General features: G+C 35.5%; 1 protein-coding gene across 1 annotated transcript; it reads right to left on the bottom strand.

Moving 5' to 3' along the window:
• Positions 1-17,115: 17,115 nt before the first annotated feature.
• sema3d (sema domain, immunoglobulin domain (Ig), short basic domain, secreted, (semaphorin) 3D) lies at positions 17,116-71,338 on the bottom strand. The gene is made up of 18 exons (XM_041254615.1): positions 70,964-71,338; positions 61,460-61,658; positions 49,316-49,476; positions 45,110-45,172; positions 44,753-44,872; positions 44,070-44,163; positions 41,104-41,232; positions 38,362-38,504; positions 35,065-35,179; positions 34,909-34,978; positions 34,295-34,439; positions 32,774-32,996; positions 30,784-30,872; positions 29,731-29,772; positions 27,260-27,417; positions 26,283-26,347; positions 23,965-24,104; positions 17,116-19,433 (listed from the first exon to the last, which is right to left on the bottom strand). The coding sequence occupies exons 2-18, from the start codon at positions 61,614-61,616 to the stop codon at positions 19,002-19,004; spliced, it is 2,346 nt and encodes a 781-aa protein (XP_041110549.1). The 5' UTR covers positions 61,617-61,658; positions 70,964-71,338; the 3' UTR covers positions 17,116-19,001.
• Positions 71,339-144,179: the final 72,841 nt, after the last annotated feature.

Genomic DNA, 144,179 nt, shown 5'->3' on the forward strand with positions numbered 1-144,179 from the left:
GTATAGAAAATGTATACAATAAACATTCAGATCTAAAAAGGTGCTCCGACACAGATACTGGTGTCCTCATCTTTTTCATATTCAAGTCAGTTGACCCCCCACCCCTTTCATCTAATATTGTGTGTCCTACCAAGCAATTTCTAAATGCTGGCAAGTTACATGGTCCTCAAGGGTCCTGAGGACCATGTATTTGAAACCTTATATGACTGCATTGCTAACATCTAACATTCTTTATGGTGCTTCAGGAAGGTTTCAAAGATGGTTAGAGATTTTAAATAGCGACAATGAAGTTGCATATGAGTCTAAGATACTGTGAGGAGGGTTCAATTTGTTTTTTTCCATTTTTGTTTTTAAAGGTAGTGTGTATGGGAGATCACGTTATTGTGCATTTACATAATATTTATTTTTTGGAAAATTATTTTACATTCTAGAGTATCTATCTTATCACCAATATGTTATATATCTGTAAAATAAGTAGCTTTCTTAGAATTACAAAGTTATATAAAAGCCGGGAACTTTCCAACAAGACAGCACACAACAAATGCAATTCACAGATGGACATGGAAGTACAAAACAGCAAAAATATGATAGAAGGATAAAAAAAGGGAAAACAATGGACTGGAAGAAACTGAGAGAAAAACTTAACAAGAGCTAGGAGGTTGGGAAGGCTTTCTCTTGAAATTAACATATGGCTAACATTATCCTCCCCACTGAGTATCTCAAAAGCTGCAACTCATTGGGGTAAAGTTACCGAAGTGATTTTAGTGAACACATAATATCTACTTTGAAAGCACACTCAAATATTTGAAAGGACAGCTATCAGGTAGAATCCTTTCATGTTTAGCAGACTATTTCTGAAAGAAAAACTGAGCTTCGGAACAGCCGGTAAATTAGATTAAATCAAATGTTTATCTTCAAGGAAAAGATTATAATCAGGTTCAACACTAACATTAGAACACAGCACTTTTGACTTTTTTGGGATCATGGGTTGGGTGACTTATGCAGACTATATACTGACTTTATACAGCTAATTATCACAACATACAATTCCATCTGTATTCCATTACACCCTTCCTTGGCCTTTCTGCATTGCACAATAGATGCTAAAAAAGTAGTTGTGAATTAATGTCTTGTGATATTTGTGTGTAAATTTTCTTATCACAATTATGCACTCCATTTGTAATACATCACATATTTAAATACCATAACAAATTCTTAATTTTACAAAAAATTTACTTAATGTGTTTTGCCTTTGATTCCTGGTTCCTGGAGTAATGGGAGAGTCGTACACCTTTCCCTCTCAGATGCAAAGATACTTTGTCATGCATTTTTCTCCTCTCAACTCGACTACTGCAACTCTCTATATGGTGGTCTCCCAGCATGCACCATAAACTGACTGCAGCTAGTTCAGAATGCCGCTGCCAGTATCCTTACCAGATGTAAAAAACGTGATCACATCAACAACCAACTCCCCCCCCCCCCCCCTGTTTTGCCAAGCTGCACTAGCTACCTCTAAAGTTTAGGATAATTTTCTAAACTCTCCTGCTCACCTACAATGCCCTTCATCACACAGGTCCCAAGTACCTCCTCAACCTGCTGACCCACTATGTCCCTGCCCGCAAGTTGAGGTCCACTGACTCTGGCCTGCTTGTTATCCCCAAGCAAAAGTGAACCACACTTGGACAATGCTCATTCATCTTCATGGCTCCGACTCTTTGGAACTCTCTACCAGCTTTGGTGTGTGATGCTTCCACCGTCACTCACTTTAAATCAACTCTCAAGACCCACCTGTTCTCTCTTGCTTTCTCTTGCACTTTCTGTATTTTAAGTATTATGGATCTTTTTGTTGTTATTGCATCTTGTAAAGCACTCCACTATGAAAGGTGCTATATAAAATAAAGAGTGATTGATTGATTTCTGGAAAAAAAGATGTTACACAACACTAAGGCTGCAGAGCAATTTGTGATGTGTTTGTTTGTCTGTATTTAAGAAAATAACCTGTCCACACTTATGAAGTCATCTGGCTCCAGATCATAGAAAACTAGTTTTTGTTTGAAAGACTCTGATACATAACCAACCAAAGTTTTATTTGACAAACGGTTTCATACAGCATTTTATTGGTTACATGTTTTTATGAAACTATATAGCATAAAACCTTCCTCTAGAGATTTAGAAATGTGTAATGAAGCATTATGGTGCACCAGCTGTTTTATATAGACATCGTTTTAAACTTACAAGCAACTGAAATATGATATACAAGTTCCCCAGGTAGACTAAAACTATTCCAACCATAAGAAAGTCATTATCTAGCAAGGATTATTGTAACAAACCCTGGTTCCCGCAGGTAGGGGTTTCTCACAGGCGGAGGTGGGACGTGAACCTGAGAACTCCCGCTCTTGCGTCACCTACCAATCCTGACCTCTACCCCGTGCATGCTACAATATTGTAAAGTAAGGTGACCCATTTTAGTAATAAAGATGTTAAAAAGTCAGTCTATAATAAAAGAACTTGTACTGTGATAAAAAAACAAATATAAAGTGACAAGTGTTTTAAATACCATTGAAATCTGTAAATATATGTATGTGTCTTCTATATTGTGTAAAATCAAACTACACTGCTTAGATCATTTGCCAATATTAGAAACTAAAATGCTGGTCCTCCGCTCTGTGCCTCCATCTACTGTAGGTATATGAGTCACATTATAATGCTTCCAGGACTGCGTACCATGATTCAGACAACCACAAAGTCAGAGGACTCTGCTATGAGTTTAATGCATACTGAGCAACACATAATATTTCATGGTGTGCATAGTGATAAGCCACAGTAACCACCCCTGACACTAATGATAGAGTTGCCTTCTGAATAGATAGTACTGATACACAGCCGGATCTCAACTCAGTAATTAAAGTAATAAATTCAAGAGAGGCAGTAAAGATAGACAGGGAAAAAACTGTGAACACTCTCAAAATAAAGTCCTCAACTTGGATCATGACCTCCTTCGTAAAATGCAGTATAAATGAATTATTATGTAGAAGTGACTGTATGACTGTATTGCTTCAAGGTTTTCTGTAATTATTTGTTCAACCTCAAAAGTGTGCTTTGTTTCTAAAGTAGTGATGTCACTAGGATGTTCGTTTATTGGGTAATGATCTGAACCCCAAGCTAAATAAAGTGGGTTGTAATTATGTTGCTTTCTGCTCCAAAAGACCTTAATGGAAACAAGATGATTTAATCTAAATGGAAGTTAAATAATTTTCAAGAAATACATACAGGGGGACGAAGCTATTTTTTGTGTTCCCGGTGAAATACAATTCATGAGTTAATAATGAAAATTGTTAAGGCCCTACTAAATCATGGCGAAAAATGAAAAAAATGCAGCTCAATTGCGACCAAAGCATGAAAAATCTAAGTAATGTAGTTTTAATGTTAATTATGAAGGTTAAAAAAGCCATACAAACAGTGTTTCATTTTCTTATTTAATAAAAATACAGATCTAAAATGGCAGAAATTTGAAATAAAAAGCATTATATTTTTAATGGCAAATTTATATACATGTATAAGTAGAAATGTTTTTTCTCACTAAAAAAAAAAAAAAAAAAAAAAAAAAAATGTATACAGACGGGTGCATTTCCACTACTTCACAGTAATTCAAGTTGGAACACAAAAGTGAGCCCAGATATAGCTGTATATTTACAGTTTACAGGCATTAAATTTCAAACAAAAATGCGCTTGCTACATTTTTCAGATACTGCCAAGCATGGTCAATAGCAGGGGTCCCCAACCTTTTTGTATGAAGGGCCATATTAAAAAACGGACTCCCCTTTTGGGGCCAGTAGGGCAGGTCAATGTTAGGGTGCCCCCCTGTGCTTGCATCTCACTGGCCAATTTTCTGATGTCTGGTTGGAGATTAGAAACTCCTAACCTATGCACTACATGGAGTTGATCGTCTGTCATTCATGAACACAACTTTGATGTTTGAATAAACTGGGTGGCATTTGGATAGTTACAGTATTTGTCTTTGTATTTTGTCTCATAGTGCCTCCTAACATTGTACTTTTTAAAAAGGGCAATGCTCTCTTTGCAAATCAAATGTAGTATTTTGTCTTTATTCGAAACACAAAAATCACTCCGCTTTTCGTTAACAACATGGCACTCTGAATCTATTTTCTGTTTCTTTGAAAGGGCCATTGTGAATTTAGGCACAGACCATAAAAGACTGTCACCAACACACAATACATGGATGACAATACCTTTTCAAAAAAGCAGCAGAAACATTTGAAATTAAAGTTACAGTTGGGTTCTTTCAAATATGGAGGAGCCCAACAATGGCAAAAAGAGGGGGTCCACACCATGCATTGGTTTAGTTGTATTAGCTAGGCTATGAATTAACAATAGAACCACGTCATAAATACAAGTAGCCTACTCTCTGAATATTTTATGAGGGTTTTCATTTTGATAAATATAGCAGAAATAGTATATTCTTCAGAAAACAATTCATGTATAATCACGCAGGCTACAGTCGATATAAATGCTAATATCATTGTTAAAGCTACGTTTCTGTCAGATCATGTATTCAATGACCCCAAAAGTGCACAAAGTAACTTCATTTAAAAAGCACCAGTGTTCACCGGCTCACTGTTGAATCAATCTTTCAAAAGAGGGAGGCGCGTCAGTAAGGATCTGAAATCAATGTATTGGTAATTGATTTCTGACAGCCTATACACTGGTGCTTTCTAAATTATGTTATTTTGTGCACTTTTGGGGTCATATCATATCTGATTCACCTTCTCCACAGCTAGTTGCCAATAATTATTTTAATCTCTTCTCCGTTTGGATTTTTTAGGCATTGAAAGCAAAGCACCATACCTGGTTTAAAACAAAATCCTTAATGCATCAGGTAAATCTCTATTGCCGCTGCTGCATTTGTGGGATACAGACGTTTGATCAACAAGTTACATTGTGGTAACTGTATATATGTTGCAGGGTGCGAGCTGTAGATGCTTTTTACAGCGATTTCACTCCCCGTAACAACCAATAGATGGGATTCATTTAACATATTGGACTTGAGAGCTGTGGTACATTGTATGTGTTGCTGAGGCAGAGCAGGAAGCTCCAGGATTCACAACTCCGTCTGGTGCACAGTATATATGGTCTTTTGAGACTTGTTTAAAAAAAAAATCACAATGGAAGTGATGCATGTAGCTGAAAAGATGCTGTTTGGTCACCCCTGATCTACTCTCTTTCCACAAATTGTACATCTATACTCTACTGTATTTACAAGCTCCTGTTTTTACGGCTATACCCCTCCCGGGCCGGGTCAGTGGGCTTTGAGGGCCGGGTCCAGAGAGTGTGTACTGGAACAGAGATTTTCTTTCATCAAGCAGAAAAAGGAAAAATACATAATATACAGATATACTGTACCTCTTGCATGCCTTAAAGAGACTCATAGTGCAAATACAGTGCAAATACATCGAGTTAATTATAAAACTCTTGGGCCTTTTATTTCCTCCAGCCGGAAGGATCACAAGACTGCTGCAGGCGATGGTCTGTGGAAACTTGCATATGGAGTATGAATGGCATTTTAACCAATTTGGACTAAAATCAACCCAGCTTAAGTTGTTCCACTTTGCATTACTGATGCTGAGTGAACAAACAGGTGCTCTGTGCTGCTTAAATATGTTCAAAGACTGTGACCTTGCATCCCAGCCCTGTTCAGGTTGGTATGTGAGGCTGGAGGTACTGGCAGGCCTTTGTAGGATGATTTTAGTTGTAAGTTACTGTCATTCCTGTCCAATTATTTGTTGAATATCAATCTGGGGGGTAAACTGGGACTGGCCCTGAGAAGGAAAAAACCATGCCAAATAGAATATAAAACAGTTTATGATTGAGAAGAATAAACAATTCATATGTATTTTTTTTTTTTTTTTTATTTATATATATATATATATATATATATATATATATATATATATATATATATATATATATATATATATATATATATATAGTGGGAGTTGGTGGGTCGTCCGGGCCATAATAAAATAAAAGACACTTATTAGTTAATTAATTATTTATGTTTGTGGTCTTAAACAAATCTTGTACATTTTGAAGGTAAAATGTTTAAAAGGTAACTACCTCGACCAGTTTCCTTCTAAGCATTCTGTCACTGAAATTACAATATAACAAACGTATCTCTGGAACAAGCTGTCAGAAAAAGATAACAAATAGTGTTTGGGCATTAGGGATACATTTTGCTTTATACATATTGCTGTGTACGATAATTTACATCAGGACTTCTTAAACCTGTAGCCAACTCTTCTTAGAACCCCTCCATATACAAAGCCAGGTGTTAAAACATTAATCATACAGATTCAAATTCCATGCTGTTATTTTTTTTCTTTAGTTTATTAAAAAGTACAGATAGCCAGCTGTTTGGTAAATGTGGCTCCAGTTAGACCTGTTAACATTCCAAAAGTTCAAAATGTACTTTGAAATACATGAACAATGTGTAGTACTGGTGTAATGTAAAATTTTCCACAAATATTTCAGAAGTGAGACTGACATGTTTATTTGCAACACTGAAATAGATGGAGCCTTGGAAAAAAGAAGACAGCTAATTTCAATACAGAGCAATGTAATGTTGGGGGTCATATCAACTGCTGCCTTTGCTTACTCATTATTTACACAAACACACTGCAAAATTATGTTGATAATCTGACATCCTGGGAATGTACGAATTTATTAAACAATGAAACAAAGATTAAAAACAACACTGTCAAACATGTGTATGTATTTTTGGCAAAGAAAGTGTTCAGATATACAAAATAAATGACATGAAACAGCTTAGTTAAACTTTACTTAAGAGATACACAAAATAAATAGTTCCTTACAAATGCTGACAACTGCCAGTGATGTTGTCAATTCAACACTTGTCTTCTTTCTATTCCTTAAGGATATTATCTTCAAGTATTGCTCATCCTTGTTAGACAGCTTTGTGGGGTCTTCCAGTCCTGGGTTTGTCCCTTACAGATGATGTTTCTCTGTATGTGTTGATTATGTGATGCAAGCTATTTCACTCAATTTTTTTCCTTCTTTATGCAAGTCAAGGTTGTTATAAAAGTAGAAAACACTAGTGGAGGCTTTGGGTAAAATGTTGATGCTCATAAATCATCAAAGTCGAAAAATACAACATGTCTAAGACTTTTGCACAACAGTGTATATAGAGAACATGTTCCAATATCAATATATTTCTGCATGCTTAGTTTTTATTAGTGGAATATGACATGCACACAAACTACAAAACCTGTGAATATAGTATTATGTGACAATTCAAATACAATTATTTGTTGCTGTAGATTTTTTTTTATATATTAAAATAACATAATAGATTTGAAAATAGTGCATGTTATGACAGTTCAGCTTGGTCTGTACAAATCAATTTGTCAGTGCAAAGGCAATAATTATTATACTCTACACGAACAACTGTTTCTTCCTGCATTACACATACTTTTGAACTCATAGCCAGAGGCACCTATCAATATTAAGCAATCAGCAACTCAATTTAAGTTCACAAAAGGAAATGCAAGATTTTCTTGTGACTTCTGAGAACAGCAAACACCTGTATTTAAGGTAATGGCTATGTAATGGTATGTCAAACTACAGAATATCAACAGACTCAAAGCATCCATTTAGGATTTTTTGACAGGTTAATAGTGCTTCAACTATGATAAGTTAATCACAGGATTGGGGTGAAAGAAAATGAACTAGTGGAAAAGGAAAGATCATGCTTATATTCAAATTAAATCTAGCTACATATGTGTTATTGGAGAATGTCACTGTTATGATTATTATTATTATTATTATTATTATTATTATTATTATTATTATTATTATTATTATTATTATTATTATTATTATTTCTCATATTGTTGTACCTCTGTTTAACCCATTGGAATTCTAAAAGTTCCAGCATTGTTCATGAAACTATACTAAGGATGGTTTGAGATGTACAGTAGTGCAAGGTTTATGTGGGCTGGTTATTAGTCAGATATGGCCTTGTACAATGGAATTATTTGTTTACTTATTGGGATTTATTTGGATTTGTCACAAGAGACATGAATGGGTTAGATCTGTGAAGTTTGATTTTCAATCAATGTGCCCTGAGAGAAAGGACAATTAAACTCAAACTCATTATCAAACTCATTGCTAATGCTGCAAAGGCTAATACATTATGGATGTCACTCATTTTAGTAATGTGCATATGGTCACATGAAATATCAACATTGATGTGTACGTAAATCAGAGAATAAGTGATCCTGCTCAGATGTACAACTCGCTTTCCAATATGAGCACATGTCTATGAAATCCCCCCCCCCCTCGTCCCCGAGACTTGTCTCCTCCTTCCCCCCTCCCCCCCCTCCTCCCATCGTCCCTTCCTTCGTGTGTCTCTTCATCCTCTCTTGCCCCCTCACTCCCCTATCCCATTCGCTCCCCGCCCCTCCCATTCACCCGTCTTCCCCTGACCCACCCCTTTCCCCCCCCCGTCGCGTCTCCCTCCATTCCCCGTGCTCTCGTTCCTCCCTGTCCCCCCCCCCGGCTCCGCCGTGGCCCTCCCCCCCGACGCCCCTACCTCTTCAGTCCGCTGCCCCTCTCTCGGTCCCCCCCCCCTCTCCTCCCCCCCATCCCCCCCCCTCCCCTGCCCATCCCCCCCTCCACTACCTGCCCGTAACATTCTCTCTCCCTACCCCCAACCCACCATCTCCCCTCCTCGACTCCGGCCTGCTCCTACACTCCACCACTGCCCCCCTCACAGTTGTCACCCCCCCCTCTCACCAGCAAAAATCCACCCCCTCTCGAGCCCCCACCATACCCCCAGCCCGTCATCTTCCCCCTCTGGTATATACCAACCTTACCCCGGCCTCCACAGCTCCCACCCTCGGCCATGCTCCCCTCTCACCTCGCTCCCATCCTCTACATCTCTGCACCCACCCCTTCACGCGTCCCCGGTGTCCCTCCTCTCTCTCACCATGCCACTTCTTCACCAACTCTCTCCCCCCCCTTCGGTCTCTCCCTTCCCCACCCCCCCTCCTATCTCCACCCCTCCCAATCCCTTCCCTCCATCCACACTCCCCCCCGCAGCATCCCCCCCCCACCGTCTACTCCCCCTCCTTCCTATTTTACGCTCCTCCCTCCCTCCCCCTTGACCCCTCTCTAACCTCCCCCTCCACCCCCCCCCCTCTTCCACACCCTCTCCCTCCCACCACCCTGCCCCCCCCACCCGGTCCCTCCCCTGTCCTCCCCCACCTCTCGGCACCCCCCTTCTCTCCTCCAGCACTCTATCTCTGACCCTCCCCGACTCCCCCCTCCCGCCCGTTCCCCCATTCTCCCCCGTACTCATCTCGCCCCAAGGACCAACTCCCCTCCAATGTCATCCCCTCCCCTTCCGCCCCCCCCACACCCCCTCCAGCCCCCTCTCACCCCACCAACACCTCATATTCCCACCCTCACACGCCCCCCTCTCTCACCCACACAGCTCCCCTCGTCCCCCCTACCACACCCCCATCCACCCCGCCATCTCTCTCCCCCGACCTCCTCTCCCCCCATAACCCACCCCACGCCCCCCCAGCCGAGCGCCACTCCCCTCGCTGCCCTCCTGTCTCGCCATGCCCCCGCAGCCACCCCACGCCTCAACCCCCCGCCCGAGCCGCTGATCCCGCGACTCAATCTCGGGCCGCCAAGACGTCCCACCCGCTCCCACCCCATCATCCCCCTCACTCCCCCCCAACCGCCCACCAGACGGGTCCATACCCCCACCAGGCCCCTCCACCCCCCGCTGTCCGCCTCCTATAAACTCCCATCAGTTCCGAGACCCCAACAGAGTAAGGAACCAGCCCCCTTCATCCTGCCCCAGCATGTGTTCATCCCACTCGCCGGACACGAGAGCCACACCCCACTCCCCCTCCCTCCCCCTTCCTCCTCTTCTCGTTCTCCCCCTCCGCCCCTCACGCCCCCCACGCACCCTTACCCAACCCTCCCCTCACCCACCGCACCTGACAAGACATCTCTTCCCCGTCTGTTCCCCCCCTTCCCTCCCCCCCCCCCAGCCACCTCCTCTTCCGTCCCCCTCCCCCCCCCTACCCACTCCTCCCCCCCGTCGCGCAACCCCTCCCCTCGTCAACGATATCCCAACTCATCCCCCCACCCCTCCCTCTCCTCTTCCCTCCCCCCTTCTTCCCTCTCCTCCCCCCCCTAAGCTTCCCTTTCTTATTAAACCAATCACATCAAATTACAAATGTCATCTGAACTTCCTTGAAGTCTACAGGGTTCCTTAAATTCCATCCTGCCATTGAAGTAGGATTATTCCAAGGTCAACTCACAATTTAACATTTGAATGATAGAACTCTGCTCTGTTATGTTGCTCTGCTTAACTCATTAACTCCTATGTTGCTCTGCTTAACTCATTCTACATGCAAACATAGTAAAGCATAACTTAATTACCAGCATGGTTTCTCTAACCTTCACCATGCATGCAAGGGAATACTGTGTATGTGTAATATTAAATCAAGAAGTGCTGATGGATACACCTCAAAAAGTTCCCCCCCTTTGGGACTGAGCCACCATTTGCTTAAACTTTATTTCACAAATGTTTCCCAAATTTTCCCCAAATGAACATTACATCTCTTATGAAGCATCCCACCAAAAAACCTTAGAAACCTCAGGAGATTGTTACCAAACCAAGGAGCCTGACATCCCGGTGTCCTCTTTGCCTGCTGCTATTTGTGTCAGTAGTCCTCTGATATACTAAACTGTTATGGTCTACCCTTAGCACTGCCATCACATCCATGCATTATCCATTTCATCAATGCAAAATATGACTAGAATCATAGATTATAATGCTATACATTTAGTCACACACGTAGCAGACCTCAAGTTTACATTAATATAACCTGAAGATTACAATTTGTTTCGATTTTACCTCTTTTCACTGAGGTATATATATATATATATATATATATATATATTATATATATATATATATATATATAATGATATAAAAAAATGGCATCTTGTATAATTGCTTTTCTATTAACTTGTTAGCTGAAATTGTCAATCTGGTCATTAATTATAGGGATTGGATTTTCCTGATGTAGAAGTTTGTATTTATTAAATCCCTACTTCAACATGCCATAAACATTAAACAACTTCTTTATGCCAACCGATTAATTCAGTAATTGGATAATTAAAGTAAAGGCATCCTCCCTGCACTTACGTCATTTAAAATGATAGCATTAGACCAGGCCATAGTGACTGTTGATTTGCCCCAGTGATAAAGTAAATCTGTGGGAGATGGAAGCATGCCAAGAGCTAAACATAACCCTTTATTAAATCATAGGTTTATTAAATCATGACAGTATGCGGTTGAAACTGACATCTTTATAAGTATTTTGTTTGCATATAATTCGTAAGATAAAAGGTGAACCAATTAATTGTATTTTGTTTTCAATCATTTTATTTATTTTTAGTTGAGGATTAACTTGCCTTTGAATTAATTTTGTTATTGCTGTCATTGTATATGTATTTGGATATGGTAACCTTTAGCCAGTTAGCCAGTTTGTTATCTTAGCAATGTACCTAATGTTATTTTAACACTGAAAACTATAGGCCTCTTATGTGCAAAAATGTGAGTGTCATATATTGTGTTTTAGAAACGCTGACTTGGTAAAAACATACAGTACATGGTAATATAGGGAGATCATAGATGCACTTTCCCAGAGATTACATAGAAGCTTTTCAAAAGTGCCAAATAGCAAAACAAACAACATGTTATACAGTATTAGCATTTCATCCATAATTATAAAATACTCAATGGTGGTAACAATTCTAAAAGAAATGTATATAATTCAACATATTTTTTTTTTAATTATTTTTTTTTAATGTTTGATCAAATAACCAACTCCAACTTCCTTACTTGGTGATAATGAACCTAAAATGATAGGGTAGTGTACAGGAGCTGTGTGTTTATACCCAGGAACAATTCACAAGTCCTTGTTCTTAAATACATGTAGAGGTAAAAAAAAATGGTGTATATCATATTGATCATATTTCTCTTGCTGAGAATGGTAACATAAAATAAAACCTAAAACAAAATGACCTTGAAGACCTTTACAAAAGCCATCACTGCAATTCAATTGTTGTCCTGTATTGCAAATAAGCATACTGTGTATATCAAAATAAATGTCTCCATCTAGATCATGTGAGTGAATAACTATGCTGACTTTTATTGTTTATATAATGATATTATTATTTATATCAGTTTTCTGAGGCTGTCAAGTTTTCTAGGCTAAATTATGAATAACATTTGCTATAGAACATGGTCTGTCTTAATGATGCCTGTGAATGTAGTTTGAGATAAAAAATGTCTAAAAGAGTTTTACCTCTGTTCTTTGGAACCAATGAATGATGCCTTATTAAACACCTGCTTAACTCTTCCAAAAAAAAATCAGAGTGTGGCGGCAATACATCTCAACCTCTGATCTTTCCTGTCTTTGCCAGAATGATTATTTCTGTGGATGTTCCTCCCAGTTTGACATCAGGGAGCAATTGGCTAATCCACAACTTCTCTGGCCTTGTTACCATCCACTCTTGTTTTAGCCTGTCATGTTTTGGAACCACAAGATATATTATTTAAACCTTAACAAGCCAACACATGTAGAGGAGAAATTATGAAAGCTGTCTCATCTGACTAATATACAGAACTCATTTTAAACCTACTCGTCATATTTGATCAGCAAAAGATGTGTTTAAAAAATCCTCCTGCTATTTCTTAAAAGGTTTCCATGGAGAGTTAAAACATTTGACCTACTTATTCGTTTAACCAGACCAACACGCACTGACTTTCTTTTCCAAATATAGAATTGACTTTGTTTCAGGAGTTGTGTAACTTAAATGATGTCCTTGTTTATTTCTTGATGGTTTCCAGCACTGCACTTTTAGTGGAAGGTAAGATAAGTACAATTGACTTATAGAAACTGTAAGCAGTGTGTTTATCCCACTTGTCACACAAACATATACAAAACTTGTTCAATTTCCATAGCAAACACAGTAGAAATGATGATAAGATATAATTCAGTGTGCTTGTCCTCGAAAGGGACAAATTCACCTTCAGGAAATCTCCTTCCGTGGATTTGTGCATGTATGCACCCCTTTCTGTTAAACGAGAAAAATCTAAATATCTGATATGTAATTCCAGTAATTATTACAACCAGTCAAAGCAAACAACAGTTTACAGACTGAAAGAAAATTAGAAAACTCACAGAAAACAAAAATAACTAAATGATTTCAATATTTCTGTCTCGAGCAGGTTAGCAATTATTTGCTTTCCCTGTCCTAGTGTTGTAACTTTTGGAGAAAAAAAAAGTAATCAAAAATATGATGCTTATTATCTGGAGCATTGTGAACCTATGATCATTTATTCAGTTCTATACTCTTGAATCTAATAACAATAACAGCTATGCTTTCTTTACTTCTGTTCTCAGTGTACTGAAGAAGTTGTTAGAGCTCTTTTACAAATCAAGTATTGACTCTAGCAACAGTATTGTGTGTAATATTACTCATTTTGAGAGGCAGGCTGCCAGAGATTTCCTCCTGGGCGTTCTTTCCCTGTTATTCATGGCAGAAGGTGGCTTAATCACTCTTTTGCCAAAACAAGCTTAGTTTCTCATACTTTATACTACAAAGGGTGTTATCATAGATAACAAAATTTCACATTTCTCAGTCAGGATTGCTAATGTCATAGATGTTCTTGAGCCAGAACATTAAGGAACCTTAAAGGTACTGATTCAAATCTAAAACAATATTTAAATGTTAAAGAATATACAGCAGCAAATACACTTCTCAGGTTAGGAAAATATTAGATATTGGGAGTGTGCTGATACTGGTACTCATAATTGCCTTTAAGAAGTATTTATCGGCAGTTATTAAGTTAATCCATTCATTGTTTTAATTTCAAAACAAGAAAAGCTGTCCTTCCCTCACCTGTAGAACTAACTACCAATCAAAGATTATCAATACACGCTAATTGGGAAACACATTTTGGTATACTTTTGTTTTAATAAATCATTGCCACTTTATCTAATTAGATTCTAAAGATGACTTGGACCCAAGAAAGAACTATATTGGTATATAAACATATTAACTTGTTTTTTTTTTTTGTGTTAAACTCATAAAAGATGCTCTTACTACCTAACCTAAGGCATAGGTTTACCTTTGCATTTGGTCTCATGCAGAATGACTTTGGCACATTGTCATTGTCTCCTTTGATTATGGATGGTGTTGCTATAAGATAATCAGCTACCTGAGATCATTTATAAAATTGACAGGATTTTTTCTTTTTTAATCAAGCAGCTTATGCTTGGTGCTAGTAAAGAAGTTGCCATTTAAATTTTGAACAATTGGAAATATTTTGATTTTGCAAAAATGAATTAAACATTAAAACATTATGTAGAAAACATCTACAGTGGTGACTAGAAAGATACATCTCCCCAGAGAGTCTGGTAATTGTTTTAACATCTGACCCCATTAAATCTTTCCAGATCAAAAAGTTTAAACTATTCACCTTAACCCCCAGACCTATCACCCTGCAGTGCATCCACTTAACAGGACAAAGGTACTCCATCTAGCAGAACATGCATCAGATTGAAATGAAAACTAAAAAAAAAAAAAAAAAAAGATATCTTTCTGCTCAAGAGGTTATCTTTTTGTTTACACCTTTTGTTCAGGTCACAAATCAAATGATTTAAGAGGTCTGAACTTAGTCAAAATGGGAAATAGTTGAAATTCCAAAACTTCCAAAACTAGCATGAGAACTAAATAAGTAGTTTTACCTTGGATGAATGTTCCAAACCAGCTTAAATTAAGTACATTTGTAAAATCAATGGGTCAATTTTAATGATCAGAACATCTGCACATTTTTTAAATTGCTGTTCGGAAGACATCTTTCATCCCTTTCTCCCTGTTTATTCAGTGATATTATTAAGGGTATTGATAAATCATACTAATTGAATAAAGCAGAAGTTGAAGGATGAAGTATTTACATGTACTGCAGCTTAGATCATTAATAGACTATATATACTATATAAATATATAATGAACTAATAAGTTATCAGAGGGCTTCCAAACTATTTAGTTATGCACTGTGTTACATTTGTAGAAAAAAAACATTGCTAAATATAGACTATAAAATACATAATGTACAGTATATGTATTAAACAAAAATGTATTCGTATCAAAATTCACAAAAAAAAGATACAATGGAAAATGGAAAAGGTACAATGCAATGGTCCTTAGAAAGTTGGCTATCATAAAGTATATATCACAACTAATTAGTGGCATTGCATCTATACACAGCATGTTAAAGTGCAGTACCAAATTTCAAATTCTGTTTTTATGAGCTTTTTTATGTAATCAGTATATATACATATTTGCATGAAAATTCACATCCCCTTAAAACTCTCTTTACCTGCTCTTGCCCTTTCTTCCAAGTAATTCTTGAAGGTTTGAAGATGTTTTTTTTATGCTGTTAAGCTGCGAAATTGATTATGTAAACTGCTCTCTTGATGGCTAGAAATTAGTGTTTTCTACCATAATCCTCTTCATCTATCCTCGTAAGTAAAAGGCTGCTGCAGTAATACACACAGAACCAACTTGATTCACTTCTGAGGTTTTGAATTTCAACAGTGTTGGCGATCATTATTGGAATAATGTTACCATACATATGCATATTGAAATAGGCATAGAGACAAGAAATGCATCTTAACATTTGGGAGACTTGGCCTTTCCTCTTCATAAATGAGAGGTACCAGCCTTCGCCAGAGGGATGAGAAACAGTGATAAGGTGGTGAAGGTGCGAAGAGCCATGAAATGAAAGGCAAGTACAGGGCTGATTGAAGGAGTGGCTTATCAGTGAGCCTCTCGGAACCCTAGCCAAGCTTTAATGGAATTTATGAAAACTTTCTTCATCACATTTTACCATCTGTCAATAACACAATAAATACCTATGGGGTGAAAATAACAGGTGGTGTGATATGCATGATTTTGTCACCACAGTTAACAGATGTATTGCCTATTGAACACAATCAGAATGGACTATGCTTCAAATCCCATGACTGGAATCTGGTTTAAGTGATCAAGATCAGACATGTCATGCCGTAACATTGTGCATAAACTGCCTGACTGGTATTATACCAAAGTACATGGTTTCTAGAAAAATCAACCAGTCCAGATTACTGTAACGTAACTTTTCCTTTCCTCTATATTTCTTATATGTGTTAGCCATTTGATATTATAGTAGTACAGTTTATGCTGTATTGTTGAATAAAATAACCCCTATGTTCTCTTTCAATTCGAAAATAGCCTTCAACTAATGGGTATCGCCGTCAGGTGATAGGATTATGGTGAGCTTAATATAAAAGCTGCCTTTAGGCCTCCATAGCTCTGATGTCAGTGCCCCGCCCCTCAGGTGCTGATTGACTATGCAGAGCGCAGGAAGCTCAACCTCCTTTGTTTCAGGCCGCAAGAGCTGCTGAATCGACCTCGCTGCTTGATGGCTATTTTCTCTTTCAGAGAACCGGGGTTGCATCCGCATCCTTACGTTCCTTTCATAGAAACAATTCTCCTTATCCAGCCAAGCCGTTTTATTCAGTTAAGAACTGCAGGGCCCTATACTTTATCACTTAATACAATGATATATATATACAAATTCATACCACATCTTAAGTGTAACAGCCATAGCTCTGACTGTGCACACTGGAATCACAGCCACTGGGTTTCTATGATAAGAGATTCTGAGATGAATAGACAGGGCAATAGCTATAAACTCTACTTCTATCTTCTATCCTAAAATGTACTTCTATCTTCAATTTTCTTTGTAGTTTTCTTTGAAAGAGGGAGGCAACCTACTGTATACAGTATACCAGTGATATATATATATATATATATATATTATATATATATATATATATATATATATATATATATATATATATATATACACACACACTGATGTGATTGTGCGGCATTATGACTGTTTACAATTTAAAAAATTAAAAACAACAACTGTTTTCATTAAAAAGGTTAAAAAAAGGGTTTATTTCAAATCAACTTTGTTTCCTTGCTTGAATTAAATTGTTTGTTCTTAATCATTTGTAGCACACACTCTCATAATCTTTGTGTACATCATGCAACAGGGATTGAACAGTGCAGTCTAAATTGTATGCAACAAAGGGTTCATATTTCACTTTAGCATGCTTAAAAATAGTATACATTGAACCAATGTACTTTATATATAAAACATATTCTTTTGGCTTATACACAGGTGTGGCTTTTGCATCAGCCAAATTACAAGCATTCGTAAATGCTTAGTTATTTACATTCCATAAATGTTTATGAACTGTTTCACACCTTTTTGGGGTCAATGTGCAATATAAACTAAACATTAATAATAGATAAAGCTAAAAATAAATGCATGCAGAATGTAGAATTATATAAGAAATTATTGTATTGCTTTCTTTGCTTAGTTTAATTAAGTGCAGTATAGTGCAAGCCAATGGACAGTACTGTATTGTAGTTACTGAAACCAGTGACAAGCGAGCAGAAAGCAGACTTGACTTGCTTAGCCTGGCAGTCTGAATAAGAGCAGTTACAATTAAAGACTCAAGATCAGTGACTTTATTAAACCAGCTCTCTGCCTCTGAACAACACTGATTGTGTACAGTATATATTTGGACCTTTGTTGGGACACAGTAAACTCAATTTTGGCTAATCCATGTTTTTCACTAATCCACGCTCAAATCGGTCCCAAACTGCATCAATTAACAGGGGTATAAGTAGTAAACTATCTAAAAATATCAATTTCAAGTCACTAATATTATTGAAATTGGGTCAAATTTGTTTAAAAGCACTTTTAAGGATGTAACTAGTAATTATTTTCAAATGAGACCAAGTTTTATAAAACTATACATTTTTGTACTGGTATATAGCTTGGTTACTTTAGTAACAGAAAAAATGAGCTACATTTATAAACTGGTTAATAAGCTGAATGTTAACTGGTAATAAACAAACAAAAAAATCCCATTAAAATAAAACAGAAATCACCAGCCAATTTTCTCTAAATATAAGCTAACACCAAACTATTTACAATACAGCATTTTAAGAGATTTGCCAAGTTATAATGGGAATTTATAAAATCTATCCATACTGTATAATGTGAAATTGAAAATGTAATGTGTTTCTGGCCTTGAAATACAACCACACGACCTACATAAATAACTAATTGTGAATTCATGTGAAGAACACTGGAAATGCACTGTTTTAAAAGACTACTGTGTGGGTTTCAGCATTTGATTAGACCAATACTGAAACTGCAGTTGCTTGAAGGCACCACAAATTAAAAGTATGGTGTTTGGTCAGCTGAACAGTTTTTTTCATTTGTTATATACTAAATACAAAAACACATTGGCATGGTATACAAAACAATTGCTAATTTTTATTTTAAAAAGAATGTATTGTGCATGTTAATACTTTCCTTCACTAGCTGTGAAATATCACCTTGAATTTGTACAACAATATTAAAATAAATTTCATACCAACAAAACAATCTTGTTGGTTACGGTTGAGCTCTAATTGTTAGTCAAAAAAGCACCTGTGAATGCTTGGTCTCGCATACCCTTGGAACAAGTGTGAATATTTACAATTACATAGCAGGAATACAGACCAAGATTTAGCCTTTAAAGTACACATGTGTTAAACAAAATAGTTCTTAGCTTGAAAGACATTCTTAAGGTTGAAGGTCCCTTTAGTTGGACGTCCAGTTGAAGTGGACCTACAATACTACAATTTATCAACTATATATCCAAGTTCTTCTTTAGGAATGTACACAAGGTAATACAGTACTGATGTGTATCGTCTTGTTGGGTGATAACAAAATACCTGAGACGCAAATTAATTTATGTGTGAGCATCTTCAGGACTGCGGCTTGGGTGACGAGTGTGGTGTCTTCTGTTTCTGCTTTTCTTTATCTCCTGCATGTGTTTCCATTTGCCAGCTGACCCTCTGTGCTTTTGCCGCCTTCTCTCACGGTGCCACTTTTGCTCACAGTAGTCATCTAGGGTGAAGGTTGGGCTACTTAGCAGCTGGAGATAATCTTTGTATCTGTTGCGGGACTCCAGTGTACTATCTCTGGCACGTCCATCTTCATCTTCTGCCTTCTGTGTGTTCTCCATTTGCTCATTCTCAATGACCTTTAAATTGAGTTTCACGACTGTGTGGGTGAAGGTGTGCTCCTCGGCAGTGCAGTAATATGTCCCTGTATCCTTTCTGTGCAGCGTTCGGATCAGGAGGCCCAGCTCTGTCTTCATTACTCTTTCATCAGGCTTTATCTAAAACAAAAACACACAATGAATGCACAAGAGTGTTCAACTCGAAAAGAGGCACTTCTTTCTCAATACAACAACTTTAAATGGCTTTAAAGTTTAAAAGAAAATGGCTTACATACTTTTAAGACTACTTAATTAGTATAATCCATGTTTTAAGAAGTGTATTGGTACTGAAAAAAAAGTTGATGACTATATGTTGTAGTAAGATTCAACAGATTGAATTTAAAGTTGCTTGCCCTAGAGATTAGGGCTTGGTGGCAGAATACAGATTAATATTTCTGTCTCATTCATAGTCTGGGGGGGGAGCATTTGGACAACTGATAACAGTATAGGGGTGACTTTTCACAGGCAAAAGAGGTATTCTTTTGGTCACAACTTGGTGTCATTGCAGCTATAGCTGTTCACGCCAGGAATCTGTGAAACAAGCTATGCATTTACCATGTATTTACAATCTTTCTTTCTCTTGATCTAGAGTGTTAATGAACAATCAAACTGAGCAAGGCAATTGGACTACCAGGTTAAAGGAGCAGAGCCTAACACTGCAAACCAAATGCCTCTACATTAAGATGGCATAAGATAGTTGATAAGACAGTGATGGCATCAGGTAAAGGGTCAGCACCTTCTGAACCATTTTTATGGCCTGTTAGATAGCTCCCTCTTTACAAATGAATCACATGTCACGGTCCTGTCAGAGCTAAAACAATACAGCTGCCCAGTAGGAAAGAAGAAGCTTCAAAGCATACTTCACTTCAGCCTCGGAGGTGAAAGATGGAACATACAGAAAGTATGTTGATTAAAAAAAAAAAAAAAAAAAAAAAGTGCCCTGTAACTTTAAGTTATAGAATTAACCAAATCAGCACCAGTAAGTTTAAGCACTTTCACCTTGATAGCTAACAGGAACGTTTGCAGTTGTTTACTTTGAAATAGATGCTACATCTTATACCAGACAAGAATGGTGTGATTTTTATTAACATTTTACATATTTACATGCCAGTTCCTCAGCACTGCTAAAATTGAATGCTGGTAGTGTTTACAGTGAACAGTTTGAAGTTTCACCCATGGCTGCAACCTGTCAGTAACCAGCACTGTGGGTTGAAAAAAACGTGTGCAGGATATCTCGAGTTCTTGTTTCCCATCCCCAGGGTGCAACCACACTCCTCAGTTTCAGACTCTCAGCAAGGCTGGAATGTATGGTACTAAACAGGACTGACACACTAAGAGGCATAGTACTGAAATGTGCCAAGAGCATTACACATATTTTGAAAGCATTCCAAAATACAGATACATAAACGACATGTAGTTATGCTGTAGTTGGCATTTATTAATATTTACTACTTATATTTAGCATACAATTCTGAGTGTGAGTATAGAACAACATTATTTAGAACAATATTTAACAATCTATATTTCTCGATCTTATCACTTGTTTTTAAGCTCATATAAAACATTATGTAACAAATGGGTCCAGTGAAACTACATGTAATGTTAATGTACCTATGTTTTGAAATATAGTATCCTGTATTTTGCTGTCATACTATCTTTCAATTATCCACAACTGATACTGTTCATTAAAAAAAAAAAAAAAACACAATACAAAAAAGAATATTTTTTTCCACTGGAATCACACCACAGAAAAAGGTCACTCCTTCCTTAATGTGCATCTTTAAAACATATTAGAGGTCTATAAAACTCCCAATAAACCAGTAGGTTAAACATTTCATGTGCTGTTCAGAGCAAGTATGTTACTAATTATATGTTATATGCTATCCGTTTAATTGCTGGGTACTTGGGTGGTTGCATTCATAACAGCTCTGACAGACTGGGGCACCATCTGCTGGACCGCAGGCAGTAAGAGACCAATGAAAAATAAATAAACGGTTAGGTCACAGAAAATGGGAAGGCTTTTGGGTCTGCTTTGTTAGAATAAGTCAACAAAACGACCTCATGACAAAAAAGAAGTTGAGCACTATAAGATGGCTAGATATTTGGTTGTGTTTACTAAACAACTGATAATGATGAGAATAGTACATGCACTGTTTGGATCCAGTGCTTAACTGGCTATGTGAAGGGGTATATTGTGGTGTAGGGAACAGCAAAATGATCCACTGACAACCTCAGTTCCAGTCCAGATCCTGTCTCCTCCCATACGCTATTCAGAGGAGAATTGAGATTCAGAGCCAAGACCCGAAAGGTGACAGGCAGGAGACACCCAATTGAGTCAACTGCTTTTGATCCAGCCCAATGGTTTCCTCCCCTTTCCTTCCCTTAAGGAAAAGTGTCTGTGTTTCATAAACTGATTGTACAGCAGTTATTCAGGGTGAGACATTGCCCAGAAGATGAGAAATGATTCTTTAAAGTTCCAATCAAGTATGGTCTCTTGGGTTTTCCCACATGGGACTGGATTGTAAATGGGTGACTTGGGAATACTAAGTAGGAATATAAGAATCTGTAATGTCAGTACATATTTTTCTAGTGTTTTTATTTATTTATCTGTGTTCACTTAAAGAACATTGTAATCTTCTACAATGTTTTTTGTTGTTGTTGTTGTTGTTGTTGTTGTTGTTGTTGTTGTTTTTTAAAATATAACAAAGCTAACAGTTTGCCTAAAGTGTTGTTAAAAGAGAATTGTTTTCTTAGTTTGAAATGTTATAAATGGGATGGAATTTATAATTTTTTACAAAGACCATACCAATTTGGTACTGTAGTTTTATTCAAAATAATAATAATAATAATAATAATAATAATAATAATAATAATAATAATAATAATACACCCTAGACCACTGTTGTCCAATACGTTAACGATTTCTATTGGACAACACTGGCCTAGACGTTTACTTGCTCGTGTTCACTGGAGGGAGTTTGCAGATCTGCTTCCATGTTGTGTAGGACAATAGACAATGGGCACTGTGATTCCCATATAGTATTTGCGTAATTTGAGAAGCTCTCAGGATGCCACTTTAGAGCGCCGGAAGTTTACATTTGGGCAATACCATGTCAAACTAGAAAGTATAGGAAATAAAAACCTAGGTGAACACCTTAAATAAACAGTGAAAAAATAACATGAATGACATATATTAAGAATGTATTTTTAAAAGTGTTAAAGAGATATGTACTGTGCTGTACAATTTCATCCTGGTTGAAATCCCTGTGTTTAATTCAATATGACATGCCACTAAATCAGAGCAAGGCGCCTTGAAAGTTATAATCTCAACCGTAAACCATTGAGTTGCTACTAATTAATTTAACAATCAATAACACTGACAACCTTTGCCACTGTAAAAGGTTCAAAACCTTACACAAAGGAAACTGTTAAACCCAGGGGCTATTAATCATGAATGACTGCTAGCCCTCGAGTGCTCTACTACACCTTTTATGTCTGAGGAAGGGAAACGTTCATTAAAATATAGGAAGCAATACGATTTAAGACAGATGATCATAAAAAAAAAAAAAAAAAGCAGGAGATGTTTTTCTCTTTCAATATAATAGTACAGTAAGAACAGGATAAGAAATAGTTAAGCAAATAACATGACAAGTAAAACCAGGGCTGAGTCAGCAAAAACCTTTTTAACAAAATAAATGATAAGCTAAACAGGATGGTTATATTGAACCAATATGGATTACTGTGTTTAGATTTTATATAGCCAGGCTTATTTTACATTAACCAGATATTTTAGATAGCTACGATTAATCTAAAATGTTGCCTGCTTCACAATAAGCATTTTATTTTTCTTTTTTTAGAGTACTGTTTGTAAATCTGTAATATACTGTACCTGCTGGCGTCATTTGAAGTATCAGCACCTGTATTTATGTTTGCATGCCTGTATGAAAGTACTTAACCATGATAAATGCTATACCAGCAGGCACCTTTTTCCAATTATTTTCTAGTTAAAAAAAAAAGAATATATATATATATATATATATATATATATATATATATATATATATATATATATATATATATATATATATATATATATACAGTTGTATATACATTACAGTATGCTTCTCTTACCAGTCATTCATCAGGCTGTTGTTACACCATTAAATAACACATGGGACAAAACTACATTCTACTTTTCAATACAGTACAGTAAGCTACAGCAAGGTGGGTACAATTAAATGAATAGTTAAAAGAAAAGTTCCATTAAAACTTTACCTAATGGCTTGTGATTTGGACACTGTACCACAAATGAATAGATTTGAAGAACAGCCTGTGAGAAGATTTTAAATACCAAATTCAGCTATGTAGATTCCCCTGAATTGTCACATTTTTCATTTTTAATGGTAATACATTTCGTCTTGTGCATGCATAGAAACAACTGCCATTTAATACGAGAAAACAACTGAAGATCATAAAAAAATAATAATAAAAAAAAACACAAAAAAAAGTTAAGTCTTGGTCGCCCCAACAAAAACAAAATACTTTTGGCTACTTTCCAGCTCTACTCCACCAGAATGTTTACAAAGCAGAATCTGCTATATACCACTTGGAGGAGAAGCAAGATATATCTTTTTAACCCTTTAAATCATACCTCTTCCCGATGGTCGGCCTCAGACCTCTGCAGAAACCACCTAGTATATGCCTGCTGAGATTTAGGAACACATTCTAGGAAGGTAGAGTTATATTCAACACCAAATATTAGCTTCTCTTCAGCAAGTTCATTGCTCATACCTAGGAAAAAAAAATCATGTTCAGTAATTTTTAAGGTAAATGCTTCTTTAAAAACTAAAGTAACAGGATTCTAAAAAATATAGCAGTACAAGTCCCCCAGTGTTGAAATAACTCACCTGTATTTTTTCTTTTCATTGTTAACATCCTGACAACTTTTTACACTTATAACTTAAAATATGTTTCCCAAAAATCAAAATCCCTGCTCTTGTGTACAGATAGTGTAAGGATTATTGTTCACTTTATGAAACAGGTGACACAGCGATCCCTGATGTGGTATGGAATAGAAAAGCCAGAGCACTTATTGTGTTTTTATTTTATTTTATTTTATTTAGGGCCCTGTTCCTAATAGTACTTGCTGACTGCCGTAATAAAACGAATTTCGTTTAAAACTAACAAGTCGTCCATATTGCTATTCATAAAATGATCTTAGCAAATGGGCTACTGACGCAACGCACTTTATGAATGAGTATACAGTCGTTCAAGAACGAAAATCCACCTGTTTTTGATGACATCATCAGCATTATTAATGTTCCCTGGGCGGTGTCTAGCTGTTGCAAAAAAGAAAAACGGAATCCACCGACAGTACTGCCGAAGCTCGAGTCTGTAGCTTTAAATGTTCATCTTACAAATGATCTATTATTATTATTATTATTATTATTATTATTATTATTATTATTATTATTATTATTATTATTAATAAATAAACCCTTCTTAAAGCAGGGAATCAACAGGGGCTTGTTTATGTTTCTGAATCAGTGACAGTTTTACACCATGTTGCACACTATAGACAAAATGGATCGGTTTGTGGTGCGTGAAAAAAAAAAAAAAAGACTCCCTTTCAAACACTGATCGAGCCTCACACTCAATCTTGATCAGTGCTTTTTTCAATACCAAGCAAGCCCAAAAGTCCCACTGACTGTACACTGTATATAACGCTCCATGAAAATAAACAGGTTCACACAAGCAGTATTCGTCTAAACTGTTTATTGTGAACACAGGTAAAAGAAATAAAAAGAAAAGGATCACTGTATTCTCAGTCTCTCACTTGCTCTCTGCTTTACAGTGCTGTTTCAAAATGATTATGCTAGAGAATATGTTCTTGTGGGAGTATATATTTTTATTAAACATTTTCCTTCATATAAAGCTTTTTCAAAACAGGCAGTGTTAATAATGGGTATGTCAAACTGTATAACAGAGCAAGTGTAGTAATAAAATATGTCTTTAAAAAAAAGCATTCAATAACTCCTAGTTATCGACAGCATTTTGTTCATTCTTATGAATAGCAGGTTGACGGACCAATGAAAACTTTATGCTAATTAGGTAATCGTTAACCTTTCTCTCAATTCGTTAAAACATGCCTTCATAGGCAAAAATTGCTGGGGCTCAACGACGCATCTGAATTATCTCTTATGAATAGCAACTGCTGTTAAATAGGCAGGTATGGGCGAAATCTGATCATGTACTCCTGTTTTCTCATTTCGACAGGTGTTAACCCTTTATGAATAGACCCCTTAGAGTGCACTAGAGCAACCACTTTGAAAATAGCTCTGAAACAAACTTAAAGTTATAAGAGTAGAAAGTTACAGGTAGATTACTTAACAGTTGTGGCAACACGTGGGGATGTATAACGCAATGTTTTTACGGAACCCCACTACTTACTCTTTAAGGATAGCATCTGGGCAAGTCGAGGACACATACCGTGATATTAATCTCCAGATCTTAGAATACTTATGGAATAATGAAAGAGCAACGTGTAAGAATTGGGATGCACTTAGAGAGACAGAGATTTTCTGTGCAATGCCACTCTGGCTCCCAGATTTATTACATGCTTTCAGAAACGTCAACATTAAAGTGTTAACCCTTGGTTAAATCCAAATCAGGGTTCACCATGTCAATGTTTTATAGTTTTACCATAACAAAATATGGTCATTATGTTTTAAACATGGTAAAAATATCAATTGTAAAATAGTACCAACTATGTGTACTCTGTAAAATATAAAATCTTCATCCATCAGTTTCAGTCATGATGCAGATCTGAAATACCATTACCTGCATATTTCTAACCTAAACTTCCCTCAATAAAAATATTGTCATCATGGTAACGTGCAGGAGAGCCAGACTGGTTTGCACAAGCAGTTACAGAGCTTTTCAGCTCACCTTGCAAACTAAAGTACTTACTGTCCTCCAGGTCCCAGCACTGGCTTGAAGGATCACCATGTTTTATATCTTGTCTTCTTGCTCTTCTGTAAAAGAAACAGCAGACACGGCTATGTAGATTTCATTCAGATACTCAGTAGCAGCCTGGTTACTCCTTACCAAAATCATCACTTACACTGTTTTTTGTACTATCTTGCAGACAAAAAATGACAAAATGCATGGGGTCTAAACTAAGTTAATCAATGTGTTAGAGGGTAATAAAAGAGAAACATTTGCCTTATAGTTATGTTTTTTTTCCCCCATAAAGTGAATGGATGCCCATTCCACAAAGAACATATTTTTGGATAATAGGTCTTTCAGATATATGGTTTCGTCAGGTAATCAACATGTCAACATATGTGGTCATAGTGTGTTTAATTTGTTATACACTGTTGAACAGTGAAATAGCTCTAATCTACAGTTGTATATTTTGGTACCCATTCTTTGACTAAACTGTTATGCCATATGTACAAAACAGACTGAAATGCCTGAAGATTATTACTATAGAAATCTGATAATGTAAATATAATCAAATACTAGATCTGCCATTCCTGAGCTGCTCCCATGGTAAGCATATCTTAACTTTTAATCTTATTATTAACAATTTCTGAACTGACAGATACAAAGAAAGTCCAGAAATCCAGCATATCGGCACAGTGTCCCCGATACATTCGCAGTCGCTTATTCTCAAAGCTCATTGGGAATTCAACTGAAACCACAAACTTCAACAGTCCACCTCATATTAATCCACCTTTGTATATTATTCCATATGTCACCTTTTTCGAGTAAGTTAAAATACAAATTGGTTACAGTAAATTTTTTTTTATCAATTCTAAACTCCAAAGTATTTATACTGCCCCATTCCATGGAAGAGTAATGAACTGGTAACTAAACTTGAATGTGTAATGAACTGAGGACCTGGAACATTTTATTTTTTAAATGAGGTTCTTTGGGTCTACCTTTTTGAAGCTGGGATGTATCTTGAACAGGAATATCCATCCCAGGCACAGTAGGGATCTCTTGCAAGGCAGCACTCAGCACACACCTTCCCATATGTGTCACAGCGATGTAGGGACAGCTGGACAAGACCATCCCTGGACCCGATAAATAACTGTTGCTGGAAATCAAAATACAATTTGGTATGCTGAATACTGTACCTACTTATAGTTGGGGTGCTTTATTTTCAGTGCATATTTTTAAGTTCTCAAAATACTGTAATACATCACACAACTTTTAGAATTACTGTATGTATTTATTTCAACTTGAGTCCTTCATTGAAATATCATTAAAAGTTCTTAATTGTGCAACACATTGCTGCTTTGCTACTTAAATGAGAATACTTTCTGTTTATTTTATACAGCTGTGAATCACAGCAAAACACATGCATTTCTTTACCGCTGAATCTGAAAGACCTGTAGTGGTCCAGTCAGGGAAGCTATAGTTTGGGATTGTCACCAATTTTAAGCTTTGTCCTTATTGTAATGTTACCAAAAAAACAATGTAACACAGATGAAAATGAAAACAGTATTTTATTTAAAAACTAAAGTTAAGAACCTTTTCTTACATTCTATATTAAAGATGTGTTAATTGAATAATAACACAGAATGTCAACAACTGGGGCTATAATGTGTTTCATGCCTTAAAAACCGTTCAGCTGTGAAATAGTTACAGTGCAACTGTATATTTTAGTAGCCATTTTGTTTCTCTTTGCTTTAGCAAGGGTTTCAGTTTTGGATGTTTATTTTCTCCCTTTCTCAGTGTTTATTTTTTAGAAATGTTTGTGCTTTTAGAAGACGGTCAAAAATCGGTGTTTATCTGGTGTTTCATGTAAATTGTGAATGTGTGAATGGACTAGTTCTTTCTGTTATTACCCAAACTTTAATAACAATTTTAATGTGTTGAGACATTCTTTTTAAAATGGTAAACATCAGTTTCATAAGTTTTTGTTGCAGTGTTGTTTATCTGTATTTATATTTAATCCTATAACCAGACCCCTTACTTATAACACAGCATAACTATATTACCAACACTCAAGCAAACACACACACATATATAACATATATAACACATGTTAAAGATATGATAATGGAACTCAGACAAAGAGTTTTCCATCTAACTGTTTTAGTTTTCTATTATTTACCTGAATATACACCATCTGCCTGCTATTGCATTAAGGTGTAAAACCTGCTTCACAGTTGAAAAGTTTCTTAACGTTTCAATGAAGAACCCAGTCTGCTGAAAACCAGTAAACAATACTATACTTTGCACACACATTACCCTGTATAATAACATTATTTAGGCTCTCTATACACTCATAGTAAACATAGAACTTGAGCTGATAATTATAATCACAGCCTGGACACTGTGGCCTGCAGATCCATACAAGTTCTTATAATGTACGCAGCTATCGTAAATTTCATCGCAGCAGCTCTCTACCTCCACCTGGGGTTCTTACTCATGGTTTTGAGTGGTTCTGGGCTATCCAAGTAAAGACACAGGGATATTTCCTTCATGGAACCACTGGTTAATGATGTGCGCTGTGAGGCACAGGACACGGCTTGAAAGTGTTTGAAGTGGAATTGACAAAGGTCCATAAAACTGAGTTATCATCAAGTTTGTGTAAAGTAAGTATGATGCCGGTCCAAGTCTGTACATGCAACATGTTAAAATCAACATAAAATACCTGATGCCTTCTAAAGCACAATACAGCTGGAGGTTAGCACCTGGTTGTTACGCTATCATGTATTTATTTGTATTTTTATAAGATAGCAATAATTACTATTATTATTTGCCTTTATTTGCCTGGAAACATCTATCCATATTTAAAATGTCCAGTTCTTGATGGTCAAGAGTCCAATGAGTTTCACAGCAAGGGAAGTATACAAACACTAAAATTCAGATGGTGTAGTTTTGAAGGTACAAATACCTAGAGACAAAAAATCCAGTATTTACTTTTTCACTTTCTATTATAATCAGTACATTTTATAAACAAATGAGAAAGTCCTTTCACTAAAGTAATACATGGCTTGCAGGTGGCAGCTTGCCTTTAATAGTATAGGGGATCCAACATGCTGTACTTATGCTTGCAAATGCTCCTGACCTTTAGGTGAACTTCTTTCCTACAAACTCCTACTACGAACTGTCCATTTCTTAGGTCACCCAGGGTGTGGGGGCTACAGGACTGCACCTGGAGGTCTTTCAAAACAAGGTCCCCTGCAGTGCATTTTGACAGACCTGTGAGGACAGCAATTTCCCTAAGGGACTTCCCAGATGTGGCAAACTAATACTATACCATGCTGGTATAACATAACATATATATATATATATATATATATATATATATATATATATATATATATATATATATATATATATATATATATATATATATATATATATATCAGTAAAACCTTCTAGCAAAATGTCTTACCTGTTTGGAAGACATTTCCATACTTAAAATGGGAGAAGGCGCCTAAATAAATACCACAGGAAAAAAAAATGGTTTAGAGGGTAAACAAACTTTGCTTTTAAATGTTCATGAATTCTGCACAAGTGACTTAACCATTATATACAAATCTTTTGACCACCCTGTATAATTTAACATACTTGTGTAGTATCCACCTGTTCTGAAATTGTCTTCAAATATGTCCCTCTAAAAACAACCTGTTTAGTTCTAATTTTGAAACATTGATAGATATCTATTCTAACAAAAAAGTGGAGCAAAAATGGTATATGTTTGTAATTAATTGCTGTATGTTACATAGGACAAGACTAGAATATGACAATGCCTCGTATGTGCACTTTTAACTTCATATTCAGTATAACACGCTGTACATAAATAATTTGACCCAATAGTATGCTCCCTTTGTGAATTGAAAAAAAAAAAAAAAGAAATATTTAATTTAAATCATAATAAATAAAATAAATGCATGGCCAGCTTATTTGAGGGACATTTTGCCAATATATGTTTATTTAAACTAAATGAAATTCAGGTTGAACACCACAGGTGAAGTGGATATTGTCTAAAAGGAGTTGGTAATGGGAAATAAGTATCAGCTTCTAACAGGTCTTCTGCAATATGTGCATCTTTCAATAGCTGTTCTGTATTAATGTGAGGTGTTGACTAGTTTGGCTCTCATGACCCAGCAAGAGTTGGTCTGGGAATATATGTTCTGTAGTTAAGACAGGGCATTCATAGTTTAGCTCTTTTTGATCTGTCAACTGGTGGCGAGTGAGTGTCTAAATTTTGAATGTAAATGTCAGGGAGCACGTCTGGTTCAAGTAAAGACCTATAGATTTCTAGAACTCACAAGAACCTTGTTTTGCCATCTGCTAGCACTTGCTAACTTCATTAGCCTTGTGAATAAGCCTCTTCTTGTTCGTGTCGTTATCTCCTGAGACATGTGTTCTGGTTTAAAATACTTTTTTTTTATACTGGCAAACATATTCTTTCCATTCAATTTCCTGTTGTTTTACTGCTCACCTTGAACACCTGCAGCTCTTCCAGCACAACCTCTTCTGTTACCCAATTCTCCTTTGTCACGCTCACAACTTTTAAAACAGTACCCACATCTAAAAAAAAGGCAGAATATAGAAATCATAGGTTTACTACTGAACTTACAGTATGGTTCCTAAGACTTTAAATGAACATAGCTTCATCAATGGCATTGTCAAATTAAAAATTACATTCATTATTTTATAGTGAATTCAAACTGTATCAGTTTCTCTACAATTGTCTGTACATTAGCAGACTTGCAGTGGAATTGCCCCATCTACTGGCAATATATATATATACACACACACACACACACACACACACACACACACACACACACACACACCCGACTCTACTTATTTGCATATTGGATAATTGCATACATCGCTTAATTGTATCGCATGCAGCTGGTCCCTTTTTTTTAGTGCATAATTTTCTATGATTGTATTTTATGGTTAAATGCATATTAGCTAAATGCATAATTCTCTTAATTGCATGAAGCTGTGCAGTTCCGAAGCCCATTGTACATTGCATTTTAATTTAGAAAATTGCATAATGCAAACAATGTTCGAGGGTTTAAAAAAAAAAAAAAAAAAGTTGAGTTTTTCAGCAATAGCAGTGACACAGAACGCATAGCAACGGCATGACAGCAGGAAAAGCAGCAAGAAAGACAGTTTTTTACAGTTGTTTATCAGCAATCACCCGAATACTGTGCAGACTTCCATCAAATATTGTTTTTTCTACGTGTAGTCACAAGATCTACAGTAAGGTACTGTACACACCTGTTTAACTTTTATGTTTTACTGTACTGTATTACAATTACTTAGTTTATCCGGGCTGTTGTATACTGTACATTATTTTACATTATTGTACTTTTTATATTGTGTGTTGCCAGAGAATAGTGTTGCTTGTACTGAGTGCATAACATATTTTAAGTTGGTTTATTTTCTGAACTTGTACAGTATTGTGGGTTATTTGTTATTAGTTATTTGTAATAAAATAAATAAAAATAACTTAGTTTATGCCAGCTGTTATATACATTATTTTACATTGTTTTGCATTTCATATCATGCATTGCCAGAGAATAGTTGTTTGCATTGCATAAAATATAAGTGAAAAATACGAGTCATATATACACGCGTACATGTAGACCCATTGTCACTGTATCCCATTGTATTCCCTCACTCCTATTAAGTGCACACTCCGGTTATGTGCACAGCGTAACACACCGGTCCAGAGCGCTTGCAATTATGTGATTATAATGATCCAGAGTGTTTCAAAGCGTATAATTCAATTAAGATTTTGCTGAGAAGAAACATGTTAGGAAAAAAAAAAAAACAATACATGCAAATGGATGTGGAGAATATTTTATATTGAAGCCTTATCAATGATGTATAAATCAAATCAATATCAAATATATTTGTCACATTCGCTCTGCGATACTTTCCTCCCATGCTTAAATTGGGTCCAAAGTCTCATTTGGACCTACGTAGAGTAGTCAGTTTGCTGTGGACAAAGTGTGTGGAACACGTTGGGAAGGTATTAGTATGCATTGTTAACTCAGGGATTGTAATCTATCCACAATTAAGTGCTCTGTGTGTGGTAGAGTGTTTAGAATATTGGTTGATTTTACCAATCGTTACCCATATTCAAGGCTTCTCAAGGGTCCAGATCTATGTTGAATGTTACTCACGTCTGCTGCACAATCAACACATCTATTTTTATCATCTTTTATAATATGCTATATTTCCATGATGTCACTGTTTTCTTGAGGGGCATTTTTTTTTTTTGATATAGGCTGTACCAGTTGTAGCATATTTGACACTCAGATTCATACTGTTGAATATTTAGGCTAAACACAGATACATTTTGTTTAACTACATGCTTAGCGTAAAATAGCATAACATAACATGATACTGCTCATACATACAAGTTAAAATATCCCCCATGTTACACTAAAAGCGATAGAGAATCTCACCTGTGCCTAAGAACATAACATCGTACTGTCCATCTTCTGCCCCTACACGGTCTACTACAATCTGTGTAAGTTGGTAGTCCACATTTATTCTAGTGAACACAGGCTCTGCGGTCATGGGATAGACAGGCCGATACATCATAGGATGGTATTTTATGAAGCTGATGACATCATCAGGAAAATCCTTTGTCGTCTTTATCAATGGATCATAGGTTCTGCTTGGACACTGCAGATTGGAAGCAAATAATAATAATAATAATAATAATAATAATAATAATAATAATAATAATAATAATAATAATCATTTCCAAATTATAAAACTAAAGTAAACCTGAGTTTCTTGTATTTACTTTGTCATCGTATCCTAGATTTTTATCAACACATGCAGATGTTTTCAGGAAACATTTAAAAACACTAATTCATAACAGAAATTCTTATTAAGGAATTGTCTACCATATTATATATATATATATATCTATATAATATATATATATATATATATATATATATTATATATATTATAATATATATATATAGTTACAAACCCTCTAGTGGTGACTGAGCAGCAAAAACATACACTTGACACAGTGAAAACAGTTCTAATTCATTCATGTGTTCATTCGTTCAAATAAAAAAAATCTATACATTGTGATGACTGCTTAGATGTTTATTTTTATTCTTAATATTTACACATTTTTCAAGCCAATATATTTGTCTTGTCATCTGTTTACGTTTAAATGTAAATGAAACACAATTTTGCTCACCAAATGCAATGTTTCCATTTTGAAGACAGCATTTGTCAATGAAAAGTGAAGAGATTACACATTACATTCCAGCAGACACTAAGTGCAGACCAAAAAATTACACAAATATACTAATATAATGCATAGAAAACACTTCACTTGTTACATTTTATAAGAATCTGCTAATGGTGCCAAGTATTAGATCTGTGTTTGTACTGTGTGTCTTACAACATTTTGAATCACTGACCCTAGCAAACACGAAGACCGAGTACGGTGCACATTTTACAATATCATAAAATTACTTTTTATTTGGTTTTATTTTTGCTCAAGCCAATCTTTGTTCAGAACACCACAAGAGAAAACAAACAGTTAAAAATGAATTTTATTTTATTACCCAGGTTGCACCTCATTTTCAATAAGGAAACATTGCTGATTGCCGTCACCTCACGCATCAGTCCTTTGCAATATTTCAAGGATATATTAACAATACACCTTTTACCTAATGAACCGAGTTTTTTTTTTTGACAAATTAATTATTTTCTTTAGACTCAACAGAAGTGGGAAATCTTTCAGCGCTTTCCTTTTAAAGCTGTGATAAGCATCTAGTGCTGACAGCATCACTAATGTGCTACTCATACACTCTTATAACTAGCTGTGAAATGGTAACTTTAGAACACTTTGTAACCATAATGATTTCTTAGAATATATGTTACAGTATCAGGCATGTAGAAGTGATCTTTTTTTCATATTTTGCAGTTCATACACTTATTGAAATACTTACAGTTCCCGGACGTGGGTAAGGTATTTTCCCTTCATATTCTACCCATCGATGGTCTGGGCCTTCTTTATGAGCATACGGACCATTAAATACAGCTCGTATGTCAGCCATTCTGTACACACAGACTGCAGAACCTTTAAATATAGAACTGAAGAGTATCGGATTTAATACAAATATCTTGTTAACATGGATAAAAAAATGTAGCTATTCCAATCGATTAGCACACTTTTACTCCTTCTTCAATCTGAACTGTAATTGTTTTTATCATTTTTTACATCGGTTATACAATACATTTACAATGGTTTGTACTAAGCTTTCTATTCTGTACCATGCTTGCCTACGCTACACTATGCTTTACTACATTTTTTTAGTATAAGTCAAAAGAGCAATATCAATAAAGTTGAGCTTGAGGCCTGCAACTGAGGTGTTTAAAACGATTGCAGTTCATGGATGTAATGGTGAAGGACATGGCAGTGACATAGTAAGTCACGCCTTACTGTGAGATTAAAAAAAAAAAAAAAAAAAACATATGAAATCCATGCTGTCTGTTTTTTTTTTTTTTCACTTATTAATGTACTGGATTGGAAAGGCTGAATAACAGATAATACAGCCTGTACCTTGTAGTAGTAAACACTCCAAAGACAATGGGATTTCTTTCATCTTTTGTTGAAAGCAGGAACATATCTTCTGCAAGTAAAACAAGCAAAGATAATGCATTGTATTCTAACTTTAACAATGTAAAAGACGTGTGTTTGATCTGGAGCATCACTTACGCAATTCATCGAAATGTGTATCCACACCGTCTGGCCCAGGAATGGAGCAAACCAGTCTGGCTTTAAGAAATGTTGTCCACTTATTTGTCAAGCTCCTCAGACCCCCTACATCATTCTGGAATATTAAAACACACACACACACACATATATATATATATATATATATATATATATATATATATATATATATATATATATATATATATATATATATATATATATATATATATATAAATGGCGCGAAGATTCTATGAGGACATAAAACGTTTCTATGGGGACATTCTAAAAGCTAATCCAGTGACAAGGAGGTTGCTGAAAGTTTCCTACTGTTCTTAATTAAAATTACAAGACCATTGGAAACTGACCAGCAGTGCAAATATTAAGATTAAGAAGCCATCAGTACTGATTGGTTGTGTTAATCCACTGAGCTACCTACAAAGACAAGCTAACCTCTGGTAACCATGCAGTTAAAGCAGAAAACATATCAAAATAAACAGGCAGTTAAACTAAAGACCTCCTGTAGCAATTTTAAGTACCCTGAGGTAAGTGAAGGACAAGCTGACCAGGTCCCCTCTGAGCTGTACAAGATACAGTGTTGTCAGATCTAATTCAGGATTGGTTTGCTCATTATCTTGGATTCACACTGCAAGGACACACTTTTCATCTTTTCCAGTAGGTTCTAGGTCTGCTGAACCCTATGTTCTCCAGGTCCAATTACCCTTATGGAACAAACATATATCTTTAATACATGGTAGAAAAGTATAATTCTTATACTTTCATATATAGAAATATAGAAATATATATATATATATATATATATATATATATATATATATATATATATATATATAAAAATACATCCCTGTCAGATCAAAAATATATATTAGGGTCTGTAATCCATATAAATATTTTATATGGACAACTGTTGTCTGATGTAAATATATGGTTTGCACCATATATATTCAACATAAGTTGTATATATGGAGTTACAGACTAAAATATATTATAAAATTATATCCAGGGTATATATATATGAAAAATATAAGGATCATACTTTTCTACCATATAGTGCTTGCTGTGTTAAGAAAGCAATGCTGAAAGAGCATATACTTTTACAGTATCTATAGGTGTCTCGTTGATGCAGGTTTATTTTGAATTTAAAAAACAGGCTACAACAAAATGATGAACATGAGGACTAAAACGAAAAATTAAATGCAAGAAAAATACATTTCAGCAGGTGTTCAAGAATTAAAATCTCCTGTAAGTTAATTTATAAAAAACAGATGCCTTTATGTGAATAAGTCGAATATTACAGTAGAACTGATCATATCTGATCCTGTATGATACCCTCTATTAACCAATGGATCTCTGGTACTGATTTTAATGTAATAACAATTACTAACTATTACCAGAAGAGGGCGCCTAGTGCTCACTAAAGGCTTTTAAGCCTTTCTTATTTATAGAATTACTCAGAATAAACTTTGACTAATACTCAGAAAGCAGTCGTAAAGCAAGTTTAAAAAAAGGGAAACCAAGGTAAGCTATAGTGCATACACAGTATAACCACAGGAAAACTGCAACATGACTTGCATAAGGGGTAGTTCAAATCTAGTTAGAAGTGAAATGAGTTTGTACTGTCTCAACAGCAGCATACACTACATCCTAATGCTAATACTACCACACTTGAGTGATAAATGACATACAGCACCCACATAAAACTGAAAAGCACAAACCCACCGAAATTTAACATTTTAACTGTCTTACACAATTTAAGTAGCTGTAGTTGCTGAACCTGTGCCTGGTGATTTCTCAAAAGTTTGGGGAAGAACAATGACCACCTACACAATGCCTTGCTTGTAGCCAATGCCTTACTTTTCATGAGCAACTACTAACACAAAAAAAAAAAAAAAAACAGATAAAGGTTGTACTAAAGTAGACAATCTACACATATATAGAAATGTATAGATTCTTGTTTTAATGCTGACAGCACAGATGAAAAAACATGTTGTCTGCCAGAGAGCTGACACATGTGCAGCCTCAATGCCAGTTATAATAGGAATTACAATGGATACTGATTACAGCATAGGCTATCCAGGTTTCAACATGAATCATACCATTATAGTCTGGGCTGTGCATATTTTCAGTCGGTGGAGTTTAAAATGCCACACAGCTTTGTTTCCCAGTTAAACAGCACCTTATGTTGGCTAAAAACTACACTCCTGCAGGCATAACAAGTAGTTGCAAGAATGTACTGGTAAACCTTCCAGTATTCTTTTCATCCACAAAAGATTTGGGACAGCTTTGGAAAATGTACTTTTTTTTTTTTTTTTAATAAAAATGTGCCATGTTTGATGTTGCAATTCATTTGTTTTAAGTGTCATGTGCCAAGGCAAATATGTGTTTTGTGGCTGGCAGCCATCTTGGCTCAGGTGTAGAAGAATAGCCTGGGGCCCAACATGGCTATCGTTGCACAGCAACATACTACACATCAAGTTTGGTGTTTTGTTTAATTGTTTAACTAGAAAAGTATGATATGTTTTAATTGCTTAATTAGAAAAGTGTGTAATATGGCCAATGTTAATTGATTTATTAATCGCCAATCAACCTCTGGCCACATAAATATTATGAAGTGAAGTATTTGATTTGTAATGTTTAGAGGTCTTTTGTTTAAACCTTTTGTTTTGTTCATGTGTTTGCTATTTCAACAGCACAGACCAGCCTTGACCTTGGGGTGCTATGCCACAGACTGCTGTGAAATCCAGACTGTGTCACTCTTTCATCCAGATCTTTCCAATCAAAAAAACAGATACAAATCTAAATATGGCAGGACAGACCACACAAGGACGTACTGTATTTTTAATCTGACTTAAAAACATGCGTCTGTGATAAATACATTGTACACTTATTTATTGAAGAACATACAATCTTACAGTTTACATTCTGAAAATAGAAGACCAGACTGTCATTTAAGCTGAAGTGAACCTTGAATGTAGTAAGCTATAAATAGGGTGAGACATCAACAGCCCAACCCAAAAAGTAAACTAAAACAGATTGGTAGACTTAGGGCTGGGGGATGTTTTCTGTCTTAGAAGATATATTTAGGAAGGAACATTATTTTATTTAATCATGTCATGTATAAACAAACTACAAATATCAGAAATGATAAAAATAAATAAATAACGGCACATAAATGGCACATGTACTAAAAGGGGTTTGGAAAAAAGACAGTAGTTTTAAGTGGTTTAAGACAGTAATCATACTGGATTGAAGATACAGACCTTAAACCTGGGGTCTTACCTTGCACACTCGAGCTACTCTTGAAAAGATAGTTTTGTCAAAGACGCTGCCCTCTCTAGAAGTTTCTCGAAAGAAGAAGTAGATCTTATCATCATCAGGATTGTAGGTGTCTGGAATTTGATGAGCTGCAATAAACTTACCCTCTGAAATATAATAAATAACAATACATGTATCATAGCAAGAACTAGCCATACTTTCTAGTAGTGTGGGCATTTCAAGTTATAGCATAAGCATCAAATATTGGTACCACAACTGAGTATTGAGGGAGCTGCTTTTGAATTACAAGATGCGATCTATAACTAAGATACACTGGCTGCGGCTATTTAAAACTTATGGAAACATCTGATATCTGCTGCTCATTTGCTGCTATCTATAGTACCAGTTGCAAAATTCAAGGTTCCGGGGGAATTCTAAATAAAATGCAGAAATGTCAATATTCCACAGCCTGGATTGATGAGTATAGATTTGAGGAGATACTTTTGCAAATGAAGCTTAATCATTCTCAACCTTTTTTTCTTTTTTTTTTTTTTTTTGCACAGTTACAAGATGCCTACATGCTTACACAGGAAGCAAAATGACTTTGGCGTTAATAAATGCAGCCCCTTCAGATCTCATGTGAATGAGTTGCACAATATAAAACATGTACAGTATAATTGATATAAGGAATACATTATTATTTTTAGGTAAATGATTTAGGTTCAAGATTTCCATTACATGAGAGTAGTAGATATTAAAACTTCATGCTGATTTGAACCCGGCTTTCGCCAAGACAACCACCAACTATGACGTAGCTTTGCAGTAAACTAATGTGATCCATCTGTGTCTCCATCCATTTGCATTTCCTTCTATCTGATGATGTAGATATCCTTCTGCCTGGTGTTGATGGCTGAAGTGTAATTCTGGCTCCAGGGATCAACTTATTTTGCCTCCCTAGCGCATCAGCACACACAACGGCTGCCATGCTGGCTCCGGGGATCAACCACAGTGCGGTCTCCCCAGCGCATCAGCATGACAACCGTCTAGATTGAGCTAAGTAGGGTACATCTCTGGGGTCTTTAAGTGGGCACTTTCCATCCTCTGTTTCGTCAAATCCTTGACAACCCACCTCCACTGGGTAAACCTGGACTCTCCATCCTTGCTGTTCCGCTTCAGTGGCTAGTTGAGCATACCGCAGTTTCTTCCTCTCGTACGCCTCATCTACAGCATCCTCCCATGGCACAGTTAACTCTACCAGGTGAACAAGGAGTGCTGATCCAGACCACAAGACAATATCTAGTCAAAGATTAGTGGTGGCAATCTCAGGTGGAAAAGTAAGCCGTTGACCAACATCTGCCAGCATTTTCCAATCTTTAGCAGCTTCCAGTTGTCCTGGATGAGGCTTGCTTTTAACACCTTTTCTTCGCGGTTGCTCTCCTGGGATGAGGAATGTTGTCTTTTGTGTGTAATGTTTTGATGGAACTGGTGGCAACTTATTGGTCTTGTTACTCTTGTCTTCAATGCTAAGGCCAAACATCGCAGCACCTGGTCATGGTGCCAAGTAAACTGTCCTTGGCTAAGACCCGCCTTACATCCTGTCAAAATGTGCCTTAAAGTGATGAACACAAAGGACATGAGGGATCTTCTCCTACCCAGAGGTATAGGTTCTGTGGTGATGGGAAAACATCATATGTTGAAAAAAAAAATCTTCTTTTTTCCATTGTCCATAGGTCTTGCCAGCCGATCATAAAGAGGTGTTCCACACTCTCCCATCTCATCCATTCTCCCTGCTTGGCCTGGAAAACAGCCTTTACACATCTCATCCTCTCCTCCCGCTTTTGCACCTCGTTGACTACCAGCTTCCTCCGTTGAGCTGGAGCTGCTTTGTTCCATGTAGGAGGAGCTGAACTGAGACCAAGACCCCCTTTTCCATGCTGAACTTGCCCCATTATATCACCAATTCAAAGGGCAACATTTGTATCCTCCAGGAATAAATACTTGAAATCAAAGAACCAAGTGTACAGTATTCACAAGAATAAGCACTGTATGCTACTGGACCTGACATCCATCATTATTTCCTACTAGGAAAGATAAATATCTGTCCACGAAAAGGATATTGAATCATGTTCTGGAACATGTACCAGCCCAGGGGATCATTTGGAAGCAAGTATATGTGATCTGATACAAATAAAATAAAAATGCTTAAAGCTTGGCATTCTGTGACATTTGGAAAACGTATGTAAACATTTGATGCATACCAAGGTTATGAAGCACATTAGTGCAAAAAAAATGCATTTTATAAAAAATAAAACAAACAACAAGAAGACCATCTTCGAGTCACGCAACTACAGCATTATAAACTATGGAAAAAGAGCAGACACAAGGATATGTGTTCTCTTTCATCCTATCTGGTCTTATGTGAAGAACTAAATCAAGCTTTGACTCTGTTAAAATGAAAACAAAGTGGACCTCCTGGGTAAGTGGGAGGGGCATACAGTACTGTGGTTGTTTACACTATCAGATGAACATTTGAGATCAACTGCAGAACAAAGTATAGAGCTTCAACTAGGTAGAGAGACTACAGTGATTAAAGTCAAAAGGATCATGTTAATGCCCTTCATCAGTGGTATGGATGGGAAACTGGAATTGAACCAACAACCAGTAACTGAGAGATCAGAGGAGGGAGCTTTACATTGACACATTAAAACATAATATGAACCTTTTCTTTTGTTTTTGTGGGTGACTAATACAGTCTTTAAAATTTACCATTTATCCAATAGTGTTCAGAAATATCAGTTCTTAAGTAATGTCGATCATACGGTGGTCCCAGAGAACGAGTGAACGTCGTGTCCTTGCCAAGAAAATCCGATGCAGTCCCAGCATAAAGGTACTCATCTGTAAATATGAAAACAAGCAGAGGTTTAATTGAACAGGGTGTGCAATGAGAGAAGTAACAGCTATAGATATACATTGAAAAAACTTGGCAGTGTCCACGAAATGCTGTTAAACTAGAATCCATGTACCAGCTGTTCTCCTTTTTATTCACGTGTGCACGATTTGTTGGCTCACAATTGGGGGTATTTTAATTAGTTTGGTTAGCCAAGGCTGTGATTTACACTAGCAGTATTCTGTGCCTCAGTGTTCAGTTGTAGACAGTCCTAGTTATTTTTAGCCATTGCTTAAGTCATTCCAGTTAAAATCTCTCTGAGCAAGGGCTTCCTTCAGAAACATAACAATGTTACTGGAGGAGGTGAGACCTTAATCTCAGAAAGACTTGCTTGAGCAGGTCTTACTCATACTCATCAATTACAACGCCATACCCATACATTTAAGAAACCTGAACTTGAGTGACAGTCCTGCATTTGGCCTCAAACAAGTGTTCAGATGATAATAGCTGCATATTATAAAAGTGTCAGATCCTTGTCATCAGTAAACATTGGAAAAGGGCTTGAACCTGGTTTTCATTACTGAGACTAACAGTGGGGTCACCAAACTATACCAGAGCTGTAACAGATGCGTGGCTATAGTACATGTAGTTCTGCTATTCCTAATAACATAATACTTAACATTGGCACACATAAATACTATTTTATATTGCACAGTTTTGCTCTGATAAGCAATACACATATCAAAGCATTACAATGCAGTAATGCAGATGTACTGTACTGTATATGATTACCTTATACAAATGTGAATAGTATCCATGACAACCTACTGGTTAGAAACAACAAAAAGATAATGATTCACAGTATTATTTTGTCTGCACAGAAAAACAGCCACTTAAACCTGAAGTAAAAGAGAGTAGACCTGCATATCTTGAAGAAAAAAAAAATTGTACATTATATTACTGCAGCATTTTTCATTTATTTATTTATTTTTTTAAGTTACTGTATTGTTTAAATTAACACAAACTTTTGCACTCTGCTTGGCTGCATACTGTATATGGCCAAATATTCCTATAAAGAAATACTATAATACAGTGGAAATACTGCTTCAATATGTCTTGTTCAGGTCTTCTCAGGTAAAAGATGCTCCCTGTTCCAATAATGGACCTTTAACCAAACAAATACAGGGGATTCATAGCCATTGTTGCTATCATGCCTTTCAGTCAGGCTTTACAGCAAGTGTTTATATAGACATCAATCAGAAAACCAGTCTCCTCTTCAGAGAAGCAACAATAGCATGTTCAGAAAAGCTACATGTCATGATGAGGAATGGGTGGTATAATTAGTGTTTGCCTAGCTAAAAGAAAGGCAATGACCACGGCCCATCCAGAGGTAACCTTTACTAACAGACTCTAAACTTCTTCTTTCAGAAATTATACACTCCAGCAAATTCCTTTCCACTTGTTTCAACTTGCACAAAAAATACAGCTTGTGTTACTTCTGCCAAACTCAACAAACTTATTGTATATCAAGAACATTAGTCTGGCATTCTGTTAACTCTAGTACTGTACTTTAAATAGTATGGGACTGTCAACATAGAAGATGAATATGACTAATGATTGTCACGGTCAGTCATAAGGAGTAAGATTTATTGAAAAAGGCAGCAATACGATCTTATGTTCTTACAGTTGAAACAAAAAAAAACCTTAATAATGATATTTTTTTTTTCCATATATGTCTGGGAGACTCCTGTGGTCTTTGTCAGATTTAATAAAGCTTCAGATCAATGAAAACTTTTGAATGCAAAAATAAATAAAAATAAATAAATAAAAAATAAAATAAAATAAAATAAAAATCTAACATCCATGAAGATGCTGTTCTAGCTGCTCAAATCTGTATTACAGAATAAATGACCATATGAAGAGCAATGATCACAAATCATGATTCACATTATAAAGGGATAAACAGCAGAACACTGTCTTATTCTCTTAACCCAGACAAGGACCCCCCGACTTCAAAGTGAAGGCTTGTATGTAATCTACCATGAATGGTGAAGATTTGTGGTGATTAAATGGCATTCAACATCCATACATTCCTTTATACACAGGTCAAATGAAAGCTCAGAGCATGCATAAATCATAAAGATGATAATTGTCTTTTTTTTTGCAGACTTGTTTTTTCCAAATGCAATATATTTCCATATATTTTTCTGTTAATAAAAACGTTTTTTTTAAAATACAGTTTTATCCCTATGATATTAAGAAAAGGAATTTTTACTGTACAGTTAAGAAAGTGTAAAATGATGAGCTAACAAGAGGAGATAAGCCCTTGACACATCCCGCAGTTATAACTATTATGTGAAGAGTTTTGATCTTTCCTTTTATAAAGTTCCTGGATTTTAATTTAAAGTGTCAATTATGTGTCGCTTCCGCTCTTAGTCAAACTTCAAAAGGATCGGTCATTCTGCTTTACACAGTCTGCTATCACAACCCTCTGTGACAACAGTTTTTTTTTCCAAACTGGATTGTTTTACAGCAGGGTTTGGAATCCCCATGAAAGTGCATGGCAGAGAGATTACAATTATAAGATAACACATTTGTCCCAAACCCAATATTTTGCCAGGCTTCTATTATGCTGTCAACATTCCCCATAATGGTTATCATCATGTGGTCATCATGTGGTGCATTTTCTTAATATCAAACACTGGTTATCAGTTAAGGATTTACAAATAAGGAGAAACAGTATGTTTCTTTTTCTTTTTGTGGTTAGCATAGCATATAGTTTACATTTGTGCATTTGAATTATCTAACTGATTTCAAAAAGACAACTTAATTTTATCTTCCTCACCTGTTAAAACAGAAGCAAATGGCTGCCATGGATCAAAGGGGCATTTCAGTCTACCAGATTCCAAACTCTGTTTATTCAGACGAAATGTGGTTTCCTGTTGTGACAAAAAAAAAAAAAAACAGATTTATGTTATTAATAATGTAAGCCTTTTTAAAAATATGCCATTGGATAATAAAAAGTAGTAGCATACAGCACATGTCTTGAGAGTGTAACTTAATTTGAGCGAAACAACACTAGCTAGTACACTTCTAATCATTGTTGTTAACTTGCCATATAACATTGTGATGCTTGCTAACAGGAAAACTATGCCGCTATATGTAAATGTATAGGTTATTATGTACATCAATTATACACAGTAAAAACAATCACTAACAATGCATATGACAATGGAAAAGATGTTTTAGAGTGTGTTACTGACCTTTTCGAGTATTACATTTAAAATGTAACTGTAGAGACTGGAACGGAAAGTCTCCAAATAATCAGCAAGCTGACAGCTACATTTTCTTTCATATGAGCAGCCTAGTTCTTTACTTGAATTGTTCTACCTCTCTCATGCCTAACATTTTGCCTCATTACCACATGTTGCCATAGCTGTAATAACTGATGACAAAATAAACTGTTTTTGATAGATGAATATCCGTCTATTTCCTGCCCCATTGTGTCAGTGACTAGGATTACTTCACCTCGCCACGGCCTCCAGTTTCAATAAATCCACACACAGGGTGGAAGGCTCCTGTGCCACAGGCATACACATGAGTCTTGTTATAGCTGTGGAGAACCCTGATGAAATTTGCACACTCTGTCTGTAGGGGAGAAAAAAAGAAATGAGTTAAGTTAGCTAAAAAATGTATTTTTTCAATCTCAGCAAGCACTACTAAAGAGTAGCGTGACCATATATTTTATTAGAAAAATGTAGCAGCTTTTATTAGATTGTCATATTGGAACTTGAGTTCTAAAAGTCCACAACTAGATAAGAAGCACTTGTGTTTTGTTTTTTTGTTTTGTTTAATTAAGCTTTGAATTAGTCATACTGTACTCACATATGCATTTTTCCCAGCTAGTTTACATTGTTCAAATTTTTCTTTAGAGGCAGGCCAGTGAATCTGCAAAAAAAAAGTTTGTTTGAAATGCTACTTCAAGTTTTGTGGAGAACTGCAAATGTTGACAATAGTCCCTCCTCCCCCTTTGGCATTAACAAAGACAAATCTGTCATCTTAACATGCACATTGTAGAAGGATTAGAGTTCAAGTGATGACATCATTGTGTATTTCTTATTCTAGAACTATTCACTGTGGTCTAAAAATAGAACAAGACCTGTTAATTATACTGCAGTTTATTGAAATTGAAATCTGAAAGTCAAATATTATTGTTACTTCATTTTGTCAATGTAAGAACTTATATGCAGTGAAAGACAATGTCAAACCACTACAAACAAGATGCTGATGTACTGTTCTCAACAAAAAACATTGGGACGCCAGAAATTAAACAAGTAGGGTGGCTTAGTGGCTCTAGTCACCATAATCAAGTGTCTTCCAACTGACTGTATGCTTATTTGTATTTTGTCTTGTCAAACCTGTGAAGGAACCTTTGCTAATTGAATTCCCCAAAGCTTTCTTATTGAAGGTTATTTTAAATTAATCATAAGGGATGCATACATTTCCAATAGAGTAATGCATTGAGGTTAATGAGGTAACACTGTATTTTTATTTATTTTTTTACAACAAAGAGAGAACTGCTGGTTTCAAGCAAATTAACTGTGATTGGATACTTTGGGCAGTGAAGAGGGACAAAGATATTTCTGACAAAGGCAACCATAAGAGGACTTTCTTGTAACAAATCTAGTAACAGGAATGCAAGCCAAATTAGGAATTGACACAGTTTACAGATATAAAATACCTTCCACATGGCTTGCAGCTCATTAATTTGTCTGGCAACTACTTCACTCAAACTATGCCAACCAATAAATAGTCAAGTTGATTTTATAAAATGTCTCAAATACCAATAAAACGTTAGGTTACTTACCGTAACCCTGGTTCCCTGAAAGAGAAGACGACCACCAGCATACTTATGGGATATGCCTGCCTATTGGTAGGTATTCACTGAGCATTTTATATCAGAGCTGCCAATAGGCCCCTTCCTTGGGTGACGTCCTCGGTCCCGCCAAACAAGGGATTAAACAGTCAACCCACGGAAGCTATTTTCTCTTTTGCATCGAACCCGTGAGCGCGATCGAAGCGAGCTCACTAGTTGGTTGTTGTCTTCTCTTTCAGGGAACCAGGGTTACGGTATGTAACCTAACGTTCCCTTTCAATTCCAAGATGACCACCAACATACTTATGGGAAAGTATACCAGAGCAGTCATGAGGGAGAAGGAACAGCAGTAGATGAGGGATGCATCAGAACCGAACCCAAGGGTTAACGGCAAGAGCGTGCAACCTCAAAGACCCTCGTACCTAATGAAGGCAGGGAAGGATCTACCACTTTAAGGTGGTAGGACCTGGAGAATGTATGTGGCGTAGCCCAGCTAGCCACAGTACAAATGTCAGTGAAGCTCCTCTGAAGAGGGCATACAGCATAAGATCGGTACTCGACCAGAGCTTGTTCTTTAGTTGAATGGTAAGACATTAGTTTTTTTAACCATATGATATGAGGTTCACATCCAGCCCTTGCTTTTCAATTCAATTCAATGGGGTGAGATGCCAATTCATGACAATATTATTCAGCACAGTGTACCAGATATTATCTGTGTGATCAACTAAGTTATTTTTAGCAATCTTACAGTTCGATGTGGTCAAAAATAAAAACAGTCCACATTTCTACTGAGACTAACATTCTTCACTCACTGTCAGTGCAACACTTGCAAAGTCCTTACAGCCTCTCAAAACTATCAATGCTAAATTACACGGAACTGACTGTCCTTGCATTATCTCCCAGACGTGGGCATGATAACACTGTGTAACAAATAAAAATTTCCTAATTGCTTATGCCTCAAAAGTATAGAACATGGCTATTATTCCCCACAAACTTTGCTTTTGTGACCAGGACAGTGATATTTCAAAATATCACTATTTCCAATGGGAAAATGAGCAAATATGTGTCTTTGTTCACATAAAGTCAGAAAAAAACAACATATGAATCCAAATTAACATGTATTTATACTAAAGTAATACAAAGATGACTACAAAAGATTTAGAAGTGAGTAGTTTTTCGAGATTTACAATTATACTGTATTTACAGTATAATTGTAAATCTCAGAAAACTACTCACTTCCATTTTCCTGGTCACAAAAGCAAAGTTTGTGGGGAATAATAGCCATGTTCTATACTTTTGAGGCATAAGCAATTAGGAAATAACACTTACTACCCAGGAACAAAAATTGTGTTACATAGTGTAATGATTGATAGGATTCAAGGACTTGAGAACCTATAAGAACTAATTGGCTGGTTTGGTGGTGTGGGAATCTTGTTTTTAATTCTGTGGAATTTCTAAGAGTACTAGAATGGGAAACAATGGCACTACTACACCCACTACCAGCCTCCGAAGAGTAAAGTGGTGTACCTACAGTACTGCTAGTTTTTGCTATTTTTAGCAAAACAAAATAAGATGTTACGATAAACATGAAGCAAAATTGCATTTGTTGAATGTAGTAAATGCTAATGTCCCCCCTCTTGAATGTGTAATTAAGGAAGTGTGCCACATTCAATAGAAATTACATAAAAATGTAATTTAAAAAGCCCACCGAATCCTGAGAACCAAATGAAGAAAAAACAATCTTATTGAAAAAAAGAAAGTACACTAACTGCTGCACAAACAGTTTGAATTGAAAAGATAAAATAGGTAATCCCTGTTAGTCCAGCAGTTTAAAAAAAAAAAAAAAAGTCTATCTGACAGCAGACAAAAAGTGTCAAAACAACCATGATCCTTGAAACACAGACAAGTATGTGGATGTTGTACTTCTGATTTAAAGTCAGTTGGGTTTGGATTTGGAAGGGATGAAATATTAAGCAACAAATGGTCCATAGATGGCAACAGCTTCAAGTGGCCTATTGTCTTGGTCTCTTGTGCCCTTGCAGAGACAACAATACATAACCCCTCAGTCCTGACATGTGTGTTTTATTTATTTTTTTCGTGTAAAATTGGGCTGGATTGGAGCTCACTGGCACATAGCCAAGGCAAACAAAGGAACTGTCTAAATACTACACAGACAAAACACCACATTCTGTCACCTAGCTGCTAGTGCAGATTATCCAACAGAACTGGAGCCTTTTTAAATGACTGTGATGTATGTGTATGATTTTATGTCAGACTTCATGATGTTAAAAATGAAGAAGAAAACTTACATTTACAGACCAGGGCAAATAACAAGTGAAGGCTGACATTTGAGTTAAATTGCATGACAAAGAAAATTAGAACTGTTTTTACGCAGTGAGAATGCCAATTTTGAATTTTATAACCATGTGCAAAACAAAGACTGAAGGCAACCTTTGTGTGATCTGGAAGTAGTAAAGCAAATCTATGCAACTGCCACCAATTACTTTTGTGAGAGTTTTATACTTATGCTTCTAGTTTTAATAACTAGGAGCTGTTCCTTAGAGTTTATTAGATGTTCTCATTTTATACCAACACTATACAATGGTACACGTTTGTTTCTATTATTTTGTACATAACAGCGTAATACTAACAGATAGTAAAGGTTTCTCAGAAAATGATTTTATTAGACTGGTTCCCTGTGAAGGAAACTGTGCAATATAAAGGGATCTACAGTTGTGTGTAGATACAGGGATATGCATTTAATCTGATATGTTACATGTTGTTTCTGGCTTGTACCTTATATTTTCTTCCATATATATATATATATATATATATATATATATATATATATCTATATATCTATATATATATATATATATATATATATATATATATATATATATATATATATATATATATATATATATATATATATATATATATAATAATATAAGGGTCCCAATGAGCTATCTGACAACAACATATCCACTGTCAACTGCTTGGTGTTAAATGTGCGACAAATTACTTCCTTTAACTAAGTATCTTTAGATTACCTAAAACGGTAGACAGTTGAATGATATCATTTTTTATGTGGTCAGGGTAAGAGGTCACATTATGAACTTGTTTTTAGACAATTCTGAAAACATTGCAGAATTTGATGGAAAGGATATATACTGTACGTCAGGGGTAACCGGAGAAAAATAAAAGTGCAGTACCTTCCGTGGGTTCTTGTTTAAATCATCCAAACCAAGCAAAAAAATGTGGTCTTTGGCTCCCAGCAGAATGAGTCCCCTTTCCTCATCCAGCAGCAGGGTTTGGAAATTAAGCCCGTCAGCTGAGCCCAAGAACGGCATGCAACTGTTTGAGAACAGCATTTCTGTGGAAAAGAGAAGGGATTACTTATGAGAGCAGGGACTGAAAATTACTCACTGTGTTTCTTTTACAAATACACTGGCACAGCTTGATGTTTATACATGAAATCAATAAGATACAAGGGTTCATTCTTAGTTTCATTTTTTAGAATACACTTTGACAGGTTAAACAGTTGTGCCTTTAACATATAGCATCATTCCCTATGTAACCGAAATCTCCACAGAAATACATGTTAGAGTTTTATTGGAAAGGGGTTTATTTATACAAATAATCTATACTATTCCATAACATGGCATTATTGCCAGTAAGTTGTCACTTTTAAGTATCGCACTGTGGAATTTGAGTGATTATTTTTTGCCAGCTACAATAACAACTCATTTGGTATGTGTTGGGTTTCTGGGAAACCAATGTATTTACTTTTCCAATGTATTAAACAATCTAAAATAGCAAAAATAAATGTCGACAAACACGTTGACGTCTTAATAAATGGCTTTATAGGTGTTTCTGTATATAAAAAAAAAACCTTTTCATAAACCAGGCACTAAGAATGAACTGTGACAATTTATTTTGAGTAATGAACCAATGCATTTAGACTGAAGCAGTGCAGCAGAAAATCATGGAAATGGCTGTAAAATACAAACATAACAGCAAAGAGTTTTAGGTTCGCACAGGATTGTACCATCCAAAGGAACAGCTGATTAAAATGTTGCAGTTCTTTCAGCAAATTCTCTCAATTACAAAATACACTGCTTCAACTGAATTGGCTGTGCTCAGTTAAAAGTTCACTACAATCTCCATATCAGTATTTGAGGTAGGAAATAATCTATGTATAGTCTTGGTTTATCATATACTGTCTATGAATGTTGTTAGGGTTATACATAAATGTACTGGGAAGTATTATAACAAGGAAATATTTTAGGAGTATGTTAACAATCTAATAACATCTCCCAAAAATGTATTCAGCTAATTTCACAGACCCCGATCGGTGCTAATCTTGGACTTCCTTAGCAAAAGTACACAGGATTAATAAAGGCCGACAATATTTAGATCTAACCCTGTTTAGATCTTTGAAATGGATCCCTAAAATGACTAAGATCCATTTTCCAGAACATATTTTGTGAATTTACCATTTTACTTAAAGCATGACATTTTCTAACAGTAGAATTGACTCATATACTTCTAAACAGAAAAGGCAAGGAACATGAATATGTTTTTTGTTTTGTTTTGTTTTGTTTGTTTATTTTGTTACAGCAATTAATCTACTTATCTTACAATAGATTTTTTTTAAAGAATTTTATTTAAAAACAACATATCTGTATCCATTTAAATAATTGTCAAACGCTGAAGAATATAAAAGATAATATCTTCATATGTTTGCCCTCTTAATTTGTAAATTACTTTTGTTTAAATTAGCCAAAAACAAACAAACAAACAAAAATGAACATATTCACTCTCTTCAAATTATACTTCATTTCGATAATGTTACAAAGAGCTAAAAGATTGGGTCTGCCCGGTTCCAGCCAATGACCGTGGTCGTTCAAAATGGCCAACTTCATTAAAATCATGAAAGACTTTCATTGCCTATGGGCAAAAAATCCTGGATCCTTGCCTTCTGTAAGTGAGATTTTTATGTGAGAGACAGACACATTTGTATTGCTTAAGGATAAACCGGTGGGTCTCCACGACTGCAGTAAACTTTCACCAGCTTTTCATTAATAATTTTAACATCCAGACCTTCTATAAGTAGTGGTTGCAAAGCACTGACATGTTGTAACACAAATCTCTTTATAGTTTATAAAGTGGGATAGCTTCATTCATTTCAGCTCATTCTTTCACTTCTATATGTATTTAAAAGCACAGTGCCATAAGCATACATTATTTTTGGCAGTTATTTATGGTAGGCCATTCTTGGTCATAAGAACCATTGATGTGCTGTCTACCAAGGTCTGTGTTTTAGGTACACTGCTAATATGCTTAGTCTTCCTTTTCTCCAAAATGAAATAATGTTTAGAATGCTGATATATGACGCTATTTTTTTTCTTAAAAGTTTTGCATATAGTCCTATATTTTTTTAAATAAATGGATACTAGTCACAGACAAATGGTGTAAATGTAAAAAAAAATTGGAGGTTTCTGACATATAGTTCCCTAGGACACACAGTTGCACCCCTAGTAAAAGACCAAGTCATCATAAAAGATCAGCGTAAATATATGAATTAAACTTTCAGCATCTGTGTGTGACTTCTTTATAGCTTCTATCAAACACACGTCTATATAATCTTATCATCTGTCATGTACAACGATGTTTTGATTTCATGACATGAAATGTTGAAGCTAATGGGATTGGCACTCATTGATTTTTCTTCAATATAGAGCAAAGAGATCGATAACTAATCAGCTTTGTAAACGGAATGTGTTTGTAAGACCAAAATGAATGACCTACTAGAGGTATTTTCCAGCCAACACTATTTGGAAAGCTACCATGTGCCATGGTTATTGCAAGTAATTCAACAACCCCTTTAATTTAAGCACGAAAGGTACAATGATTTTTTTTTTTTGCAAAAGATAACAGGCATCTTAGATCACATTCTCACTTGTCTAATACCACAGCCTTATACAATCAATGGCAGTACAATCAAGATAAGGCTTTGTTGAGTATCATGACCTCAACCCACTAATTATTCTTGCCAATAAAGTACTTTGCATCACATACAGTATCAAGATATGGGCAAACTTCATTACATTTTTTTAAAGATACCATATTTACATTTTTACAAAAAAGAATTTATAATCTACAGAAAGATAAAAAAATAAAATAAAAAAATTAGTCAAGTAAAGCCCTTTCTAACATTTGGATTTGCACCAACGAAAGAAAGGTTCTATAATGCACTTTGATAATATTTGCTAACATTACTCAGAAGGATTATGCAAACAAACACCAAATTGTTTTTGAGTATATGTTTCGTCAAACTGACATTATTCATAAATTATTTTAAAAGATCAAATAGCTAAATAAGTCAACTTTTAATGTAGCTTTGAGAAACCTGCAAGAATCAGATTGACATATAACAGCAGGGAGTTCTCTAATCCTTGTGCTACTTACCACATTCAGAACTGCTGAGTCACAGAAAGGACATGTTTAAGTGATGCAGGAAACAACATAATGAAAGAGGTCCCCACAACAAAGTAAAGTATAGTACAGCACAAATGGAGCCAATATATAGAGATGCAATTCTAGAATGAGGAAATCAAATAGAATCCATTCAAAATTATTTAATTTGTAAGATAGAAAGTACTATTCTGTTATTTTGAAATCTGGTTTCACCTTTAAAACATTGTGCAATATTAGAAACAGTGAATTAGTTGAGGGTCCTTTTGCAGTATAACACATGTATAATTTACTATCAATGTAGCATCAGAGTGGGTCATAATATCATTCTGTGTATGAAATTAGGGGGTCCTAAGCTATTCTCTGTGTCTACTTGGTTTCTGGCCACAAACTCCCCCACTGATAAAGAACGCTTTTAAAAAGAGTCATAAACTAACTGCTGGACAAGTGTTTGATCGTCCCCCATCACTGAATGAATCAATTTGGCACCGGCAGTATCTTGCAGAAGGCAAGACAGACAGTTTTGAGTATGCTTTGATACCTGGGATAGAAAACAGTACCTCTCATAAATGCAGCCGACAAGGGAAGAAACCACGGACCAATTGAGAACAATGGGCTGTCTCACAATGAGAACAACCAATGAGAAACACCCCACGTGGACTCGGGCACAGCCCAAAATAACCAAACTAACCAATCAAAGGGTTGAAGACAGAATCACAACAACCCATGCGACTTTCAGAAACGCAGAGCTCCCCACACTAGAATTGTGCCCCACAGAAGGAACAGCGCCCCAGGCAAGAGAAAGAAGTGGCTCGGAGTTCGGAGGAACAAAATGGAAGCTAAACTGCTCTGAAGAAAGTTTCTGAGTCATGGGAGAATAATTGCTCGAATTCACAGAAGGCAAGGAAGAATCAATGTTCTGAATAATGGCTAAGATCATCTTCTGAGGAGAGGCCCTGCCATCTGTCCTATGAGAGACTGAATCAGTAAACGGGATACTGCATTAATCAGAAAGCGGGTCTTTGTTTCCACGTAGCTGCATGAAACAAACTGAAGCAAAGCCATCAGTTATGCTTTTGGAAGATCCCGAGAGAATTGCAACAAGAACACTTCTACAAAATATGTAACTTTTCAATTGCATCGCATTAGATGAACTGAGTTCCGTCTGATCAATGGAACTATTCCCAGTTGAAAAACTGTCGACAACAAAGATAATGTTGCAAGCCTTAGATATCAACTAGCTGATCTCCATTTAAAAATACATGTAACTATGTGTTTATTGTGAGCCTACGCAATACAATGCGTACAACAAAGTACCGTCAACACATACTGACTTATTGTATAGGGAAATCAAAAAGTATTCAACATATTTAATATTAAATACTTTATGACTTGAGAAAGTAACTGTAGTAAATGCTATCAAGTTAGTAGATAAACTGTTCTAGGAGTAGAATATAACTTCTGATTTTAGAGTGTGTAAGAAATGTATTTTGTTTGTTGAATTGTAAATGCAGAGAATTTGATCATTGCCCCATTTCTGAGTTAATTTGAATATATAATCAACTGACGTTGATAACATATTATTAATTTGGTACACCTCGTCTAAACTAAATTAAAACGGTAAAACTAATTTCCTAAATTAGGTACTGGAATGTTGGATTCCATTCTGAATGGGAAGTTGAATTAATTCTTGTGCATATTGACAAGATCGATTATAAGAAATGGGTATTGAAAATACTAATGCAAAGTAGACACTTTGTGTGATCAGCCATATTTAATATTAGTATATCAACCATGTATGCTAATGATGTTATGGTCGTTGTAATTGTTTGACTATGGATTCAATGAACTGTACACTAGTGACGCATATCTAACCACTAGCCTTTCCTTTCTGTAATATTAGATTAGTTGTGCACCCCTTTTTATTCTGAAATAAACTATTGTTTTATATTCCTGACACGTTGTGTGAATGTCTGTTATTGTCCAAGCGAATTCGAGTTCGATGATCCCGAACTTAAATATGGTAGGTCTTTATGTCTTATTATATTCTGACGTTCTTAAACAGGGCGACTAGAGACTCATTTATATTTACATAAATTGTATACCTAATTCATTACATCAACATGGCCTAACTAAATTATTCAAAATTCATAATCATCGAATAATCTTGAAACAAGTTAATTATGTTTTAGATGTAATTTGAATTTTGGGTCCATACTAACTATAAATACTGTTTTAGGTAGTCTAGGAATCTGTACCTGCCAGAACATACAAGACTACAGCTGTGGCTTTATCCCCGGCATTGGTTTTATCCTACAGGATGTTATTGTTTCATTATAATAACAAGTAAACAACATGTAGACTGATTTCTTGGAAAAACTTAGTTGTGTTTCTGGAAGGAGAATCCGCCCACTAATCAGCACTTTATACACAAGCACCATAAAAACTCTGTGTTGCTTGCATTCATGTCGCTTCTTTTTGTTTGACCTCTCAGTCACACATGACGAGGCCAAACAGGGAGACCGCTGTCTTTACAGCCTGGAGGAATGGCTACCCTCAGCCATAGATTCCCTAAGGTTTCCTCCTACCAGTGAGTAGGGTTTTGTCCCTTACCTGAGTGCCAAGCAGTTTGTATTTAGTTTCTGCGGGGTGCGTTGCAGGCCGGAGAGGCTGGGTTCTCCCTCAGTGCATTTCATGCACGGGGGGCGGGCCCGTGTTTCAGCTGCTTACTTTTCATTCATCCTTTTCCTATTTTTGGGGGTAGGCATTGCGCCACTGCAGTTGTTGTATTAACCATTCACCATCTTAATTTTTCCAGTCATGGTTTGGCGGCCTTGTCTTTTGGGGGAGGTCCTTGGCACTAGACTGCATGATGTCATCGTGTTTTCACTAGCTGGCCAAGATTGCGGATAGCTGTCAGCACCCATGGACAAATTCATTGTCATCATTAAATTGTCTGTTCAATTGCAATTTAAATCATCTACTTTGCAGATTACTGAAAAAAGTATGTAATCAATTCAATGTCAGCCAAATAAAACAATTTTGCTTTAGGACAACCAGAGTCACTGATTTCTCTGCATTCCCAATAACTTAAATGTTTGGATATTGTAGATTACTGCTGGTCTACGTGCCAAAATGACCTCACTTCCCATATTATCATCCTTTCCACCAGTGTACATATCTAACACCTGACATATTTAGGAACATATTTTACATGCAGTACAATGGATATTTAACTAAACCTAACTCAAATGTCCTATCTATCTATCTATCTATCTATCTATCTATCTATCTATCTATCTATCTATCTATCTATCTATCTGACAAATGTTTCGCACATTTCTTAGCAGCAATTGAAATAGCAGCAATTGAAATCCTTATTGTCGATTCTTCTTATTATCTTTTCTATATTACAAGCAGGCACAATCATTTATTTTTGTTATCTTGTAATCAGGAAAAGTGATCCTTTAGTTTGACAATCATTGCTGCTGTTCATTCACAGAGACTTATTTTCATGTGCAGCTCCTTCAGCTTCAGATTTGGCTCTTTTCTGACGGAGTGCTTACAGTGATCAAGTTCTGCATTGTGCCAAGATTTCCATGGTCTACAGATTTAAACACATGAGAGCGACTCTTGTCACACACAGCATGATGGGTATACCAAAATGAGACTACTCACACATTTCTAGAAACGTTTTTATTTGTTAGCCAGTCCAGCCAATGTTACAAAAAAGCAGCAGCCACTTTCTAAAGTTTTCTGCTCATTATGGATACACAATTAAAACACAAACTATATTCAAATTTCTATAGTTATATTTATTTTATCACACAATCACAATACAAATAGGGGAGCTGCTGCAGAACCAATTTGTTTTAAACCTTCTCACAATCTTTTTTTTTTTTTTTTAAATCATTGTGGCATCACAGTTGAATTTTTTAATTACCCAGTACATTGACACGGAAAACATAGTCCCATTTCATTTAATTTTATCCTATTCTTTTTTAAATCACCTAAATGCAAATAGACCATAGTTTCAGATGATTGCAAGTTAATACATGGCAGTTTGAAACACAATTTGCTTAACGTTCTGATAATCCTTTTTTAATTACTTTTTTTTTTTTTTATTCTACTTTTTTTATTCAATATGGAATAGAACACAGCATGGACATTTGCTGTGATATATCGGTTGACACCCAAAATTATCTTTAAACCATATATACTGGAGAAGAACATACGAACAAGCTTCTGCTTTGTACCTTAATCGCCAAGGATGATAAAAATCAAGGTAACTAATTAAAACTATCCATCACAAGGATAGATTAGTTTAGGACAAAGGTGCGCAACCCAATTTTTACCACAGGCCGCATATCCAGAAAACTAGTTTAACCTAATGTGTATAGCGGGCTGCAAATTACTAAAGAATAATCAGAGTTTAACCCTTAGCTGCAAATATATATATATATATATATATATATATATATATATATATATATATATATATATATATATATATATGGGTTAATTTTATTTCGTACTGCATGATGCACTTCACAAACAAAAACATACAAAACAATTAAATATAAAGCATTCATATCGTACTGTTACCATATACACACGCATTGCACAATAAAGCAAATGAAATATCTACTTGCTGAAGCGTTTTTTATTTTAGCCGACAAATTGTTCAGTTGTAGCAGGCAGCAATGTAGCAAAAGGCACAGGGCAGTGACGTCACCTCCTTAGCAACAAGCCTCCTATGTTGGGAATGGGTTATTTCAATGCAGCGGATTTGTGCATTTAAGAAAGGAGAGGAAATTAGTTGGAGACAAGCTGATGAAAAGCATACCCTCCACAGTAAAATTAAGGATTTAGTTAAGTAACTGAGTGCTCAGGTGGAATGAAAACCAGAAGACACATGGGGACCCCAGGACCTGGGTTGGAAAGCCCTGGCCTAAAGGAACCATGGACTCGACTTTGGTTGACCATTTCTTACCTTGGATAAATAATACTTTTATAAACAAACCATGCAATTTTATATAATTGTGTGTTAGAGATGTAACCCTCCTGTTTAGTTATCACTGCCATGGTATTCTAATATCCAGAACTGTGTTTCTGGCTAACTTCTTTCCAGTTTTCTATTGGTTTCAACGATTGAATTGTCATGTATTTTGATAAGAGATGCTTCTGCCGATAATGAAATGAACTGAAACCCTGTGAGAATGAGAGCAGCCCCAATCAATCTGATTTGTTTTCCGGGTTATGGAAGGCTCTAACATTATGGCAAGCCAAATTATCATTTAGAGATATCTCAAATTGCATTTTAAGATATCTTCTATATTTAGAGATGTCTGTAAAACATTTCAAGATATCTCAAATTGAATTCTACATATCTTTAATTGTGCAGTTTTTAAGATATCTACAATTAATTTAAAGATATCTGTAAATCAATTTGAGATATCTAAAAATGAAATAAAGAGATCTCAAATTGATTTACAGATATCTTTAAATACTATGGAAACCATATGGATTGTGTTAGCATGGCATGCCAAACTGTCATTTAGAGATATCTTAAAATGAGTGTTTTAAAGATATCTTTAAATCATTTAAAGATATCTCTAAATAACTTCCTGTTCATTTAAATATATATTTAAATCATTTGAAGATATCTTAAAATACTGTCCTATTCATTTAGAGATATCTCTAAATCATTTACAGATCTCTTGAAATAACTTCCTGTTCATTTAGTGATATCTCTAAAAAACTTCCTGTTCATTTGAAGATATCTTTAAATGGACAAGAAAGCCATTGAAAACATAGAGCTTTTTCACAGGAAGTTATTTTGGGATATCTCGAAATGGCTTCCTGTTCATGTGATTGTATCTTCAAATGATTTACAGATATCTTTAAATGAACAAGAAGTTATTGTGAGATATCGCTAAATGATTTAGAGATATCAGAGCCAGAGCCCCAACCTAAATCCAATCGAAAATGTGTGGCATGACTTGAAGATTGCTGTCCATCAACGCTCCACAAGGAACCTGACAAAGCTTAAACAGTTTTGTACAACAGACTCACATCTGTAATTCCTGCCACACTTAAGCATAACTTAATCTAATCTATTCTTTGTTTGTGGTGTTGTTTTCACACTGTGTCCACAAATCTTGATTAGACCTGCTAACTATGGCTAGCTGCCCAGATGCAGAGATAAGAGAGACTGCAAATGTCTTGCTTAGCTAGTTACACACGCTTTAAGCTATATCAAAATATGAAAATAACATATAAGAAACTTATAATCAAATACATAATAAATACTTTATGCAGAATGTCATCTCCTACACCTGTTCCTGTCACAGCAGAGAGCCGCTTATCCCGCTGATATGAAAATTGAATCTGGGGGGCATATGGAGGGTATATTGGATGGGTCAAATATAATATCAGGAAAGTCACGAAACACTTCAATTTTTTTTTCCAATACTGGTACTATAAATACTGCAATTAAGCTTGCATTGATTTGTGTGTGTGTATACTGTGGGGTTTTACAATGGAAATATCTATAAAGAGAACAATGAACTGACTTGAAGTGGCATATGATGCCTAAACCTGGGTGTGACAGGGAGGACCCTGTCATTGGTTCAGTACACTGCCGCTTTGTGAGCAGGAGGGCTTGTCCAGAGCTGAACTGATCAGGAAGTCCTGATTGGGGGGGAGAGGGGGGTAGGCTATGCCTTTTTAAAAACACAGACGCGCCAGCATTCATGGTTACTGCAACTCCATGGCTATTTTAATTGTATCAATTAAATATGAGATTAAAACCAACACTGAGATTAACTGGTTTTAATCTCAAGGTTAATCGTGATTAATTTTTTTAATCACTTGACAGCCCTACTCTTGTCTTAAGTACAGAGTGCTATTCTTTCTGTGTGGTGGCTACAAGTTGCAACACTTTCAGTTTTGATATAATACAGTTGTATTGAACTGCCACAAAAAGTCTATAGTACTGAATGCTAAGTTTTCATAAATGACAATGGCTTGGTTATTCAAAAGTCTGAAATGTTTGACAGTATAAATGAAAAAATAAAAAAAATCTAACAACTGCACAAACAAATTAAATAATGTACATATTCAAGTTAACACAAGAAAAGAAAACTTCCAAATTACTGATATTTTGCAGTTATTTGTAAAGCCTGTTTTTCACTTTGTTCAAGTACTGTATGCATATACTCAACATGTTGTTCACCTCTTTGTACTGCATGAAACTAAAACGTTCACCAGATTTCAAACATTAGATTAGAACACATAAAATGTAGGGAACAAGAAGAGGCCATTCTGCTCAAACGCTTGCCCTTTTACAAGCACACCGATAGCCCTAAGGCAGAACCTACAGTCTAATAGTTTCTTGAATGACCCCAGTATTTTAACTGCTGCAACATCACCCAGTAAAGTATTCCATCAAGTTTATTATTATCTGCGTGAAACATGCTTCCTGTCTTCTGTTCTGTAAATGTGTGCCCTCAACTTTATGCCTGGAATGTGACTTGGGCTGACCTTATCATACCCCTTAAAATGTAACAGACTTCAATTAAACCTATATGGTCTTTCTGTGACTTGACCAGAACTTTCAACCTATTCATATATAACTAAATCATTACATAATCTTAGCATAATAATCTTGCATTCCACATGGTTAGCTATATACCCAAACATTTCTCTTGTCTTTTTAACTGCCCTTTCACTTTGTTGAAATACTGTTGACTTGCATACATACATGTGCACTACAAGACAAACCTTGTCAGACAAATTGAAGGTGGGAAATTATTGCATTTTTGATTGGCTGACCTGATAAACATGTTAGTAATGGATACTGTAGTCGACAACTAGAATGCGCTCAGCAGAAGCTATACATACATCTTACCTGACTGTGATTATTTGACACACGAGCCTGGGATTTACATATGCTGATTTTTACTGTGTAAGCAGTCTTTAGACAATCAACATGAATGTAATGACAGTTCAACGTATTGTCTGTCACACTGAGGTAATCACAGTTAAAACTGGAGAAATACAACACATGTACCCATAGTGCCAATTTGGTATACAATGCCCTCTTGAAATACTCACAAATAGACAAAGATGTCCCTGCATTCTGACCCTTTTGAAGCTCAGTCATAAATCAAATTGTGGAGGGTCAGTAAACTAAGGTCCTCCCAACTGTTTAGGTATCTACATGTAGTTATTCAGGGAATAGACTGTACTTATCTTTTGGCATCTCTGTTGCACCATCTGTTCTTTGCAATTTAGATTCCATTTAACAACAAATTAACCTGAAGCCAGCGTACATCTTTAAAGAATATATATATATATATATATATATATATATATATATATATATATATATATATATATATATATATATATATATATATATTCGCATATGCAGGTCACAGCAATTGCTAACAACCTCAGGCTTTGCAGATGTCAAGGTGCCTGCTGAAGTTACATGGAGTAATACACTAAAATATCTTGACAAAATGTGATTGTATCCTTATGCTTACTTCTATTTGAACCGGGTGAATCAGTTATTTTATTTATTATTATGTATTATTATTATTATTAACTAATCATACAGCCCAATTTAGAGCATAATACATGTACATTTGAATATTTGTATTCAGCTAATAACATGGTGGTGGGTTGCCATATGATTATTAAACTTGAATAATCACATCTACCTTAGAAAATAAAAGAAAACCTTAACTACACATCATTTTAGGAAAACACATATTCAATAATTCCAGTAGTTCAAGAACAACATATGAATGTACCCATGAATTAGACTTGGACAATTAGTCATAAAATATAAAATACATATGTATGGTTACCTTTATATGACAGCGTGAGTCTTGGTATGTTCTGCTTCAAGGTGTCAACATGCGGGGAGATCAGAAGCAGCAATCCAAACAGCTGCTGGACAAGTTGAAATGGACTGACATGCGCTCTTCTTCCAATGCTCTTGTTGTCATCTACTGCCAAATCCATGATGGAATATTTGTCTCTGATACAAGTCAGTCAACTCGTTTTCTGTAAGAACAAAATTTAATCTTATGGTTAGAGTTGGGTAACGACTCGCTTTGGGAGGAGGGGCAGCCTTGTGTGACCACCAAGAAACAGAAGCCAGAAAATCCAGGCTTTAAATCCCTGCTTAGCCACTGACTTACTGTGATACCCTAGGGCATGTCACTTTACTTTAATATGCCTCACATTCCTTCTAGCTCAAAAACCTGGATATGAGTATAAGACTACCAAAAATTATATTGTCACCAAAGAAAACAAAAGATTTTTTCTCATCTTACTCCACTACATGACGTTAGAGAACAATGAACAAAGAACTGACAAAAAAGAAAATATGAACTACTGCACAGGCATGCCTGCTATTAACCCAATTATTAGAAACAAATGGTTGTATGATCTACGCATTGGCTGGTATAATATTTAAACAGTATGGTAACTGTAAACTGTAAGGTACATAATGCAAGTTATAAAATGAAGGCTTACAAATAATGGAGAAATACTAGAGTAAATTACTTTAATTCACAACAATCACACTTACTTTCATGGAAGCTTCCAATGTTGTTACTAATTATTATTACACATGTGAAATTTGTACAAAAAAGATTTCTTCACTTACCTAAAAAAGTTTGAACACTGCAAATAAGTTGCTTAAACAAAACCACTTTGAGAATAATAGGCTATCCTACTGCAGTCGCTTGCCTCAATTCACGAAAAGATCTTACTCAGACACTTAGCTTAGGCTGCAATTATCCTCACTTGATTTAGAAGCATGTTTGCAGCAGAAAAATTCAAAAGCAAAACGGCGGTGGTGATGGTGATTGACAATAAGGTAGGAGTGGATGGAATGTGTGAGGCTAGGAGACAACGCTGAATAGTACTGAGACGTATTTTGTACAGGACATTGAATAAGAAGGTGTTGACATTAAATTGGCTTTTTCCTTAACTTTGTTCATAGGAACACGAATATAGCGTTAACTGTTGTATACCGTAATTACAATAATTGCAGTGTAGAATAACAGGAATGTAACATAATGTACATCTACAAAACCTGTATGTGACTCACCCTTACTATGATCTTCCAATTGTGCAATAATATATTGGGAATACTCTATATAATAAACTTTACAGTTTCTCACATAAAGATCAGCTAAATTTTCTTCCATTAAAATATAAAACTATTACAATATGTATAAAATATATACAGTAGAAATGCTAACAGACCTTGTTTACAACTAGTTCTTGGACTATAAATTAAACAATACATTCCAGAAAACAATGTCTTATTTTTCAATATTACTATAGAATATTAAACTTTGGTCAGGGTGTGTTATATTTCTGCTGCTGTCTTAATGGAAGCCCCTTGAAAATGAGGAAGTAATCTCAAGGGTGCTACCAGTTAAAGCTGTGTTTCTGCTTGTGTTAACTTCATGTAATGCACTGTTTTCTTTAATTTCCCACATATATAACCATCAAATTAGATTTTTGTTTATATGAATGAGCAGTTTTTGTCATAAGCTTTATCAAAAGAATGTTCTCTACAACACTTGTTGCAACACTGAAGCCGTGTCCTGCTAGTCTTATGCACACACACACAAACACACACACACACACACACACACACACACACATATATACAATAGTACAGTTTTGTGTGTAATGTGTCAGATCATGTCAAAGTACATATGAGAATGTCAGTGATTAAGCCAGTTTGCTTGAAAACATTACAAGTAGACCGGACATTTCCATCAATGGATTTAAAATATATATATATATATATATATATATATATATATATATATATATATATATATATATATATATATATATATATATATATTTTTTTTTTTTTTTACAAGAGTTTAAATAAGTATGCATTTTTTGTGCCAGAGACAGAGTTATAAGTCTGTAACAAAATGGATGATTGTTACTGTCGATATGTTTGATATTACTAAAGATACCCACTGTGGAGGTATTGGAAAGTCCAAAACTTTAAAATAAATTAGTTCTGCACCATATAAAAATGAGCTGATTTTACCAGTGCTTGCCAGTCTAACTGATTGAAGGCCTTCTTGCTGATCTTCAAGTTTCTGCAGTGACATTGTAGATACTAGTATCTAGATAGTGTAAACTAGATACTTTTTTAGCAGACATATTTAATTAAGTAAATATTTATTTAAATCTTTTTGGAATTAAAAGTGTAAATGCAAAACTGTGTTGCAATTTTCTTTGTGACCGTGGTAAGTGAAAAACGGCGATTCAAAAATTGTCAAAATCCCCCCAAGGTAGCAAATCCACTGAACTTAACACCAGCCAAAATGTCCCGTTATACTGTATGTTCCTGCCCCCTACAGCATTTTTTATTCACTTTTAATGATGTAATTTCCTCCCAGCCCAAATTCAGACTTCAGAATTCAGGCTATCCCAAGGAATGAGAGAATTCGGGCTCCCGCTCGGATTGGCAGCCAACTCCAGTAATTTAAAAACATGGAAACGGAGGTGGGGGGTGGGGGACTCGAGCACGTACCCGGGTTCTGTGGCTCATGGAAATGTGGTACAATGATCCATTACATTTCCCAGTTGTTGTCAGAAGAACACAGGAATGTAATGCTGACTGTCATGAAACACAACCCTCTATGCAATATAATACAGTACAGTAAACTGAGTTTCTGTGATATCAAAATGACTTTTAGAATCAAAGTGTTAGATCCAAAGTGGAAGATTAAAACAGTGAAAATTCAGAATGACTCAAGGCATTTAAAAGTTTTATAATTTATTGGAAACCTACCACTGTTCTCTAGAACTATTAGCAGTCTGGATGGATTTTTACATGAGAAAAGGTTTGTGTAGTAGAATACAAAGAACGTTATCATTTGGGTAGCCTAAAATAATCCCCATATTCTGCCAGCTCTGCTAAATCATTCTTACACAAGGTTTCAAGGTTAGAAATTCTGCTGCCGCCTTATAATTTGTATGCTCCCAAAGAATGGAATATTAACTCCTTAAGCGTTGTTGTAGATGTATGATTATTTTTCCTTCTATACTGATTAATACCATTTAGACTGACCACACACTGTAGATTTAGTTGATATCAAAGTTATTTAGTCTACTGCTCATGTGTCTGTACTTTCTCAAAATGGTTTATAAATTGTGAAAATCCCAAAAGCATCTTCTTTAGATAAGCAAGTATTCCTACTTTGACAGTCCCTGTTTGTTCTTTGAGTACTATTCAATTACATTTTGCATTCTGACAGCCTTCTTTGTTATAAAAGTGGTTTCACTTTGGGTTTAAGAACATAATGAATAAGCATTTCATTGGCTCAATCTGTATGTTTACTGTGGGACTTGTATATACTGTGTTTATATGGACATTCAAATTCTACTTATTGTGTTCAATGTAAAATTGAGGGACAACATTAATGAAAATACATATCCCAAAATAGTGTAATGTTGCAACATAAATCACAGTTGTACAGTGAAGGCAATTAAACAGAACAGCAGCAGTTACAGCATCATTATTCAATTTTCTGTTTTACTAAAAGCTATTTTGGTGTTTGTTTCCTTAAAATTTTAAGTCCTCAGCAGTATATTATGTAACTCCCTTGAGAAGCTGTATGCCAAAGTAAAATATTTAGTAGATAATAATGCATGTTTACACTTCAAACAGACAGTTATAGACTGTCAACTTTATAAACACAATTCCAGTTCAAACTTGTTTTATGGCAACTTTCCACATCAACTTCTCAAAACAGACAACTGCATCTTCTAAAAATGCTCATCCAGTCTGTGATACTCTTAAGACTTTTGTTGTCAATCACTAGCGAACACTGACAAAAAATTGTGTTACTCTTGAGAGTTTCTTGACACCAAAGCAGGGCTTTATAGACTAGATTAGATTAAGATAACTTACTGACGTTGACACTGTTTTAAAGGCTTCTTTGTACAATATCATTTACATTCCTTCAGTTTGTCTAAGAGGAATCTTTAAGGCGCATATATATATATATATATATATATATATATATATATATATATATATATATATATATATATATTCAGGTCATATATAGGGAAGTCAGAAGTCAGTCATCGTATCAAAGTCTTTTATTATTAAAGCTGGTGTGAACCACAGGTGTGACTGAACATTCCCTGCTAGTAATATGTGGGCTTTAATGCTCTCTTTGTTTAAATGGTATGTTTATTATGCTTTATTACTTCCTAATGAGAAGAATGCATCATGTACTGTACATTGCATAGCTTCAGGGAGAAAAAAAAAACAATAAATTTGTAAGTTACTTCATCTCTTTACAATGTGTAAGTGTCTCATTTAATGGAACTGGGTGGTCTTTTATATCTGTGAGAAACCATTTAAACCAAGGTCTTCCATCACCTGAGGCTCAATGAAGGCAAAACCGAAAGGAAAAAGTCCCTTTTTTAAAAGTTTTCCTTATGAGCAGCACACAAAAATACCAAGGGACAGATGTATGAAGGTCTTAACAAACATGGCAGGCACACATCTGAGTCTTTAAGTGGACCTTCTGAATAGTGTCTGACATGTTTTGTAATATTAATAGTTTTAATGTACTTAACTTCAATTGAAGACATTGCTAGATTTATTTTTGTGACTAGTAAACACTTATGGTATTAAATGGCTAAAACAATTTAATTGAGCCTTGACATGTAGGGTTATTTCTTTAGATAATATGTATGAAAAGAACAGTGAAGTTATAGTGCCCTTAAACTGTTAAATTATTGTGTAGCTTTAGTTTAAATTAGCAGAAGGCATATTAAGTGCTGCCATATGATGCTCTAAATCCTGTAATTACTGAAAAGCAAAATGAATTGCCAGATCCATTTAAAGCAGTTTAAATATGTCATTGTCCTTTTTTGTTGTTGACTTCTTTACATTTTTCATTTCTTAATAAGAAAACAATGTAGTTATAATAATATTCCCTGGCTAAACAAAAGAAGCCTGGACAAAATTTAAAGTAAGACAGAGCTGAAAAAAAATTGATTCATTTTATACTAATACACTCAAAGGACTCTCCAGTTTCAGTATAATATTGGATAGGATAAATAAACAGTTTGGCTTCCTCAGTGAAACAGTTGTTTAAAAACATTAATAGTTTTTAAAACAAACCTACTGCCTTTTCCTTTTCTTTCAGTGCGTCCATGCTTCATAACTTTATATAAAATATTTTGATAATTAATATTACCTACATTTGATTCACTTTATTTTAAGCATTAACCGTAATTAAATGTAGTTGCCAAACAAAGTGATATTCATGAAACAGGGAAGTCCATAGAGAAAGGGAACTCCTCATACATGTAACAGATTTCCGAGATTGTGAATCTGCCAGATGCATTTATTTATTAGAATGTATTTACAAGTTATTGTTGTGATGGTGGGGGGGGGGGGGTGTTGCTTGTGTACATTACATAGTAAACTATGATGAAATCAGTGGTCATGCACTGTCAAGTACAAGAATCCTCTCGATCTTGTCCTTTTCTTCTTCATAATGCACAATGCTGGGTGCATTTCCTGTGTTTTTGAAGTGCATCATCAAAATTGGCATGTAGTGATACTCACGTTTTGTTCCTACTGCCTAGCCTTATTTAATGACAAGGCTCAGAAAGACTGATTTGATTGCCCCACGCTTATTATTGTCATGAGACACCCCAAAAGAGAGATTGCTTTATCTGTGCACTGAAATAAGAGAGGTCCGACGCATCAGGGTTAAACTATGCTATTTCAAACTTAGCTTTAAATAACATCAAAATACTTAGCAAAATTGGAGTACACATGTTCTATAATTACAGTGTAAATCTAGACTGTAGAAGAATAACATGCCGATTTAAATCTGTGATGGCAGAGTGTTCTGAACATTCCGAAGCACATTTCAGGATTATCAAAGAGTTTCACAAGTTTCTTTAGTATCACTAAATGTACTTCCAGTGTTCTGTCATTATGTAACGAATACCACTTAAGAGCACACTTCCAGTTTTAAATATGTCTGTATACACCATATTCTAAATGACATGGACAGCTGATTTCAGTACAGATGCAACTTGTTCAACTTTAATTAAATCCTTTTCTATTGGACATCCCAACCAGTGATTGCACCACAGTGGTTATACATACTGGCTCTAATCCATATGAAAGACAAATTAACTATTAAGTGACACTTTATACTACTTTATGACAATTGCAATCTTTTTGAGTGAAGATTCTGTTAATCCAATATTAAAATAATTCCCAATCTCCCTTTACCTGTCTTAGAGCTTGCCCTGAGCTTCACTGCACACCCTAAGTACCTGCACTGAACAGCCTACCCATTACATTCAAGTCACATGACACTATGAACTTTCAACTCTGCCAGGCCCGCCTACTCTACATGTATATAAAGAGAGAGAGAGAGAGAGAGAGAGAGAGAGAGAGAGAGAGAGAGGGAGGGAGGGAGGGAGGGAGGGAGGCAGGCAGGCTGGTAGAGTTTAAATAGCATTTAATGCAGTGAGAAAGGGTGTTCTTGTCCAGGACCCACCAAGGTAAGGGCAGATAAAGATAAAAATGTGAAAAACAGAATATTGGAGTAACAGAATCCAGAACCACACCTACTTGCGCTTTAATCATAAAGAATAATCTGCAGATAAGTATTAAAAGCAGCATACATCCATCATACATACATAGCATACATCTAAATTCAAAATTATCTGTATAATGAAAAATGTGATGACCATGATATATATCAACAATATGTACAGAACAGAATTTGAGATTAAATGAGCAATCACAATTTAATAAGTGATTTTTCAGATACAGTATATACAAAAATGTATGAGTGACTTTAACAGGGGAAAATCTGTGCTGACTCTGCTGGCGTGTTCATAGTGCTGCAGGAAGAGGGCAGCAGTTGTCCAATACCGGCCTGTGGGTCATGGCAGTGACACGGGGAGGTGGGAAAGTGGGTGTGTGGACTTTCCATCTCTCTGAGTGGCTGGGAGGCGGATCTTGGGGAGATTGTTAGCCCTATAAGATAACGCTCTACTGTTTCCTCAGGTCTGACCTTTTAGATACACTGAGTGTGCGGAAGCGATGGTCCAGGACAGAGAACCAGCCGGGAGAAAAGAAACCGGAGAAAGAAATCGGGAAACCAAAAGAAAGATAGTGACAGTGGGGAAACCTTGGGCAGACCCCCGAAATATTGTGTATAGCAGGCTGAGGGAGCCGCTAGAGTAGGTTGGTGATCCGGGTAGCGACAACTGGGATAATGTTGCCAAGTCCAGCACCTTTTATTTGTAGTTTTATTACTGTTTTATTTTCCTTTTTCCTTTCACCTTCTGTTTTTGATTATTCTTTGGAGCACCTGTAAGTGTACCTGCACTCTGACCTGTTTACCGCCTTTTGGTATTACCGTGGTTCTGTTTACCATAGTTGGTAAGCAGACCACGGACAACAGCACCCTCTGCGGGCTGAAAGAAAACATTGCCATTCAATAAAACTGGACACCTGTGCAGTGTTTCAAGTACATCTGTTCTGTCTCCCGTGTTAGTGAATTACCCACCACCCTTCCACAGTGACACAGACAGATGGATGAGTAGACAGACAGACACCTCCATAGATCCACCTGAAATGTCAGGGTATAACAAAATAATTGTAAGTCCCTGTTACAGGCACCTTAGGTCACAAATTAGCTGACAACAAACCTTACAGGAAAAATTAGAGGGAAGCTGCCACTCACAAGCACACTGTTCAGGAAATTGCCATTAGTTCTCTTTATTGCCATCATTTTTTAAACATTTTATCTGGTTGCAACCTTCCCAGCCCAGCAATCTGAAAACAAACTATTTCAATTACAAATATACCCTATTTACTGATAAAATAGATTTGTGTTGATTGCTTTGAAACCAAGTTAAAACTTTTATTAAGCTAATAATTTACATAATAAATGGACCTCATTTAAAAAAAAAAACAGCACTCATACAGAAGTTTTGTAATCTATGAATTTGTTAAATATATTAATTTATCTGCACATGTGCCCATAGTATTGATTGACCACTGCTGCAGCCAACCTCTATAAATTTTCTTATGACCCATTGGCCAACCTGCCCAGTTACAGTACTAATTGTATATGTATTTACAGGAAATGTCATGCCAGCCAGGTATTTAAAGACACCATCCTGGCCAAAAGCTACCCAGGCCACCCAGACCAAAATCTGTATGAATGAGTCACCTCCAGAATGAGGAGGAAAAACAGAAATAACAAAACAACAAAAACCAGCAGCATGACTTCCTCCTCTTTTTGGTTGAAATATGAGTTCAACTTCTCCATACTTGTGGGTGGCATCACCAAGGAACTTGTAAAAACATGAAATAAACAGGCCATCTAGCAAGGGCCCTTAATTGAAAACATGTATGGAAAATGTGATTGCTGTCACAGATCACGGAAACAACGCAGGTCGTGAATCATTACAAAAAAAAAAAAATGTTACCAACACAAAAAAGTTAATGTTTTGTTAAAGATGAGGAATTGTGCAAATGAAACACTGAAAAAAGCCAAGCTTCCTAAAACTTTCTTATACAACAGGATCCAAAATGAGCAGACAGAATGCAAAGCTGTAAGGTCTTAAACTCACCTCATCTTACAGGTGCTTTGTGCAAAGACATTGCATGGCTTGAAAGAGTCCATGGATGTCATATACGGTCCTATAAAAGGCTGATACATTCACACTGAAGGGTAAAAGGGCTTTCTACAGAGGTGGCTGCCAATGAATCAATCAGTCTAGGAGCCACCACTGCAGACGTCCAGTTTTGGGGTTAACTATCCCATCCAGTCCTGCATTGGCAGTGGTATAATTTTATCATTCAACTTTTTGATACGGGTAATTTATATGTGTCTATTACAGAGCTTGTAAATTCATAATGCAAAACCATTACTACAAATAATTTAAAAAAAGAAACAAAAGAAAACTATTTTAATATTTAAACGCGCTTCCGGCCGGGCATCGGAATTCAAGTTCACCTTGCCCATATTATAAATAAATAAATACATAAAAAAGCGTCTAGATGAATACCATATAGAACATATATTTTTATGTACCAACATAAGGACATAAAATGAAGACGTGATATTTATCTTTTTGATATTTATCTTACTTGTAAGTGTTTAAATACTGTAAGTGCATTTAGAGATAAGTAAAATAAAGCTGAATTCAAATGTGTAAACCACGTCGTTAATTTACAAAGTCAGTCTTTCTAAGTATTAAATCACAGATAGCAAATACATGTGTAAAAACATTTAAAAAAGTAAACACAATACCTGTTCCATATGTTATCTTCTGTCAATAAAGGTGAGTCCTGCCACTCGATAAGAAACGATCGATAAGAGATCTTTAAGCCTCCAGCAGTCACTTACACTACTTCCCGACAGGTTTAATAGAGGGCGCTCCACATTTTTGAGAAAAAAAAAAAACAAAAAACAACACTACATTTTCACCACCACTTAATTTAGTGAACGATAACTCTAGTTATTTTTTAAGGACGATTAAGCAATTTAGTATATACTTATCCCAGTAAAAATGAAAAAAAAATAATAATAAAAAGGAATCATTTCTATACCACACGAAACTTGAACTACTGTATCTCTCTCACCCAGTGGTTTCTGTCAACAAACTGCAGCTAGCCCTGGGAATCTATGAACCTACAATCAGTGCTTAATGTTCTGCAGGCAGGGAGTGGTTAGACAGAGAAGAGCCAGTCTAAGGAAACAGGACTCATTCTCACTCGAGCTTCCTGGCGGTGTCCCATGCCAGATTAAAAAAAAAAAAAATATTCAATGCACTTTTAAACTAAAAACCCCAAATCACAATTTTATAATAATATACAAATATGTTTTTTGATTGTTGAGCAAATATTGTATGCAAGGCAAATACACAATCATACTACTGTGACTAAGACTACTAATTATTATTATTATTATTATTATTATTATTATTATTATTATTATTATTATTATTATTATTATTATACTGAGATGAAAATATTGTTAGAATATTTATCACTTTTTAAAAAGGCTTTATTTGTATTATGCAAACATTTTAAAAACCTAACTTGTGTTATTGGTAATAGATACAAGTTTGTACCTATCACATCTGTATCTCAGTTGCACCCATATATCTTTTAATTATATTTATTTATTCTCACTGTAAATATTGTCTTCTTTTCTGCTAATCCCACAAAAAGTTTTTAGCAATGGCTGCTCTCTAGTAGCTACATTTTATTACACACAAATTACTATTTAATGACATTCCTTGATATTAACATGGATGGATGTCAAAGAAACTAATCAACGTTCTTATATAAGTGTCCTTACTAATTAGCTGATGTACAGCTGATGTACTGAATTAATGTACAGTAGAAATTAAAAAAAAAGCAAAATGCTAAAAACAAATCTGCCCTTTCCAGGATTGTAAAAGACATATTCTACCTTCCATTAACCTTAGTAATTATAACTGACATTCTGTTCTGTACATCAATAATAATAATAAAAAAAAAAAAAACATTTAACGCCTAATGCAATGACAATATGTTATGGTGTTTTATTAGCTAAAAATAGATTGCTTTGTGTAACGATTAATAATATGTTTAATATGTACCTGTATTTATTGAAGATTCTGCATTCAGTTTCATCTTTTTAGTTTTACTTATGCGTTAAATGAGAAAATATTAGTTATCAATAGAGAAGGTGAGTGGAAGTAAGCAATGCTTATCACAATTACTATTTAAGAAACCATGGTAAACATACATACATGTCAAAAAGTTTTGTGGAATCACAGTTCTCTTCCTTCATACAATTCAGTAGCTATGTTTGAGATATAATGCCAATGGTAGTTCATGGGTGAAAGTTAAAACCAAATATCCTAGACATTCTGCAGTTTGTAGCTTTAAGGACCAGCATTGAAATAATTTTTCTCCTAGTGTACTCTTGGGAAGACATGGGATCTTTAAAGATCTATGACAATGAATGTAATTATGCTATCACACCAGGACATTCCTGTGGATGATGGCTAGTTCAATATTTACAAGACTAGTTAATTTCTTCCCAAGACCAGCATGTTTTGCTGAAGTTTATTTTATAGATATAGCCTATGTTTTATTAATTGTAATTTATTCTGATATGTTTTTAAACATTGTATTGCTTAAATGAAATCATATGTGGTGATGAAGGTTTTATAAGACCTGTAAAGCTAACAGAGAAAAATACCAAAGAAGGAACATTATAATTCACACGGGAAACTGTTTTTATTTCAGTCTGGATGTAGTCTATATTACTCAGACAGTGGTCTTCATGGTACAGTTTTCTTATATTTCCACAATAGTCAACCCATAAATTAAGAAACACAAGAATGAGCTTGTTTTTTTAATAAGCAGATGGTGTGGTAAGAAGGCAGGACTCCCTTGCTCTCTAGACCATTTGTACTTTTGTTAGTAATCTCATCAGATTTCTAAAGAAATGGCTTGCTGTTATCTGTCAAACTAGCAATAACAAAGGTGGCAGTAGTTCTTAGTGCAACATTTTCACAGGTGTTGTAAGGAGGGAAATTAAGGTGTAGTGATATAACACAGTCTAAGGAGAGTATTTTCTTCCAAAAGGCTACTAAATAAGCACAAACATAGAAAAATTAGATTCAGTAAATAAATGGGGTTTCCAGAGCATGTCTTATTGCTTTTTCTTAATCTGTTGATGATATGCAATGCCTATAACATACAAATCCCTCAAAAAAGATATAAACTACACATTACAGGTGTTTGAGGTTCCTTGAAAGTGCACGTTACCATTGCCTTCAGTACTTGAATAGCATGTTGTGTGACATCTAAGTTGAGGTATATCAGAAACATAGTGCACATCGCTTGCAATGGCTGCAAATTCAAAATTAGAGCTCTCAGTATGATTAAAAGTGGACGGTCATGACATATAACAACAGTATGCACAGAATAGTATAGAATAAAATAATGGCTATGAATGTGTAATCACAATTTGAGTTGCAGTTCTCCAGATACATGCAAAGATGTAGGTATGACATACAGACAGAAGGATGTATAGCCAGTCAGACACCTCAATATACGCTAGGATAGATGGGACCCAGGATCTTGGCTTTTGGAAAGAAAGGAACCATCCTCCGATAAGGGTGAAACCTCTGACAGTTAAGCAGTGGGACCCTTCGACCCACAAATGGGAGCTGCAGCTGCAAAAAAGGAAACAAACTTCAAGACAGACAGAACGCGGTAATAAGACCCGGCTGTAAGCGATTGGGATAAACCATTAAGCGAACGAAAAGAGGCTGCTGCTGGACTTTTAGAAATGCAGCAAACTGACAAGTGCTTGTGAAGATTTGGGGAGGGGCTGTACTTTTTACCTCCAAAGTGTAAATGGGAAATACACCTGTTAAAGGTACACAACCAGAAATAAACATATAAGGTCAATTTTTATTTATTTATTTATTTATTTATTTATTTATTTATTTGTTTGTTTGTTTATTTTTAACTTTGAAGTAAAAATCTTTGAAATCGTCCCTATAGTCTCTAATCAGGTGTCAGTACCACAAAAAGTTCCTACTTTATACTGGAATTCTGGTATCTGTAATATAGTTTGTGAAGAGCTGTGACTGAGAATGAATGAATCCTAATAAACAATCTCCATCATGACCTGTGAGGGTGCTGTGTAGCAGGAACAGCATGCCCCGGACTGGATGGTTTGGCAGTTCATTCCAGGGTCAGTCGGAAGCCAGCTGTCCACAGAGGGGGTGGAGTCACAAAGCCAGAAGTCATCGCCCTAATGCGGTACGTGAAGTGTCAGTCATGGATTGGAAGAGATGTACATTTCACCATTGTACGTGAATAAACCTGTAAATCACCACTTTCACTAAGAGCACTCACTCTGGACTTGTGACTATGACTGTGTTGTGTTTGCGTGTGTCTTGTTTAGTGTATTATTATTTCAGATCTGAACCCCATGGTTTGCCTAAGCGATACACATCCTTGTGTAGAGCCAGGTATTATTATTATTTGTTGTCAGCAAATAAAGAGCTGCTTTTTCATTGTGAACTGTCTTGTGTCTATTATTTCTAAGCACTGCATCAACACTGAACCTAAATAAATATTCTCAGAGAATACATACAGTATATCCCATATGGCTAAACATGTCAAAGATAGTATTTTGCAATGAAGTGCAATGTAAAATTTTCTTCCATCATAGATGCAATGCATCTCTTCTTATTTGTGTGCCTCCAACAACTCATAATGTTTTAATCACCCTAGTTTTCTTCTTTTCCGACTGACTTAAAGAATACTCCAGTCCATAATAACAACAATACTAATGATAATAATAATACTGCATACCATACATGTAAACCTTTTCCTGAGAATGTCCACCCATAGAAGGTTTGTTTCAATGGATACAAATAATGAATTCAGTGATACAACCAATTTACTTAAAATCAACATAAATCAAAGTTACTGTATGTGGCAAGGTTTGGCTGCCATCCTGTCTCTTACAGTTGGTTAACAGTTAAATGTGTTCTTCCATGGAACATCATTGAAACCATATTTGTCAATGTAAAAACATTTGGCTTTTAACACTGATTATGCTGGTAGTATTGTGATGTGGCTACCACAGCTTGAAACTACGCGTTGATAATATTCCCCCCCCCCCCCCCCCCCCCAATAAAACTTTAATTCCATTTTTTGGGGATTTGAACCCCCCCAACTGTGATTTAAGAGAATATGTAAAATAGTTCAAATTACATTTTGTGTCATACTTCACCTGACTTTTATTTGTTTACATTGATTAGAACATTAGCAAAGTCACTATCACCACTACAGTGGACCTGTTCATTTCAGTTTACAAGTGGTTACTATATTTGCCAATGAAACATTCAATAAATATTGATAAGGATTATTGTGATTACACATTTTAACACTGGAGGGGAGCATCAAGGTTCTTGGTCATTGGTTAAAACCTGAAACCATAATAAGTAAAAATTCCACTGTATGCACATATGTATCAACGATATCTGATTTTGTGTTTTATTTTAAAATGTCTCAACTAGATTTTAAGAAAGTAATACACAACATGTGGCAGTTACTCTTAAAAACGAAAATTATACAGAACATAAATACATTTATAAACAACGGCAGCAAAGCCACACATTTTTGGAACAGTCACAGTGGTTATCTAAAGATCTTAAGTGGTAACCCCAAACAACCACCAAGCTTATAAAAGCTCTTGAAATGTTCATTTAAAATACAAAGCAACAACCGCGGCTGGGTTGTTTCTTTTATTATATTTACATGTAACGAAGTGTGTGTTTAGTTACATAAAACTTTATTATGATGCTGATGTATTTACCCAATGTAAAATAAAATTCTCAAAGAAGATGTGTCATTAAGGCTTTTGTGGTCTGTAGTGTAGGTCTGAAACCATTTGGTGTGAATATAGTAACAATGCTTGCATCAAGAAACCACTTTACAAACATGAATTAAAAATACCTTCTGTGAGTACATGGGTTTAGACCAGGGCTTCTCAAACCCGGTCCTGGGGACCCCCTGTGCCTGCTGGTTTTTATTCCAACCAAGCTCTCAATTACTAAACTATACCCTTAATTGAACTGATTGATGAACTTTGATTAATTAGACCTTTTTACTTGTTTTCAGCTCTTAAACAATTGCAGATTTCAAGTTAGCGAAACATTGGACAAGTATGTATGTTTTTAGACATCTTCATCATTGGTCAGGAGTCCAGCATTCCAGACGAGCTTTAAGGAGGCGTATGTGAAGGTGTATGTGCATGCTGTTTTTTAATTAAAGCTATACCAAATACATGTTTCCCTTTTTGCTTGCATGGATACAAAACTTAAATAAATATGTACATATGATATTATAACATTCGATTTTGACATATAGTGTGTGTTTGCTATGACAATTCAAGAAAAATGTCGTTGTTCTATGATAATTTAAAAGCTAAATCCACCTCCGCAGTAGGAGCACAATTATCCTGGTATTTTGGATCAAAGCAATCATGATCTTCTCTTTAAATTCAGAAAATCCCAATTGCAACATTTAATCATGATTAAAAGTGCGATCGGATTACCAAAACAAAATCTGGATCACAGTAATGCCGATCACACTTTGATGTTTTGAAAAACCAAATTGCACAATATAATCCAGATCAAACACGGAAATCCGATTACCAAAGTTTTGCAAAACCTGTCCCTGGTTATCTGTGCTGATCATTTGCTTGTCATTTGCTAGTCTAGCTGCAAGCTCTGACAAGAATCTGAATAGTTCTGTCTTGTTTTCCTACATTTACAGGAACTCTGAATGTTAACTGAAAGACTCCACTTTACTCTCTAATCCACCATTGCTTTTTTTTTGTTTCTTTCTTCTAATAGTGACGGTATTAAATACTATAGGATTATAGGATGGCGAAACATATGCTTTGATTGGCTGAAAGATCCTCAGTAGTCAATAATGTTGTATAGATAACATTAAAATATGATATATAAAATATGATACATATAAAATATGATATATATAAAGTTAATTGACTTGTTGATGGCTTAATCTTAAATGTTCAGCGTGTAACTGCGCACTATTATGTGCAGGAAGTCAAACACTTAAACTGTATTTGTGTGTTTGTGTTTGTATATTTAGAACTTTACAGTTCACTAACTCATTTTATGAATCCGCTGTAGCTGCTTGCAGAACAACTGTCTTTCAGAATGCAATTTGATTTCATGTAGCACAAACACACACAATACAATACAAATATAAATTGAATTTTATAAAGTTCCTTGCCTGTACATGCATGCCAAGCTGCTATAGGAGTGTTGTCTGTAGGTCAAACAAACCGTTTTAAGACTAGAGCTGAGGGGAGTCAGACTCACAAATATCTCTTTCTAGAACACAACATTCCACAGGTCTCGGGGCTTAAAAGCTTGAGCAACAATGCAGTGACCATGAGCAGGTCAGTTTCAGACAATGTCAATGTCATCAAGCTGAACGAACTTAAAGCCTGTACAAATGTAATATGTCAAGGGATTACCCCATGTTGCAAGCTGTAGCTCTACCAGCACAGTTATACTTCTTACTATTAAAGGCATGCACAACCTGTAATAAGTCTGTACAGGGATGCATAGCCTGAAATGTATAAAATTATTCAGGTACAGGTGCAGCAATAATCTTACTGTTAATGCAGCCACTGGACTGTCAAAAACATGCATTTCATTTTTGCAGTTACCAGTTTAACTCTAGTGATTACAGGATTATGATACAAAATATCAACACTGCCTACAGTATAGTCCAAGCAGAATAGGCAGACAAGTCAAGTGATGTTATTACCTCATATAAATATCTGATGTATGTCACAGTGGGTGTTTGAGATAAAAAGATCAAAAAGGTTAGACCTACTTTACAAACTGACTATTGCTGTGCGTTTCAAAACTCTTTGACTTAATAAGGTTTTAGTGTTGTATAGTATTTAAAGTACTTATAGCATGTTTTCAATTATTAAAATTTATTTTCAGTTTTAGCCACTCATTTAAGAGTACATGTACTGCTAATAACGACAGAACCTTAAAAATTTTATAGCACTCTCTTTGTTTTATATATATAAACAAAAATATATATATATATTATTATATATATATATATATAGATATATATATATATATATATATATATATATATATAAACTGGTTACCTCTCAAATAATACTGCCTTTCCCAAATGGTACTGCCCTCCATGGATGTGATCAATAAAAAGAACAGTGATGACAGTGTCTACATTTAATGTGTCCATTTCCCACTCTATTGCAAAAACTTGTAAACATATTTATGTGTCACAAATCATGCATCACCTAATACTTAAAAAGTATTTGTTCTAGAATTTCAAAAGCTGTCTTTTTTTTTCCTTTTGTAGCTTAACACAGAAAATAAACCAAAGGCTTCAGGCATGGTGGAATTCTACACTTGAACAGCAGCAAACTTGACACTTCAGTGACTCCATGCAACAATTCCGTTCCAGGGGATCAGAAGTTTGGTGATATATATGGCACCATTCTCATTAGTGTTTGTGTATTTGCTTTTCAAATGAGCAACTGATTGCAGTCCAATTTTAAAATACACAGAGTTGGAGATTTAAACAGTAAACAACTTGCCTAAAACAAAACATGAATTCTGAGGGAACAATTCCCCAAGTAATCTGAAGGATAAACAGCGAAGATTGAGCATGTAATCTAGAAAAGAAACAACACACGTGCACAAGCAAACCTGCAATGAGCACTGAGCATTGTTACATCTCGCTTTATAACATTAACATTAATTTTTAATAATAGTGCTAAATATAACATAGTTCCTAACACAGAGATGGCATTTGTATCCTCAGTCTTACAACACTTTTTTTTTTTTTTTTATTTTTTGCTGATTTTTGATATGGTATGTTATGGTATAATTTATTTTATACCCTATGCTATTTTTTTAATGTTTGACAAATAAAAATATTACAGGAACACGATTTGGAGTAGGCATGTTAAGATACCTGAAAAATCAAAGTTCTGCACAGAAAGCCAGACACAATCTCCAAAGGGAGATTAAGATAACTTTCAAAAAGGTTTTTGTTAACTCTTCAGCTTTAGGAATCAAATTAGTGGGATGTTTATAGTATACATGAAAATGTACAGGGGAACAGACAGGCTTGAAAACAGTGGCTTAAATTACAGTTTATTTGTTAAAGGCTGTTCAACTAAACAGTGATCTATATCTGGTAATTGGTAAAGTACGCAGACTTCAGAACTTTATTGCACCAACGTAAACACAGACCAGCAGCAGTAGAACGTTAGAAAATGTTTAACAGATGAGAAAATATGGCAGTTTTAACATATTCAACTACCAAATGAATAGTCATTGTTCCTTTAAACATCAGTTCTACATACGTTTGTCATTTACGTACTATGCAGATTCTTACTCAAAACGTATTTTCTCAATTTTCAATTAATCAATTTATTTATCCAGGATTAGTATCAACATCATGTTTACAATGGTGTTCTGGCAAGAGAGCAGTGTCAACCCAACTATATACAAATATTCATGCAGAAGCTTTTTGAACATTGGGTCCAACAAGAGAGAAATGAAGTCTTTTAAATGTGTACATAATGGTAGCAGCTAACATTAGTGTAATTAATGTTTGTTTTTTTTTGTTTTTTTGCATTCTAAGCAATCATCCTCTTGATTTTATTAAATTGCTGTTTCTGACACCTGCCATATACATAGGTTGCAATAGGGCACCCCCCAATTATAAGGTCCTGAAACAAAAGTGTATGCAATAGCTATTATGAAAATACTGTACAAAGTCAAAAAACTGCTCAGACCGTTTTGCCTTTAATAAACAATTGCTATAGTTGTGTAACTCATCAGTCTCTCAAGGACTTTGTTGGTTGAATCGAAAGTAATTTTTCCAGCAAGTCTAAAAAGCATAACAGTACTTTCCTTGAACTGTGTTCTCTAGAGACAAAATAATCAATTTGATTATGTTATTAGTCAAATCTGCACAATGGTATCATTTTCATATTTAAAACACAGGCTGTAAAAACAGTGTTGCAATAGTTTATTGGTGAATTGTGCATGCACTCTCAGGGGGGATTCTTGTCCACGTGAACAGGGAGTATGTGTATGCTATTCTTTTGTAGGCAATATTTATGAAAGGCCTTTATGGTGTATGGAGAAACATCTGATAAATTGGCAAATTAAATTATTAATTGTTTCTGCAGGCAATAAATAAATAAATAAATAAAATGACAAACACTAAATATATACTTCATGTTTGCCATCTTGTCAAATACAACATTATTTTTCAAAAGGTTTACTGATAATTAATTACCCCCTTGGAAAAAGTGTTTCTGCTAAGTGCCACAAGCAGCTGTTTCAGCTCCCTCACAGATCCAGATACTTTTATTGTAATTGTCTGTGAACAAATTGCTTGCCCTTTCAAGCATGTTTCATCCCCTTTAAGTACAACCCATTCAGTGCACCTCATTTCTCACAGCGGTCTCTCGTTGCCATTTAACAGTTTGCAGACACTGTATATCCACTAATAGCTTCAGAAATTCCACAAGGATTGAGTTGAGGAGACAATACCTTGAAGACTGAAAGAATAGAAACCAAGGCTTAAAAGGTTTGTTAGCAGCCAGCATTACACCAACATTATCCCTCCACTTTTTTGTGCTGAACATCTTTGGTTCTTACATTTCTGTGAGTGACACCCCTATTCCTATGCAATTGTATTTGCCTTTCAATTCAATAGATTTTCCATTACTCCTTTTACATCAAGTTGCTATACACACTGTATGCATTACACGCTGTATGCCTGTTGATTTTAACATACAGTACAAACTGAATCATTCTCAACTAATCTAAATAAAATACCTTTATTTACCTTTAAAAAAAATGTAAATAAGTATAAATGACACACACTCTTAATTATACAGGTGCTTTTCCAGATCCTTGATGTGCTAAACATACTTTCTAATTACCCTGTTCTTCTAACATTTCTCACATGCTTTTAAATCCTCTTAAGAATGTTCTTGCATTTTTTCAGTTTCTTAAATTTGATATTCTTATGCTTCAAAACTTGCCATTTAAGTAACCATAAACTGAGTACAATGTGATACCCCTTCTGACTCCCTGCAAGCTCTGGATTGAGAGTGCTGGGTAACTAATGTTCAGTCACCCCACTGCCATGCTCAGGATGCAAAAACATAGATTTTCTGTTTAGATACATCCCTCACAGTTTCCACATCCAGTGATAGAAATAACATCTATCAGGCAGTCAAATATACTATTGTTTGAACAGACAGCTGAAAAGCTCAAATAATAATATGTGGCTCTGGGGATGGTTTTAAAGATGTAATTCATGCCAGTGCTACCGGATTCTGAAACATTCCTCTCAGCTTTCCATATTTATGTTATGAAATGCATCGCAGTCATCTGCCTACTTACATTTTTCTTACATTTAAAAAAAAAAAAAAGTTTAATTCCTTTCTGGAACAATGATACATCTGTCGCTTTTAATCTCTTTCTGGGTCAGAGTCAGTGTCCCTGTTGACACTAAAACTCACCACTGGAATTCATGAACATTCTACAGAACACTTATTTCATCTTCTTGGATTATGAAATACAAAGTGGAATGGACAGGGTTGCGTAATACACTTACAGATTCTGACCCCTGCCATAATTTTACTATTGTCATGACTACCATTTTAAATATACTGTCTATAATTCCAACAATATTAGAACACAATAACTTATGTATTTGTTATGGGCACTTCTGCTGTTTTCACTTTATTATACTTTGGTGCTTTTCTGTTTACCCAAATAGGAGAAAAATATACTGGTTACAAAATAGTTAGGATACTATAGTGGTGAACCTGGTCCAAGGTGTTTCTACATTATAGTATTTGAGACCTGTCACGTTAAAGACCAGATGAGGTTAATTATTTGCTGCAGGAATCGAATTGCCTCTATGTTTCTTCTAAATCTTGGCAAGGTTGTTCAACCCTATGGTAAAGAGCAAAAACAATGTAGACGTCCCTTCATGTGTGACAAATTCATTCTTCCATTTGCAGCAGCATTTAATCCTTCCTGATAAGAGCTAATGTGGTGAGTGTGGCAGCTATCCAGTACAATCTGTGAATCATTTTTAAACTGTATTCATCAGGAGCGGAAAGGCAGGCATTTCTCTTAATAGTCTGCCAGTGCATTTCATCTAGGGAACACTTAAGAGCTGTATTCCACTTAGAAAAATACCTTTTCATTGGGAGGGGTAAGAATGAATTAGGCAATCATATTATTAGTTAATCTAGTATGCTAAAAAAGTTCTCAGCATTACATTAATCAACATCAGTTGGTCAGATCATTTGAAGGTAAGTGCTTGCCAAATCAATACTGTTAGAAGCTAATCATATCCAGACTTTTTCAATACCTGCATACAGCATCAAGTTGAAAGAACTGCTAAATCAATTTTGTTTACGTTTGAGTTACACAATTTAAAAGACAAAACCTTTAGTATATAATCCACTTCAAATATTAGTGACAACCCAATGTAATCTTATATCCCTTTCACGCTGATGAGTTATGATGGCTCAGTTATGACGGCTCAGAATGGCTGAGAACCTTAGAAGTGCCTGATGTGGCACTTTGGTTTGTGTGTTGCAGTTAAAGATGAATGACTAAGTTTAAAATAAATACTCTAGGTTTTCTCCTTAAGGATTTTTAATAAAATGTAGTATTTTTTATTTTATTTCAGCTGTTTACTATTTCATGTGTAAGCACAGCTACCTAGACAAGCAATGATCATTTTTGGACTTTTACCTTTCAAACAAAGTTTCATAAACAAACAATTCAGCAAGATGTATTTATTTTGCGTTGATGAATCAGTGATTTAAACGAACAAATCTGTTGAATTGATTCACTAAATTGATTCACTAAACTGAATCAAACGAATCCAGTAAAAAGAATTGAACTGCACATCAATAATTTTCAGGCTAGAAAAAGAGATTAAATTATGCACCTATTAGTGGTTAAAGCGTGGTTTCCATATGCACTAATTAATGATCACTTTAATGCCTGCACTAAAATTAATGCCCTTTAGTAAATACCATGTGGATACAGCTCATCTCATTATTCTAGGCTGGATGCTCATTTAAATACATCAGCATCATTGCCATAAAAATCACATATTCGTTCTGATTACCATAGTGTGAAGCACTAAATTTAGTGCGTGCCATAATATGCCAACTATTGCACGCAGTAATGAATAAAATTGCAATATTAAATATGTCAGTCATGAACTTGCACACTAATTGCAATTATCATGCACCATAATGTTTAGCACCCTTAAGTAAATGAGGCCCTGGTATGAGTAAAGTGTGTCAGCTTTTAACCGTTCTGAAACATTGGGATGTGATAATATTTAACCTTGGCATACATTCACATTAAACATATTGGAACATTCTTTACACAGATCTACATAATTTCAGTAGGCCAGAAATAAAAAAGAAACACGAACAGCCGTCATATATGGTGAAGATCTGGTTACATAAGACAGAGTGAAGGTCCATACATCTTACTTATGTCAGTGTATATAACATCACGCATACTTGACAGTTAGCAACATCAAAAAAAAAAGCTTTATATCCTAGTACCTCTAAATCCATCTTCTAGAGGTCACTTACCTGATGTGAATTTTGGAGCCATTCTCTTGTACAAAGAATAGTCACACTTGCATCAAATGTGGTTATCCTAATAAAAGAAGAGTGAGGATTAATAACTTAATGCACTTAAATACAAATGGTATGGAAAAGATGCATATGAAAATAAACTGCTATGCCCTTGTCCTACCCTGTGCATGGTAAGTTTATCTATCAACGGATCATATTCCCTATTGAACAAAGATGCCCCCACTTAATATTGGAAGATGGATATAGAAAACTGTAAGAATAAAGCCTTCCTCATATATTGGCATCAAGTGAATGACACAAAGTTGATTAGTTTTATTTTTTCCCCTGGCTGTCCCAGTTGCTTTGGAACTGACCATGTGGAAACGGCAATGGACAAGGAGTTACTACTTTTGATGTGACTCCTCGAGCAAAGGAAACTTGTTTGCCACATTTCTGGTGATAGAAACCAGGTCAACATGTACTTGAATTTTAAAAAGGACAGACAAAAGTGATAATGTGTATATAATACATGTTCTTTCTTATCTAATACTGTAAACAATTTAAGAAGACTACAGTAACTATTTACAGAAATTGATAGTTTTACAGGGATGTTGTTAGTGGTTTCCTGACTTAAATAAAACTTTTAAACTATAGTAAATTGACACATCCTGGAACATGTTAAATGACTTCCATGTGGATTTTAATTAATGGTGCACAGCAGGGCTTTACTGCCGTGCAGTTAATGGACCCATTTATGTGTTGTTTCCTTCATGCTGTATGTTCCACAACAACTCAGTCAGTGAGGTTAGAACACAAGGAGAGCCTTAACTCTTTAATTCAAACCATTTTAGTAACCTCTGAAAAGGGTTACTTCACAGTAGCACATTATAGCTACATGTACCAGTGTCTTCCTTCTTAAAATAATTAATTGAAAAATGTGTTATAATAAATACTTTAAAAGATATCAGACATATAAATCATAATACATTTGAACATATTTAATAATGCAATAAAAAAAAAATTTCCATGAAGTCTGCAAGAAATGTGAGAACCCTAGGAGGCTTTATCCCAGGTGACTAATAAATTATTACATGCCAATGATAGATTAATGGCATTTCAGCTACAGACTGCTACACTTTAAAACCAAATGTTTAACAGTTAAACAAAAAGCTTATACACCAGATTTTAAACACATTTTATTGTTTATTTTAATTGTTTGACAAAACTGGTTACCAGTATAAACAAAGCATAGTAAATACATATTGAAATGTGTTTAAGGTCTATTGCATACGATGTTTGTTTGAATCTTGAACACTTGATTCACAGTGTATTGTACTGAAACAAACAAACAAAAAAAAAAAAACATAATTCAATTATCTAAGTGTTTCTGCTAAATAGCATTGTGACCGGGGGTGAGAGGATCAGCTCTGTAAATCTTCCTCCTGACCCAAAAGGACTCTAAGCAGAGGTATTTGCACTTCTGAGCAGAGAGCAGGCGGCTTGAACGCTGGGGCGGAAATGAAAGTCAGCAGTCTTGGTGCAGGGCAGAATGCCCATATTAGGGGATGAGATTACTGTGATGAGCTGTGTTGCATTAGACAGTGGGCAGGTGCCTCGAGTCACGCTGGTGATGGGGTGGAGTATAAAGGCGGTTAGGTTAGACGTAATGTGTAACCAGACCTGCTGTGTGTTTTTGTTTATTTGTCCATTTGTCTATGTGTTGTGCTTTGTGTTAATAGAACCGGGATGTGACTGACCACAGGAAACTGCTGCATCACGGCAAGTTCACCCAAACACTGGAGCTGTTTACCATTGCCATGAACACCCTACACTTGAGCACGAGCACTTGTCACCACACCAGGGAAGTGCACCCAGAACTGAGAGGGACTTGTTTTTTTTGGGACTTTCTGTTTACCATTTCAGCTCCAATGGCCTGAGAGCCCATTTTGAATAAAGTACACCCCAACTACCATTGCTGGTATTGGGGCTGTTTGTACTGAACCCGTGACTTTGTGACGTCATCTCTACCCCCACACTAATCACCAAATTCAAACACTAATCTAAAATAAATAACAGGACGGCAGCTAAAGTAAACTAACTAAAACCCTCTCTTCAGTAATGTCTTAAAGATAAACATCATAAACTCTGGTCTCAGACTAGAACTTCTCCATCCTCTAGTAAGTGATGTCATCCTATTTGGCACAAAATGGAAGATGGGGTGCAATAAAAAATCAAAGTGATTCACCAACTTTTAAACACACCCCTGTCATACTTGTAAAATGTACTCAGGGCTTGGTGTTATGAATCCCTTGTGATCCTAAGAATGACTTTTATGACCAATTAGGATAGAGGGGTGCTGGGTGTCTGCCATGGGCACTACTCTAATCAGTGTCTACAAAGTGAGCATTGTCTGTTGAAAAATGACATGTCAGTAGAAAGATGCATGCTTATAATATATTTTTTTTTTTTTTTTTGCCTTGCAAAAGTATTCAGACCCCTGACCAATTTTCTCATATTACTGAATTACAAATGATACATTGAAATTTTGTTCTGTTCGATATTTTATTTTTAACCACTGAAACTCAAAATCAATTATTGTAAGGTGACATTGCTTTTATGTTGGGAAATATTTTTAAGAAAAATAAAAAACTCAAATAACTTGCTTGCATAAGTATTCAACCCCCACACATTAATATATGGTAGAGCCACCTTTCGCTGCAATAACAGCTTTAAGTCTTTTGGGGTAAGTATGTACCAGCTTTGCACATAGTGTTGGAATGATTTTGGCCTATTCTTCTTGGCAGATTTGTTCCATGTTGATCAGGTTGGTTGGACGACGCTTGTGGACCGCAATTTTCAAATAGTGCCACAGATTCTCAATGGGATTGAGATAAGGACTTTGACTGGGCCACTGTAGGACATTTACCTTTTTGTTCTTGAGCCACTCCAATGTTGCTTTGGCCTTGTGCTTGTCTTGCTGAAAGGTGAATTTTCTCCCAAGCTTCAGTTTTTTTGCGGACTGAAGCAGATTCTCTTGCAGTATTTTCCTGTATTTTGCTCCATCCATTCTTCCTTCAGTTGTAACAAGATGCCCAGTCCCTGCTGATGAGAAGCATCCCCACAGCATGATGCTGCCACCAACATACTTCACTGCAGGGATGGTGTGTCTTGAGGCATGGGCAGTGTTAGGTTTGCGCCACACATAGCGCTTTGAGTTTTGGCCAAAAAGCGCTATCTTGGTCTCATCTGACCACAAAACCTTTTCCCACATTGCAGCTGGGTCACTCTCATGCTTTCTGGCAAACTCCAGACGTGCTTTCAGATGGTACTTTTTGAGTAACGGCTTCTTTCTTGCCACCCTCCCATACAGGCCAGTGTTATGCAGAGCTCTTGATATGTTTGACTGGTGCACCATTACTCCACTCCCAGCCACTGAACTCTGTAGCTCCTTCAAAGTGATTGTTGGCCTCTGTGTGGCTTCTCTCACAAGTCTCCTTCTTGTTTGAGTGCTGAGTTTTGAGGGACGGCCTTTTCTTGGCAGTGCCTGGGTGGTGTGATGCAGCTTCCACTTCCTGATTATTGATCCAACTGTGCTCACTGGGATATCCAAACACTTGGATATTATTTTGTACCCTTTCCCTAATCTATGCATTTGTATTACTTTATCTCTAACTTCTGTAGAATGCTCTTTGGTCTTCATTTTCCTTCAGATTCACAGCCTTACCAATGATCCTTCAACAGTGGAGTTTTTATCCAGAAAATGTGACAGCAACTTTAATGGTTCACAGGTGGAGGCCATTGGTAAGGTAATTGTGTCCTCGTTAGGGCAATTTCTTTCATCGGTGCAAACTGGGAGCTTCCACAGCACAGGGGTTGAATACTTATGCAAGCAAGATATTTCAGTTTTTTATTTTTCTTAAAAATATTTCCCAACATAAAACCAATGTCACCTTACAATAATTGATTCAATAATTGAATAATTGAATTTCAGTGTTTAAAAATAAAATATCAAACAGAACGAAATTTCAATGTACCATTTGTAATTTCGTAATATGAGAGAATTGGTCAGGGGCCTGAATACTTTTGCAAGGCACTGTATATATAAACTTTGAAAGGCACATATATTAAGTGTGTGTTTTTATAATAAATCTTTATTTTATTTTTTTTTTTTTTACAGAAACAAAACTGGCTTTGTCCAGGGCAGCTTTTTGATGGCTCATTGTAAAGTTGTACTTGCCTGTGAATATCATAACAATTCAAGAATCTGTATGTGCATTAAACCAATTAACACAAATTTGTGTTAAAAAATATGTAATGCCACTAAGGCATAATTAAATAATTATCATTATTACAAAGGAGAGGTGGCCATTCTGATTATCTTGCACTTTTGGTATTTAATAGCTTATTGACCCAAGAATCCCATCAAACAGCTTCTTGAAGGGTCCCAGAGTGTCAGCTTCAATAACATTGCTGGGGAAAGCATACCTACTGTATTTTTTTTTTTTTTTTAATCTTTGCTATATATTTTCAGAAGTATACAATAGTATTTTCTAATTTGTGGTTTCAGCAAATGGGGTTACAGCTGATTCAATTACTTTTATCACTCAGTTTAAAAAAGTGATATGGCAGCTCACATATATCCTATGGGAAAAGTAGTCTTAAACCTTAGTTTATGATCCACTATAGTGATCTGTAATGACCTAGTTAAATGCCTTTTGGGTTATAAAGGGTATTTGACATTCTCTTCAAATCAAAGTATCAGATGAAATGCGCATACAAAAAAAAAAAAAAAATAGATGTTTTATGCAGTGTGGATAGATTTGTAGCCGAATGTGTGACATGTCTTGAATTAATTAAATGAAAAACTACAAAATCATGCTTAAGCAACTGTAAAGATCAAGGATAGAAATCCTCCAGGAGCCCTAATTAAATGACTTGCAACAAATATAATCAGAATAAGGTATTCAATTATCCTGGTATGCAATTGTATAATTATCAGTAACACGGGTAGTATTTTACTGTATAGGATGAAAAGCAGAATGGTCCCGTTTGGCTTTTTTCGTGGCCTAAGCATATGTGAAAAAACTGAAGCCCCAATAGTCGTTTTACAAGATAATGATGCATTGTGGTTTTATGCAGTACAATGCAGTCTTACTCTTTTATTATTATGAGATTGAATATGTCATTCCCTACCTCACTTTTTAATTTAGTGGTCCTATGTTATTTGGACAAATGAAAAAAAAATGACATGTTTATATTTATTAATGTTTTTTTTTTTGTTTGTTTTTTTTTTATCTGTTGGCATCCTCTTGAAAATTATTTCAAATCTTACAGGTGTGGAAACCTAGATTCAACAAAACAGACAATCATTTTTTGTTCCTTAGTTAACTGCCTCTGATGAAGTAATGACAGATCTGGATAGTGATGTCCTCCGTCATCTGGACTGTAGCGGGAGGCTTTATGCCAAATGTCCTTCCACAGTTGCACATACCTGGAAAGATACCAACTTAACCTACTGTAATACACTCATTCCACAAGTATTTGTTTGTTCTAAGTCTTGGAATCTATGGAATAAAAAGAAAGAGTAATACCCCTATAAATTATTATAAATTAAGTGCATAATTCTTTTGAGAGTATTTATTGTACCTCTTTTCCAACTGCCTAAAGTACCATTTATAAAACTTTCCCATAAAATACAGAAGTGTTGACAAGCTGTCTGAAATCTCCTTCAATTCTGACACATAGGGGGGTGTAGTTACCAAGAATTATGTTTTTAGTTAAAAAAAAAAAAAAAAAAAAAAAAAAAAAAGAATTCTGATTCAGTAGCTGTGTATTGCTTTCATGGGCACTGGGTGGCAATAACATCTGCACTTTTTCAACATGTTGCCATATTTCATTTGGCCTTCACGCTGTCTTGCAAAGCTTTACTTGGCAATATATGAAAGATGGAAGGAGCACAAGGGGAAGGCTAAACAGACCGTTTTAGTGTGTTCAATATGCAATTTATATCATTTGTAAAGCAGGACTGATATGCAGTCGCAAACATGAGGAGTCTATAAAACAACATAAGCTTGGAAGAATTTATTTTTTTTTTAATCTGCTTCAATTAAGAAGATTCTCTAAATATTAGAACATGGTTATTTTATGAATTGAAACAACGTTATTGCTAGGTTGATTAAAGCATAATTAGACAGCTGAGGATTTATTCACTTGCTTTCTTCATTAAAGGTTTTTACAAAAGAAATAGTGTACTACACATGGTTTAAATATATTGTGTCACCATTTACGGGGCACCAAAAAAAGCCATTTTAATACGTCTTTTTTTCCCAAATTTAGCTTAAATCTTGTACGTTTTAACAGATTTTTAAATTTTGTGAAAAGCATATAAATAAATGTTTAAATGTGTACTTTCAGATAAAATTTATAAATCTGAAAATATTTAAGTGTCAACATTTAAATCCAGGATAAGAAATAAATCAGAGATAAAAAGAGCTCCTGTTTTTAAATCTTGGTGAGCACATTTATAAATGTTGGTTTTCAAATCTTTGTATTACACTCAGAGAACAGATTTAGCTAAGTCCAAGTTGACATGCAAATGAGTTCCGCCCACTTGAGGTTACTTAAGCATTGTTTGCATGGAGGAGGCAAGCTTTCATCCCTGTCGAAGCAGTGCATCATGGGAATCCAAAAGTTCCGGTAGCGACTTATCCCCTATCTGAATAATGTAAAATCTGCCTTATTTCCTATTCCAAGCCTTCTCTTTTTTTAAAACAATTGCATTTTTAAACACAATTCACCTAGATTTATTTAGACACCCCTCCTTAACACATACATGTTTTTATTTCTACAATCAATGTTTTCACCTGCCCTGACAGAGCTCTTTATCGCCAACATGCTGTCAGAAATTGCCATTGTCATGCATGTTCATGAGCAGTCAAGACTGCACATGCTTTGGTTGTCAACAGGGATGGAAGAAAAGGCCGAGTTGATTATCTTGTGAAGATCTTTGGCGCTGCTCACTTCCCGCCTCCTCCATGTAAGCAATGCTTGGGTAATCTCAAGTGAGCGGAACTCATCTGCTCACCGAGTGTAAATCAAAGATTTAAAAAACAACATTTATAAATGTGCCGAGTGTATTTATAATAATCTTTATTTGTATATAGCGCCTTTCATCACAAAGCACTTTACAAGATACAAGACTAGGGTGTGTGAACTATGCATCAGCTGCAGAGTCACTTACAACAACGTCTCACCTGAAAGACGGAGCATGGGGACATTAAGTGACTTGTTCAGGATCAGACAATGAGTCAGTGGCTGAATTGGGATTTGAACTGAGGACATCCTTGTTACAAGCCCGTTTCTTCAATCACTGGACCACACAGCCTCCTGTTTTCATTTATTTCACATGCTGGATTTAAATGTTGAAAATTATATATCTGTATATGATTATATATTATATAAGTGCACATTTAAAAATGTATTAAAAATTAATTAAGAGATATATAAATCTGAAAACCTGTATGGGTTTAGCCGTCAACTTATATATTTATTTTGAAAATAAATATTTATTTTACAGAAAACAGATTTATTTGCCAGCAACAAAGATTTAGCTAGCCAAATGTAAAAAAAAAAAAACTGGAGCTTATTTTCAGATTTATAAATATCTGAAAGTATACATTTAAACATGTATTTAAATGTTTTTCACAAGTTTTATAAATCTGGAAAAAGACAGGCATTTTCTGTTTAAATCTGTGAAAAAGTACAAGATTTAAGCTAAATCTGGGGAAAATAGGCATGTAAAATGTTAATGCTTTTTTTTACACTTGGTGCCCCATAACCATTAGCTATTAAAATATATTTGTAACTTTGATCACAATTACTGATAATTGTAGAGACATTTAGAAATAATAAACAACACCTCATGGAATACATGGATCTCATAACATGTTCAAGGTTTGTTTTAACATTTCTGCCAATATCAATATAATTATTATCCAGATTACTTTGTTTATTCAAGAGAAGCTAAGGTCAGACAGCATATTTTAAACCCATAAATAAGTTCATACAATAAAACAGCACTGTAGCATTAGCTAGCAATCCCCAAGCATGTGTTGGGTTATCAACTGCAACAAAGATGTACTATTTCAGAAATTGAAAAAGTTGCCTGAATCACTATTCTGAATTTAACTTTAATTCTGTTTTACAAGCAAATAATGGTTTTCTCTGCTGTCAACCTTCCTTTTTCAAATTGTAGAGAAGCACATTGCATGCTGAGTACTAGTTTGCACCTATTGTTTGTACAATAAAATACAGAATGAGCAAGAAAAAAGTAAACTGCACATAGGAGCTCTCGAATTAAACTCCTGAGTGGGTTAACGTAAATGTTTGTTTTTTACTTATAATGTTTTTTAGAAAATCTTAACATGGGGGTAAATGTTTTGTGAATTATGCCTCTGTTTGCTCTGTGTTGTTGGAAAAAAAATCTAGTTTAATATTCATAACTGTTGTTGGTTTATTTAACAGCAATCTAGAACAGCTTCATAACTATGACCCTTATTCTATTAATAAAAACAGACTTTTTAATTCAGGAGTAAAGATTTGTGAAATTATGAATGTGGACCATGATATCATGGTGACAAATGATAACCCAGCTCCCCAGCACATGAACTGTAATTAACACTTTGAGCAAGTGTAAGTTTAGAGTGCAATACTTTTGAATGTATTACATTGAATGTTCCTCTGTATAACATAAGCCACAATTCACAAATTGATTGCATAGAAAAATAGCTTGAGGCAGACTGTATAAGCAGTAAAGAGAATTAAAAGCAAAGCACATTGCGATTGTGTTGTACAGCCTGAAGCTGATTATGACTTTCTTATATAGGCGCACAGGTGTAAATGACCGCACATTGAATAATGATGCATTATTTCCCCCCAGACATGTTTTACTTCTGCCAAATTCACATGTTATGTTAACCAATGTAACATATACATCTTGCATGCTGATATCTACATAAATAATGTAGTCACAGTATAGCACTATTTATTCAATAGGTATAGTATACACTGCCGAGAACAAAATTGGTATGGCTGCTCAGGAAGGACTTCTAATTCCTTGATCTGGATTTGATCAATTTAACATATTTTAAGGGACTCTGAGGAAAGTGAACCTTGAACCAGTCAACTGGTAAACTGAATTATGCATATTATTTTTCTTTTTTTCACCAGACTATGACATTTTATATAAACTTTAAGAATTTGGCCTTCATCTTTGTAACATTTCTCCATGGGCGGTATTCTTTTTTTAAAGATATAATTGTAAAAGCATTTGTCGTTCACCTGGTAATCATATTATCAAGTTGTTTGGACTGCATCTACTGCATAATGATACCATTGTTCTGTTCCTGGTCTGACAAGGCCATATAGTGTGTAAAGTGTTATTTATTATCTCTTTGATGCAACTATATATTGCAATTCACGGGGTGTGAGCCAGGGCTGCGAGAGGAAAGGAGTATTTTTGCAACTTAGGATTGGAGGCTCGGCCTCTAGACAAGGGAGAAAGAAAAGGACGGGCCGGACTCCAACCAATACAGCCTTCCCTATGGAGTAGAAGCTAGCCCTAATGGCCTCCAAGCCCCTGAAAAGAGAGTCCTCTGACTTCTCTGAGAGTCGGCTTGGCCTCGCAACTGGGTTCCAGTTACCGATCGGGTTCGACCCTCAGAGGACGGAACGGCTCATACGAAGCCTTCACGAAAGCAATAAAAAAGAATCTGAAAGAGCACAAATAATTGTTAGTTATGGGACTTGAGCACTAAGAGTAAAAGGGTCACGTCCCAGGAGGGTAAAGAAGGAAGTAAGACAGAGCCTTCTTTCTTGAGGCAAGATACAGTGTATGAGCTGTGAAAGAATAGTCTTGTCCCCTCTGACCACACAAAGAACTTGCAGAGTTACTGGAACTCCAGGTCAGAGAAGTGAGTCTCACTATTCCCCCAAAAGATGGACCACCGGCTCCCCACTGTGAAGACAAACAAAGACCCTGTGCCAATGTATAACATAAAAGCAGGAAGAGACAAACAATAACAAACAAAATAACTAAAAATAGATGGTTAGTGGAACAAGCTATGTGTTGGTAATCTGCTCGGTGGAGAGGAAAAAAAACCCCTTCTATTAGGGGAAACCTCTGGTGGTCCTGGCGGAGAGGGCGCAGAGCTTGTGTGTGTCTGTGACTGCCGGGCGGTGCAGAGCTGTATGTGTATCTGTGACCGCAGAGCAGTGCAGAGTGTATGTGTGTCTGTGACCACGAAGCGTGTGTGCTGACAAGGCATTGCTGGTGAGCCTGAGTGAGCAGGGTCGGGGCAGCGAGTAAAATTAGGCTTTGCTGGGGTTAGTAGTAGTGAAAACTAGAATTGTACAGAATGGAAAAGTCCAGTAAAATAGCAGTGTGAAGCCTGTTTTCAAAAATTAAACTTGACAAAACAACTCTTAATTTCTTAATACTTGCAAGCAGTCTAAATCAGAATTGTACTTGAAAATGTTCCCTTTCAGAAAAATAAAATGAAATGAGCTTGGAAAATAACCCTTAATGTTGCACAAATATCAAAAGAAGAAACCATATGTGGTTGCTGGACTTGATTTTTGACTACAGACGCTTGCTGTGGACCATCGAGGGCGCCTGATGTCTGGTATATGGGAACGTCATCAGAGGGTACTGGAAGTGCTGAACCCGAAGATGGCACCATGATTGAAGTGGAAAAAACTGGGCTTGAAGTAATGGAGATTGCTGCAGTGTTGGAAGCATCCCAGTTGTCCATATTGTTGAGCTATGTATTACTTGAATTAATTGAAACGGCCATGAGGTGAATGAGAGACTCCTCAAAAATGTTGTTATGGAGCTGAAGATGGGATCTGTTCGGCTGTGCTATGCTGGAGAGGAGGGGATGACCATGACTGGAGAGAAGGGGCTGCTGCAAGTTTGTGGAAGTTTGTAGAAGAAGGCAATGTGGGTGTAGTAGATATAAAGGTACAATTATTATTGAACAACACCATACGCTCACTTCCAGCCGGGATGTTGCTATTGTTGTCGTGCAGGGTTTTTAAGAGTTTGGCGAGTTGTCAATCCTTATAAAATAGCTGCTCTGGAGGCTGAGCCTGCTGGCGGGGGCATTTTCATCTCTGCTGTGCCGGGGCAGTGGGTCTGGTTGCTGGGTAGAGGTCTGTATTAGAAGTAGACAGTACTGAGCTTCCATTAGAGAAATGATGAGACAAAGAAATGAATGCCATATTTTGAGGAGATCCGTCAGGGAGGGAGAACGGGTCTCAGCGTATGCAAAATGCAAGAGAAAGAGCTGAGCTCCTACTGTGTTTAAATAGGGAGTCACAGATGATAGACAGGTGAAATTAGTCAATAATGATAGGCAGGTGAAATTAAGAAGGGGCGAAGCCCTGGCACATGCTCCCCGAACTCACACTAGAGTTAACATGAAAATAAAAACTATTTAACAACCCCACCATCCTTTGGCTCTTCATCTTCATCTATGGTTTAAATAAGGAAGTACCTGAGGTTAAAAACATCACTCTTTATAAAGAGTTGTCAGTGCTATTTGTTGTTGCTTTTTTAGTTTATGTTCTGCCAATTTAGCTGTTAGAAGGGGGTCAAACATAACCATTTTCTTTTAAAAATAGTCATATTTATTAGTACACTATAAAGCTGCTGCACTGTCTCAGCAAACACATACTTGTGTCTTCCTTGGTGAGATTCAGATAAATCAACCATGCTAAAGAATACTTACCTCACTGTTTAAAAGACTACAATGGACCATTATGCTTGTATCTGCCAGTTTTCAATTGTTTTCTTATATGAGAGGTGAGGATGCAAATACCCAGAACCCCACCCCAGTCCAGAAACACTGAAAATGCTCTTAAAAGTGCATTACATTACATCAGACAGCACAATTTGGCACTGGATCTGTAATATATGTGAATACATTTTAAAACTAAAGTACAGACCCACTACTAGATATGGCTTGCCACCTCAACATAGGAGCTGAAAAGATGTATTGAATGTTGACGCAAGAGTTTTTTTTTTTTTTTTCTTAAACATAAATGGAGTTTACCATTGCTGTCAATCCATCACGTTTTACAGGCCTTTTAACCTACAGTGAGCTGCTGCATTTATTTGTTTGTACTCTGTTGAATATCATGGGTGTTTTATTCATGTACTGTATTCAACTTGCTAAGATTTGCCAGAAGCTGAATATGCATATATTGCAGAGCTAAATTAAACTTTTCACTCATCAGAAAGGGAAGAATTACACAAGCAAATGTTTGGGTTGCCTTGTGAAGATTTCTGAAGCTAAAATCCTTATTGTGCCACTTGTTAGTAACTTTTAAGGCATCTGGTAAATGTTCATTGCACTTCCAAACTAAAATAGAAAAATAATGGAGACGTGAGATTTCACACAATCTTTAGATTAATGGCACAAATTAACTTTGGCTAATTGCTTTTTTGGAAGAACACAACTCTTTTACCTGTAATATAAAATGTTAATATACAGGTTGTAAGGTTTAAAACACAACACATTACCTCCCCTTGCTTTTTGCTTTGTTGCATGTGTGCAATATCATTTTCAACATAATTGCCATTGTTTTGATATTTATATTAACATACCCCTGGTCATAAATCACTTTTGATTAGCTATTTTTGTTTACATCAGGTTTTTCCAACACCTGTCACAAAGTTTAGCATTTTGTTTGGTTCATCTGTCTTCCCTGCTTGCTCTGGCACAGATTCAGAGGGGCGGGAACAGGTTTATAAATATGCATGACAAGCTCCATATAATTATAACATCCACTTTACAGAAGCCCTGCCTGGTTCGAGCGAAGATGCAAGATGTACCTGTTCCTGCCCCTCCGAGCCTGTGCTGGAGCCAGCAGGTAGAACAGATGAATCAAAATGCTGAACTTTCTGACAGGAGTCAGGAACAAATGCAATGTTTCTGATCAGTTTAGATTAAAGCCAGGAAGACTCAATGAATAACTGATATAACTGACAAAAATAGCTAGTCAAAACTGATTATATGTTAATTGAATTTGTTAGATTTTACTGAAGGTGACGAGACTCAATCCTAGTGATCCTCTTAGGATATGACACTGCTTGTGAAGAATACAAGTTGCACTTGTTGGTCAGGTTATTGCAGCTTGTTATTTATACATTATTAAAATAATTGTGTGTGTTTGTTATTTGTATTTCAATGTTTCATTCTCCACTTATTACCATTACTTCATATAACTGAAATGGTGTTCCCAAAAAAATTTGATATACATTTTAGGATGGTGGTATTTAGATCAGCCAGTTTATATAATTACAAAAGACCCCATTCAGTTTCTTAAAAAAAGGTTATCGGGGAGCTCTCGAGTGGCGCAGCCGGTAAAGGCACTACACATGGAGTGCAGGATCCGCCCTATAGCCTGGAGGTAGCAGGTTCAAATAAAGGCTATTCCACCAATGACCGTGGACGGGAGTTCCCAGGGGGCGGCGCACAATTGGTCGAGCGTCACTCAGGGGTGGAAGGATGTGGATGTTTCCCACAGATGCATGGTCCTCCAACACCGTAGCTCTGAGGTGACTGCATGGCAGGTCTGCAGATTGAAGAGAAGCAGATGGCTGACGGCACACATTTCAGAGGACACATGTCTGTCTTCGTCCCTCCTGAGTCAGCACAGGGGTGGCAGCGGTGGGCTACGTTGAAATAAAAAATAATTGGGCTAACAAAATTGGGGAGAAAATAAGAAATAATTGGCGACTGCCAATTTAAAAAATAAATAAATAAAAAGTTATTAAAAATGGATTGAAAACTTAATTTGTTAATTTTTTTGTCAACACAATCCATGAACTACTTTAAAAGCATGTGTTCCTGGGTACAGCTGGCTATCAGCATCAATTACATCAGTGCCATGTTTTATCCATTTGAATGGTTCAGTGAACTGAGGTATGTATCTGATGAAAATAGGCCCACACATTACTGGAGTTGAAGAGGACATTTAAAAGGAATGCTAACAAGCAGCATGCTGCTGATACTGTTTTGTGATATCCTGTTTGTTGTTAGGCAGCATATCTACCATTGTTTTTTGTTTTTTTTTCCAGAAGTGTACAGTTCACATACACAGTACCTCTGGGAAAATTCTGCAATGCATATTTTTTTTTTTTTTTTTTTTTTTAATATATATAAGAGTATCTTTAAGTTTCGCCATGTATGTACTGACCTTACATCAAACTAGCTGTTGATATCAAAAAGCAATACTGTATTGAGTATGCATTTAAAATAAATGTAATTACTTCTTAAACACAAACATGTGTCTTTTTTATGTACTCTATGCCTGTGACTATTTGAAATATACTGTATGCACTCATGAATATGTACTATGCAAGGCTGAAATAAAGGACATGGGGACCTAAACTAAGTCATATTTTGGGGGCTCCATTCATATTATGGCAGATTGTGTTATTGCCATATTGGTTAATCTGGCCTACATTGGGGACCTATGCCTTTTTTAAACTACATTTTTTCGTAGATCCCTTCTCCAGACCAGTAGTAGCATTACAGTCAATTAGGCAAAACAATCTAGTTCAACAAAAAATGTTTTTCTGACTGTCCTTTACTTCCTTTTTACTTTAAACTTTTAGTTAAACTTTAGCTATAAAAAAGAGAAAGGGAGAGGAAAAAAAAAACACTATGGACTTGAACCTTTCTTGCCGGCTGCAGACATCCACATTTGAATTTCCTTCAGCCTCCTGCCCTCCTCCCCCATTGTACAATTTTACCATTAACTGACTTTCTTTCCTAAATTTCCAAATCCCTAGAGAAAGGTTCTAAAATGTAAAGAGGCATACACTGCACATTTGAGAAAGGACAGGTTCATAAATGTGCCCCTCATACATTTACAGTCACTTTATTGTGCTTGCTATAACTAATAAACTTAAATAATTATGCAGCGTGTCCACAAGAATGGCCCTCCACGCAGCCTGATGCCTCTGATGTAGGAATAGGGATGCATAGCTCCTAGGAGGTAGAGGACGTGGGGCATTTGGTATTGAACATTAGCTGGAAGCTGCTTGAGCGAGAGACTCAGAGGCCAGGTATGTTGTAATCGAGAAGGAATTCTTAGCGTCATAAATGAAAAAAATGAACTGAAAGCAAGCTTTCTGTGTGTGTTGGCCTGCCCGCATACACGCGGTTTTTGTAAAATGTCGCAAACTGAATAGGCAAATCATTGTTTGCATTATGGCCTTAGGTTAAGCTAGATACCAACAAGTTGGCAAAGAGTGTGGAATAGTTTTGTCCCTCCCTTATTGAAACAAAAGTTAGTATGCAGTACTTTAAGTATGCAAAAAATCTTACCGTACAGTAATAGTGGCATTACGTATAGGATATGTGTTACTTTATAAACTATTTTTTTCTGCAGTAACCTAATTTAAAGATGGAATAGACAATCATTTCAAGGTTGTTTTACTTTGTGGTTCACAGGTATGATTTCAATATAGCAAGCTACGGGCTCCCCTGGTAAAAGTACAGCCTCGTGGTGTGCAGGGTGAGTGATACAGTCAGGGGAGTGCAGCTTTGCGTCCTAGCTGTGCAAAGTCGTTGATCTTCGCTGGGAACTCCTAAGAAAACATTGCATTAGCTCTAGTGCTCCTTAGGGAGGCAAAACTGTTAGAGACTGTTTCTCCTCATCATGCCACGGTGGACCCTACCATCCAGATGCCCAGTGAACTCAGGCAGACCCCTGCAGGGCTGGTCTTTGTCCTCCAGATGCCGGTAACTCATTGACATCAGCTCTTGAGTTCCTGGGTGTAAAAGAGGAACCTGGCTTGGTTGTGGAATTGGAGGACGTGCACTGAACTTTTAATTCTCCTATGCACTGTGGGGATTTGCCGCAGTGAGGGGAAATAACTGTGGAGAAAATCTAAATTGGGGAGAAATTCAGGGGTAAAATAATTGTGCACTCTACATAGAAAAATAAGTGTCTAATGATGAATCTGGATTTCTTGAAAGTTGAGGGGAGAAGAAGCAGCACTTTTATAGTACTTGTAACATCAACTCACATGTAGGTGTAATCTTTAACAATGATGTCCATTAAAATAACATTTGATATGGGATTATATGGGGGTTATTTCATAAGTATTATTACAAAATACTAGAATATGCTGATTACCTGAACCATCAGTACATTAACTGTAGTCTATATTATACATCTTTTAAATGTACAATTTAACTTGATTATCTCTGCAAGCTCAGCTGAAACTGAGAAGACCACCCAGGTTTATAAGCTGATTTGAGCCATATTGTTCTAAAGGGTCATCCTTCCATAATAGGAACAATCAGTAATTCAATGACAAAATAAAATGGCAAATCTTATGAAAACACAACATGATAATATCTTTACAATTAAACTTAATTATGGTAGTGCTGCTTCAAACTTTGCCCTAGACAAAAACTGACCTTTATTTTCCTTTTCCACAGGGATTCTTTCAATCAAGTCAATCAGATACCAGCAGTACGGAATTTCCTTACTAACATTATCAAATAACTCCAGTATAATGTTCACTTGGGATGGGGTTATTAGTCTTGATTTAATAATGAATTGCTAACTATACATAATACATAGTATGAGGTCTTTATATTACAAAGAGACAGAAATAATTATTTATTTGTATTTATGAATAAAAAACAAGTAATGTCATGTTTTTGTTGATTATGTTGTGATGTTTTTTTTAGTAGTCTAGCTATAAGGGGTCAGTAATGTATTTTTTTTTTTGTTTTTTTTTTGTTTTTTTTTCAGAATGCATATTATTTGTTAAGTCTGAATTTAGTGTTAACACCAAGGGCAGGTGATGCCTACATGCAATTTCATGATTAAGTCCCCTAATAACCATCATATTTCTGCAGATGGTGGGTAATGTTAAATCTTGACATTTTTACAATGTCCTGTTATGTGTTGTCATGCTGAGCCCACACCGGTTATCTGTGCCTTGTTTTGTTCTGAGAAATGTCATACTAAGATCACTTTAAATGCATTTTAGTATACAGTATGCGCCAAGGCCATCTATAGGAATCGGGTTTACTTTTAAATGAACTGTCAATCATAACTTTCAGATGCAGCAATTGCATTGATACCCATTCTTCCAAAGAATAACATGTTCTGCTATGAAGAAAGCATATTACTGAAGAGAGACTGCTAATAATTAACAGCAGCCTCAGTGATGACAATCTCCTGAGGCAACTCACTCGAACATGTTTGAGAACAAAACGCAGTGAAGTGGCTGTCAGAGCTGCTTCATCCTTTTGTTCAAGGACATTATCGAGATATGAGCGTATCATAGGATGGAATGTGCTTCCAGTTCTGTAGGAAAAAATGCACTGCCAAAAAACATCTTGGTTTGCAGTTAATATATTTTGGTTGGCTGAGATGTGAAAAGGAAATTATGAAAGCTTGTTTGAGTTTTACTGCCACACACAATCCGTGTTTGATCAGATAACATTAAAAAAATATATTTATTTAAAAGTTGAATATGGAATCATTTAGAATAAATTATAATAAGGAGCTGAATATCTACCTCCAGCAGGACCAGTTCTGTCCCTTTGATGTCGTCATTGATTTATTGTACAATTGAAAGTCATATTCTCAAGTTGATGTGGTGCTAGTCCAGTCATTCTAGTCTATCTGTATAGGTAAATATAGCTGTGCATTTATCCAGTATCAAATTAGTCCAAACCTAACTAAATTAAAGGTTAGTTTATATATTTAATACAATGGACACAGACACGAATAACACCAAATTGGATCCAAAGAGATCACAAACAAAATTGTTCTTATCAGACATACAGTATCTGAACCACTTATTTCAATGTTTAGTACAGAGAATGTAATGCCACATAGGGTTAAACAAAGTTATTGTATTTTTTATTTATTTATTTTTTTTTTTGGTGTGACCTAACTAACTAATCATCAATATTTTGGAATAGACTAAAAGACATTAAATTGAAAACCTTCATTGAACAGCCAAGCCATTTTTATATAAGTTGTAAAAAACATACCTGTAATCATACATGTTACAGACAAGTATGCACTTAGATCAGAAAGCAAATCGGTAAAGGCAATGTCTTCAGCCAAGAATGCATGTCAAATACTTTTGGGCTGACTCAAACACACAAGAGAGTGCAATAGATTTGTTTCAGGAACTTGCTAAAATTGTGGCCTGACCCTGCTAATAACAAAAAAAGATAAGGCAGGATTTTTTTTCTTTGCCGCCAGCACACTGATTGGCATCAATCTTTCAGTTCACACACAGAGGTATGGCTATTTGAACCTAAATAAATGTTCATCAACAAGGCATAAAATAGCTGAAAGTGAGTCTCAGAAGTCTACATGTTCTTACACAGCAACATACTGGAGCAGTGATTCTGTTATTGTAATGCAAGTTCATTCAACAGGTAAATGGCTGGTAGTAGATGTTATTAAATAGATGAGGATGAGCTGCAGTTTGGTCTACACAGCAGTGGTTGATTTTGTAATAGAACACTGCCTACCCCCCTGCAGTTGTGGAACAAACATATTCAATAATAATGGACAGTTGTGTCATTTACCTCAGTGGAGTGGATCAATATCTAGTGGAAACCCTCACCTTACTGTAAATCACATACAATAAAATACTGCTGGGCATTTGTCAAAATTTCAGTACATTTTATCCTATGTATAGATGTTATGCCATGCATAGAACATAGGGAATATTTCAAAAGGTTAAAAAAAAAAAAAAAAATAGTGGTTTGTGAAAAGAGTCTTCAAAGTTGTGATTTATAATAAGTTAATATGTTGTATGTAGTGTCTCTTATTATAACAGAAAACATTTTGCACATTTTGAGCAGCTTCACTTCACAGCCCTCTTTCACAAATTGTACACAATGACATATCATATAACAACAAGAGACACCCTACACAGTATTAACTAATATCTAGCTATGTTCTCAGACCCTGGGCTTGACTATATTCAATAGCCTAATTGATAAAAACAGAAACAGTTTTGTGAATATGGCCCTCCATTATATAAATATAAACAGCTTTTCTCCGATTTTATCTTTGAGTGTTTAATTAAAACTCATGCTGTGAGGTTGTAATCTTTTTATGTAAACACTGTATAAGTACTGTGTACATACAAAAATGCAATCCCTGAGTAGCTATTTACATGCCACTGATGCCTTTATTCACAATGATGATGGCAAAATAATTTTAGGTGAGTGACAGAAAAGGATGCACCTAAAAATGTTTCATTGTAGAAGGCCCTGGTCTGTCGGACACATTTTCATGCAAGACTCTTCAGATTTTCATTCAATTAGAGCAGCTGTTGTTTATTTCTTTCTAACATTGAACTTGGCTTTCGCCAAAATAAAATGAGAGTACTGGTGGGGACCAACCAAGTCATAGCTTTGCTGTAATATAAGAGCCTTCAGCGCTTTTCCACCGCCAAGTAACAAGGATTTCTTATTGGTCCACTGTTGATGGCTGAAGTGCAATGCTGACTCCAGGGATCCTCCTATTTGTGACCTCTTTGGCGTATCAGCAGACACAATGCCAATGATGCTGGTTCCAGGGATCAACCAAAGTGCGCCCTCCCTAGCCCTTCAGAATGGCAACTGTCTGGGTGAGGCACTTCACAGGGGTCATTAGATGGGCACCTCCTCTATGTTTCATCGACTCCCCTCCATTCTCTTGCCAACCCAGCCCAGTTAATTTACCTTAGCCATCCATTCATTTTCATTGATTCATTTTAAGGAGATTTGATTTAAGTAATTATCTAATTTCAGATTCTATTGTTTTCAGTTTGCCTGATTTCCTGGTTGTGGGCATGATGTGACTCACAGAAGATACATTGTTAAAGAAGGTTAAACTCCTGTGAGGCTGTTATTTTGGGAGTAGAAATCATGGGAGTCAATTCATAACATAACTCTTTGAAGATACAATGATTGGAAAAATCTGGCACAGAAATATGTTCTGGTTCAGCCAAGAATTACATTGAAAAGATCTATTTGACTGTTTTATGGAAAATGTTAAATGTCGTTAGAAAGTGAAGTACATGTGTAATATTGTACATGCAAGAAATGATTTACTGAAAACGATTGCAACATCCTGCTTAAACAGTAATAGCCTGGCATTTTTAATAGCAGTGAGTGAAGTGGAAAGAGGGGGGGGGTTGATAAACTGTTTGCCTTGGTTAAGTAAACCTCTGTGTTCAGGAGAGATCAGAATACTGATGTATTTTCTGACAATTAACACATTTCCAAAATGCGTTGTTTTCACAGAGCTTTAGTAGAGCCTGCAAGGCAGTAGAAAAAAACAGCGAGTTGTGTTGCTACTGAACCCATTAAATAATTGCATAGTTGTTGTTTATGAGTTTGGTTCTGCAGATGTTACACTGAGAATGTGGGGTAAAACCAGTAAAAGTCTACAATGTCCCTCTACATAGTCGTAATAGAACGAATGTGTTGAAAAATGTAAATGATAATGGACAGTGCAATTGACCCTAGTGCTGTGGATCGTCTCAGCTATAGTGTCAGACTTTGTGCATGACAGGCATTAATAACCTACTTAAAGTGATAGTAGATGAGAAAGCAATTCTATAAACATTATATGTTGTGTACTTCTGTTCTCAAATGTTCTGAAAGAAACATATGTATTTTAAAATATGAAATCTGGTACTACACAAAGAAATATCTATTTGCAAGCCATGTTTTCTGTTGGCGTTGCACTTGCTTGTTATTTTGGTTTTGTATGTTACGTGTAGTGTGTTAATGTTGTTGTTTAGTCATTGGTACACGGGATGTAATATGGGGTATGCACACAAGTGTTTAAAATGTATATTTGTATTTAGGCACAAGGATTGCACAGCACTTCACATGCAGGTAAAATGTAATAATATGCGAGCACGGGGAATTGCACTTTATTAATTCACATGCAGTTGTACCGAGACTCCAATTGAATGATTGATTAGCAATCGAGTCTCGGTACAGCTGCATAAAAGCAACGTGTTTTCACTCACTCGGGATGTGTGTTCGGTGAGTGGAGAACAGGCGTGGAGAAGGAGAAAGTAAGAACAAAAGTAAATAAGTGATTTAAACTCACGTGTTTGTTTGTTCGTCCACTTGTTTGTCTGTCTGTGTAGTGTTAATCCGTTTTGTTTGCCTGTTTAATTTGGCCTCAAGTGCTGTGTCCTGTGTTTTGTTAGTCTTTCAACCTTTTATTTTCTGTCTGTCATTATTAAATGCTGAGTGAAAACAATCACTCAGCTTCACCAAACTCCACCTCTCTGTGATTTATTTGCTGGCTCCTGGTTCTGGTCTGACGTCACCCACTACAGCCGTCTTTGTGACATAGTACCAGATATTATAAGATATGTGTCTTTTAAAACTTCACATTTGAGACCTGTATAGCTAAGCGCAAAACAGGTAAGATTAATAGAATTATTTTGTTAGCTACTATCACTGTAAGGGAAGGGATCTTTTACACTAAATACATGTCGAAAATTGTTATTAGTTACAGCTTTGTGAAAATAGCCCTATATTACATAGAAAGTACTGCAATAGACATGCCTGTCATCTAGTTGTGTCACCTTTACTCAGATTTGCTCAGTGTTTAAGTCAGTCGCACTGCAAGATTTTAATCTTTCTATGTAAACACTTAAGTAAACTTCTGAGTTCGGGAGCTATCAGAATAATGATGCATTTTCTGACAATTAACACATTTACAAAATGTATTGTTTTTGTCAGCCTGTAGAATTCATGTAAGTCTGAAAAACAGTAGATCAAGTTCTGCTGGTGTTGCACCCCTTACATAAAAGTATTATTTGTGTTTCAGTGTATGCAGAAACATATATATATATATATATATTAAGTATATATAAGATTTTATATATTTATATATATATAGATATTAATATATATATATATCAATATATATAGTTAGTGTGAGTCTAGATGTTTACAATAAGAATTCTCAGACACGTGCACTTAAGACTATGAGTATCACTATGTATACAATATTTTATGTGGATAATATACCCGTGTGACATTGAGCGCTCGGACATAAGTCAACCATCTCCAGCATTTTAAAGGGTTGTTTCAAAATAATAATAACAAAATGGTTCTTTTGACATAGATAAATCAGCTTGGTCTTTTTTTACTTGTTTCAACTGCGATATCTCTATTAGTGAGATTTGTAGTGGAAACAGTATGTAGACAGATAAAAAGCATCTCCCTTAATAGATAGCAAGGTGGTGTTCATCTTTGGATCAGCTAGATGTGTCACGGTTGCCTCACAGGAGTGTATGAGCATGTGTTACTTTCCTCAGATGATTGAGATCATTAGAAGTAATGGTGTACAAATAGGCCACCCCTACAATAACTGTGGTACATTTGTGTGCAACCTGACTCATGCACACTAGAGACAGCTCTCTAAGCAACAATTTCTTAAAAGTCTACCACAGTGGAGCCTGGTCCAAATAATAAGAAAGATAAGGTAGTTTATACTGGCTGCTTAAAAACTGATCAATATCTGTCTGCTAGGCCGCCCACATACAAACATAAAGTGGCTAGCAATTGCATCTGCCAGAATAAATGTAAAAAGTAAGATTTCCCGAAGGAAAAAAAACAAAGAAAAAAAAACTAATCACAACCATTCCTAAAACTAAAGCAGAAACTGATTTTTTTTTTTTTTTGTTTTTACTTAAGCTTGTTGCCCAAGATATTATCTTCTCTGATGGACACTAGTAATACCTTAATCATAGATTTTTATTACTGAGAACACAGTGTCGTTTCACATTTATACTGGCAAGAGTGACAAGCCTGTTTTACTGACTGCATACCATCCGGGCACTGGCATGAGGGCATCATCAAGCTCATTCTACTATGGGAAGAAGCTCTAAGCGACGCTTATGAGAGGGAGATGTCCAGATAGACAGTCTTTGCCACAGAATGTAGACAGTGGAGCTAGAAGGTCTTGGTTCCTTGGTTTAATTATAGTAATATGTGAGACTGAAGAATATGAACCACTGGCATTGGAAGAGAAAACGGCACTATCAAGATGAGGAGCCTTGTAAATGACTGTAGCTGTTCAGAACATAGTAGGGCTTGGTAAAGATGATTATCCAGATTGTAAACTGTATATTCGGTTAGTGGAAGTACACTCTCTTCATCACCAGTCACATGATATTATTTAGCTTCTTCTGAACTACACATAGTCCAATAGTCTAGCATATCTTCCCATTTCATACAACTCACACATTGATCATCAACCAAAATATTACACGGCTCATTACAATCGTGTTGTTTTACCTCTCTTCTGTCCTTGCCAGGGAGCAGTATTGTTGCTAATCCTACGAAGATACTTTTAATTAAGGGGTTGTTACAATATCTTAGATTGCATAAAGGATGGCTTTGGGAATAAGACAGTGTTTCATGAATATAAATGTACATTGCTCCTCAATGAATGCCAATGAACAGTATGTATACACTAATACATCTGCTAAATTGTAGGGACCCAGCAGGCTTTTTTTCTCTTTTTACCTAGGAATGCCCAATTATTTTATCATTGATTTTCATCGACTCCCCTACTGTATGTTACCCTGCCACTAGGAGAGACACCTCCATCAGCCATCTCTTATCAAATCTAATGAGCTTAGTTGGTTTTACCAAAGGATCACCAAAGCAACCCAGATACAGACTAATGGAATGTGATTTATGAGAACTATAATTGTACAGATTTCTGACATCTGATAGCATTACATAGTTCCCAGCTACTGGAACCACACTTCACTTCTATTCCACTGCACACTTCAATATATCAGGCAAAGATAGTGGCCATTTTTGGCTGAGAGTTTAAAAAATAAATAAATAAAAAAAAATAAAAACATCCATTATTAAATAACTTTGTCCTTTCTGAAAAACATAGCTAATAAAACTAAAAATCTTTTAACTAATTTTAAACCATAGCAGTCTTAATCCAATTTATATTACATTGAGAACAGCGAGTGTATAACTGCGTACCATAAAAAAAGCACAATACAGAATAATGAATAGCATTCACTGGTCATTTGATGGAGACCATTGGCAAGATTTACAACAATACTAAATTAAAGGAAGCAACACTTGCTGAGTTCCAAACAGTAACACTAGCTTGCTATTTAGTTTGAAATTGTTAAGTTCATATTCAAACATTCCCTTAGGCATTTAAGGTAATGGACACTGGTCTCTCTGCACTGCAATATTTGACCTTATGGTTATATGTAATGTTAATACCATTTCACCAGTCGCTTATCATTTAGTACTTAAAAAAAAAGTAATTTGAAGTGATTGTTTTTCATTTTGATATTGGTTTACACTGGAAAAAAATGACTTAACAGGGATTTAATAGGATAAAAGTGTATAGCGTTATCACATGCATGTTTTTCAAGTCACACCATAACATCAGAAACATGCAAATGAAGACACTATAACACTGTTATGGAACAAGGGCCCTTGCCCTGCATATGCTGCAATCTCAGTGAAACCTGAAACTTACACATGTGATAAGAACAGGGTGTGGGTGGGTTAGGAAGCACTGTTATACAAAGAACATAATAAATGTGTGAAACAGTCTACACTGTGGGGTCATAAGGTTAACATCTGGGCAATAATCTAGACTGGACCCCCCCCCCCCCCCCCCGGGTTGCACAGAATCAAGGAGACAAGCTTGAGGGCTGAATTCCCTCTTCTTTTTTTGTGTGTTATACTGGGCAATAAACCTGCCACATCACATTGTATTGTTTTCATTTCATTTTGTAAAGCTATACCAATGAGTTATGGGCCATTTGTAGCTACTGATTGCAAAAGTCAATACGGCATGTACAATAGCTGCATTATGTTATATCTATATAGAAAACTTGAGCAAGTTTGAAAATGCTTAATTCGCTGAATTAGCTTAAGATGATTGCTTATTGCTATAAGAAGCAGAAAATGACATTGTATTTATGGACATTGCACTGCACGTTTACCTGCTCACTCACTGACTAACTGTGTGACCCTGAGCAAGTCACTTAATCTCCTTGTGCTCCGTCTTTTGCGTGAGACGTTGTTGTAAGTGACTCTGCAGCTGATGCATAGTTCACACACCCTAGTCTCTGTAAGTCGACTTGGATAAAGGGGTCTACTAAATAAACTAATAATAATAATAATAATAATAATAATAATAATAATAATAATAAAGCTGACAAAAGAAGTTACGGTAGAATTTATTTAAACTTGAAGTGAGAAAAATGTGAAAAAAATCTCCTAAAATGATGCAATTATACTACAAATAAAAATCACAATGAGACAATATTCAGATTGCATTGTGTATCAAGACTATGCATGGCAGAACTTCATAAAAGCTCTTCTGTTGCAGCCATAATTGCATAATGGACTATATTTATTGATCAAAGCTCAACATCAGTGTGTACTGTTGTAACTTTAACAGCCTAGCTGTGCTGTAATATCACAGCAACACACATCATCTTTTTTATGCTTATAAATTGGCCCACTCCAGAGGAAAAAGAAGGGTTCTGGCCAGACCTTCCTATAATATAAAGCTTGTTACAAACCAAAACTGTATCTAAGTTGTTTCTAGATCTGTTAATTTTCCATTTCAAAATAAATGGTGCAAACTCCATTTTTGCATTTTTTTTTTATTAGTGCAATACTGAAGAAACTTACCCTATGATTAAATCAAATCCTTATTGTGGCTTTTTTTTAAAATTACCAGATAATAAACATATATGATAATGGTGTGAAACACTTTATAAAATGCTAAATTAATCAGTTATCTTTCATCCCTTTTTTGTTTGCTTTGTTATTTGGTATTTTATAATAATTAATGCAATAAGGATAGGGTGTCAGAATTAAAATGGACAATTAGACAAACACTTGTCAGTCTTTCTAGTATAACACATTTAAATGACACTGAATTACGAAGTTTCACATTCTGTTTCATCTCAGTAGTTATTTTTGTGTAATTCACTTAACCAGAGTGATTGAACACGTATAGTATAAACTTTGCTCAATCAAATAACATAAGTACGTTGAGAATAGTTCTGGTTAACATACTTGTACAACCTACTTTATTTCAGTAAATTGTCTAGAGAATACTATAGCCTTCTTAATTAAAGTTATATTATGATTACCACATATATCCTGCAAGTAGCCCTGTTTGATGAAACCCAGATATATGGATGCTGTGCCGCGCCACCATTTCAGTTTGCCATTTTTTGTTTATGACATGAAGAGTTTACATTTATTAATGATATACTTTCAGGCAATGTAAAAGCAAAACAACAGGCGCATCAGATGTTATGGGTGTAGAACAAAGGTTAATGGCTGGACTTGGGTGGATAATTAAGAATAATGCACAACTGCAAGCATCAGAAAAATGAAACAGGCTAAATAAATCACACACTGGAAATTTAAGTTCTGGTTTTAAGCTCATTCAGAAATTAAACATAGGTGCAGTGTGTCTGATTACTGTTCAGACATGAAGGACTGGCCATTTTAAGTGGTAAACGCAGCACTTTACCATGGTAAACCTTTTATTATAATTTGTTTTGTAACAATGCTTTACCATTGTGACATAATGGATGCATGTCTTTTTCCATCAGTTTTTTGGTTGTCCCATGATTCTCAAAATATTGATGGGTGATATGAAATTGAATGTTCATGTGACAAACATGTATTTAAACAGAATATACATTCATGTAATACCTTTGTTTTAACATGGCAAGACAATGTCAGAAACAACATTTAAACCTGGGGATACTGACTCATGGCATTGGAATTCTACAGGCTGGTGGTAAATCCACATATAAAGAGTTGGCAGTTGATTTAATCAATCTAATCCTTAGTAAATATAGTCTATAAAATGCTTCTTTGTTCGGTAATGCCATATGGGCATTTAAATTCATAGGGCTTAAACATATCCAAAAAAGGTTCTACATATTGTCTTCAATCTGCAAAAATAAGCAAAGCAAGTACCGAGTAATAAGAGATCAATGAAATGTTTTGAACTACAGAGCGAAAAACAGACAAACATACCCCAGGGATTGTAATACGCCAAATAAAATATAACAAAAGCACTGGAATGTGAACTGGAATGTGTTCTAAACTGGAATAGATCAGTGTACCCATGTGGCCTAAATCCCACTGGGATCTATTAGGTGTTATTTCTGCTTTTAATTACTTACAGTAAATCCCACAATTATTTACCTAAGCCTGAATATTTTACAACTAAGAAAAGCTAACTTTCTTTTACATATTTTAAATGCTTTAAAATACTAGTTAATGCAGCTGTTATTGTTATTTGTTAGAAAGGCTTCAAGACTTACGAATGCACACACAACAGCAATTACATTTTTCTAGTAACATCATCTTGAACTGACCTCAGTTGCTAGGGTTGCAGTGGGGCAGTCTTTAATTATGCACATACATTAAAGCAACAGACTGACACTATAATGGTATTGTAAGTCAACACTACAATGACCTCTTATGCTACTCAGAATATTCCAGCTGTAAAACCATAAACTATTCCCTTTGGTTACAGACCATTAACTGTTTCATTTACGCTTTAATTACACATTTTAAAAACCCCAGCACAGCAAATGCTGACCTTTATTTGCTGGTTAGGGCTGTTTTTGATTATCTTAGGTTGATTTATTTGTTTATTTAATTCAATAATATGCTAAAACCCCAGTTACAGGCCTGTAAAGATGTGTGTGCTGTTGTGCTGTTGTGCTGTTGTGTTGGGGTGCCCCCCCCCCATATTAATTAAATACAAAATAATATATACTGTAGTTTTCTTTAGTTAATTTTTACTATTCACAGACTTCATTTTTAAATTTGTGTTTATTTCTTGAATTCACAAAGTGGTATTTATACATGCTGTGGTTTATCTAGCCACATGGGTGCTCTTGAAGCTCTTTTTCTTCTTTTTTTCATCAATGTTTCCTAAAGCTGGTCCTGTGCAAGTACCACCATTTTGTTTGCACTCGATAAGCCACAATGTGTTTGGAATTACCCCAAGCCAAGTGACTTTACCAGCCCTGTTTAAATAAGAAATATATAGTGGGCAAGTAAGTAAGAGCCCAAACTTAATTTAAAAAACATTTAAAACACTATGCTCATTCTTTTACATTAGGATCCTAAAGACTAATAACATAACCTTTAGCTTAATATACCACAGCTTTAAATACACAGAATGCTTTCTGAAAGACTGAAGGTCATACAATACTTGTGGTATATTATTACTTGGTAGACATGTGCCTACTGTATGTGATTTCTAATTTCAGTGAACACTTAAACTGTCAGACATCATATCAATCATTAATATCTGGCAGCCAATACACAGTTGACTGAACATTAAAGTATATGTTATATATGCTATGGTGAATATTTTTTCTAATATTGAAATAAACACTGAAAGCAGCATAAGTGACCATGGCAACATACATTGGCACCATTACAGAGGTTTTGTTGCTATGCAAGTTTTATACACATATTTGAGTGTGGTTCAGATGTCCGTAGATGACCTTATTTCTAATTTATTAAATAAATCATTTAACATGAAATGAGCATGTCTCATAATTATTGTCTAGGTGTAACAGGGAGAGATCTGTGCTGACTCTGCTGGCGTGTTCACGGGCTGCAGGAAGAGGGCGGCAGTCGTCCAACAACCGCCTGTGAGTCATGGCAGTGACACGGGGAGGTGGGAAAGTGGGTGTGTGGACTTTCCCCCTCTCTGAATGGCTGAGAGGAGCGTCTTGGGAGATTGTTAGCCCTATAAATTAACGCTCCGTTGTTTCCTCAGCTCTGCCCACTTAGACGCAACGAGAGTGCGGAAGCTCTGATCCAGGACCGGGAATCAGGCGAAACAAAGAGTTTCATAGCGAGACAGAGAGAGCGGGGAACCCTTGGGCAGACCCCGGTGTATTGTGAAAGAACAGGCTAGTTAGCCTACAGAGTAGGACGGTGATCCAGGTCGTGCGGGTAGCGACGACCGGGATAACGCTGCCGAGTGCAGTTTTATTTGTAGTTTTATTACTGTTTTATTTTCCATTGTTCTTTTCGCCTTCTGTTTTCATTATTATTTCTTTGAGCACCTGCGAGTGCACTTGCTGTTCACGTACCAGCTGTGGTATTTCCATGGTGCTGTCTATCGTCGTTGATAGGCAGCCCACGGTCAACAGTGCCCTCCGCCGGAAAAAGCAAGAACTGTTTGCAAATAAAACTGGACACCTGTGTGGTGTTTCAAAGTACACCTGTCTGTCTCCTAGTCAGTGAATTACCCACACCCCTTCCACACTAGGTCATATTTGAAAGATTATTAATCGTACACTGCTCCCTTTTTTTTTGTTTGTTTTATTTTGTTTACTGTTACTTAGTGCAGGATTCCCAATCCTGGTCCTGGGGATTCCTTGTGTCTGCAAGTTTTCATTCAGAGTTCTCAATTACTTAATCAAACCCTAAATTGAACTAATAATGTGCTTAATCATACCTTTTTAACTGTTTTCAGCTCTTAAAAAGTTGCCAATTTTAAGTTACTTATAAGATTATATACAGTGGCTTGCGAAAGAATTGACCACCCTTGGCATTTTTCCTATTTTGTTGCCTTACAACTTGGAATTAAAATTGATTTTTATTTGGATTTCATGTAATGGACATACACAAAATAGTCCAAATTGGTGAAGTGAAATGAAAAAAATAACTTGTTTCAAAAAATTCTAAAAAATAAATAACGAAAAAGTGGTGCGTGCATATGTATTCACCCCCTTTGCTATTAAGTCTCTAAATAAGATCTGGTGCAACCAATTACCTTCAGAAGTCACATAATTAGTTAAATAAAGTCCACCTGTGTGCAATCTAAGCGTCACATGATCTGTCACATGATCTCAGTATATATACACCTGTTCTGAAAGGCCCCAGAGTCTGCAACACCACTAAGCAAGGGGCACCACCAAGTAAGCGGCACCATGAAGACCAAGGAGCTCTCCAAACAGGTCAGGGACAAAGTTGTGGAGAAGTACAGATCAGGGTTTGGTTATAAAAAAATATCAGAAACTTTGAACATCCCACGGTGCACCATTAAAGCCATTATTAAAAAATGGAAATAATATGGCACCACAACAAACCTGGGAACTCACGGACCAGGCAAGGAGGGCATTAATCAGAGAGGCAACAAAGGGACCAAAGATAACCCTGAAGGAGCTGCAAAGCTCCACAGCTGAGATTGGAGTATCTGTCCATAGGACCACTTTAAGCTGTACACTCCACAGAGTTGGGCTTCACGGAAGAGTGGCCAGAAAAAAGCCATTGCTTAAAGAAAAAAATAAGCAAACACGTTTGGTGTTCACCAAAAGGCATGTGGGAGACTCCCCAAACATATGGAAGAAGGTACTCTGGTCAGATGAGACTAAAATTGAGCTTTTTGGCCATCAAGGAAAACGCTATGTCTGGCGTAAACCCAACACCTCTCATCACCCCGAGAACACCATCCCCACAGTGAAGCATGGTGGTGGCAGCATCATGCTGTGGGGATGTTTTTCATCGGCAGGGACTGGGAAACTGGTCAGAATTGAAGGAATGATGGATGGCGCTAAATACAGGGAAATTCTTGAGGGAAACCTGTTTCAGTCTTCCAGAGATTTGAGACTGGGACAGAGGTTCACCTTCCAGCAGGACAATGACCCTAAGTGTACTGCTAAAGCAACACTCGAGTGGTTTAAGGGGAAACATTTAAATGTCTTGGAATGGCCTAGTCAAAGCCCAGACCTCAATCCAATTGAGAATCTGTGGTATGACTTAAAGATTGCTGTACACCAGCGGAACCCATCCAACTTGAAGGAGCTGGAGCAGTTTTGCCTTGAAGAATGGGCAAAAATTCCAGTGGCTAGATGTGCCAAGCTTATAGATACATACCCCAAGAGACTTGCAGCTGTAATTGCTGCAAAAGGTGGCTCTACAAAGTATTGACTTTGGGGGGGTGAATACTTATACACGCTCAAGTTTTCTGTTTTTTTGTCTTATTTCTTGTTTGTTTCACAATAAAAAATATTTTTCATCTTCAAAGTGGTAGGCATGTTGTGTAAATCAAATGAAACAAACCCCCAAAAAATCCATTTTAATTCCAGGTTGTAAGGCAACAAAATAGGAAAAATGCCAAGGGGGGTCGATACTTTCGCAAGCCACTGTAGTTAACTTGAAATCACTGACTGTTTAAAAGCTGAAAACAATTCAAAAGGTGCTGATGAATTAATGACATGGACATCAGTAAAAGACACGTTCTTGTGTATACTGCACAGCTTGCTCTTCAGTTGATTTGTAAAACATTCATCTTTGAACCATGTGGTTACCGCTACAGTCCAGTCTTTTCCTTTTTTATTCTGTTCAATAGGCTGAGATGTCATTTGAGCATATGGAGAAGAATCCTGAGTGCTTCCATGTCTGTGTTCTTAGCAATATAGGTTGTCAAGGCATTAACCAGACACAAGAATCGTATATCCAACAGTTCCGTATATATATATCTGTCATAAATCTAGTTATTTTCAATATATATATTATATATATATACACACACACACACACACACACACACATAATAAAAATAAAATTTAAAAGTATTGATTATGGTACATATAGATACCTTTTTGTCTGAGTTATAACTTCTCCCAGGTTTTAGTTTCTATTGCCCTTGCCCTATTGGCAAGGTGTTTGACTATAATAAAATAGGCCCCATTCAGAAATCTTTAACAAATTAAATGTTTTTTTCAAAGCATATTTTTATGGATCACAATAAAAAAATGTATATATGGATTCATCTGCAAAGTATTTGCTGTTTTGTAGTTGTCTCTTTTGCAGTAACCGTTAAATAACCCTAACTGAACATCAACACATACTAAACATTAAATACATGTCTATAAATGCTTGTGCATATCTTACATATCATAATAGTTACTTTGTAGATTTACATAAAGCATTTCATCATTAAATGGAGTTGAGTCATCTGCATATCAAAACACCAATGCTAATTACTAAAACATGTTTTAACTAGTACAAAATGGCAGTAAACTATGAACTGAAACAATGGAGTTCATTTTATTTGCTTGTGTGGTCTTTTAGGTTGGCCATATCATTTAGTGATTCATCCATTAGGCTGGTTCTAGCACAATGTGCCTTGAGTTGGCAAAGATTTCAGTTTCACGCCAAGCAGTCCAAACAATGTACTATTATAGGGATTCTCACATTTCACTACCCTCCAAGGTAACACTTGTCATTAATTAAAATGATAGACGTGAAAGGATCAAAGACGTCAGTGTTACATTTACAGGCATCCAAGCAAGTCAAAACTGAAATATTTTTAGCTTTGCTCTGTTATACTGTAACCGAATCATAGAACATTGTTATAATAGACTAATTATTTTAATTAATAACTTTAATGATTAATTTAAAATAGTAAACCAAAAGGAAAACCGCCACAAATGAAAAAACACATGACATTTTTTAGATGTTGTTTAAAATGCCTAATTAAAGCACAAAGTGTTCTAACATTTGTACATATTAGTGCCTATTGATTCTATATCGCTGATTACTGACCGAAAATTCACACCCATAGGTTTTCTTGCATGTAGGTATATAAATGACAAATAGTGAGGTGTTGTAATACATTTGCATGCAACTCTATCTCCAAAAATGATGAATTGAAAGATTTTGCAGAAAGGCTTGTTTGCAAAATTCTTTGCAAACCAAATACAAAAAAATAAGATTAACATTTTGGAGGCAGTTGACAGCAAATGAATACACTGTAAATGAGCTGTCAACAGTTTCATGGTGTTTTCTCTTTCAGATCTGTAACCTATACCTGTAAAACGCTAATGCATTACAAGAATTTTGAGGTTGGTTCTATGGTTTGTTGAATTGGTAGTGCACCAGAAAGGTGAAATGCATTTACACTGAATATACTAAATATTACATCAACTGTATGCAATAGTTTATGCCCTAATCAAGCCTTGTTTTTGAAAACAGCAATGCAAGTATTGGTACCACTTTGCTAGTACCACAACCCTTCCAAATCTGTTTTGAGTTGTCCCTGTTGAATCTTGAATTTTACTGCAAGATATGGCACTGCACAGGGCGGTCCACACGCACCAACAGCTGCATCCCCATTCATACTTACAGTAGGGAATAGAATGAAGGAAGAGGATTTCTGACGACAGAATTGAGGAGGTATATGTCTGTGGATGTCTGAAATTGAACTGCATTTTTCTTAAGGCTCAGGACAGTCACTAAAGAAAAACTGGATTGGCCTGACATTTCAGGCTAGCGACATTCTTTGGTTCAACATCAGTCTACAATGATTTCCTACTGTGTTTGTGTTTTAGAAGGTAGCAAGTCAGCTGTAATAAGTTGTTTCTTGTTAAATTAAACAGTGCTCTTCTGTTTCTCTTAAGCTATACATAGTAAGCAACCTATATTGAAAAATGAAACTCTAAAATAAATTCATATCAAATAAATGCACTGGTGATGTTGGAATCAGGGCTAAACTTATGTTAAGTGTTGATCCTCACTTAAACATGTATGCATCACTAGAAGTGCAGATTATTGATCGGTATATGTCACACCCCAATTTGGAAACCTTATATATTTTGTGAAATGTATAACAAAACTGAATTACTATCTAATATATATAATATATATATATATATTATATAATATATATATATATATATATATATATTATATATATTATATAGATATATATGTGAAGTCGATTAAATTTGATTTAAAAAAAAAAAAAAAACTTGCAATTAATTGTTTGTGATATGTCCTTTTAAATAACCCATTACTTACACATAGTGGTTTCAGGTGTGTAAGAAATGAGAATGGCACATATTTCATATGGTAACATATTGGTTTTCTATACAGAATTTGGGGCCATAGAAGTCCCAACACAGCACAAATTCTTTTTTTTGCTTGGGCCTGTCAACCTTAAGATTTAACATCAGGGAAATTAGTGAATTTGAAGGTTAACCTAGACACCCTGTGCTACGGAGGATTTATAGTGTTACATAGACGATAATTTTCAACCACACACTGACCTTCCACAGTTGATTAATTAAGTAATGTGCTCCACTGGTTTGATCATCAATAATTACAGGGAAGCTGGTTACATGTAAAATATAAAACAAGAAAAAACGTAACTTACTGTACTTGTAGAAGCAATGCGGTAGCATTGTTAAAATTGTATTACTATATGAAAAAAACCCTTTTGCTGCAATGTGCAGTGGCTTGTTTTGTCTTAAAATCTGTAATTCAGTATATGTGTGAATGAAATACTAACAGTTATTATAGATCCACACCTAAGGATTTATGTGCAGGGTTTTGGTTATAACTATTCTGGACTGTTCTTGGCAGTACTCTCATTCTCTGTCTACTGCTTCCATTAGGGTGTGATAAAACAATTGAATGGGATATAATGTGCTTTTGAATACGAGTGTGGTGCTCTAGACAAGAAGGGGCTGTACATTTACACAACTCATTGGACACATTGACACACTAAGTCAACTAAAATGGTCACTTAGCTATATTGCATGACCCTGGGCAGCATTTAAACATGTTGCACATTTATTAAAGCACACATGGAAAGCGTTTAGCAAGTACCAGGATGCAGAGGAGCAATATAAATTAAAGTATCAAGCTATGATTGGAGCGTTACTATTCCTGAAAAAAAAAACACTTCATCCAGTCCTGTTTTGTTATGATATGGATTTACAACAATCTAAATACTGCACCAGTGGGTGTCGTTTTATTGCAATTAAGGAGGGGCTATACTGATATTCAAAGGATCACTCATCATTAGACCAGTACCATTGAATTGGATAAGTTTTTACCCATGGAATGATATTAATTGTACCAAACTGGCCAGCCCCCTTCAGGAGTTGCACACTTGGAACATGCATTTACAAAATTTACAAAAGTGTCTACGATATGATGACATCAAAACTCTAGAAAAAGAATGTTCCATTCTGAGTGGCAAAAGTCACTGTAAACATGTTGATGGAAAAATACAAAATTATTTTTTAAAGAAAAAAGTAAAATTGCATTAACTTTTGGACTTATATTTTGGACAACCAGTTATTTGTAATATTCCCCATGTTTAGTTCATTAATCATGTCTGTCACAAAATAATAATATACACCAATTAAAATTGATAAATAAAACAAACAATCTGAATAAAAGGAAATTCCCTCAAGAGGATTAAACTGCACACATTTGTTCTAAAATAGGGAAAGTGGCTGTAATGCACTATTATGATAATAACATTTAAATAGAAAGAACTGGATATGGTTCCAAGAAAGTTTTGTAATTTGGTTCTAAACGCTTTCTTATTTTATTTGACTTGCTCTATTTAAAAGCAACAACCACATTGTGTTTTTGTTTGTTTGTTTTAATAATACAAACACCACAGAAGGGATAAAGCTCTGTGAGAAAAGTAGGTACTATGAAATATTGGACACAGGTGGAAATAAAACACCAAAAGGAATCAAAAGCATTTCATTAGATTCCTGATTCCAATACATGTATCTTGAGTTGTAGCTGACTGGTGAGTTTTACAGATATCAGATTACCGGAACCTGTTCAATTATATCAGTTTTTTTGAATTTTTAAACTTAGACACTGTGAATTTAATCAATTTTCTAAAGGTACGTATCAAACATTCATTATGTGAAACATCTCAACATTTTTGGTTTGATTGCTGCTTTTTTTTTTACTGACTCACATCAGGATCCCTGTCAGATAGGACTAAAGATTGCCCTCTAGTGGTCAGTAAGACTTCAACGCTTACATTTTTTTATTAATGTGAAAAAAATCCAAGTTCTAGAACAAGATGAGTCATCTCTAGAGATTCCTTTACACAGCAGCTGTGATTGCCTGCATATCCTCTATCCTGTCTATGTGAGCTCAATCCAACCCAGTTATTATGCTAACACATATCCACTAAAAACTAATAATTACTGTAAAAATAGTAATGTTGTTTATTGAATAGCTTGTGAAAAATGTGATGAAAGATGAAATGTGTTGGAGAGACTGGAACAACTTTATAAAAGAGAATTCAGAACCATCTTTCATTAATTAGTAAAACAAAGAATGAACCAATAGTACAGCATTTCACCAGTCAAGGACATGACTAATGTAAACTTTGTAGTATTAGAACAGTTAAAAGTTATTAAAATTAGACAATGTGACATACAGAAGAATAAAAGAAAGTAAATGGATAAATAGACTGAACACAATTATGTCAGCGGGACTGAACAGAAAAGAATGAACTAATTAACTCCAATAAATATAACATTTAAATAAATAAACAACAAAAAAATCCATTCAAAAGTTGTGCGTGCTGATGCGATGGGGAGGCCAAATCAAGGTATTGCGTAACAATATAAATATAAGTTTATATACAATGTTAAATTAGAATGAATACAGATTTGAAGATAGAAGTAAATAGTATGTCACAATATATAGAACACCATTACATCACGTAAGAATAAATCATGCATTTGAATATAAACAGTAACAAGTAATTAAAAAGCTGTCAAAAGCCTATAAATACATCCAATATTTTGATTCAAACACATGTTACCATTTGTACAACATATTGAAACATTGGGCAGCTGGCTCTAATATATATATATATATATATATATATATATATATATATATATATATATATATATATATATATATATATACGTTCATTAGATACGAAATATCGGAAATGTAAATCCAATATCAGTTCACTGACTAAATCTACTGTTACAACTGTTTGCAGAGAATGGGCAGAAATATTGTACAGATTTTGCAGAGATCAGAAAAGCACTGTTGTTCATAGGGCAACTACATTACATTACATGTCCTGTTTTATGTGTTATTATTTGATTTGTTCTATAGGAGACAACCATTGCTACAGTATATTTTGCTTTAAAGTTGTGGATCAGATGCATGAAATCCTCTTAAATCCATTGAAGGGTAATACAAAGTCTCCTCTCAGTTGTATTACTGCAGTTTAGACTGCATTGGTACAAAAATAATTCTGGAAATGATAAGAAAAGAGCATTTTGAACGTGATCATAATTTAGTGGAATGCTTACATTTCCTTTGAAACAGTGTTGCATGTGTATTGGTTTTGGGTTTTTTTTTTAAATGTGTTTAGTCACAAACATCTGCATTTTGAAATATTTGTAATTTATCCCTGGCTATTCACACTGTTTAGATAAAGTGGGTGTGCTTTTTGTTTGTATTAACTGAACAGCTAGCTTGCTAACAATCCATTTATCCCCCAGAACTTACACAAACACACACTTTATTAAATCAAAAAATGATTAATGATGGGGTAATCAATCAATTCATATTTATATAGAACTTTTCACGTAAGACATCTCAAAGCGCTTCATGTAGCAATTAAATAAAAAAAAAAAATACAACGAAACTGTATAAAAAAACAAAGTTATGTCTGATGCCATATGCTGAGATTTGCCTTACAATTTAAATCCAGACAAATTCAAATAATGAAATTGCACATTGTAAGTTAAAGTATTTTTTAAAATGCTTACAGTATACATGTTAAATGCTGAAGAATGATAAAAACGCATGCGCCAATCAGCAGCTACACTGATTCTACACTGACTCTGTTTCATCCAATGGAAGCAACGAAAGTTTCTTTGCTCTCATTTGACTGGGTGATTCAAACGACTTCGCCCAACCTCTCACTCTCCCCGAAAAAAAAAAAAAAAAACTCGAGGACTGATGCCTGGCGATTGACTCGAGGAGGACTGAGGATTGTCTTAGAGGGGTGGCAACTGACTCGAGGAGGGGTGAAGACTGAAGATGTCCTAAAATGGACACCATACAGTTGTTTCTTGTAGCAGTATCCCAACTTTATAGTTTTACATTGAATGTGCCAATAAATATTCATCCAAAGGCAAACAAAGACACACAGAGAGCCAGGGGCAATAATTACTAACAAGCTACCTCTAATGTGACAGTTCCAGCTGGTGGAGTCGAGCACCTGTAAAAGGCATACTTTATGGATTTAGGCTTTGTCCATTACCATTTCATTTTCTTGAAATGAAAACATGAAACTTCAGACATTTTTTTCATTGTGGACATTGAAGTTTTCAACAAGAATTGTTTGCTCTTATTTAAACACTGATAGTAGCTTTCTTTTCCATTAGAATGTACACATCGCTCTTTGTATGCTCTTTGTATCTGTGGACCAGATAACACATGGTTTGTGATTGAAAAAAAAAAAAAAAAGCCCTGAAGGGAAACAAGGTGCAGAAGTTTGGCTTTTAATCTGATGTCTGTTTTCACTTATCAGTTCTTTCAGACTCAGTATATAAAGTGAAGAATAATTACTCAGTAGAAAAAATATGCTAGACATAACAGTGAAAACTCATTTATGTATTTGTATTTATTTTTCTGGCAGGGTCCATGTGCTCTCAGTAGCAAATGTTAGCCCCACTGGCAATTCACAGTATTTAAAACCAAGTGAGATTTATATACTGTATATCAGGTACTGGAAACCACATTCCATGGAACAGATCTTATTTTTCAGTTTATTTTTTTTATAATAATGCAATAATATAAAACTACAAAAATGTATCCTAATGATAAGTTCAAACTACAGCAACAGCAAATTAATTACATGTATTAAACAAGAAGGAGGGAGGGAGAGAGAGAGTTATTGTATTATGTTTTGGTATTCATTGTGAAAATAATTTTGTGTTTTAGATTGCTTAACCAAAATAGATTAGTCTTTGTACTCTTTAAGCACTGTATTCACTTTCAATTAAGCTAATCCCAAATTAAGACAATTGTTACAATTTAAACTTTGTATTAAATTCAGATGCATATTTCTGAATTAAACAGTTTGCTGTCCTTGCAAAGCTTCTCAGGAAACCCCTATTTAGATTTTACCTATTTAAAACTCTAGCAGTATGGAGGTAGAGTTCTTAAAGGTCCTTGCAATGGGGAAGTCTTTCGATTGCATAGGAAAAGTACAAGAAATGAGAAACTACTTAATTTATAGGTAGTGTTGTAGTCTACAAGTAGATATAAATGACATACCAGATGACCTCTACCCACACTATTCATCTGAAACCAGTAGTCTGTTTAGTCAATCAGTGGCTTTGTGTGTGTTTATTTTGTTTGTTTGTTTTTTTTTCTCATTTGTTGTAAATGTTATTCATTACTTTGGCTTGCAATATGACGTTTCTTTGTATAAAATTACAGTATATGAATTGACTGTGTGCGATTAGCCATGTGTAGTTCAATGCTTACAACAGGTGATACTTGCAGTAGAGGAAGCACTTTAAAACTCACCTGTATAAGTATGCTTGTACCAAAAAAAAAGACAGCAGATGACAGGTCACAGCCCAATGAGCTGATAAAGGAGTTGAATACATCTGTCCAAACTAATACTAATGCTCCAAGATGTCCAAAGGCAGGACAATTAATACAATTATTTTCTAGATTCATTTATATTTGCAACCAGATTGGGGGTCAATGACAGTTGTAATTGTGCAATCCGGAATTAAGTACTAGTTTGTCAATATATTGAGCTGTATATCTTTTACTATAACCACAGTTGGAGATTTCGCAGTCAAATTCACAGTACATTTTAGTCTATAGTTAAATCCTGTTGTTGTGATTATGATGGCTGTGGTAATATTGACCTATGGGTACAGTAGGTCACAGAATAAAGTCTGTCTCAAGTGTTCATTCCTGTTAGAGTACGTCACTTGATTTCAGTCTGTTGACCAGTAGTTGCATGCCGATGTTTGTGACCTACTATTCCTAGAGTTTTCTGGTAGTGGTTGGTTCCTTGAAATCTGTACATGCCAATATGTTTACAATGAAAATAGAGGTAGCACACTATAATTGTCACACTATTACTCCTAAAACAAATCCCTTGACCCCGTCCTTTTTATTCTGACAAGGGTTTACAACAAACTTCTTCTGCACAGATTCAGCATATTCATGCTTGGCTAAAAGGGTTTGCATTAAATTGTGACATTGCATGATTTGACTTGTAAAGTCTTGTCGGTTATCAGTTGGTTTCACATAGAGCACTAAAATTCAGCACTCTTGTCAACTGCTGTGAAATATTTCACTTTAACAAATAATGAACATACCTTTATGTATGCAATCTGTGATTCAATGAGAACAATTATTGCATTACGTTTTACTTGGTATTTTAGAGCCTTAGGAAACTGTTCTTTCAGTGTAACCCTTTATTGCTCTTTGAGATAGTTGCTCATAAATAAATGATGTGTGCTACATCTGTGCATTCATTGACGCTGTTGTGCACTTCACCATTCTTTCATTCTGAATATCATTTAAGCTCTGAAGTTAAAAAAAATAAATAAGAGCAACAGACTATGATTGATGTTTGAATGACATAAAGGTCAGGAAGAGAATCAAACACTTGGTTGCCATTGCTTCTCTGGAGAGTCTACCATCCTACTACAATGACACAAATAATGTAATCACCTCTGTTAGAGTGTATCATTTGTGGCATTTGAGATAACTGCATTAAAACCAGGGGTGGCCATCCTTAATCCTCAGTTGACTTCTTATGCAACTCTTGCAGGGCAGATAATGAGACTTGGATAACTTAGTTTAATCTAGAACTGATAATGTATAACAAAACATAAGCTATCTATAGAACTGGATAGCTAAGCCATTTACCAGCTCAATCATACACTTTTCATACAGTACCTTTTATTTTCTAACTGGCCACACAGGTCTCTTCATATGCTGCACACTCCCCCCAAACAAAATTTTAGACCTGGTTTTATACACCTCTACATTGGGACCAGATTAACCTCATTATTGGACCAATAACCAATGATCCCTCAAGGTATTCTGGGAGATGTAGTCTGCATCACACCCCACACTACGTAAGTTATACTGATACATTATGGCTTACCCCTTGCATCGTTTTGTGGATTTGAAAATAAGAGAATTATATGATCACAGTGCCTATAGTAAGTATTCACCCCCTTGGACATTACAAACACCTGTCTCTGTAAGGTTCCACAGTTGGTTAGTGCATTCAAAGCAAATATACTACAATGAAGACCAAGGATCTTTCAAAACAACTCTGGGATAAAGTTTTGGAAAGGCACAGATCAGGGGAGGGGTATAAAACCAATTTCAAAGACATTGAATATCCCTCGGAGCACAGTCAAGTCGATCATTAAGAAATGGAAGGTATACGGCACCACCCAGAATCTGCTTAGAGCAGGCCATCCTCCCAAACTTCATTGGTCAGAGAAGCCACCAAGAGGTCAATGACAACTGTGAAAGACCTACAGCGTTCCATGGCTGAGAAGGGAGAAACTGTCCATGTGTCAACAATAGCTCAGGTATTCCAAAAATTTTCTGGAATATATGGAAGAGTGGCAAGAAGGAAGCAATTTCTGAAAAAAAGCCCATGTAAAATCCTGCTTGGAATTTGCAAAAAGTCAGATGGGAGACTCTGAAAAGATGTGGCAAAAGATTCTGTGGTCCGATGAAATAAAAATTGAACTATGTGGCCTAAATGCAAAGCGTTATGTCTGGTGCAAACCCAACACTTCCCTACTGTGAAACATGGTGGTGGCAGAATCATGCTATGGGGATGCTTTTCATTGGCAGGGACTGGGATGCTTGTCAGGGTAGTGGGCAAAATGGATGGAGATAAATACAGGCAAATCCTTGAGGAAAATCTGCTTCAGTCTGCAAAAGACCAAAGACTGGAATGGGGACTCACCTTTCAGCAGGACAATGACCCCAAGCACATAGCCAAAGCGACACTAGTGGCTTAAAAACAAGAAAGTGAATGTCCTAGAGTGGCCCAGTCAAAGCCTGGACTTGAATCTGATTGAGAATCTGTGACAAGACTTGAAGATTGCTGTCCACCAAGGATCCCCAAGAAGAATGGACGAATATTAAAATATATTCTGTTGTTACTAGTATTCTACCATCTCCACCAAATTGGACTTCTGATGATTATACAGAGACTGGAATGCAGTGAAGGGACAGAATTACATAAATGGCTCATTGCCATCTGTATGCAATAATTCTGCTAGTTGTCAGAAGAGGCTTTCCATCAATAGGCATGTAAAGAAGAGCATGACAGGTTATTAATCATCTTCACTAATGTTTGGGAACAAAGTCTGATCTGAGGTAGCAACAGTTAAGTTCTTTTTGGATCCCATTAGAAATGGAAAGATTCTTTGCCGGATGTTCTTCTTTGTCCTCAAAGCAATGAGGCTTGTAATAGCAGAGGCTGTTGATGTGTAGAAAGTGATATTGAAGCAGAACAGTGATTATATACAGATGCAGATAGGATTCACTTGGAAAGCAAAATCTAAACTATGTATAAGGATGTCACAAACAGGTTGTTTAACAATCAATCAATGTCACTAGATTGGAACATAGGGAAAAATGACAGATGCTTTATGGATAAGAACATTCCATGGTTAGCTATTGCCATTCTTTGAGTGTTAGGGTATGTTTAGTGAAGTCCGACGATTATAAAACAATGTCTTCAGTGACTAGATTTTGTAATGTGCATCTATGGATGTTGGTCATACACTGTTGTTCAGCAAATATATTCTTATCCTTGAAAATATAATCATTACCTCTTTAAAATTGGCAATATATTTTATTAAAATGGGTCCATTAACTACCAATGAGTTGTAGTTAATGGACCCATTTTAATATATGGCTTTTTTTTATATATGGATTGGATATTTGTTCTTCATTTTCTGAACAACACATTAGGACTTTGAAATGATCAAATCCTTGTTAAATAACTTTCAGCATGAAAATCAGCCAGTGATGCATTTTAACACTTTGGCTTTAGCCACACCCATTTCCAATCACAGCATCCAAGTAAAATCTGACTTGACTATAAGTATTGATTACAAGTACGAGTAATGTGTTATGTGCACACCCCTAAGTTATAGCAGCTCTCTCTTGAACTCAAATATGATAATAGCCTGATTACCTTCACACGGTCATGTTATGTGTCATTTGATCCAAAAGACCTACATGAGTCTTCTGGGAATTAAGGTTATTTTGATGCATTAACATGAAACTCATCACAGTCTTAATCAAATCTGTGTTCTGTTATGAAACAATGCAAGCTGGTCAGTTCCTAATCTTTGTGGAAGGATCACTAGAGTAATTTGTACAAGACCAAGAAGAATCAAACAGTGCTAAATTGAGTTTGTCACATACATCAAGTCTCCTTCTGGTCTTGTCATGGTGATTTGTCACAGCTCTGCTCTCATAAGAGACTAAACCCCTTATCACCGATAGACCTTTTTACACAGAATAACAATGTATTCATTGTTTCTGAACCTGATTATAGGTATGAAAAAATTATGTACTGTAGATCTAGCTGTAAAGCAAATTTTCTTTTAACCCATAGTTGTTCACAGGACAAAATTATACTTTGTATGAAAACATTCTATTCCACAGTACTTTGATCAGTGGGGTTTTCAACTGGGCGTACGCATACCCCTGGGGGTACTTCTAAGGGTCATAGGGGGTACGCAGGATGACTCAGAAATACACAAATGAAAATAAAAGAAAATCATGATTTTTTTTAATCTTTGTTTAGCAGCTCAAAGTGAACCACAGATTGTAAAAAAACAATCTATCACATCCACATTTTCCACCTGCACGCATGCACGATTTCGATTGAGTGGATTTCTCTGAAGCAGGTTTCTGGCAATTGTGCTTATGGAGAGCGTTCTGTGCTGCTCATGATCTTTGCTGTTTTCAACTTGTCGCATCAGTGAAGCACAGTGTTTCTGCAATTTTTATAAGTATAAATGCTCCGCCAAACATAAATACAATACTCATGCTTTGACGGCTGATTTAATATGTTTTCGGTGTACTGTAACTTATGCAAGCAAACTAGCAGTGCATAGATCACTAAAAAAAGAACGCTTCACTCTAGTCACCTGCTGTCACTGTTTTACATTGAATACCGTATTGTGTTTCTGTTTTGATAATGGTATGCCAACACCCCTCCAAAAATGAGCCAGTCTGTTTCCAGATCAACTACTTCCACTTATTTTGCAAATAAATGATATTCATAAGTTTACAAAGGGATATCTAAATATTGTGATATTTTGAAAGTCATGCAGTAAAAGGTTTTAATGTAGTAAAGGAAAGACAAGCCCCAGAAGCTTTGAAGGACTATTTTTGTTGTTTGAATTGCAAATTGTTTTTCCACAGACACTTGTCAGAGTACAGTTGTAAGCCATCCATCTGCCAGCCCACTCAAGAGAAATACAATAATATTGCTCCATTTTTAAAACGTTCAATCAATCGCTGATTCGACTCTAATCTTGGTCTAAAGTAAGATTGAAATAGGCGAAACTGAGCTCAAGATCAGCTCTGATCCTTTTAGTGCAACCCAATACGTCATAGGATCAAGATCGGAGCCTGGATCCAGAATCGGATCACTTTAGTACAACCAGCCCCAGGAGGTCCCCGGATCAAATCCCAGCTCAGCCACTGACCCTGAGCAAGTCACTTAATCTATTTGTGCACCGTCTTTTGGGTGAGATGTTGTTGTAAGTGACTGCAGCTAATGCATAGTTCACACACCCTAGTCTCTGTAAGTCACCTCAGATAAATGTGTCTGCTAACTAAACAAATAATAATAATAATAATAATATACTTATCCCTGACACGACTATAATTTAAAATTAGAGCTAGCAGTATGATGAAAAGTTGATAGCCATGACATTTATCAACTGTATTACAGAATTGTTAAATCTCAATCACATAAATATACAAAAATGTGTGACAGAGATGGACAAATAGATACCTCCCTATAGTCCCAAGATCATGTATTCTCAATAGTTTAAGCTAAATAAAGTTTCTACCAAGTTTCATGACAACTGGTGGACAATAAATGTATATGTACTATTCAATACTGCTCTCCAACAAAATCACTATGGTTCATTATGAAAATATTCACCTGAATAGTAGTGAATTCTGGATTACATAAACCATTGGATATGCAATATGGTTAAAAGTTAAAAAAAACAATGTTAAATGTTGAGCAGGATCATGTGCATACAGAGTAGTGCAGTTCATTTAAACATATCTGTAATGAAACTGCTTATTGCTTCCCACTTATTCCATTTACATTTAAATAACTTGAAATTAGGAAGTATTAATCCCCAGTATACCTCTGTCACGGCCCACATTGCCCAGCCGCAAGTGGACTGTGACACCTCAAGTGTGCCTCCAACTACCTATAACATAACAGAGAATTAACAGAATGATATTCCTTCCACATTCTTCATAAAACACATTATTTTCACGTTTATGCTGTCCCTCGTATGTTGTCCGCTCATGCTCCCAGCAAAAATAGAATTGCTAGGTTCGTTGATTGCAAATAGTTTAATTTCTGTACCACACGCAAGCATACACAATACTGGAATAGTTGTTATAGGAGTTAGAAATACCAGTAAACCAGGTAAATATCACACAAGTGAGCACAGAACGCAGCGAGAAAACAAATAAAATGATTGAGGCACAGATAAGGGCCAAGAGGAATAGAAAATAATCCTTGCCAACATCACGTTTGCCTTCCACCCACGTAACAGTAAGTAGATGCAATTGATATAAAATAGCAAAACAATCAATACAAAACAATGTCCTTTTTATAATAGTCCTGTAACCCATTCACAAAAAATAATCAAATAGAAAAAAATATAGAAAAAAAACTGTAGTAGTAATGCACAAAAAATATACAAGTGTATTTGTAATCCAAAAAACCCAGGAAAACCAAACCAAAAAACATCCCAGCAAACAAAACAATGCGGGAAAATAAACAAGTCATAATAATAATAATAATAATAATAATCAGTTCAGTCTCACCGGCTGGTGTGGTTGTCCATAGGCGATCCAGTTGGCAAAAAAGAGAAAAAGAACAGCTACTAACATCCACAAGAATTTTTTTTTTTTTTTTTTTTTTTTTTTTTTTTGCAGGTAAATGGCAAGGTAAAAAATAAGGGTCAGCAACGCCTTTTCTTTTCTTCACTAGATGATACCCTTTCCTTACAATTTTAAGCTGTTAAAATAAAATATGTCTTAATTTAAAATACAGTATGAGTGCATACTATAGTAATTGAAAAATGCATGTTTTTTTAATGTATTTTTATTGAATATAGTCATTTATATAATCACTATTTGCAGTTCATACCAAAAGAACACAATATGATCCTTCTGTGGCTCAAATGTCAAGATCAAGAAGCAGCTATAAACTTCTGTTACTGTAAGCTATCTTTCTAGTGTTTCTAGTTTCATCTTGCTGCGTGAACAATGACATTTTTGTTCCAAGAAATATCAGCTGCATTCGTTCAAGTGGAAGAAGGTACCACTGAGAGTTTACAAATCCACCAGACGATGAGGTGATTATTTCATACCCCCACCATCAATTCTGAAATTGCATGAGTGATTTGACTTTACTTCATATGGCCATTATTATCACGAGGGACCACTTTTAAACACAAATAATGGGAGCTGTATACAGTAGGTTACTGGCTTGAGTCAACGTAATGACAGCAAAATGTGAAAGACAGCAATGAGAACGACAATCAAGCATGTGCCCATCAACATTTTCAGATAAGAACAGCATCGAATAATACATACATTGGTCCTTTGACAAATAACATTCACTGCGCAATTCACTCTAGATTGAGAAATCATTTTGAATCAGGATTTATGTTGATGAACATCACAGTGGGAAGTTGTGTTAAATATGTATTCAGTGTCTATGTACTGCCCGGAAATCCTTGATACCTTATTTTTTAAACTATTATTAATTTACCACATACCTGTCACCTACAATCAAATCAGTTAAATTTCACTATGTTAAATATTACACTCTGCTTATCATCAAATTGAAATGTCCTGACTACAACATAATGAGAGTCAATGGAAACAAGCTCCTGACAATATCACTTTGGTTAATGTCACACTGCGCTTAATAGCAAAGAAATGTAACAATCATACAATTGATTTCCACCCCATTTAATATCACTTCAAAATGCCTGCATCTACCGTACTATATTTTGACACATTCTGTAGATGCTGTACTCTACAGCATTGTGGTCACATGATCACCCAGCTTGCCTCGTGGAGGTCAGAAGTGTGTGTTTTGTGTGGTTTTTTGGTTTTGTTTTTTACCATTGCATATTGAAATAAAAAAAGTTAAACATAGCCGTGGAAGCTGAAATAATTACTCTATCCTAGAACGATAAAACAAAACAAATAAACCTTGCACCAGTCAACGATCTCAAAGATTCTTAAAAATAGCAAGTGCCGATCTCAACTCTCAAAGGACTTCTACTCCTAAAAGAATGTGTGCAGAAAAGTAAGAGTACTTTGAGTACTTGTTTGGTTTATTAGGATATTGATGAACTCCTGATGCTATCAGCTCAGCCGATTGTCAGTTTATGCTCAATCCCTTTGAAGTGCTAGTAAGCAGGTTTGACTTCCCTGGAACTTTTGTTTTTTAAGTCTCTTCTTGATCAAGTGCTCACAAATATAACTTTTTCCTCTTTTCATTCCAAAAGGCAGGTATTGTTTGTTGCTGTTGAGCTGTGATATAATGCATTATGGTGTTGGACTATCAATCAGATTCACAGTCTGAAGCTGACATTTTTCATTTCCAGCATGACCACTTAAACAGAGAGAGACAAGACAGATTACATGGCAAACTTTAGATTGAAAACAGGATTTAAAAATTATATCCCTGAAATTGCTTGTACCAATGAACACAAAAAATGTCAGGGATTATGTCACAAAAGACACACATAATTTGCTTTTCATATTATACATATAACGAATAATATATATATATATATATTATATATATATATATATTATATATACGATATATGTAGTGTGTGGGTGTGTCACAAAGTGTTCCCTACGATATTTTAATAACAGACATCTGACTAAACTACAAAACAAAATAACTCCCTCTATAATGCACGTATAGTGAAGTAAAAATGTAACTTTCCATGAATTAACTATGCATAAAGCACCATGTAATCAACGCTATATTTTGGATCATTTTAATTAGCAGTTTTTCAACTATAAATAGCCTGATTAAACAACGGTTGAGAGTTCAGTTCGAAGCAACAGACAAGCAAACCAAGTGTGAGAAGGTGAACGAGTTGGGAGAGGGGAAGAGGGAATGGGCTCACCCCAGGTTCGGTTGCCAGAGCGGGGCTGAAGCGTCTCATCTCCTGGAGAAAATCGCAGCTCCCTTCACTGCAAAAAAAGTAAATACATTAGGTGAGTTAACCACGTAATAGGCCTAATAGGTTCTATCCGAGGCGTTTTATAACTGAGAGCCTTATAGCGAGGGAGCACTGTATATATATATATATGTATGTGTGTATGTATATATATATATATATATATATATATATATATATATATATATATATATATATACAGTGCTCCCTCGCTATAAGGCTATATAGACACACACACGGTTATAGTCAAAAGTTACATACCCCAATGGAGATTTATAATGTCTAGGGTATGAATACTTTTGAATGAGCATTTCTGGAGTTTTACAAAAAAAAAAAAAAAAGCTTAAATAAATCAAACGCAACCCTTAAATAAATACAAAAGCAACCCATTTTTCCTGTAATTACTTGTTTTCGAGAAATTTTGCAAAATTATACATTTCCATGTTTATATATATATATATAAAAGTTGCAAACCCCAGTAAGCTTGTCACATTTGGGACCTTTAACATGGTCTTCTTGTAAATAGAACAACACTCAAAACTAAAGGTATGTTGCAAAACAGGGCGGTTCCTGCATATGTATTAATTTACAAACACAAAGTAAACAAACAAAACAAAAGCCTAAGTTCTTACCTATAACCGGACTGCTAAGCCTTTTAACGGTGACCAAAACACTTTTTTCGCTATAACAAGTCACACACACACATTTGCATTCCTATATTTGTGGGGACTTCTCATTGACTCTCATATCATTTGTTTTGTTATTTCTAACTCCAGTCAGACACTATGTATATATATATAATTTTAAGGCATAGGCCTATTTAGTTCTTAAAAATGTGTTTTACAAAGTGGGGACATCCCCACAACATTGTTTATCTTTGTGGGGGCATTTTCTCAAATTTTGTCTGCACATTGATAGTAATATCTTCCCACACATGCCTGCACACACACACAACCTTTCTTAAGTTTCCTCTCAACACAGGCCTCTCCCCAGGCCTTCACTTTCAAAAGACAGCCTAACAACCATTTCACCTGGTTTACTGTATATACCTACCTGTCCAATTACCAGGTCCCTCATTAAATCAGTGACAGGTTGATCCTAATAAAACAATGAATCAGTAAAACAATTATACAAGTAAACCTGTTGCTGTGTAAAAAAACAGCCACAAAACATCTTCCCCAGTGTGCAGGGTCTATATATTATCACACCCTGAATTAAAGATGCCAATTGGGTTGATCACGTGATGTGACATGTGATCCCTGCAACACAACAAAGTTGTGGGAGCAACACTATTGCAATTAGTCTACCAGGAACCAGGACAGGCAGAGATCTAGCAGCAATCCAACAAGCAAGAGAGAGGTTCACATCGAGCAAGTGCCATAATAGCAAGGACTGTCATGTTGGTAGGCTGCTTCAAGACTTTCGGCCTCAGAGTGTATCAGCAATCATAAAACAATGTGGTTGCCAAAAGAGACAGCTGCGTTGCAAACAGTTAGTGATGGGCAGAGGGGAAAGACGGTTAGAGAGAGGCTTGAGAAGTGAATTAATAACCCTCAAGACACCTTGAAAGCAGCTTATGGAGTATATGTCATGTCAAGGCTGTGATTAGGGCAAAACAGTGGCCTTAATATAATAGTCAGGCAGTATATATACACTATACACTATAACCTAAAAATCAGCATACATAATACATTTTGTGGGTGTTCAGTATATATTCAACCCCTTTTTCATGTCTGTTAAACAATACAGTTTATTATTGTATACAACCAAAATCAGTATACTAGTGCACAGTCTTGTATTTTTTTAAACATATGAACCTCATTTCCACCTTGAAAATGCGGTTTAGGTTCAGAGTGACACTGCACTGTGGATGTAGAAAACTATTTGACTTGCGGCAGGAGATAAGAGTCATGACTCTGCCAATCTTCCATTTCTATTCTCCAAAACAATCAAAATTGGATCAAGCATTAGGAGATATTTGAAAAGCCTGACAGCACTGAATGTCCTACATTTCCCTCCAATCAATTACCAATGCCTAGTGATAACTTTCTCTGAACTAAACTGTTACCGCGGAAGAGAGAGAGAGAGAGAGAGAGAGAGAGAGAGAGAGAGAGAGAGAGAGAGAGAGAGAGAGAGAGGTTTTTTTGTTATGGGCAGCTACATGTACATGACATCTCATGAGTGGGGTAACCTCAAACAAGTGCTAATGGATCATGTTTTTTTTTTTTTTTTTTTTTTTTTTAACCTAATCAAGGTATTCAAATTTGCAAAATTAATTTGCATATAATAAATCAGGGGAGAGCTTGTCCACTGTAAAAAAAATATTTTCACTCTGAGTTTCACTAGCTTATCTTTACAAGTTGATATAACTTAAAATTGAACAAATGCTAAGAACACTTAAAATAGTGAGTTTGTACAACTTCACCACCTCCTTCGAGCCTTTACTTATGATTATTACGATTACGATTATTAACTGACCTCGCTTTCCTTAGTTAAAACAACATCCTTGCACTCTGGAGCTAAATTCTTAATCTGAGCATATGTTATTAGAGCTTCGGGTGGGGGAAAAAAAAAAAAAAAAAAAAAAACTTTGAAAAGATACAAATTGAAAAGTTTTGCTAAAACTAAGATACTGTTATAAAAATCTAATAATACAGTTAAAGCAGTAGAATTTGAGGCATTCATTATATGATTAGTCTAATTTGGCCTATTCCAGACAGCACATCAGAATTGTGCCAAACTTTTCGTCCATTTCGCTTTACCCCAGATTATTTTTAAAGAGGTGCTCTGCTTGTTCTACAGGACATCGTCACCTCCTGTAATTTTTCAAACTCACTTGTCCCGTGTAATTTTTGTCCTGTGAAAGTCGACCATCAGTGTTTTGTTAGAATTAATATTAGTTTATTAGTATTTCCAGGTTTTTCGACTCAAAGGTTTAGAGGAGAATGAAAAAACAAGAGAGTTATCAAAATGAATGCTTTCACGGATGCATTTAACTGCACTGCACTACACTAGTAAATTATACGATTTATTTAAATTTTTGTAATTTAAAAAATATTGTTAACGTGTATCTTGTGCATGTGATCTGTGATCTGTTCACAGATCACATGGAAAAGTGTTAACTCAGGAATTTAATCAAAATTTTACTGACTTCTCTAGTCAACGTCTGGGAGGTTACTGGACCTCCTTCTATTTTTTAAGTCCCATGCGAAGGCTACTAGAAATTGCTCTCTCGACTTTACTGAACAAGTGTACTCAACGCCTACATTTACAAGTGAATTGCGCATGCTCCTAAACTGATACACTTCCTGCACACAGAATCGTTGGCAGGATGCCAAAGAGACTCCATCTGTTCAGTTTAGCCGTTTATTAGTTCATTTCAGCTACGTTTTTGTATTTATTTACAGCATTAGCTTTCCTTTTCTTCCTTAATGGTCAGGTTAATTCAATTTTTATATTTTTACATGCGATTGCTTAATTTAAACTGTTCAGTAGCACACAAAATCCAAGCATACTTCACTGTTTCTGTTTTATCATTATTGTGCTTATAAACCAGGTATTTGCTTTAATATAATTTTTTAATGCATTGTTCATTTATAATTATTATTAATTGGGGGGGGGGGGGGGGGGTGTTAAGATATTATAGATAATCTCTGATAAAGCCTTTATTTTATAATGATATGTACCAATACAAATACACATACAGTAATATTAAATTTTAATGTAATTCGCAGCATATTTGAGTTTTATTTAATAATAGGCCTATAGCCTATTGAAACAAGCAAGTGATTTGTAACGGTGTGCTGCCTAGCTGGAGGTCCAAAATGTCCGACCTGTATCACTGCAGAGATACTTAGCTGTAACGTTTGTTAATTGATTTTCCTAAAATGAGGAAAGGAATATTCAATTGTCATTTTAGCTTTTTAAAACTTGATTATATGAGCTCTGCTTACACAGCCGATAGGTGATATTAAAGATAAAGACATTTTTAAAAATAGTCGATTTTATTATTTTATTTATTTATTATTTACTTAGAAATTGTGTCTTACAGGACCCCTATCCTCACATCAAGCCTAGTACATCTTGCCTGAGATAGTTAAAAAGGGTGCTGCCTAGCTCTTGGTATTCCTGGTGTGTGCTTTAAAATAATAATAATAATAATAATAATAATAATAATAATAATAATAATAATAATAATAATAATAAACAAATACAGCTGTCAAATTATAAAGTATATTAAATTAACATAAATCATTGTTGCAGTGATTTTATTTATTTATTTTGCACATATATTCCTTTGTCAGTTTGTTATGGTACAAATAAGTTGTTCATTATCCTAAGCGGCTTATAAGCTGATCAGTGTGTGATTCAAATCTTGTTTTTCTTTTATGCAGAAGCTTGTCAGACAGAAGGACATGGAACAAAACATATTTACTGTAGTAGTCTGTAGTTCATTAATTATAATTCAGATTCAGTGCTTCCTTGTTATATTATTGCTGTAATGAAGACACAAAATGTATTGCCTAAACTATTGCATTGATATATGAAAAAAAAAAAAAAAGTATAATTCAATCTTTCAGTCCATTGCAATGAGTTTGGGAGGGTCATTATCCATACCTATCTCCAGTGACACGTTAATGAAAAGGATAAGAAGATTAAAAAAAGTTAAAAGTTATTTTTATTAAATTAACAGCTCAGAAACCAATGCTTCCTTTCTAAATGCTATTTGTTGAGCAATGTAAATAAGCCTCTACTTTTACTTCATAAGAATAAAATAAATCGAAATGCTACACTCACATTGCTGTAGGCGATACAAATTACTCAAACATGCAAGAAGATTTCCAAGCGGTAAAAAAAGGTACTTACGAAGTGAATAAGCTTTTTTTTTTTTTTTTTTTTTAAAGGTGCTAGAACATCTGTACAGATTATTGTCTTTGTTTCGAGGCTGTTTGCTTTAATGTTCATATCACAGAATATACAAATCACTGTCTTTATCTAGAGCCCATAGAGAGGGTACACACGGACAACATAAGAAAGTGGTTTCAATCCAATCTGGCCTAAATTGGTCCAAATTCAAACATAATCTCAATTTCCCTGTTTTGGAGTTACAGCTGACGTCAATTAACACAAATACAGGACAATAGATTCTCATCTGTGATGCACATTGTACAATTCACAGCTGTATATTTATGTGATTAGTAATTCATAATTTTTTTTTTAAAAAGAACCGTAATACTGTTTTGCATATCACAGAAACATCCTTTACAAATTAATTTTTCATTATTTATTCATTATTTGCAAAACAACAAGTGAACCAAGCATTTGAAATACGTGCCATATTCTTCCTGAATAAAGGGTCTCGTGTGTATAAAGGAAGGAAGATGTATTTTATGGTTCTGAAGCATCTTTAAACCTGCATATGTTATAATACACGGCTGATTATTTGCCACATCATTAGCAAATGAAAAGTGCTTTGGAATATAAATTAACTCAAGTCATCCTAATGGTTTAAAAACAAAACCCACTTTACAATTAATAGGGAGAAAGTGCATACATACATTTTAATTGATTTGGTCAGTGTGCTCTTTTTGTCGACATCTGTCATTCCCATTGTAATGTCTTACAACAAAACATTTCAAACAAAACACCCTATTTCAGATAAAATCATAAATTAGCTATTAATGTGGAAAATTTTAAGCTTAAGGTTGGTTTTACATCCTACACTAGAAACAAAATGTATCTACACTATTAAATACATGATGTTTCAAATGATCCTGTTTAGAAGCTTAACTTCATGCATGAAATTAACTGTCAAATCCAGTATTTTTTAATAAGAGTGAACTTCAGGCACCTTTCATTTTGCTGGTCTTTTTGATTCTCAGCCAAGACGTTCATGCTTATATGCTAATCAAGTACAGCCCACGCTGACCTTCCTGAAGAGAGAATTATATCAGAAGAGCACTAGCTCCTCTTAGGATCAGTCCATTTAAAACCTGAATTGTAATAGGAAATAGTCATGGTGCTAAACCGTTTTTTGTCCCTTATAATAGATAAGCTTAAGACTGGTGTTGTCAGAGAAAAGTAGACTGCACCATTATTAGAATGCTCTAAGTGAGGTAAAAAGGGGCAGAACTTTTCACCTTGCCAGGCACTATGAAAACAGACTAGCGACTGCGATAAGCAACAGCAAGTTATAATTTTATTTTTACAGTTTTAACTTCTTTCAAGTGCAGGTCTGTAAAGTCTGCTCTGCTGGCAGAAAGGAAAGCCATTTATTTTGTGGTATAATTAGGATTTTTTCAACAATAGAACAGGTCTGCATTAGTGGGTCTCATCTGCGGAATAGCTCCAGAGAACTGTGTAAATCATGCAATCCTAAAGGTGTGGTCCAGTGTACAATGTACTATCCTCCCCTTTATCACTGTGTTGACGTTCTTTTCATTTTTAATAATGTATATTCACTTCACTTGAAAAGTCAACAAAGGTATAACACTTTCCTTCATGTTGTTTAGAGTTCAAATGCTTTCTAAAATCCCTTAAGATTTACAACTACACTTAACACTTGCAATGCTGTTCCATTAGTTCTGAAATAAAAGGGGGTTGCCCATATCAAAAAGTATTATATTATTGTCAAAATACTAATACACCTGTATCTTTATAATGAAGTAAACTACAGTATTCTGACAATTTGACCCATCCGATATGTTTAGAAGAAGGTCTACTGTATCTCTTTGTTGTACATACTGAAAAATCCATCTCCTGATCACTCGATTATTCACTGTACTCCTCAATAATGCTATCCAAGTCATTATCTTATTCCTGGAACGTCTCAAAAAGCTTGGCAAATGTCCACGATTTTCATGAAGTGCTGGATGCGGAAGCAGCCCTTTAGGTTGTCTGTGTTATGTCTGTGGTGAAGGTAATATGCTATCGAAAGCTTTTCTCTACTGGTTTCAGAGGACTTTTTGATGATGTTGGACAGGGTCCAACATTGGACCGCAAGGGGTTAAACGATAGTGTCTGTCAATGAAGGCTCTACTGTGTGGTTGTTGACCGCGACTGGAGTTATGCGTCCCAAGCCGAAGCCAAGGGCGCTAACGATGATTTTAGGAAAATAGTCCCAAAAATGTTCACACAGATCACTAAAGAAAATAAACAAATCACTTTTTTTTACTAAGTCTTGTCAGAGCTTATAGCTTATCTGAACAGTGCCAGATATCTGAATGGAGAAATATTACTGAACTGTCTGTGTCTCGGTTTGTTGTTTTTGAAGGGTGCTGTCTGAGCTCCAGTCGAGCTGACAGTTTGTGATTGGCACACCTTGTTAAAAAGTATCCCCTATACACAGAGAATACATTTCTATAACCTGGTATCAAGAAGCTATGGCAAAATGTATAGCACTTACAGTATATTTTACATAGCATGGCACCTGTTGATACCAATAAGGGTCATGTATTACTATCAGTAATGTGATATTAAAAAATGTTGCAATAGACAGCTGACAAATATGCAGTGTCTCATTACTGCTTTTATGATTCTTCTGGAGAAAAATGATCTGAATGTTCTTTGTTCATTAATATGTTTTGTATAACAGTATTCTTGCAAACATTCAGCCAATCATTTTATTGCTAGGCAAATAAATATGTAATTTAATTTGGAAAATGTCGATGTCCATTAAAACACCCAGTAGCCACATAGCTGCTAGAAACATCTGTTTACACATCAATGTTGTTCATACTGCAAACATCTTGACAACGACTTCAGAGCATTGGGAACTGCTTGGCAGGAAACAATTTCCAGAAATCAATTAATTTGACACACAATTAATTTTGTCCTTTATATTGCTTTAGTCCACACACCTCCTGACTAATGAGCTGTTGTTAATTTTAACATAGAGAGTCACTCATTCTGTAAAAAGTCTATCTGAATTGAAAAATAAGAACATTTTATTAGTTCACAGTCCCCTGGCCAACCAAGCTTTTGAGCAGACTGCTTTGATGTGAAATTGTATACTGCAGAATTGGAAAGATCATTGTTGTTTGATTTTGCTGTGTGTTTGTTTGTTTGTTTGTTTTAGTGTAGAATAAGTTTTCACTTCTCATCTGATGAAAATACCTAGTGTACTTTATATACATATTCATCTGTTTTTTGTTTTTTTTTTTTTGTAAATGTAAATGCATATTTTCATGTTGGTAATGAATAATTGCTTATTTTCAGTACTTGGCTAGCAAGTATTCAAATACTTGTGTGAGCCAGTCAATCTTATCAAGGGAAGGATGTCACCTGACAAATCAAAAATCAAAATCTTAGTTCAGCAAGTTGAATATAACATAAAACCAAAATAATTATGTTATTTTACATAATAAACAAAGAAACACAAATATAACACTGTCCTTGGGGCAATTTTTATATTGCTCAATTTAATTACTAAAAGTTGTTTTCTACTGACTAATTACAAAGTTTATCAACAGGGGTATCTAGACCTAAAAACACTTACATACTGTAGACATTAGCTGATACATTTGTCTGCTTGACATACTTACACTTGTGAGTGTTTGAGCAATTATGGATGAGTCATCTAGACTATAAGCATTAGTTATGTTTTTTATCGTTGTAACATAGGCATACAGTACCTCCAAACTGACAACTGTGACACATCCTAGCTCCTTTATACCAATAGCTTCTTATGTAGATAAGTCTTAAATACACTCGATGTAAAGTTTTTGTAGAACATTTTCTTTCTGGAATATCTGGCAGTGTGCCTTGTGTTAGCGTGAGAGGAGAAATTATCTCTCTTGCGGTTTTAACTCTCAAATGAAGAAAGACTGATGACTTCACTCCAGCTTATGTGAGCCAGATAGCACCCTATTTGTTGAAAAGATAAATGCAGTAAAAGGCATAAGCTGTTAAGTTGGCATCAGAGACAGTGCACCTTTCTTGTCTTTTAAAAAAAAAAAAAAATCAAATAGGGTTCCTAAAGCAGATTAGACTGTAATGATTTAAACACACACACACACACACACACACACACACACACACACACACACACACACACACACACACACACACACACACACACACATACACTAAAGTCTGTGAAAAATAATTATACATTCATTATTCATTAGTGTTACTTTGTCTATAGACAGAATCGATGTTTGAGTCCAAATATGGTGTGGTTGGTTGTTAGGTTAGTGTTTGCTTGTCAAAGACAACAATAAATGAATGAATACTTAACATTGCTATCAAGCTAGAACTATGAAACCACATAGAGTATCCACCTATTAATCATTCTGGTGCTCAGCACACAGTACGGTAACAGTGGTGGATCTGACAAACTTTTCTTTAACTAATTTATTTCCCTGCTGGCATTTATTAACCCATTTCTAACCTTCAGTAAACACAGTAGAAATACCATGAAACAAGGTTTATGATAAAGCAAGTCCTCGTGTAGCATTGCTATTGCTGCTTAAATCATTGAAATACATTCATTGGTATGTTTAGTGGATTCAATTCCTGATCAAGTAGAGCCTTAAAACACCAGAATGGTAGCACTATATTTAGCACTGTTAACTGGAACTGAAGGAGTCCTTATTTCACTACCATTCCGTACAGAGACATACAAAATTAGGCAAATTAAATGCTTTCTCCACATAGTATTGCTGTGGCTTATGTCTTTTGTGCTAGGAGTGACAGAGCTGTAAACAACCTCAGACTGAATTTAATGCATCTACAATCTCTTTCTCATTAATTACCTCATCTCATTATTCATCTGCAGGGAAGGTGACAGCTTTGCTAATAGCCACAACTCTGAGATAAAAAATAATTATGATCTTAACCTGTGAAGCAATTTTCTTAACTTAGAACTGTAGTCTTTGTTTACTGTAGAAGCCCAGAGAGATTTCTTTTTTTTAACTTTGTTTTTATTTATATACTAAATCAATGAAAGAGCACCTGTGTGTTTTTGATAACCCATTGCAATTTCTATTCCTGCATTTCATTGCTTATGTATCCTTATGGGAGATTAAACAATTTAAGCCATATGCTGGGATTTAAAATATGAGCTGTCCGTTAAACCCGCCTGACTCCTGATAGCCATCAAACAGTAAAAGACAAAGCCTGCCTCTCTCTCTCTCTCTCTCTCTCTCTCTCTCTCTCTCTCTCTCTCTCTCTCTCTCTCTCTCTCTCTCTCTCTCTCTTTAAATAGCATTTCCAAGCCCCCTGTCTCTGCTTTTCTTTTAAACATACTCTTTGCACATTATTTAAACAAATTACAAGGATTACTTACCATCAAGGACATATTTGTGGTATTAAAAACACAAACTTAAAATTCAATAAAAACAAGACGTATTAGAAATTGTGTCTGCATGCTGGGTAAGTCCGAAATAATTTTTAGAGATTGTGTGACACTGAGTGACATATTTAACCACAAGATGGTACTATAAACAGGATAAACAGCTATTCAACAAATTAAAAACCTCCACTGAAGTTATAAATGGCATTCATTTCTGAATTATGCCATTTATTCTTGGATACACTAGTCACAAATAGTGCACTCTGTATTTGGGGATTCTGATTGATATTCTCTATATTGTAGTCCTAATCCTATATTTTTTACTTGAAGATTAGGATTGCATTTATATATCTGAAACAAGTACATTTGTGTTGCTCAAATGAACAAAATGTACTCATTGGAAATGCATGTCTTTGTTCTGGCCGCAAGAGGGAGCATGAATGAGAATGTCAATGCATTTAGAGACAAAGCTGAGTGAGGATGATTGCTTCACTACTTATTACATCTTGTGTTCAGAAAGGGAAACTTGAGCCAGAAATGTCTTGAATATCTATACATTGCTGAAAGGGAGCTCATAAATAGTAATACTGGTGCCCGTTGGCATTATTTCACAGCTGCTTCTTTATGTTTATGTGATTTTGCGCATTTAGAGTAGACCTGTGTTTGTGAATTAGTGGTGTGCTTTTGTAATGCTGTTTGGCAAGAGGCGAGTGGAAAAAAACAACAAAGGCACACGCTTGTATTATCACTACAATACTATTTCAAAGGCATGTAATTCATAAGACAATTACCAGAGATAAAAATAAGACAAAAAATGCAAAGCATTCTTTCCTTTTTTTTTTTTTTTCAAGACTTTCAGTATGTTATAACAATGCAAGATATGATGCACAGTTATATACTATGAGGAAAATGGAAATAATTTACATTGTACATAGCATCTCCTCCTTTTAAACAGTAATATATTTGCACAAGATACTTAGGAGTTACCAATTTCAGGAGTAATTTGTGATACTAAAACCTGTGTAGCCCATGGTAGTATAAACAACAGATTATTTCTATTTTACAGGGTCGATACCAAAAGGTTGTATGACTTCCATGTTAAATAAAAAGGAATATTCCACAGGCACTTATCTAACTAAAGGACTTGATCCTGTTTTTAGGCCATCCCCTCCTGTTTGGTAGACAACTTGTCCTTGCGTATCATTCTCATTTTAAAGTGGCACTTCCAGGCACACTGAACCAGCATCATCCTAAAACAACCAGAAATGATTAAACATCTTGTCCTGAAATATACTCTATGTCTTTGTATATATGCAAAAAAAAAAAAAAAAAAAAATCACAGCTGAGAACAGCATTTTCAAGTGCGTAGAAATCAGACATGCACCTTGTACTCCATTTTAGATAGAACTTTTTGATAAAAAAAATAAAAAAATAAAATAAAAAATAAATAATTGTCAGTCAATTGCCCAAAGCAATGAACTGTATAGAGTGAAATGGGCCAGGCTTGATGGGTCAACATGCAT

Source organism: Polyodon spathula, chromosome 7, assembly GCF_017654505.1.
Source record: "Polyodon spathula isolate WHYD16114869_AA chromosome 7, ASM1765450v1, whole genome shotgun sequence".
In the NCBI taxonomy this organism is placed as follows: domain Eukaryota; kingdom Metazoa; phylum Chordata; class Actinopteri; order Acipenseriformes; family Polyodontidae; genus Polyodon; species Polyodon spathula.

What these genes read in the sequence shown, in the direction of transcription:
- sema3d (XM_041254615.1), bottom strand. Translation starts at nt 61,616, where the DNA reads ATGGATTTGGCAGTAGATGACAACAAGAGCATTGGAAGAAGAGCGCAT. An exon ending in ACTCACGCTGTCATATAAAG is followed by an intron (nt 49,477 to 61,459) that starts GTAACCATACAT and finishes TCTTTTCCACAG; the next exon opens with AAATGCTGTTCTCAAACAGT. An exon ending in GAGTAGCTCGAGTGTGCAAG is followed by an intron (nt 35,180 to 38,361) that starts GTAAGACCCCAG and finishes TTAATATTCCAG; the next exon opens with AATGATGTAGGGGGTCTGAG.